Here is a 125,022-nt window from a genome sequence, read left to right on the forward strand (position 1 = left end):
AGATTTTCCATTCATAATCAATTCTCTTGGCAAGAAATTTTCAATCTCTGTCAATCGATTCTCATTAAGCTAATCAACTGTAATTCTACCAGAAAATTTCCAATAATAAAAAATTTTTCCATAAAATGGGTTCAAATTAAAATCGATCAACAGGTAATCAATAACATTTACAATTTATTTCCCAATTTTCTGTTTGATTGATCAATCAATTGGAAAGACAAATCACCAAACGAAATTACTGATCAAATTTCTGTCATCAAGATGATGAACAAGAGGATATTAATGATTATCAAAATGTCTCCTTCTCATACAATAGAATTGATCTCAACAGAGAAATATCGATTTGATAGTAAAATTTATTCTTCGACTGGAAAATCAGTGAAATATTTGATAAATTCTGTAAACTCTGTTGATAATATTTTTCGAAGTTTATGAAAAAGGAAAAGATTAATATGAATGCCAGAGGCTGATGACTTTTCCACTCATTTTAGTGGTTAATTTCAATTCTGATTCTGTAAAGATTGAGATCAATTCTAAACGAGTGAAGTTCAAGTTCCTTTTTTTTTTCTTCAATGATGATAATTCAAAAAGATTACATGAAAGTTACTTGTAGCTCTTGTTTTGTTGAAATTCTGGTTTTTCTGGTTCTGATGATCGGATAAGTTGATTCATCTTGACTTCAGAACTTTGTCTTGTCATTAATATCATATGTTGTTGTTGATGATGATGATGATGCTGATGAAGATGATGATGTGTTAATTGATTAATTGATTTCTTGTTATATTTGATTGTTGGAATACTGTTGATATTTACTTTTTTTTTCTTCATTTTCCAATCTTCGATTGTGATAATTTTTCTTAATCATCATTTTTATCGTAACCAATTGTTTGCTTCCGTTGAGAGTTTCAATTTCTTTAATCATCAAATTAATCAATTATTTCCAATTGAATTTCCAACAATATCATATTTACAATGATCCTGGAAAAATAATCTATTAGATGAACAATCAATTACAATTATATTTAATATCGTATATACATAGAGATGATAATAACTTAATAGAAACAACAATTTAACAATTGAGTTTATTTTTTTTTTCAACAATCTGATCATGACAATTTTGCTTATTCATTAATCAATCACAACAACCTTTTTTTTTTGATTGGGTTAATAACGTAATCAATTCAATTGGATTACAATTTAATTTAGTATCATTATTATTATTATTAATACAAATTGTATATTCTTTTCATTATTTTAATCATGTTAATCAGAAACTTGATTAGTTTCATATTATTATCAATGTTTACATTTTAATTTTAACTTGTTTTCGTTTGGGAATCAAATTAAAAAGTTGTTGCGATTAACATTAAATTGTTTCGTTGATCAAACTAATAATTACTCTTGTCATATATTATATATATTTAGATACTCAGATTAAATCAGTTTATTGAAATACAAATAATCAATTGATATAATTAATCCATCATTAAGATAATATAAGTATAAAAATTAATATACAATCAGTTGATTGTTTTCAAAATCTCTGGTCTCGATCTCGCTAATCGTTAAAGGTAAATGGTCAACAATAAACACAATACAGATTAATAGTAATCATGGTAAATAATGATGATATTAATTCATTAGTGATTGTAATTTGTTGATTATTTGAGAGTTTAATTTTAATTTCAAACAATTTAAAAGTAAATACATTCGGTAAAAGGTCAATAAACTGTTTCAATTGGGAAAAGGATGCTAAGGAGGAAGATATTATTTGTGATAAAATCTATTGATAATCGTTGCAAATGTTAATTGTTAATCATGTAATATTGATGGATATTGGAAGATGATTAGAGAGCAATTGATTTACTAATTTACAATTTGTTCATTGTTACTATTTAGGGTAACACATTATATTACAATACAGAATAGGATGATGATGATGATGAGAGAGAAAGAGAAATGATCATTATTTTCCTCATCTTCATCTTCATCATCTTCTTTTTTTTCAGCCTCCGAATCTGAGATAACCATTGAAATGAACCTTGTCCGTTGATAATCTTGTTTACCTGTTGTCCATCAACACTCATCATCCCTCTAAAGGTAAACTAAAATTGACGCCCTAATTTAGTTAATTGTTCATTAGTTAATTTGTTTCTTTCCTTTATCATCATCATCATCTTAACACTCTTTTGTTATTCTTATTGAAACTTATTCAGTTTCTACTATTAAATTAGCTGCAACTATTCAATACTATTAGAAATCAGTAAATTTAGCTCAGCGTTTATTTGTATTTTCATGTGAATCTTGATTTAGTTTAAAATTTTTTTCTTTATTCCTTAATTTTAATCATCTTAACAGTTAGTATTTAATTTAGTTTCTAACTTTGTTGTTGTTGTTGTTGTTGTTGTACTTAATCATAATGATGAAACTTATTTCCAGGTCATTGATAAATTAGTTTAACAATTGATTGTAAAAGTCAAGGGTGAGATAAATTTACAATTAAACTTGTTAATTAAACTTTTTTTTTCTTGTCAATAGTTGAGTAATCAAAGTTTATCTTAACGATTATTAAAACAGATCAATCAGAAAGGTTTAAATCATTTACTAAATCATATTGATTTATCGGTAAATTGAGACTAGTTAATTGTCACAAATTAGTTACCATGTAATTGTGAGTATTTACCTTGAAGTTTTTTTTTCACCGTAATAATTGTAAACCATTTAGTTTATTTGTACTCACAAATGATTGAGACCTAAAGGTAAACGCATTTACCTTTTACCTTTTGTACCCAATGAGATAAATTTACAAGGAAAAATCTCAGGTAAAAGGTATGTGACCTCTTGACCCTCAAGCAAAATGGTTAATGATAACGGCTTTTTAAGTCTCTCTCTCTCTCTCTCTCTCTCTCTCTCTCTTACAATGTGAGCAGTAATAATCAATTATATCGTCACTAAATTTAAGGATGAGGATAAACTAGTATCAAGGTGAACTCAAGTAAAAAAGCCTAACCAAAACCTTAACCTAACCCATAATTTTTTTAACCTTTTCCCTCGTATACAAAATAATTTAGACCTTGCGAAATAGCCTGAGGTCACAAATTATGAAACTCAGTACAATGGCATTTGTTGCTTTGTATCATCATCAGTGTCTAAAATTTACATGAGAGCTATCAAACATAATTAGGATTGGTCAACATAACCAAAAACTATATTCAATTGTTTTCAACTAATTATCAGGAAAATTATCATTAGCAATAAATATAACTCATTTTCTTGTTAATTTACCTGTAATTTTTTTTTCTGTTCATTTCCATGTAAAAAAACTGACAATAATTAGTAATTTAATTTCAATTGAACTCTTTTTTTGCAAATGTAATAAATAAACAGGTTTCCTTGTTTACCTGGTTTACCTTGCGTTCATATTGTTATTTTTTTTAAACATCAAATAATTCCTGTTAATGATGATAATTATAATGATGATTTCTGATGATAATGATAAAATAATAATAATAAACTCAATAAATACTATGATCACACATTATGACGCTATTGTAATAGTTGAGATGGAGAAAAAAAATTCAATGGTTTAATAGTTTTCTACTTGAAATAACTACGACTTATTTTCAAAATTCTGGTCTTCATCCTCTTCCCCATCTTCCTCACTCTTTCTCTCTCTCTCTCTCTCTCTCTCTCTCTCTCTCTCTCTCTCTGCTGTTTTTCTCTTTCTTTCTTTCTTTGTGTTTCACTTTCTTTTGAAACCCCTTACCCATAATTTGGGTTTAGCCCAATACAGATTAAGGTAAAACTTGTTAGCCGAAGAAAAAAGTTTTCTTGCTACGAACATATGGTGTCGCCATCTCTTATTATTCGTTTAAAGCTCACGTTCTTCATTTTTATTTTCAATCTTTTCGATGTTTAACTTTTACAATCAGTTTGAATTAGTTTAATAATTTAAAAAAATTGAATTTCTACTATGAATTTTACGACTAATACAATTAGGAATATATTTTATCATATGGTTATGATATTTTTGTCCTCTTGAAATCATTCGAGAAGCTTATTCAGCCACTTCGAATACTCGATGAGCGTTTGATGGTTGACACTTTTTTACGAAAACTTTGAGCTGGTTAAATAGAATCTCTATTAGGTTCAGAAATGGTGAGTATACTGGTTGGAAGATAAGTTCATGGGAATTTATTTCTAGTTAAATATTTTCAAATTTCCATGTTATTGACTGATTTGAATTCGTTTCGTTTCTCTGAACTGAATGACCAGAAAAAAAGCTTTTGAAAGTTCGGACATGAAAAAGACACTCACATAACTGTTTAGACTCTGTGAGGTTCTCAAAATATTCCTGATAAAACAGAGAACTTTGAACGAACGAAGAACCAGATCAACGAAGCTCCAAGAGAATTATTATTTTCTTTCTGTATCCGAAATTAGCGCAATACGAACTGTAAGTGACGATATCGTTAGTGCCGCTACTGTCGCTGACTCGGTGAGGGTTTTGTTTTGAACATAAAACTTTAGATGGCTCCAGTTGCGTTAATTGTAACAATTAGTTCAACAGATAATTGGGCTTGTGATGATTGTGATTTTTTGAGCGTTAATTAGATAATCTGGTTGATTGAATTGTTATTGAACATTTCGTTTGTTCGCTTGATTGTTTGGTTAATCATTGTCTTGATTAATCATGAGAGTTGTGGTTAACCTAATTGTCAATGACAAGTAAACCACGAATTAAATCAATTAAAATAAATATAAATGATGAATAACAATTGACGAGTATTAATTTTATAAGTTAATCAAGATGAATCTCGGTCACAAACAATATTATCATTAATTTAATTTATTAATTGTTTCTTAGTTTCTAATCATTTGTCAATCACCAGTTAACTGTTAGTCTTAATTGTGTGTTTAAGCTTAATCAATAATCAATATGATTTACAATCAATTTTCTGATTTGAAACAATCAACCAATAAATTGATTAGCCTGTAATTCAAGATGATTATAATTACTGATACATTGATTGTTATCTTGATGAAATGATGAAAAATTGATTTAATTGTAAACAACAACAATTTAAACTTCCTATTAAAACTTAGAAAACGTTAATTGTTACAATGTAAGCCCGGAAAAATTGTCTAAATTGTCAGTTTGGATAAAAGGTAAAAATTTAATTGATTGACAATAAAAGTTAACAATATGAATTATGATCAACAAAATTTTCACCAAATTGATTAACAATTGATTTTTAATCACGGAAAATATTGTCAATTGATTAGTCAAACAAAATCCAACTTAATTCATCAAATTTTTCCCATACCAACAAAGTAAACAACAATTTAAACTAATTTACAATTTGCCAGGTAACAAATGAAGAAAACATGATTAAGCCAATTAAATAATTCAACCATTATTACAATCAACTAATCATCAGAGTTCCCTTTAATTAATTTAGAATAACAATTAACTTGCTCGCAAAAGATATCGAAAAGTTCATAACTCGTTAACTATCGTAAGGTCATTTTCTAATATCGAAAGATTCAAGAGAACTCAAGATGAAAAATTCGAATTTAATTCGATAAAAAGAACAAATTTTCCACCATTTACCTTTTATATTACCTTTCACCTTTGCCCTTATCTATTTCCATTGTGAGAGGAATGAACCCTCGCGGAAACGGAAGCGGAATCCATAATTTACCTGCAACGAAAATTATGGTTATATTAGTTTCCATTTATAACAATTACTTTGTTCAGCGGAAGAGCTCAGGTAATACAGATGAAGAAAGGAAGATAAAAAAAGGATAAAAAAGGTAATAATAAGAAGATGATGATGATGATGATAATCATCATGATGAGAGGGTGAGAAGAAGATAGAAACAAAATCATCCAGGTAATAAAAAAGTAAATAAATTATTTATCAATGAAGTCACTTTACCGTAACCGTTACTCGGGAAGGAAAAAAGATTCAAGATGAAATTCACTTAACTTTATCTTCACTCTTACTCTTTCATCATCCTCATCATCAGCTTCTCATCAATATCATTTCAATTTCCCTGAATCTTATTCACTGTCTTTAACCAATCAACCGATAAACTCATCTGAACATTTTTTACAAAAATTCAGTTTCCATTATCATGATTATCCCGAAGAGATTATGATCCCTTTACTTAAGATTAGCGAAAATCTTTCATCGTTAACAATTGAAAATCATCAACTTATACCAGTTAATTGTCCAATTTTGATTCTAATTTACTGATAATTGGAAATTGATTAGATAAAAATATCAATTATCCAATAGTTAATCAACGATAATTGTTTTCAATTCAATTGTTTGTGTTAACTGAAAGTTCAACATGATACAGAAATTGTTAGCCTGTGGCTTGACGATTAGATAATCAATTTAAATGAATACATATCTAACATATTATATGATTAACTTATCAACAATTTAATCATCATAAATTGTTGTTGTTAACTGTTACAATCAAAAAAGCAAATCAAAATCGTGATCATTGTAAATCAGTTGCATAGCAAAATCCGAGCAACAATCAAAATGATTAAACACTTTCACCAATAAGATTATTATTATTATTTTTTTTCTGATTACAAATCAAATTTAAATTCAAATCACAATTTAAATCAATACGCTAACTAGTTTTCATTATCATGATTGAAATTGGTTATCAAATAAAAAAAAAGGTAAACACAGAAGCAGAAAAAAAATATATTGAAACCAATCCAATAACCATGAAATTCAGGATATCCTGATGATGATGAACTTTAATCATAAAGCTCAATAACAATCAGGATGATACGAAATTGTAACAATCAAAAAGGGATGAAACAATTAACCTTTCATCAAATTTGTGTCCATCATCCTGATCCTCATCTTCATCCTCATCACCATCATCAGCATCATTTTCATGGTCTACAAATATACAAAAGTCATTGAGAGCGCGAAAAAAAAGTTCTGAACTAATCTGTATATTCAATTGAGTAAATTGTCATGAAAATTGATTGTCTAACCAAATTGTATTATTATATTTTTCAGTTCTGATAATCAACCTTTCAACCCAAGACGATGATGATTGTTTCCTGTTTCAACAATTAACTTTCAATTCAGAAATTAACGTTTAACCATCATCGTGATTAACAATTCAATGATATAAATATACTACAAGATTATCAGTAAACCATGTTAATCAAATCAGATGAATTCAATTGAATGGTTATAAGAATCAATTCAATTGTTGGCTTATTGTTTTTCTGGTTGAGTAAATTGAATGGGAACAACAACAAAACAAAAAGGTTCACTAATAATAACAAAGCTTATGGATCAAAGTTAATTCAGTTAATTTCAATTGTTCATCGTTAATTGTAACCATAATAATTTTCACAATCATGTTAATCATTTGTTTATTTTTATTAGTTAATTTCCTTTCTATTATCTTGTTCATTTTCAAATCCTGAATCAAGTTAATCCAGTTCAAGATAACTTTTAATCATCACCATGGATATTGAATTGGAAATTATTTCCTCTGGGATCATGTTAATCTTATCTTCATCTTCATCTTCATCTTAATCATAATTATTTAAATTATATTATTGCGTGTTACCTGGTTGATTGTTTTCTTAATCATTATTATTAAAAGTAATCATTAGATTGAGTGATTTATTCAATTGAACTTGAAACTGAATCAGATCATGATGATGGTGTAGGATAATTGACATTGTTACTGATTAGATGATTAGTTTAATCGTGATATTGAATAAATAAAAGGGATGAAAATCTTAATTGTATCTCCTTATAATCTTACAATCAAATTAATTGAACAACAATCAATATTATGGCTCATCTTTTATATATTATAACAATTAAAACAACAAATCTATTGTTTATTCATAACAAGAAACGATCAACAAATCAATCTTAATCATCTCTTCATAATTTCACAATCAAAATAAAACCAGCAAAATGCAAATCAAACCAAAAACCAGAGACTTTAATTGTTAATCTAATCAACCATCTCCAAGCTAAATCAACTTCTTAATTGTAAACGAAATCAACAAAAAAAAATCAATCCATCTATTGCTCAATTGATGAAAGTTTCATCATCAGTTGGATAATCAATACAATGATTAAAACATAGTTAACTGATGATAATAATTAAGATGGGGACAGTTAATCATTTAGGATTAAAGTTAATCGTTTTGGGTCAACAATTTGTTAGTTTAACTGTACAATCTCAAGTATTGGATTGTTGATTTTTTGTGGAAAATTTTTTTTCCAATTTGATTTTTTTGTTGTCAATTCGAAGGAAAAAAAGAAACTTTTAGTTCTTGATTGTTCATTGACATCACATTGTCATCTGTTAACTTACCTGTCGCTTTGTTGTCTTTTAACACTCTACCTGTTAATCATCATAATAATAATCTTAATCCACTCTGTTCACCATCATCCCACTATCTTGAGCGAGATTCAGATTCCCATGACTTTATGAAGAGCCGAAAAAAAAAGTTCAGCTTTTTGATATTTGGGAAATTTTCAGATTCTTTGCCTTCAGAAATTTAAACAATTTAGTTAATTGTTATGATTGTGAAACGTATACACAATAATATATATGTGAATTCTCATCATGATTTAAAGAAGCAATTGAAACAAAATCCATGGAAAGGGATTAGTTGGGGTTACAGGATTGAAGATTATCTTAAAGAGATTGAATTTTGGTAAATCTTTTTCGTTTCATCTTCTTATTTACCTCATTCAGAATTGTTTCAATTTCTCAGATTAAATTGTTTGATTATCTTTTTTTTTTCCTGATTTTCTTAATCATTGATAAGGTTTCAATCAACATTTCCAACCAATAGATAGAAAATATTAACAATGATAACTCATTAATCCCTAATATCTTTTACTTGTAACATTAATCCTCTTAATCTCATTTCTAATCATCCACTTTATCCCTTTACTTTTAGCCCCATTAACTCATTGGTTATGGTTTATCACGAATCAATTATCATCATCCCAATCATAATCAACGAGTTAATCAGGTTAATCGTTAATTATGTGATCTTGTTAATTTAAAACACCTCAATACGATTCACTGTTGTTACTGTTGATTATTTGAAACCAAATTAAAGTTCAATATTAATCAACTGATGATTAGATTAAGAGATAATCTTGAGAAACTGAATCAACTTTTATAATTGTGATTAAGCCTCCAGGGTGATGATTAAAAATTGAACTAAATTAGATTGGATTGAATTGGAAAAACAGTTAATTGGTTTACTCTTAATTGAATCAAATTGTTCAATAATCTATATATCATTTTAACCGCTAGTGAAATTAAAACTAATTCAGTTAATTGTGGACTCTAAATTGTAATAATTAAAGATAGAGAGAGACAATTTTTACTTCTTAATTGAAGGTTTGATTTTCAACTGATTTAGATAAATTAGATTATCATCTTGACAATTAGATTCGATATGAAGCAATTAAAAACGTTTAACTACAATTTAACATTCATTGATTGTCGTTAACTACTTTTAATTGTTTGGCTAGTTGTTTTATTATTATTATTTAATCATCGGAAGAAACAATTTGTTTCAATAGTTAATTACAATCTAATCAACTAATCAAGGGCAAGATTTTTAAGAATTAGGTTATTTTTGATTTCTGGTTAATGGATCATCAAAATTTAATTGTTTGTATAAACTGAAATTAATTGTCACTCACAATTAACAATAAAATGACAGCATTTTAATAGTTTACTGATTGTTATTAATAAGTTAATTGTTGTCATTGACTAGCTAATCAAAGTGATCATCAAACTAATTGACATGATAAGGTTAATGTGTCAAGGTTAAGGGTCATCGTCATTGGGGTTGATTAACTTTTCAAATTAGCAACAATCAAATCCTAAACCTTTAATCAGTTAATCAGTTAATCAACCAGCACCAAGTTAATTTAATTTACAAACCTTAACCTTGATTGAAATTAACATCATCAGTGAATAGCAAAGCAAAAATGATACAAACATTACAATTAACTAATCAATTCAATGTTAATAGTAATCAATAATTGATTGGCATAAGAAATTGATTTCAATTAACAATAACAACTAATGATAAATAATTTACTAAATTGTTACAATACAAAAACATTAGTTTCACTTGAGATTTAATAATAATATATAAATCAAACTATTGCATAATTAAATGGCTACAATTAAATTTAATTGTAATTCCAACATGATATTAATAATACCGAGAATCTCAAGTTGAAAACAATATAAGTTATTCAGTTAATTGTGATACAAATTAAAACCTAATGTTGAGTTAATTATATTATTATTTAATGTGTCTGTTAATGAGATTTTAACATTAACACCGTTAAAAGAAAACAATTTAAAAAGTTAATTGTAACAATTTGTAAAATATATTAAGGGTAACGAGATGGTCCAACAATCTTGTATTTGCTAATCATTTAACTAATTGTCCATTTAGATTATCATTTACAATACCTAAATTGTTGCTGGTTAAATTTAATGATCTATTTGTCAACATTTTTATAAACTTTAAACTGTTGTTGATGTTGTTTAATTACCTTTCTTAATTGTTATTACCTGTTGATTGTTACCGGTTATCAATAGTAAACAAATAAAACAATTGGTAACTTATTGTTTTAACTTTTTTTTTGTATTGTTTTAGTGATTCCAATTCATTCATGGTAAATGAATGAATTTCAGACAAAACTAATTTCCAATCTTCCCCAATTTCATGATGAATATTTTTTCGCGGGTTAATCGGTGCATTGACTGGAATCACACCTTGATGATGAGGATGACAAGAGAGAGAGAGAGAGAGAGAGAGAGAGTCATCGGTTTGATAATTTTCGAAATTTTTTTCTGGTTCCTTTCTGTTAATCTTTTCTAAAATTATATCAAAACTTTTCTCTTCCTTGTAGCTAATTTATATCTCTCAATTTCCCATGAATTTTCAGCTGAACGATTAGTTATTTCAATGCTTTTATCATCATACTGATGAAAATAATAATAGGTGAGAAGAGAGAGAGAGAGTGAGTGAGAGAGAGATGAAGAAAAACAAAAACAAAAAGTTCTAAGACTCAAACCAATAATCTCAGTTTCATCTCATGAATTTGAACCGATCGGTGTTGAAATAAAGTAACAGTTTATTTTTGTCACTTTAATTTAGATTCATTGAGATTATGTGATGACTTAAATTCAGTATCATCATTAAAATAAGTAGATAATAAACTTGATAACAAATGATAACATTGAATGTCAAAGTGACCATGATGAGGATGATTGTATATTAGACGATCATCGGATCATTAACAATATAACGGTAAAAAAAACTGTAGGTCAACAGTTAGCAAAAAAAAACACACACACTCATACATATAAACCTTTGCCCTATCATTTTAAATGTATATAATCTTTATCTTCATCACCTTCATCTTCATCTTTATTTTAATCTTTATCTCAACCTTGATCATTTTTACAGGTAAGATGATGATGATTTGATAGATTGACAGAGATTTAAGATGACAGTTATAATAAAAATCAGATTAAGATGAAAAATCCAGGTCAATCTGATGAGATATCAATAGTATTAATTTACAGGTAAGTTTTTTTGTCTGTTTATCAAAATCTTCATCAAAATTACCGTTATAATCAAGGCTTAATTTATCAATAAGAAAAGTCCAATCATATATATATAAGTTAATAGTCAATGTCTATTATTAATGGAAATCAAAAACTTGATTGTTGTGATTAATTATCGTTAAAATGAAAAACAAAAATCTCATTTAAATCACTGGATTGATTAACTTAATTATCACGACGATTAGTCGACTTGCAAATTAGTTTAATTTATTTGATGGAATCCCAATTGATCATAACAATCATTAGATTGTGAAAATTTAAAGCACATCATAATGAGTATCAATGTTTAATTGTTAACAATTAGCGTAACAATTTTTTTTGTCTTACCCTTTCACTAAATTGCTTTACAATCAACAAACAATTAACCAAAAAAAAAAATATAATAATAAAGGATTGAAACTTATTAATAACAATGTAACTGAATTATAATTGTTACTATTTTGATTGTTTGTCATGATTAAGCAGATTAATATTTTGTTAATTGTAAAAGAAAACAAAAAATGAATTTACAATTAGTATCTTAACAATTAATTTCACTTTGATTGTTGAAAAATGATAATTGATGTTAATAGTTTTTTAGATGTAAACTTTTACTCTTTTAAATTAATGTGAATTAATGAATTAGATTTATATCCATTTTCCTTAATACTTACCTGGATTTCATTTTCTATCATCTTCATCATCCTCATCATCTTAATCCCTCCTGTTACCTTGATTTTCATCATCTTTTAATCACCAACAATCAACGAGAAAGAGGTAAGTAGTTCGTATCAAGCCGGTTTATCAAATCATCTCTATCTGTATATATAAATAATATGAATGAATGACATTCAGTTATAAGGCAAAAAAAAAGAGATGAGGATGGAGATGAAGATGAAGATGATGCATCAAAAATTATCATCTTATTTTTAGATTGAATCAATAATAATAATTTAAGGTTCATTTGTAACATTTTGTGTTCAATTTTACTTTTTTTTTCACTTTGAGATTTTGAGGTTACCTTGAATTGATCGAGAACTTTTTTCTTCTTATATTAATTTCTGTTTGTTGAGCTTCTGGATGAGGATCAGCATCATCATCATCAGAATATATTGACGATATGATGTAAATTGAATTTTATTAAAACAAAGAAGATGAAAAAGAAGACGGATAAATGATGATAAATGATGAAAAGATGATGATGGAGAAGATTAAAAGATTTGCTTTTCTAATCGATTCCAATTTACTTTGGGTTGGGATCATCTCCATCTCTCTCTCTCTCTCTCTCGATATAATCATAGGAATCTCAACAAGATAAATATACTTTAGAAACAGAAATTATCTTCTTCATCTTCATCTTCCGCTCATCACTATCATCATCATCATTATCTTATCTTGTCTTTCTTGTTCTTTAATCTTCCCTTTCTTTTTTGGTTCGTTTCTTTGGCGCGCGAATTTTTTATTCTTCATCTTCTTTTTTTATTCTAGGTAATAGTTTCCATCATCACCAAACCTTCATCTTCATCTTCATCTTTCCTCTTTCTTTTTCACTTTCTTCTCATCTTCTTGTCTTTCAAATTCATCATCATAATCATAATAATCATCATTTACCTTTACATTCTTGTACATTTTCTTCATCATCATCATCATCTTCATCTTCTTCGAGGCTTCTTAGAGCCTCCAACGACTCCTCAGGCTACCAAAGTGATTTTTTTTCTCTCTGATACAGAAAGAAAAGTAAAAACCACCATCACAACTACGAACCACCGGCACACCAGGTAAACTGGTTTTTCTCCCTCTTTCCCACCTTCATCTTCATCTCCATCTTCATCATCATCATCATATCTCTCTTTCTCTCTCATCAATGGCCTTGTTACTACTTTTACCATTGAAAAAAAGAGGAGGTCATCATGTTAAGTGTTTCTTGTGTCTCTCATATAATTAGAAATTCAAAATTTACCTTTGAGAAACTTTGACTGGACACAACTTTTTGTTTCTACCTGTTGGTCAACTTGTTTCATATCTTTAAGTGTTTTGTATGTATTTTGTTGAGTAACTTGTTTTTTTTTTCATCATTATCGTCAACAATTAACTAATTACTGCGTTGTTGTTGTTGTTATTGTCACGATGTTATTTAAAGTAACTCTGATACGCTTGGATTAAGGATTAGATATTGTCGCAATTTATTTTAATCATTAACATTATGATTATCTTTGATTATGAATTGTTTATAAACCTAACAACCAAGTTAATTGTTGACTTTAAAAATCAAATTCTCGATAATGTCATTGATTAATCAAGTTAATTGTTGAAAAACAGGAAAAGATAAATTATCTTGACAATAAACTATTTCTTTTTATTAATAATATTCAATAATTTCATTGGTAGTCAAGGATAATTTGATTTACTTGACAATCAATTTAAATCAGTGTTTCTTACATTGGGTTTTTAATTGTTAAATAGCGATGACAATTAGCAAACTATGAGAATCAAATCAATCAAAATGAGATACAATTTAATTTGTTAATCAATAACCAATTGAGTAAATGAAGTTAATAAACTTATTTTGTAACCTTAATTGTTACAATTAAGTAAGCGAATGGATTAGTTTAAGTTGATTTGTGTTAATTGTTTGTTGATTTTCAGTAAGTTGATCAACAATTTATTATATAACCTTGATAATCAATTTCTGTTCATAACAATGGTTTTAAATATCTTACAATTTAATTCTTGACTTTTTGATTGTTAAACAGTTAACAATAGTTACCTGAACTAAATTAAAAACTTTTTTCTTACGCGATTTGATTTGATCAACAATTAAAGTGAAATTAACAATCAAATCTCCTAAACACAAGTTAATACAAAATTTAATTGTGTTAAATTTGCTGTTAATTGAACAAATAAATAATCAGTAATCAGGTAATTTAATAAATCATGTTTTCCAATAAATTGGACAATTTAAATTCGTGAGAATGGAAAAAGTTTCAATCTAATTTATAATCAGATCAGAAATCATGTTGAAATAATTAACAACAGGGAGAGAGGAAGTTAATCAAACTTTTATTTACAAATAGTTTGGAGAAGGTAAAATCAACAACAATCAAGGTTAATATCGGTTAGGGTAATAATTAATTTTAATTGTGATCATTTTAATTGTTTACATGATATTGAATATGTATCAATGGTTAAGAAATTGATTACACTTTGAATGATGAAGATAAATGAATAGAGACAGAGACAGAGATTGAGATTGAGGAGAAAGTGATGATAAAAAGTAGAGAGAAAGAGAAAGAGGATCAGGGGAGTAAGAGAAGATAATTTTAGAGAGAGAGAGAGAGAGAGATGATAATGATGATAAGGGAGCAAGAGAGCTGATGGAGAGCTGCCAAACCTGTTAAACTAAAGAAACGAAAATCATTTTTACAGTAAATCGAATTGAAGAAACTTCATCTAATCTTCTTCCTTTACAAGTAAATAGACACACTTTTAATCCTCATCCTCATCTTATACATTTTGTCATCTTAATCGTTGACAATATAATCACAATTAGTGACAATAATTAACTTCCAACAAAATGACAATCAACAATAATCTCAACTTGGAATCACATTATTAAGGTAAATTCATTTTTCCTATGACTTTTTCCCTATTCCTCTCTCTCTCTCCCCATCCATTTGACAATTTGATTTAATTGTTGTTTTAATCAGTGGATCATCTCTGATCATATTTTATCAACTCTTTTCCGTCATTTGATGTGATCGATTTAACTATAATTTAAGCTTAATCAATGGACTAAATTGTTTACCATGTTTCTCAATTTTTTGGTTTAAATTTTGTGTTTCTTGTTTTTCAATTTCAATTGGATTAGTTTGTATTTATAAATTAATGGATTAATTGGATTAATATACCTTCAAATCAACCTCATCATGATTAAACATCACTATTTACAATCTAACAATGCTAGGTGATGTTGATTTTCATTGAACAATCAAGAAAAATTAACCAACAATCAACACCAATCAAGATAAACAAGGAAATTTGTTTTCACGCTTTGATCTGATTTTTATGTTTCAAGTTTTTTCTTACTTTACATTTGCAAGGAAACCAAATTAACTTGATTAACAATTTGCTGATTTAAATTGTTGTGCAAAAAAACGGTTACCCTTCAATTTGATATCAACAATCAAATCAACAAATTGTTACAATTAACAAATTTTGATCAACAACAACAACTTAATCAACATTAATAAGCAAAAGTGCAAAAGTTTTAACAAAAAAAAAAGTTTAAAGAAATTAACAAATCAAATTTTAAGCCTTTCCTGTTTTTATTAATCACAATTAACTTAATTATAATGTTTTAATTTTGTTGATCAATTGATGTTGTCAAAATTGTCAATTAAATCATAAATCATCTTTTGTTGATGATTAGACTTCCTGATTGACCAAAATTGTGACAATTTAAACACTTTCAATTGGTTTGATTAACTTTTAAGTTTCCTATTAACCTTTTTGATGATTTGCTTTCCTATTGATCACTAATTGTTGTCTTATCCTTAATTGTTGTTACTTGGTTAATAACCAAATTAGATGTGGGACGATGAGAGTAAAATTTTCTCGCCACAATTAAGTTTATCAACTCAATCATCAGGTTGGATGGATACTATTAAATCATCATCTTCTTCATCATCATCTTCAGCATCATCACTATCATCATCATCTAACCAACGGAATCATATTAACAGTTTATCAAACCGAATCAACAGAAGCTCACCATCAATCAATTTAATTGTTAATTCAGGTAATTTGAGATTTAATTAGATTACAAAGATCATTAAGATTGCACTTTACTCGTTGATTGTTACTGTTAATTAGTCAATTTGATTAATATCTGTAATCATTTGTCGATCTGATTGATTCTAATTGTGTAAAGATTAAGACATTTTAAATTGTTACGATTAATTTTATCATCAATTTATTTCCTCTCTCTATTAATCAGTTGAAAAATTGTTGATCAATTAACCTCCATTATAAGAGATAATTAATTTAATTGTCTCCTTGATTAGTTTTATATAAAATCTACTACTCTTATATTAGTTGTATAGTTGATTGTTAAAGACAATTAATGTCTACGTTAATATTTTAAATTGTTTGTTTGATCAACTGAATCAAAAGTTGAATAAACTTTTATGTACATACACACATTAATTTAGCTATTAGTTAATTGTTTAGATTTGAAACAATCAATTATCATCATTAAATTAACAATTTAACCATTGGTATAACAATTAAATAATACCAGAAAAGTTTTCCTTAATTGTTGTGTGGCTGCTAAAAAAAGCCACAATTAAATTAACGTCATGGTAACAACATTAAACCAGCAACAATTTATTATCGTTTATATTATAAAAATAGTTAATTAGTTAATCTAATTTACTATTTATCATTTCAATTACCTCACAATCAATGAGATTAAACTGAATCAAGTGAGTTTGAATGAAAATCCATGTAAATTGTTGTATTACTAAAAGTAAATCAATTACCAATAGTGTAACCAAATTAAATTAACTACAACTGCGTAAATCATGATGAATATGAATATTAATTAGTCGTTAATTGTTTCCCAAATTAAAGATGACGATGATTACACTATTCTTCCTCCTTCACCACCAATCAATCGGACACCCTATTCACGGATAAAGGGTAAGGCTCGATCAAGGTAAGAAAATGATTAACAATTAACAAGTTTTACGATTTAAATTGCACTTTAATTGACCACACATGCCGAATGTGAATACTGACAATTAGCCCTTAATTATCTGATCGTTTAATTGATACTAATTAGCGTGTTAATTGTTTAACAAAAAGCAGATCAAGCTCACGAGCACGTTTTGAAACCTTGGAATCAACTTCAGAAGGACCAACATCAATGATTCAAGAACGACAATCAACTAATCACCATAATCAACTTAATCATAACAATTATCATTCTGGTCGAGACTTTTCAAGCTTTGATTGTTATCAAATTGACAATAATCGTAAAATGGTTAGTAGATTTATTATTAATATCAATCACAATTAACTAATTAACAACTTTTTTTCTCACCTAAATGGTAACAATCAATTTCAATTGATTGTATTTTTATATATTAACTAATATTTACTAAAATTAAACTTTTCTTTACTTAATTGTTAACAATTTATCAGGTTAACTATATAAGTGAACACAATATTAGAATAATAATCAACAGTTAATTAGTTTTCCAATATATATATTTATCTAAATCACAAAGTTAATTTAATAGAATTTGATTAACTTTAATTGTTGGAATTGCGAAAACTTTTTCTCTTTCCCTTTGGGCTTAATTATCACAATTTTCTTTGATTTAATTTGGTTTTTTGTTTCTCTTTCTCACAAAGTTTTTAATTAGTTAATTGATTCACTTTTATATTAATAGATAATCCAGCTTCTTTTAATATAATCAATCAAACAATTAGTTAATTGTAACGTTGATTAGCTGTTGTTGTCCACTTTTAAAATGGTTTGGACAAAGTTTCGAGAGGAGAGAAAAAGTTTAATTGAAGAAAAAAGTTTTTCTCTCAAAAAAATCTTATATCGACTCTTCAAGACAATTAATCAAATCACAATCAAAATTTAGAAACTTAATTGTAACAGTTAACAATTAGTGACATTAAGGGATAATTAAAAACAGTCAACAACAATTAAGAGGATAATTTATCTCATACATTGAGAGATAATAATAGAAAACCAATAATTCATTGACTTGTAGTAATTGACAATTAGAAGCGGAAAATAATAATAATAGTTAGTTAATTGTAAAGAAATTGATGTTACAATTGTTTAACTAAATTAACTGATTGTCAGAATGTGAGAAAAGTGTAACCTTAATTTGATTGTCGAAATAAATTCGAGGAAAAGTTCTAACAGTTATTGATTCCTAATGTATTCTGATGGTTGAACTTATTGACTGATGAATCAAATTATGATTAGAATTGACTGAAAAGGCAATAAATAAGATGGATTGATTTTCAATGGATCAATGAATTAGTTTATTAATTGTTAGTTAATCAATTTAAGTAATCAAATGAGTGTATATCTCTCAACATGAAGAAGAAAAAAAACCGATTCCATTAGGTCAACATGATCATTCATGATCTCTAACACACCAACACACATATGAGTGTTCATATTAATAATAATGATGAATATCTTGATGTCCTCAGGGTGACAGTGTGATAATATATTTGCTGGCCCGATAATCAGGCCACTTACCGATCCCCTAGCTAATCATGCCAACGAAAATGAGCCATTTCCCTTTCACCTTACTCTCTCATCGTGTGACCCACTCATGGGACTTGATCTTAATCATTCATGACTCATGATTCATTATCATTAATGAAGATGATCCATCCCCTGGTCAAACCAGAACTATCATGATATCAGCATGTAAACAGAAAGTTACAACACTCAGAATCAGCGGTTGCTCAGGAAAATAAGAATTGATATTTTCAAATGAAAAAAAAAACATTCAAGTTTCATTCACTATTAAATCAGTAAACTGTCAGAAATTAAATTGCAATTAAACTTTTAGTCTTTGCCCATTTTACTATTAAAATATCGTCGTAATTAAGGTTAATCAATTAGCGTAGGTTTGTTATATGAAATGACAATTTATTTAATTTAATTTTAGAAAATAACATTGAGATAATTTAATCTCACACCTAATCTCATGTAATCAAAATGTATTTAGATTCAATTAATGAAATGAATCTTGATTTAATTGTATTCATGTTGTTAACCCAAATCAACCTAAAACCAGAGGAAAAATTAATCTTTAATTACCAAACATGGGGATACAATTAACTAGATGATCATTAATTGATTAACCCTCATGATGATAATGTTAGTTACCAGTTAATAATAATTAGGTAATTGCTCAATGAGGAAGCACAGAATTTAATGTTTATTAATATTAATCAAAATAAAGAGAGATATACAATTAATCAGTTCCGTTATCATTAAATTCAATAAAGCACTTGATACATTTGATCACAATTTGTTTACATTGGAACAATTTATGATTAAGTTAATCATTGATGATTTGTAAACAAAAACCAATCTAAAGTTAGACGATTACGATAGTAATAAATGATAGAGAGGAAATCTCATCTCTCTCTCTCTCTCTCTCTCTCTCTCTCTCTCTCTCTCTCTCTCTCTCTCTCTTTGTTTATTGATGATGGAAGATAAAAGATGATTTTCTCTTTCATTTTAACGTTACTATTTTCGTCTTCACCATCCGTATCCTCATCTCACTGTTCACTCAGTCATTTATCTCTATGTGATTCGGAATGAACATTTACTCCAGGAAGAGAGAGAGAGAGAGGAGGAAGGAGATAAAAGATGAAGATGATAAAGGAGGAAGATAAAAGAGATGATGATAACAAAGTGATTACAAGATTCAAGTACATTGATCTTTCCGTTTATAACGGTACAAAATCTCACGTATCATGTTTACTACAATTTAATCTCGGATACTGTCACCTTCATGGTGAATAGAAAAATTCATAACAGTTTGTGATTCGTCATCACTGAATAGTTTTCATATACACTTATATATCAGTATTACTATCATGATCCATTCATTGTGGGTACCTGGTGTTGATTATTGAGTAAATTCATCAATAATAAATCACCATCATCATCATCATCATGATATAAGTCAAGTTGAGCTTTTTTTGGTTAAGTCATTTTGATGTATTTATATTACAACTACTTTTTTTTTCTGACTGATTGTTGTTAATGATGAACGAAGCAAAAAAAGTGAAACTTAATTAACGATTCAATTTAATATCACTAATCACAATTAACACAAACACACTCACTCACACACAATAGTTTAATGAGAGTACCAATAATCATTATAACATATTAACACCTATCAGGTAACCGAGTTAATTGTTTACATTGATTCACTTTCAATCGTAACTGTGATTAAATGGTTCAAGTTAAATATTAATTGACGTTTTAATTTCAATGATAATTAGTTAATTAGGATGATTTCTTTTTATTATGATTGGGTTTTGTGGTAAAACAGAAAATTATTGCTGAACTTTTTGGTTTGTAACTATTATTTCCTAGCAATTAGTGAATTGTTAATTAATGTTGACAGTTTAAAATGTTAGACTTTGTTAATTATTCATATTTGATTAGGTTGTCAGGATGATTAATTGTTGTTAAGAGTAACAGTTACAAATGGGATTCGAGAGGAAAAGTTTTCAACCATCGAACTTGTTTTTCCTTCCCCTCGAAAAGTTCTGAAAAAGTTTTCGTCACTTTGAAAACTGATTATTATCAACATTTAATTATCATCTTATTATCATCATCATCATCGACATGATTATGATCATTATTGATGATAAATCGATAAAATAACTTACATGTCAATGACAAGTCGATACTCACGATCAACTCCGATTAACGACCTGAAATCAATCCAAAGCTAAATGACCGATCGATTTTGGTTCCTCTTTCTCTCAATTTTTTTCCTCTTTCTTTTCTATCATAATAATGATGATGAAGAAAAATAGTTTACCATTAGAATTGCAAATGTAACTGTAAATTTCAGGTCAAAATGATTTCTCTTCACTTTCCCTTCAGAACTTTTTTCTTGGATCCATTCCAGTTACTTGATTGGATTCTAATTGAACTTCATCTCCATCATCATGACAATAATAATGCCGAAAATGTCATGAACTTTCAGTTAAACTAACTAATTGTGTCCATATCATGATGCTAATGAATATAATTGGTTTGTTGTTAAATTAAATTATCAACGGTTATTATAATCATAATTCAGTCTCGTTATCATAAAGTTAATCAAATGAATGAACTTTTTTTCCGGCAAAACGTTTTTAATTTAATTTAAATTGAATTTTGAGTAAACAGTTAAAAAAATCACCATCAAGATGATAATGATGATGATGATGATGAAGATTAGGATGATAAGTTGCAGACACTGTTATTGATAAGATAACTTCCGTTTCCTCATCTCCTTTTATTTGTTTGTAAATATTTCCTTTTCCTGTTTCTCTCCTTATATATACAAATATTTATTTCCAATCAGAATATCTTTAGACTACAATTAGCTAATTGTTTCATTTGAATTTCTATTTCATTGAATAGGTTAACCGGAGTAAAACTTTGAATGGATCGGAACATAATCTGTACCATGTTGGTGCCAATGTGATAAGAAAAAATCGTGAAAATATTTATGAAATTTTGACCTCGAAAAAGTTCATGGACACTCAGAAAACTATTGGTTCTTGTAATATACTAAACGGATCAAATGGAAACAATTTAATTAAATCACAATCAACCCAATTATTATCAACAACGACAATGACAACAAATAGTAACAACAACAACAAGCAACAATCAACAAAGGATAATATTATTGATCTTGATAGTTCAATAATTGATGCAGATAATTTAACTAATGATGCTTTAATTGAGAGAGAATGGAACAAATTAGTTAATGGAACTTGTGGTAATTCATTAATACGACCATTAACACCATCAAATGGAAGGAAATTAATTGTTAATCAAAATTCATCCCAGCAAATAACTAATAATCAAAATGAGAATACAATTAATTCACTGACAACAATTAAGCCAACATCAAATTCATTATCATCATTGCCCATAACTAAACCATCACCACCACCACCATCATCAACAATAATGACAACACCAAAAGTGAATAATAATAAATTGAATCAAGTTAATCATCATCACTCTAATCATAAACTTAACAATCAATTAAATTATGTTGATGATAATTATTATTGCACTGATAGAAATGATAATAATAAAATCAATGGGAAGGAATTAATTAACGAGGAAAATAATCGAGCCAAACTGATTAACCTATTTAACAATATGAACAATCAATTTGATCATCATAATAATGGTAATCATCATCAGTTAACTAACAATTATCATATTAATCATAATAATAATAGTATTAATTATGATGACAAATCAAATATTCCTGGGACACGATTTAAGGAGATACTTAAATTGTATGAAAATTTGGGTAAATTTGCCGAACCGACGGTAACAGTGGCCTCAACGGTAGCGGCAACCACACCGGTAGAAGGTAAAAAGAAGCTCGAAAATCAAGAGACCAAGAAAATGGAGTCAATTGGATTAATAAATGGTGGTGGGGAAAATATCAATGGATTAACGACTGTTAATGGTTCGGATGATATTGTTAACCATCAACAATTAAAGTCGACGATTTTACAATTAGATTCAGTGTGCCAAACGAGACTTAAATCATTGGAAGAGTGTCAACGGAAAATTGCCAGTCTTCGAGATGAGCTTCGATCCAAAGAGGAAGAAAATATTAACCTGAAAGCGGAAAGTGATTCGTTAACAGGTCAACTTGATGAGGTGAAAAATGGCCTTAAATTTGAGAAAGAACGAAGACTATCGGAAGCCGAAAGGTACAAAAAAGTGACCGGTAAATTGTACGCTCGATTGGACGAGTTGAACCGTGAACTTCAAGAGTCACACATAAACTACGATTACCTTGAGATGGCCTACAACAGGTTGAAGGTGAAGTTTCCGGTTTACAGGAAGTTCACTCAGCAGAGATCAACCTGATGAGAGATCGTTTAAATGACCTGACCAATAAGTTATCAATTTCGGAGAGATCATTGAAAAATGCTAAAAGTTATATTGGTAAACTTGAATCGAGGAAACGTCGAGGTTCATCATTGAGAAGTTCATCTCGTCCCAATTCAACCGGTAGTTGTAATGTTGGTGGAAACTCTGATTCTAAGGAAGGAAAATTATCTCTCAGTGAGACTAATAAATCAGCCGGAAGTGAAACTAATATGGTAAAAGATTCTTCATCCTCTAATCCTTGTATTCCTAAAGATTTTCAACATAAACTTCAAGAACTTGAGGTTAAAATTGCTCGAATCCAGGTAATCCTTTTAGCTAATGAACATCAATCTCCTGATGAAGGTTTACCGGACATTGAATCAATAAACAGTTTCCCCTCATCTCTTCCTGATCATCATCACCATAACCACAATCACCATAAACTGCCACCCCTTCATCATCATTCTCATCATCATTTACCTTCACAAATCATTGAAATAACTTCATCACCATCAACAATTAACAATAATAACACAATCGATGACAAATCAACATCTTTACCTGTTGTAGTAGAAACTATTTCACCTAAATCACAAGTTAATTCAAGTCAACCAATAACAATTAACGAAAATAATCTTGTTAAAAAACTAGTTAATTGTTAAACAAGACAAATATTTAATAATTATAATTAACTGTCCATCTAATTGATTATTATGATTCGAGTCCAAAAAAAATTTTTTCACCTTTGTTTTTGATTACATTTTGTTAACACACAAACTATTAGTTTATAATTTACTACAATAAACACAATCATTGACTATCAATTTAATCATCTCAACTGATTAACTAATTGTAATCATAACAACAAAGAAAAATATTACATCTAATTGGATGAGAGAAAAGAAATTTTTTTTTCCAACTTTTCAAAAGTTTCGATAAAAGTTACGAAATCGACCAATAGATGGCAGCATGTAAAGAGCGTAAAGTTGAAAAGTTTTGTTGATTAGATTGAATTAATCTCCAAGTTTTTGGCATTAAAACTTTGACAATTAGCTTAATTGTCGAATTAGAGAAATTTATGTCTAATTAACTGTGAGAAAATTTATTGAATAGTTTGAGTTAAAATTTCTCATCAAATGAATGGAACTTTTTTTTTCTCTCACTTCGAGTTAAGTTCACAAACGAACCCACGAAACGATATTATAAACAATATGAACTCGAAGGTAAATCGTTGAGTCTTCACTTTTTCCAATTCTATCAACTATTAATTAATATTTAGATAGTTATGATTGTGTCTCCCTTTAATTGTTTGAATCAGGCCTTGATTAGATACTTAATAACAATATCTATTAATTGTAAATTAATATAATCATTGAGCCGAATCAGTTTAAATTGTATAATCAGAATTGATTGTTGAAAAAAAAAGCAGATTAAAAGTTGAACAATTTTTTGGTAAACTTTAAATTTATATTATTGATCAGGTTGATAAACGATAAATAAACTAAAAACAATTAATATACCGGTGAAAAACTAATTACCATTAAGTTGATTACTTCAAACTCAAATGACCTAATAGTAAATTACTTCAAGTGAAAATGTTGAATTGTAGTTAACGATTTCTAATCAAATGATCAATAATGATAATAAGAAAGTCCAATCATAATCAGCTGAAAATCAATCATGATAATCATGATAATGAACATTTTAATTGTGTAAACTTTTTTGCAAATCAAGGGTAAAGGGTAAACAACAATCAACAATCAACAACAACAGCAACAAAATAGTAACCAAAATGGTAAATTGTTAACAATTACTAAATATCAATCAAACAGTTGAAACCAAAATGGTTTTCCAATCAATTTAATTAATTCAATTCTCGAGAAACAAAAAAACTTTTATCATGTAAATTTGTTCAATATTTTGAATGAAATAATAAATATCTTTTTTTTTCACAAGTGAAACTTCAGAAAACAAAAATTCATTGGAAAACTTTGATTGACAATATTCAATTTTCCTCATGAAGTTATCTCCATCTCCATCCTCATCCCTCTCAACAATTTTCACCTTTACCTCAATTTTTCAATGTAATTATTATCATTGGTGTGCAATAACCAATTTATACTTTACCTTTACCACTCACCTTACCTTGGATACTCTTGAACCTCAAATATTTCAATTCCGTGAGCCTAAACCCACCGATTACCTTTACTCAGGTCTCATGAACCTTGGGATAATAATCATCATCTATTTACTCCTATTAACCAGGTAAGTTAATCAGCATATTCAGAGTTCAGTGTTCAAGTTCATCTTACAAATTATCTACTCGTTATATTTTCCATGCAGTTTCCCATGAGCATCAATTCATCACATCTCATCTTACCCAAGAATCATATGTACTTTTTAACCTAATCTCATATTCCACCCTCCCTCCTATCATGTATTTCCTGTGTTTTCTGGTTTCATTCATTGTCTCTACATGATGGATTCATATCAACATCACTCATGATTTCATCATGTGTCTACATGACTCTTGTAATAATATCATCTCCTTGGTGGTTATTATCCTGTATCATTATTGAGAGAATCTGAATTACATGAGGTTTCATAATAACTTATTATTTCATAACAATATTCATATTCATGGTTCAGCTAATAGATTCAATTATCTTCAAATATCATAACTTAAGAACTTTTTTTTTCCTTCTCTTCCAGGTAATTCTGAATGAAGAAGAAAAAAAAATTTCATGGAAAGAGAGAAATTTCTTTCATTTTTATTCTCTTTCTATGAGTAATTTCATTCCCTTTCAGAATCGAAATATGATTAGAACTTTTTTTCTCTCAATTCTTCCAATTGAATATGTAATAATATATATGGAAACGGAAATAGTTTCACTTTATTGTAACTCTTTCAACTCAATTAATTCACCTTATGAACCAGAACTTTTGTTTTCTGTTGTTTTTATTTCATGTTTACGTTTTCACCTTTATTGTTATTCAGGTGAAATAAGAGTTTCAATCGTTTGAAAAAAAGTTTCCACTCTCAACTCATGAATTTACATGGAGTTTATTTATATAACTTTGAGCAATTCACAATTTAGAGCTTGAAACTTTGTCTTCTTTTTATTTGGCTCAACATGAGATTATCTTTTTTTATCCTCATCTTATTTTCCAGGTTTGGTTTTCATGGTGTTCAGGCGATACTTTTTCTGTTACCTGGTCTACTCATGGTGATCACCATTACCTTTCAAAAGTTATTACCAATATTAACTGAGTACGGTGAGTGTTTGGAAGATTTTTTCTCTCTCTCAAATTGAATCTATTGAATTCATTCACATGAAATGTTTTATGAATGAATCAGAATTGAATTGTTGATCAACTTGAAACAAAATCAATGATTCATATGTAATACATTGAATAGAAAATTAATACAATCTTAATTCTGTAACTCTGTTCATCATTGAATTCTAATTAGATTTTCTTCTCTCTCTCTCTCTCACATTCAATTACATTGAATTAAAATTTGATTCGAAAACTTGGAAATTCTATTAATATTATAAAAATTAAATTCTCAGATTGGTTTGATCTTCGATTACTTTTACTTCCATCGACTTTTTTTCGAGCCTCCCAGGTAATCATTTCAATCTTACCACCAATGATTTGGTTCCATTCCTTACAAACTCTGCCCACCGAAATAAGGTAAACAATTTTTACTTACATGCAATCAACTGATTATATCAATTGATGGAAAACTAAACATATATGAAAAAAATTTCACCTGAAAAACAAACTAATCATCACCATGAATTTACCATCATCATGCAACCATTATCATTCCAGGGCCATTGGATTTACACTTGTCTATGGATCTGGAATCCTTGGTAAACTTGCTGCACCCAATCTAATAGTTCTGGTAAGTTAATCAACAGAATCATAATCATGATTACTGTTTAATTAATTCAACTTCTTGAATAATACAATTTGGTTGAGAAAAAAAAAGTTGTTAACAATTAATTGCAATTACAATCTAAATAAATGACAAGTTTCACATCATTTGAGGAGAAAAAAACTCATTAGGGAGAAGCGAAAAAAACAACCTAAAGATTGAAAGAAATAGGAAAAAGAAACAGATAGAATCAGAACTTTTATCCTGTCAGAATTTCATCACCTGAATCTTGTAATTTTCTTCTTGCATTCTTACGCGAAAATAATTCTAATTAGAGTTAATTGTTTCCAATTTAAGAATAAAAATAATCATTAACAACTTTTCTTTCATCTCATCAGGGTGAAATGTACGATAGCTCAATAGCAATTGGATTATGTGGATTAAGCTGCTTAATTGCTGGTGGATTATCATTTGTGTTTCCAAAAAGGTGTGAAACTTTATCCTTAGTGGGTTCACCTTGCATTTCAAGGTCAAAATTTCTTTCAACACCAACATCGGATGAACTTATGGACAGTCAATCAATTGACGATTCCCATGTTCATCGTCACAATCAAACCAATAGAACCAAGAATCGGGTCACAAGGACATTAACTGAACCTTCAGAATTGTCACTTCAATGTTCAACTGAAAGTTATCTAGTTGATGAGAATGATGAAGAAACAAATACGATCTATGTGGTCAATGTAAACTGACCCTTACAATACAAGAAAACCAAAAAAAACCAACAACCGCATTTGTATCAATAAAAAATGAGTTCGTTAAGATTTTGTTTCTTCATTTATTCAGATTATTATGTAATAACATTAATAATATTTCTCATGTTTCGCAGTTTCATCAGGTAATAAAATTGTGATTTTCTTTTTTCTTTGCACAGGTAAAACACGATAAATGTCTTATATTACGATTCAGTTATCATTAAGAAGATGATCATCATGTTCCTGTAGCTTTGGTGAGATTTGCCGATATCTTATTGATCATTAATATTATTATCTGCATAATCCAAGGGAAAATTTTTTCTTCAATTCCATTTATCATAATCATGATCCATTGATTAAATGAAATTGCTAAGGAGAAGAGAAAGAAGAAGAAGAAGAAGAAAAATATCGATATATAAGATTGAGAATGAAACATGACCCCCATGTAATAAGTTATTGTTCATGTTCCTGTTGTTATATAATGATTCATGTTGTGTTGGAGGATAAAGATTACATTGAACTTTAGCCTCTTCGAGTCAATGAGTGGTGTGAGTAAGAGTTGTAGGTTTTAGTAGAGGTGGTGAGTGTGTAGGGGCCTGTGGGGTTGGAGTAAATTCAGTGTGTGTGTGTGTGTGTGTAACTATTATTAAGTGAATAGAAAGCAGCAGAAAAAAAGGGAAGAGGAAATTCTGGAAATACTCACAGGGAATGAGGTGGAGGAAGTAAATGAAAAGCTGATCTAGAAAGAGAAAAGGATAATAAGGAAGATGGATAGATGATGATGGAGATAAAGATGGAAATAAGCCTAGAAGAATAATAGATAAGATGAAAAAGAATAATAATAAAAAAGAAGGTGACAAAGAAGAGGAAGAATTAGACGAAGAAGATGTTGAGGTGAAATCATTGGCAATTACCAGAATTTTCCTCCTCATATTATTATTTGGATGAAGAAGAGAGAGAGAGAGAGACAGGAAAGAACGAAATTAATGTCCAACTAAAGATTCTCATGGATTCTGTGATTACAATTCTGAGTAATAATCCGGAGAGTCTATTCTTGGGGCTAGTCATTATTTACCCGACAATCTTGATGATAAATATTTGAAACTAACCTTTACTTTAACCTAATTCTTATTATATATCAATTGATACGATGATGAAATATCATGTTATTAGTAAGGCTAAGGTGTTACAATCTAAGGATTAAGGATTAACAAGCTTTAAATAGATTCATCTCTTAGTTTTGTCTAATATTAATGATTTTTATTACTATCAAATTGATGACAAAGGTAAACAAATATAGTAGATATTATCTATCCAATTCTAGGATGAATCATCAATACATGATGATTCTGGAGATCAGGATGAATGATAATCATCTGACACACTGACAGGATTACGATTTGTATACATATTAAATGTTACAATTGTGATTTAACAGCTGATTAACATGATTAACCTACTAACATGACGATTACCATTAAAAGATATTTCCAATTGCTATAAGATAAATATTGTTGATACAATTAGTTTAATTGTCTTGGTGGTTATAATTGTAATCAATTTGGTTTCACAATGTTATTAACGTTAGATTAACGGTAAATTATTCAATTGTGGTTTGCTTTTCGTTTCCGATGAAAATTAGATTAAAATTGATTATCTTTTCTTGAGATTTTTACCTGGATTGAGTCTAAGATGTTGACTTTATTAACAATTAATATTTAATTATCTTGACTTGTTTAACATGATTAAGATGTAAACAAGTTAATTAGGTAAATTAGATTGATTTTTTTTCCTTGTCTGTGTTGTTTTGAGATAAATATTTTCATTTACTAAGGTTAATATTAGTTGTATGAGTTTACAGTTGATTGAAAGTCTTAACATCCTCAGTAATTTCATCATTATCATCATCGTCATCATCATCATTATCAACAACAACAACAACAACAACAACAACAACAACAACTCATCCTTATCTTTCATCCTTCAGACTGATTTCATCATGAACTCATGAAAAACACTAAAGAGATTCAAGTTTTGTTAATTACTTGATAAAACTCAAGTCAGGATTTTTTTTTCTTCTTGCTAGATTACTAATATAACTGTTACTGTCAACTGATGTTGTCCACTACTCCTTTTGACCATAAGATTTGCTTGAAGAAACTCAAGTTTTAGTTAATACGCTTGGATGAAGTTCACTCTAATCTGCTCTGTATTTATTTACTTTTTTTCTTGTTGTTTCCTTAGGAAAAGAGAGGGTAAGACTGAATAAGATGAATACAAGAAGAAGATAAAAAGTTTCTTACCTTTATTATTAAGGTCAATTCCACGATTCCAATGGACTGACCAATAGTAACCAATCTCTATCGACAGTTTTAACTTTATCAGATTCTGTGTACAGTCTGATAACTATAAAAGAATAAAAAAAACTGATACAGTTGAAAATAACCAGGAAAATGAAATTAGCAGTAATCTCCCTGAGGGTTGAATTAATTTTCTCTCTCTCTCTCTCTCTCTCTCTTTCAGGTAAATCAATTGAAATTTTCTCCCAGAGAAAAAGTTTTATTCAATCAAATAAGTTCACTATGATAATCGTGGTGAATATTAAAAAAAAGAAGCAAGAAAACGAGAAAACAATAAAACTTTGAGACAATTTATTACCATGAAAAATATGCTAATATAATTATCAACATGATGACAATGGATTGAAAAACATTAACAATCAAATTAATTGATACGATAACAATTAGTTATGGGATGTAATTGATTAGACATTTTGATTACTCATTGATTGTTATTGCTTTTCCTTTACAAATTGTAGTGGTTCATTAATTTTTCCCCATCAAAGATAATCAATATCATGATAGACTGTTATGACTATCATGATAACGATTCATATTCACCATGAATACATCATGAGAATCATGATAAAAATTTATGTTACATATTTTTTTTAGGTTCATTAGCTTTTTTTTCAATCATTTCATTCAGATAAACTCAGTATCTCTCCTCTCTCTCTCTCTCTCTCTCTCTCTCTCTCTTGCTTTTTCCGTCACTCAGAATCCATAATAATAATTACATCATCAACTGAATTAAATATTGAATAACTGAATCATACCAATCATCATGAAACGCAATCTCAATGAAATATCAATAATAATAATAATCAACAATCAATTGATCGTCTAAAAACCTTGATTGCAATTATGATTTCATCATTTTTATCATCTTACTTTATGTAAGATAAAAAAAATAGCATCTTTCCAACTTCCTTCCAGCATTTTCATCATTATTCCGCATCCTTATTACCAACATAATTTTTTCCTCTTCATTTTTGGTCGACTAAGAATTATCTTCATCTCCAACCCTAACCCACTCAATTGCTCTTCATCTTTTCAATGAAACATCCAGATGATCAAAGTAAACATCGTCAGTCTTTTCAAGTATCATCATCATCTTCACAAAGATGATGATGACCTACAGCTGTTTCCATCATAGTAATAGAGACAAAGAGAAAATTTGTCTTTCTTTTTTTTGCTCATCTTCATTTTCATCATCATCATCATCCCCACGGACACAAAAATCATATTGAATTATCAACTTGATTGTATCAATTTTCAAGCTAATTTTAAATTTGATATTTACTCAGTTATCGTTATCATGTTGACACAATAAGAGTGGCAATGGAAACATTTATGTGTATAGATTAATATGAATATCATGAAATATGAATTTCATTCACCCTGAGACTTTTTCACTCTTTCACCTTTCAACCTAAACCAACAAACTAAAGGTAAGATGAGTAACAAGTAAGCAGAAAATGCAACAATCAGAGCTAAATAATTACTGAATCAGCATGAAAATGATGAAAGAACAAAAGAAGAGAAGAAAATTTTTTCTTCTTCTAAATGAATATTCATGAATAGCTTATCATGAAATTTAAAATGTAATTTACGAAAAAATTGTTAATATTAATCAATAGATTCTCATCCATGAGCAAAAAAGATAATTTTAATCATCGTAACATTAATATTAAGTTTCAATTCTGTTTGGTATTAATAGTTTTAAATTCTGATCAATATTAGAACATTAAAAGTTTCATCAGCCTCATTATCATCATAATCATCATCATGATAGTTCAGGAAACGATGAGATTGAAATTCAATTTGGATTTTGGAAAATGAATTTGAATATAAAACAATCATAAAGAGAAATAAAAAAGAAACAACAATTTTGAATAACATAAAAAATTTGGAATAAAATTATTCAGAGATTTGAATATAATATCTTTAAAGAGAGAGCAAGAGAGAGAGAGAGAGAGAGAGAGAGCCAGAAAAGAAAGAAAAACTAATCATCATCATCATTATCATGATAATCATCATGATACTATTCTGAGGAGGGTTCTAAGAATGATACATTATATTAACTTCTTGTTGAATAGTAAGTTCATTATCATCACCATGAAGAGAAATGTTTTCTTCATCTTCTTCTGATAATCTTATCCCATCATCATTATATCATGATTAGTTTTCTCTCACCTACTTTCTCTCTTTCTCTATTGCAATTTCTACCAAACCAATGATGATCATCATGTAATAGCATCAATGCCAACTTCCGGATGAAAATTCTATTTCGTGTTTATTTCTGTTCTCTTCTCACTTTCGAAAGAAAAAAGAAATCAAATCTATTAAATCATCTTCTTCATCACTATCACCATTTCCTCGATAAATTATAAGACATATAAAAACTCCTCCTCTCCATCATCACAATCATTGAGTGGATTCTGTTCTGGGTGTGGGCAAGTTAACGATCATCAAGCTAAAACGATTTACCAATTTGTATCCATCGATTGTTAATCTAATACTTTACCATTCTAATAGACTAACGGTAAACATTTAATATTAGTGAAGAAAAATATTAAACAAAAAAAGCTCCAGTATTTTCCAATTCTGATGGAGTGAAAAACAAGGGTAAGAGCATCATTTCCACAAGGCTCACGCAACAATCATGAAATACATCCAGAGAGAGAGAGAGATTCCTTGGTGTAAAAAAGATAAATCTGTGGAAAAAAAGAGGATGATAAAAGTTTTCAAAGGAAAATATTAAACGATAAGATGATTGGGATGGTGATGAAGAGAGGAAAAATCTTCTGAAAGATGATATAATCCATTAACAAGAATTTTCAACATAATTGGAGTTAGATATCGTCAGGATGATAAAGGTAAGAGCAAAAAGTTCAGTAAGTTCAGAAGTAAACAGATAAATACATGAGAGATTTTGATAAACAGATTATATTATGTTTAGTTTGTGTGTGTGTTTAAGTGTTGATTGATTTCAATGTAGTTGTGTGATTGGTTAAGGTTATAATCTTGATGAATGATTGAAACTCAAATTGAATCAAGTGTAAAAATGGTCAATAGCAGAAGAGAAGGAGTAAAATGAGAGAGAGAGAGAGAAAGAGAGAAAAGCAAAAAGTTCAGAATCAATGTATTACATGAGCTATTACATGGAATTGGAAGATATTTTCTTTCAGAACTTTTTTTCTCTTTTCTCTTTTACTTTTTTTTCAATTTCCATCAACTTTACTTTTATCATGTTCTGTAATATTAGTACAGTTTGTACACTTTTCCGGGTTCATGGTGTTTTTTTTTCATTTAGGTTTCATGTTGGTCTTGTTGTTGTTGTTGTTACTGTTGATCAATCGTTTTCAACATTTGGATAGATTTGCAGTCTGATCAACTGTGAATGAAACAAATTCAAACACTAAGATTCAAAGAGGCAGAAATTCATTTCAATTTCGTGTCAACTACTCACAAGTTATCATGTTGATTTTTATACCCTCGGAAAACTTTCATCATGGTTTGTCTCAATATCATCACCATTTCTTGTTCATCTTTATCATCATTGCAACACATTTTGATAATATCTCTCTGGGTATCAAAGATAAATTTCATTTGCTGTTATCATTTTTTCCAGCTATTTTATCATCAATTTTGGCAATGATTTTGATGATAAGTACAATATTAATGATAACTGTTTTCAAAGGGCAATTGTAAAAAATTTGCAATAAATTGAATGTTTACAATTTCAATTGATTGTGATGCAGTTATTATGAAGATGATGCGATTGCCAAATAGTTAAAGATGAAAGTAAAAGTGATTGGTCAAAACGTGTTTATCCTTTTGACCTCTACTTTTCGTATCTTTCTTATATAATATTTGTAACTCTTTTTATTGACTTTTTTTTGCAACAACTCTTTGTTAAATGGTCAATCTATTGGACAATGAGAATGAGTGAGATGAAGATAAAATCAGAGTGAATGTAAAATATTATCATAGCATCATTAACCTTTAATCAAATTAAATTGATAAGCAACTGATGTAAACTAATTCAACTGATTAAGTGAAAGAATTCAAAAGGACAGTGACTTGGTGAGAAAAGGACTGACCAATAGTAACTCCAATAGAAAGGTAGAAATCAAAGAGTTTAATAGTGAACTTTCATCCTAATCGTAATAATCATCATCGTCATTTTCATGAGAGAACATGAGAAATGTAGCAAAAAATGATGAAAGTTAATCATGAAGTAGGAATAATTTACATACCATTTTCTTGATTAATATAAATAACTATTTCCACCATGAAAATGATGCTCAAGGGATCAGAATAAATTTTCTGATCTTGCGAATATGAAATCTCATCTTCAAGAGTGAAAGGTGAAAATACCTTTTGATACTATTTGACCATTAGCCATTAAAAGTCACCATCCTGATGGACAGAGCAAAATATACTTTGAGTTCAGATGAAAATTCATAATCATCAGAATTGAATCATGATGTTAACGAGTAAACTAAATCCATATTAACTTTATGAGATAAAATAGAAGAAAAAAAATAATAATAACGACCATGAGAAAGATAAAACTAATCATAGAATTGAAATGAAAATTTGATGATAATCATTGTCATCATGAGCTTCCCCCTGCTCTAATATGCTTACTATTCTGAATATTAATCAGAAACTAAAAACTAATTGTGTTTACAGAAAGTAATTTGAACTTTATCATACTATCATTATCTACCTTAGTTTTGCAAAAGATTGACGATGATGAGGATGAGGAAGATGTTAAAGTATCTTAAAGTGAAATACATGATAAGAAAATAATATATAAGTGACTGAATAGAATTGAACAAACAAAAGGTAGAATCGTAATGTATCTTGATGTGCATTTTCATTCTCATCGTTTACAAACTAACAGTAGAAAAATGGAACCAGTTTAATGCAAATAGAGAGTTTACAAGCTTTTCCAAATGCAAAAGAAAAAGCCCTCATGTTAAGAATAGAGAACAGTGTTTGTGAGAAAAAAAAAGTAGTTCTATTCTTTTCCTTCGAAAAATTCTCGCAGAGAAAAACAGAAATGACATAATGTATTTCACTTTTCTATGAAAAATGGAATCATGGAAGAAGAGAATGAAAAAAAAAGAGACTTCATGATTGCATTTAACTCGAGTGAAAACAGGCAAATGGTAGGTAGAAGATGAGGTTTAGGATCATAATATTGTTGGTGAAAACCATCAACAATCATCATCATCAGATATTCATTATAAAAATCAATCTATTTTTTGGTTAACATTTAAATCTATTATGTCAACTATGTTCATTCGAATACATTATCTCTCTCAAAGTTTCACAACTCATCATTCACTCTTTCTCTCCATGTTTCCATCAGATTATCTTATTGTTTTCCATGTTTTCTTCTTACCTTAAGGTTATAAACATGATAATGACGATAATTCCCATTGGATTGTTGGTTCCATTTGCTTTTTTTCAAATATTTACTTTTCTTATTCTGATATATGATTTCGCTTTTTAATGTTTATTATTTTCTTTTTCATGGCGTTTCCTTGTTGTTGTTGTTGTTGTTGTTGTACGAAGATTCATCCTGTTTATCTTTTAATATGAATCATCATTATTGTCATCTTTGATTTCTCAGCATCATCAGTCAAATTATTATCACCGTTAAGTTTTCTTGGTTTTTTCATTCTCTTTTTGTTGTTGTTGAAATTTTCATGTTTTGGATCAAGCAGAGTGGAAAAGAGGAAAGTAAGTGGATGAAAGAATGAAAGAATTGAATCAATTGATGAAGACAATATTATTTAGAATGAGAAGACTGAATAAAGAGAACATTAGATTGAGGCATAATCATCATGATTCTCTCAAGTCGAAGTTGTAAAAGTGGAAAGAAAAATAAAATCTGTGGGAGGAGAGGTGGAAATGATGATGAGAAAGATGAAATTTTGTGATTCCAAAAATGAAATCGATAGATGAATTATGGCTCATGATATTAAACCAAATTCGAAGTTTAGAGAGAATGTTTTCAGATGGAGATGATTGAGAAGGAGGAAGATAAAGTGAGATGATGATTATGATGAAAATGTTAAGAAGAAGATAAAGGAAGATAACAATAAATAATATTTTCTCTTCCCTGTGTCATCTTATTATTATTTTTTCTCTTCTTTCTCGAAAAGACATTTTATCTTCTCCATTTTCTCTATTAAAATTAGCTATCTAGAGATTCAGAATAGGCCCAATTGTTAATATGGAAAGAGAGAGAGAGAGAGAGAGAGCATATTTTCTCTTTTCTTCATCTTCTTCATTTGAAGATGAAGATATTATCGTAATTTCGTATTCAAAGTTCATAGTATGAACTTTGGGACAGGATGGATTCTAATGACGATGAAAATGGTGACAATCATCGTGTCACACTGAATAAAGTTAATCCGCTGGGAGATTGTTAGTTTTGCATTAGTTTAGATTATGTATTTGTATTGTTTATCTTTATTCATTTAATTGTTAAATTATTATCATAGACTAATAATATCAACTAAAATTGTAATCGTTATGTTATCATATTGAAGATTGGCTAAAAAGTATAAAAATTCGAAAATAATGATCAAATTATTAACTGACAATATGAAAATTATAGCTGAACCAAAAATTGATTCGATTGAGATTTGTACCTGACTATTCACGAGACTTATCAAACGTTTAGTAATGATGATATCTCATAGTAAAAATTGAGTCTTAGAGTAGTAATATAAACACAAAAAATGCAGTAATTGAGTTACATGTATAAATGAGATTGAAATTCATAAGTGAAATATTAACCTATGTTTCGGGTCCTGTTGGAAGAGGAACCTACCTCTCTAAATCCTAATGCACTTTTTTTAGTAAATACAAAAAAATAGCTTTACATAGTTGGCAATGAAAAAAGATCGAAACAGTTTAAGATAGCCTGAAAAATAGTAGATGAATTACAAAATCTCGCACACAATGAACAAACTGCATTCAAACTAAAAATTTTTGAAAAATTCATAACCTGATCGAATGTATGGATTACGTATGAATAGAATGATATTTAAAATTGTAAATTGTTGCATTGGAAGTAAAACGATTAATGAAAAGGATAACCTTGGTAACAGAACTTCGTTGTTCTTAAAAAAATCATGGTAAGATATTGAACATGAGATATTGTGAAGATGAGGATGTGATGAAACTTCAATGACGACTTATTTACTAATAAATTTAATCAATTAAAATGCCTAAATTTAAACACACAATTCAATTCTTACTTGATTAAAATAAGAACCACAAACCAAATTCATAACAACATCCAAGACTAAACTCCAGTCTAAATAACTGTTTAGTCAACATTGTTTTATAAAATTTTCTCTCTTTCGATTTTCTCAATCGACAGTTCGTGGCTTTTGACTCTCGCTTTTTCTTTTACTATAACCTTGACCTTGATTTGTTTTTCTCATAGGAATTTCTACCTTTCTTTTCTTCTTTGTGGACTGTTAATAATTAACTTATGACTATAACTACGGAACACAGAATACAGTGAATGGAACAACAATGAATGAACACCTAAATGAACATATGATAGCTTTCTCGATAACCTTTTAATTTTTGCATCATTACAACAGTTTGTTGTGTATCATTTATTGAACTTCTCACCGTTGTGAGACATAAAGATCAATGTCTCACCGTTGTGAGACATAGGGACATCATTTAATATTTCTCACCGTTGTGAGAAAGGAAGATCAGTATCTCACCGTTGTGAGACATGAAGATCAGTATCTCACCGTTGTGAGACATAAAGATCAGTGTCTCACCGTTGTGAGACATTGCGAATCAGGTTTATATTTCTCACCGTTGTGAGACATTAAGATCAGTGTCTAACAAATAGCACGATGAGAGAAATGCCAAAAATGCAAACAGGCCTAGATTGTGACAAGGAAATGGCCGACATTCATTCGTCATCACAAAGCCTAATGCAGAATATGGTATTGGAAGAAATGCATTCCCTGCCTCTTCCCGTTAAGTAGACACTCATTTATAAAAATGGATATTTATGATTATATCAATATATCTATTTGTATCGATAGATAATGATTATGATGATGATGATACAATTTGATGGAGTTCGTTAATCAACATCTTTCTATTGGGAATAGGTCAAGATAATTGGTTGCATTAAAAGCTAAAATTCATGTTGATTTGTACCATAGTTTTATTGGCTTTTGCATCATCATCATCAGTCAGTTTCTTATATAATATTTGTGTGTTTATTATCCCGATGATGATAATGATGATTTTTGATCCTCTTCTTTATGATGGTCATCATCTAAATAAAAGCTTGATGATTTATTATAGCATTAATCAGTTGATTGCACAAGTTTTGATGACAGTTGGGTTGTTGACCAAATAGTTGATTTAGTTTGTTAACCTAAATAGTAATAAGAATCCAATTGGGAATGTTGAATATGAAAAAAATGCTAACTTATGAGAAGAGGTGAAAAGTCATCGATGAATATCAACTTAGTAATAGAGAGTTTGAAGGAAATAAAGTCCATCAAACTTTCAGCGAACTCATGGCAAAGATGGAATAAGATTTGAACTGAATTCGTTGTGTTAATAAGAATTAGTAAAATGAGCCGAAATTGAACTCGATCATCATTTCTTGTTTTTTCAGTCTCTTGAATTTTTATTTTATTCTCGCTCATCGTGACTTGTGAAATTGCTGTTAATAGAAATAAATGATTTGACTATTAAATGATTTCTCTGGATTTTTCTCATTGGAAAACAAATGATGTCAACAAATCGTAGATGAAAAACGAAAATAAAACAATGAGACAGGAAGAAAAAGAGAGTGAATTCATCTCATATTTTAAGCTAAGGAACGGAAATGATTCAGATTTATGGGACACCAAAAGTTACACCTTAATGTGCGTTATATAACTTTCGATTGATGAATAAACTGATCATAGCGACGTGTTAAAATTAAAGACATATAAAAGTTGGAAATGATTTATTGAATCTTCAACCTCGTTTTCGTTGAGTGGGTCGATAGCTAGTGGACATTGTAAATAAAAATTGGTGATCATTTGTATTATTTGTTGATCGACTATTAAACTTTTAATTCTAGAATCTAACTGAGGAAATGTTCAACGATAAATAAACTCAGAAACGGGAGCAATATTTCTACTTTCTCTCTCACTCTCTGGACAGCGGAAACTATTGTAACTTTTATTATCATATTTCCGTTTTCGTTGCCACCTAATCATCATTATCCATGATCATTATAATCAACATTTATTATAAGAAATGAGTCTAAGTCATTAATCAGTAAAAGTCATGAATGTGAAATTGGGTTAAAAAGGCACAAGAAAAGTCACAACTTTCACAATCCAAGAAGTGCATTTCTATTATCCAATTGTCCAACCGGTCAGTAAAGAGTATTAACTCTCCGACTAACAATTTTTATCTTATCCTCTGCTGAGTGTAGGAAATTCAGTTCAATTGCTGAAGAAGGAAGTGGCAATTTTCACGCCTTGAAAAACTTATCAATGTTTCAATTGAGTCTGAATAGAAGATGAGAGAGAGAGAGAGAGAGAAGTTCTTATTTTCAATGATCAAAGTTAATCTAGAATCTACTGAAAAAGGAAGATGGTGATTAAGACAGAGAGGAAGAGAAATAGCAGACATATTGGAATCACGAGGTGTGTCTATTTACATTGAGAGTTGGAGTGAGAAAAAAAAGAAATAATAACAATAAGATTGACACACACCCTATGGACTTTGTCAAGCAAACTCACAAGATAAACTCATGGTGATATTTTCAATGTATTATATTGTTTTCAGAATTGAGAGTAATCACTTTTTATTTGTATCCTTTATCATGATGATCATGGTGATGATCATCAAGTCTTCCGTATCTTTCATTGAAAACTTTTTCCTATTCAATTTATCCTTCACTCTCTGAGAATTATCTTCATCACCATCATCATCTCTCTTTAGTCGAGCAAAAAAATCTCTTTCAATATCAAATTCTGACAAGTTTATCTTCATCTCTACAGGTAACCCTTTACTTGCTCAATCTTAACAAGATTTTATCAAAGCATCATCATCAATATTGATTGGCCAAATTGTTACAATCCTATTGTAAATCTAACAATTGAATCAAACTGATACAATCAAAGATTGAATCACATACAACATTGAAAATGAATACAAACAATGATTAAAATCATCAATTGTATTATTTGTCTCTCTCTCTCTCTCTCTCTCTCTCTCTCTCTCTCTCTCTCTCTCTAATTTAGTATTCAATACAATTTCCTTACACAGACAATTGAAACAATATCAACAATTAAAACATATTCATCCATGAATTCAGTTTATCTGCAATCAATTTGTATAATAAAATTATATTCACATTACCATGTTTACTATTAATTGGCAGTTAAATGATTGAATTCATTGAATCAGAATTAAAGAGATAACTATTGATGAAGACAATTATATTAACATGTTCAATCAGAAAAAGGTAAGCTGTTCAATAATAATGAACATACATGATAAGTAACAATAAAAGTTCAGCAATAACAATGATAATTCATGATAACTCTTGGAAAAGAGGATTCAAAGCCAAATAAAGATGAGTAACCAAGGGAATCAGGGAAAAAATAATCTTATCTTTTTTACCCTTTTCAGTATTTTTCTGAATTACTATTATATTGAACATGAATGATAATTCATTTTTATTCCTATTGATTTTCAGATTTACCATGAAAACGAAAGAATCAAAGCAAAATGTTAATAATAATTTCTAATGAAATTCATGGTAAACAAAATCTCTCCAATTTTACCTGAAGAAAAGGTAACTACGAATGAAAGATCTTGAGGTTTGATTTTGTATAATAAACAAGAGGAAAAGAAACAACAATTCATATAAATAGCTCGGAATTATCGAAACAAAATAAAGTTTCCATTTTCTATCTCCAGATTAACAGGGTAATTTTCAGGGTGGAAAAATTGGAACAATTCGAATCAATTATGTAAAAGAAAAGGAAAGAGTACAGAAAAACAAAGAAATAGAATAACTTTTTTGCTTCTTTTCTCTCAAAGAGAGAGAAAAAAGTTTCGATTTTCAGAATTATCTGAATGAACTTTTCTCTTTTTTCTTCGATTCTCTTATTCAATATATACTAGTACATGATTAGCATGATTATCTTTAGCATCTTGAGATTAAAGTTAACGAAACTTTTTCTCTTTCATCTTTTACCATGGAAACTGATAAAAAGGTGATTAATAATGTACAGTTAACTATCGGTTAATGGGTAGATCATTAATTTAATGTTACTCTTGTGTATACTTTTCACCACTACCCTTTTTTTAGATACACACCCTGAGATAATGTTATCAGTCTCAGGGAGTGAGAATTGAAAATCCACTGAGGATAAAATTACATATCCATGATATTCATGGTATCATGTATTGGTTTTTTAGGGAATCGACTGTTTCTTTTCATCATCTATTGATATTAATCAGTTTCTTGTTGTGATATTTAATGTTTTCCTCATGGAGAGGGAAAATATTTCCTTTAGTTTCATGCATGTTCATCCAAAACCAATCAGGGTTTCAAAAGTTCTGAATCACCATGAGCATCATGATGATGATTTAGTGAATTTTTCTTCTCTCTTGTTTATTGTATGTTTACTAATATGATGAAGGTTTTTGTTTTTAGCATGAGCAAAGTTTTTACTTTCTCATCAGGATGATGATGATGAGAAAAAAAGACGAAATCAAAAGTTTCAGGGTAAGTTTATATTCTAAGGTTATCGATAATAATAGTTCCGGAAAAGTAAATTCAGATGGTATGTTTATACAAGATAGAAAGAGAGAGAGAGAGAGAGAGAGAGAGAGAGAGATGATGATGATGATGATGATGAGGGATGAAAAATTTAGAGAGTAAACTTGAAAGAGAATTTTGTAGAATTTTTTTTTCGTTCATTCGGAAATTTCAAACTTCTATCCACAGTTTCATCTATGATTCAATTATAATTCAATTGCCTTGAAGGTTTAATGCTTCAATATTTTTCCATTGAATACTTTTATACTGAGGGAAAATATTGTCTCACATTAAAACAGGGTAAAGTTCATATGAACCTGTGAAACCTTGAAGCAAATGAAAAGATGACCAGGAAAGTTAAAGGGTTCCAAGTGTAGTAAATATGATAAATTCTTAAACGGAAGTTCATCGATTTCAGTTAAGCTTTTAACCTTCTTTCGATTACCACCCACTTATTTTGCTTCTTATTCGATTCAGAATTTCTTTTTGTTCTATTCTATCTCATCGAACTCGGAACAAAAAAAAGAATCTCTCATTTAATCCCTGCTCCTTTTCATCTCTCTCTCTCTCTCTCTCTCTCTCTCTCTCTCTCATTTTTGGTGCTTGTTAATAGAGAATACCTGATCCCTCATGAGATCTTCTTGGCGAATCTGTTATCTCACAATCAACAGATCTGATGAGCTTAACAATATCATTCCTTGTGATATTTATCATCTTTCCATCATCCTCATCTTTGCTATATCAATATCATCATGAAACGATGAGATAAAAGTTCATGTTCCGATTCCTCCTTAACCTAGAAAATCCTTTTTTTTTCTTCTCTAAGGAAAAAAGTTCTACCAATATATCTTTCCCGCTCTCTCTCTCACACCAATAAGCATGGTATTAAAGTATATTGATAATATTACTTGATAATAACATCATGATAATCCAAGCTCACTTATAAAAATGAATTGGTGACAATTAATTTGATCTTCTTTTACTGATTTCCTCGGAATAAGTTACTCAAAATTGGATATCTTGAGTCTCATGTTATTCACCCTGAAAATATGTTTACACCAAAATCGTTCAATTAACTGAACACTTAGCTGGTTGGAAATATTATATTCATAGTTAACAGATGAGATAACATTTTATTCAGAATGTTGCTGATCTTCATGATAAAGCTAACCCTTCATGAAAGCTTTTTTTGTTCATTCTTTTAGACAGATAGAGCTAAAAAGAAATGAAAAAAAGTTCAAATTCGAATTGAAATAATTCAGTTTCACCATATTATCCCCATAGAGATGGAAGAAAAAGTTTCGTTTTTATCATTATCTTTTTTTTTGAATGAAAAAGAAAACATTTTACTCACATGGTTCCAATATTATCCATCATTTTCCAACTCAAATTGAAATGAAACTGAATTAACTACACGAAAATCATTTAAAATTATCTTCATTTTCATCATGAAAGCAAATCATTATCATGATTAAATATCAAAGATTATCAACAGTTACACCGATTAAAACGATTATAATATCATTAGAATTGCTGATTTATACAAATAGTAATATGGAATAACTGAAACTCGTTAATTTATCTCACAACTTCAGGGGAAGAAAAATTCAGGTATATACATGTATCAAAAAGTTCTGATGTGACTCTCAAGTTGATGATAAGTGAATGATGTTAACCCCTGAACAAGTTGATTATCTTCATCATCTACTTGGTTATATAAAAAAGGTAATGTAAAAGGTTACCCTGAAGATGAAGATGAAGATGAAGATGATGATGAGACTGAGACTGAGACTGATGAGCTCTTTCTCTCTTATTAAATAAAGTCAATTTGGTGTCTTCTATCCTGGAAACTTCATCGCCATGATAATTCAGTTGTGATGTGGTTGAAGATAAATGTTACTGTTGACAAGTACATATCATCATAATCTTAATCATCATCTTGGAAAAGATTATCATTCCAGATAAGAAAGATGATAAATATGTACGATTAGCATTAGATATGACAAGACTGATGTATACAGTTAAACATCAGCTGATAATCAAGATAAATAATCAAACAATTTAGTTGGAAAAAAAAGAAATGGGCTCATCTCAAATCTGACAGAGAGAAAAACTCAACAGTTCCAGAACTTTTCTCCAAATAATATCTCAACTTAAAGACATTTATGATAATCACAAATAAACTTTGCCTTTCCATCAGAAGAAGATGAAGAAAAAGATAAACGAAAATTTCAATTCCCATGTTACAATTACACTCAACAGAGGAAGACACAACATGATCCTCATCATCATCATGATAAGAGCCTCATAAAGTTGAGTTACATGAGAAATAATAATAATAATTTAAAATGAAGAAGAAGAAGAGAAAAGTTCTTACCATTGGAAATACATGAGAAAATATTTGATTTCATGGAAAAGTTGAAAATGAGGAAAACTTTTGATCCCTTTTGCTGGTTATTTTTGCCTCAGAATCATTCAGAGATTATCACGGTGATTCAATGAAAAGTTCATTTCATCAACTTGAACTGTAATAAAAAAACACATAGGCAACAATGAAGAAGACAAAGTTGATTGAGTTGTATATACTTTTTTTTGCTGTTATCATAAACTTCATGATAACAATCATGTAATAATAATAATAATAATAATAATAATAATAATATTCTTATCATAATATATATATACAGGGAGGGAGAAAAAAGTTCAGGTGAGTTAACATTGTTTTTATATTTACACTTATTTATATATAACATTCATATATCATCATTATCGGTATCATGAGTATCATGCTAAAGGGTTTTTCTTTCATGATGATCTTTATATCATCAAAAAATATCAGCACCTTTGTTTCTGGTTGATTAGCAAACAGTTTTAAGCCATCTCTCCATTCAGTGATCAGTGTTGATTGTTGATGGTTCATTTGTAGCTCTAAAAAGTAATAGTAACAATTGAATAATCGATGATCAAGTATGAGAAAAAAAGTTGTTTACTATTATTTTTTTGTTTCGAACTTGTTTCAATTCTAAAAGAACAAGAAAAAGTTTCGAAAAGAAAAATACTAATCTTAATAAATCAATTCTTTATCTATGTACCTTTAAAATGGATTTATGTTTATGGCCTTTTGTCAGTCACCTCGAGTGGAGCATCTTAATTGTCGGGCAAAGGCTCTTCTAAAATCGACATTGAAAATGGTGTAAATTACTGGATTTAGAGCAGAATTGAAATATCCTAACCAAGTGATGAAAGCACGAACCTCAAAGGAAACATCAGGATAAAAAGGTATCACCAGGTACATTATGAAAAAAGGTAACCAACAGAATGTGAATACACCCATTACCACACCCAGAATACGTGCTGCACGTCTTTCCTTTGATAAACTGATTCTTTGCTTTTCCTCCCAAAATTTGGCCACAGTGTTTGTCATTGAACCACCCGATTTACTACCGCTCTTTTTACCACCACCAGTAGAACCCTTCTTGCTTTTAATTGAAATCTTTGGTGGTAAATTATTTCCACCACCACCACCACCAACAGCAATACTCCCATTACCACCACCGCCTCCTCCTCCTGGATCACCAGTTCCTGATTCTGTTCTTGATGAATCGTCCATTGTAATATATTTATCTGCATTCTGGTGATGCTGATTATCTTGATGAAGTATCGGAGATGATGATTGTGAAGATGAATCATTTCCTCCTTCATATCGAATATTATTATTATTATTATTATTAATAGTACGTGAATTTTTATTCAAAGTATCACTCGAAGCCACCATGGTCCCTGGACTTGTTCCTACTGTAACAATACCACCACCACCCAAACCTCCCGTTATCGTTGTACCAACTGAAGTTGTTCCGGTTGTTGTTGAATGAAGTCCAATTGATTGATTAGGTACATTGGCACGTTCACGAAGTCGCTTTCGTGTTGCCTTGTAAATTTTATAATAAACAACGGACATAATTACAAGGGGAACATAAAATGATCCGGAAGCCGAGTAAATAACATAACCAATATGTTCACTGTATTTACAAGGTGTATCACCGTCAAAAGAATCAGGCCAATCATTCCAGCCGAAAATTGGTGGAATCGATATGATACCTGAGATAATCCATATTGCCGCTATTTTACACAGAACTGCTCGAACTGTCCGACGTTGAGCATAATTGATTGGATCGTAAATTGCCCAATAACGGTCAAGGGCAATGGCACAAAGGTTTAAAATTGATGCTGTACATAAAAGTACATCGGATGTTAACCACATTTCACATAAGAAAGTACCAAATATCCAACGGTCAAGTAACATATCAACTATACTAAAAGGCATTACAATCACTGCAACCGCAATATCAGCTGATGCCAGACTAACAAGGAACATGTTTTGAACATTTTTCAATGGCCGGTAAGAAAATATTGATATAATTACCATAACATTACCTACTATGGTCAATATTGTCACTGTGGTCAAACTAACGATCATTAATAAAGCTTTAGGTGTTGAAACTACCTGTTCAAATGAAGTAACGTCAATATCACTCCATTCAATGGATCCATTCAATATTAACTCATCGTTATCCATAATTATCAATATTGATTCGAGAGAGAGAGAGAAAATTTTTCCAATCACTTTTACTACTAATTACTTTTCCATCTATACACACACATAACACTTTACACTGTTTCTTTTTCAATGTCCACTAAGTAGTAAAGGTCAAGGGTGAAAGTGGACAATTCACTTTCTTTTTCTACCCTTTTCACTTTTCTACCACCGGTGGTTTTTTCAATGGTTGTTGTTGTTGTTGTTGTTCTTGGTGATGGTGGTAAGTTTTCATTGGAGGTAAATACAAACTTTCAATTGGAAATTTAATTTAAGGTAATAAACAATTAATCAATTGTGATCATGATGTTGCGTTTTAAATGAACACTTATTATTATAATTTGGTTGTACTTTTGTTCACCAACAATTATGATTATTTGCTAATTGATTGATTTACTTTTACTATGTTTCTCATTAATGGTTAATTCATTTACTGTTAACTGTTTATTGTAACAATTAATCAATGAACTCATTTTGTTCATGGTTGATTATTATTTATGGTTAACTTGATTTCAATTTTTCATTTCCAACTGTTGGATTTTGTGTTGAGGTGAAATGATGAGGATGCTGATGGTGATGGTGATGATCAGGGTTACAGATGAGAACTGAACTGAAAAGAATGAAAGTAAAGGAATAAAATGAGAACAAAATTTCGGGAGAAACTGGATGATAAAAGGAAAGAATTGATTCGACTCGAAAAAAAGTTCTATTTTCTTTCGCTTTTGACTCTCTCTCTCTCTCTCTCTCTCTCTCTCTCTCTGCTTTTCTAGAATTGTTATTATTATTGTTCGATTTGGAAATTTTGTTCTATCAAGTCTCAATTCTGTTCGTTATCATGATATTTTCAAAGATCAGGTCATTTCTAGTGTTCGATGTGATTTATTGTTTTATACTTATGAGTTAATCTCTCGGTAATGATCAAGCTAAAAAATTATTTTACTCATTTTCTGATGGAAATGACCAATTGTGCCTTTGGTCAATCAAGATGAATAAAGAAAAAGTTTAATTTAAATAAATGTCTCTTGGAAAATTAATCAATCAAATCTAATTATCGTGGGTTAATTAATGATATGTTAATTGTTTGAAACTTATAATTAAAATTGATTATTAAGGTAGCCTAAAGAGAGATCATCATTATCATCATGTTTCATTGAATTCTGGATTAGAATCTGAAATTGAAGAAAGTCTCTCTCTCTCTCTCTCTCTCTCTCTCTCTCTCTCTCTGTTAAATCAACTAATTGAATCAGTTAAACACAAACAATTAAGGTACATATAAATAAATTGTAATTGATTGCATGAGAAAACAATTAAGACGATTGAAGAGAAATAATTAATTAATTAGTTGATTGGAATAAAAACAATTCCCATCAAATGATATCCAAGGAAAGAAAATATTTTTCATGATCAAATTAAATGATTGTTTTCATTTATTACAATAAGTTACTTTCATTTTTAACTAACCACAATTAAAAACAGAGAACTGAATCAAATTAACATTAACAATTAGATGTTAATTGTATTGATAGACAAAAGTGAGAATGAAAAAAAAACCCATTGACATGAGGACATTTTCAATTTGTCATGATAAACAATTTCCTTGAATCTTTCAACTGAGGAGGATAAAGTTCTGATAGTGATCAAGGATCATGGTGGTGGTGATGATGACGGTGTTAATCTGTAGTAAGTAGAGTGAGTAGTAAGTTTATTAATAGTAAAAGATGAAGAGAAAAACAGTTTCATTCATGAATTTCAATTGAATATTATTCATGAATCAACTTGAGTTCATATGATTGATATTTTCACCCAAATACATAAATAAACAATTTCCACAAGTTGACAATTTAAGTTAATCATAAACAATAAATTAACGATTATGCAACATTAATTATCTTCAATTTAATTATTGTCTCCATGTTATTATAACATAATAAAAACTTTACTCTAAAAGTTATCACATTAAGAAAAACAAAATATCGATTTAATTGTTTTCTGATAGTTAATGATTCTGATAATGATTGTGATTGATGATTAAGTTGATGATTTTGATAAGTATTTGATTCAATGTTTGAAACTGATTAGATTTACCTGATACCAGGTACAATCTTTGATAAGAAAATTAGTTGTTTAGTATCACTATTTCCGCTTCCCTTTTATTGTTTTATCTTGTTGTTATTTGCTGCTGATTTTTTTTTTGGTTCATCATGATATCTTCAGGGCTTATTGAGTTCCATGATAATGATTATGTTGTGTTTCAATTAACAAACAGCAAGAAACAACAAAACCCATTGCAATATCATTGAGTTAATCAGTAATTTTATATATTTGTTATAATGTTGTCAGGTAACATTGTTTACTTGTTTACATTGACAAGTAAATATTGCAATTACATTAATGACAAATTGTTGTTGTTGTTGTTGTTGTTTTTAATTAACACTCGAAACAATCAGCACACGCACCAGATCATAAGTATATATATAAATGAATTCATGATGAAACTTCATGGGAAAAGGTTAATTTCATTTCATTTGAAGTTTTCTTTTCTCGATTTTGAAAAAGACGAAGAAACAAAAATTAAAGAGATTCAATTTCAGCTTAAATTTGTGATTATTTTCATCATGTTACCTGAACATTAGGATTTTTTCAACTGTTTTGTTGCTACGAAAGTTCTGAGAGATTTTTTCTCTCTCTATTTCTACTGAATTTCTTTCATGAAAAATTGACCAGAAAAGGGGGTTGAGTGAGTGAGTGAGAGAGAGAGACATGAAGAAAATTACTCACCATGAGTAACAATAGTTCAACAAATTATGATAAATGTTAGGCAATCATATTACTAGCACAAGGTTGATTGAAATAATCAAGTTAAATTTTTTTCTTCTGTTGCAAGAATTGAGAATCATATTCATGATGGTTTTTTGTTGATTGTTGACCAATTTATCAAAAATAAAGCAAGAAAATACATTTACACATGTAAACGGAAACAATGTCTTGCCCTTTTGCAATTGGGTTTATTGTTGTTTATCATCATCAAGACAAGAGGGAGGAAAAGGAGAGGGAGCAAAATCTATGGGATGATTTGCATAGTTTATGAGAGAGAGAGAGAGATAAGGGGAGATGAAAAGTGAGAGTGGGAATTTGTGTATGTGTGTGTGAGAGAGAGGGGGAGATTCAATCTCTTTTTATGTCATATATTTGTGTCATTCAAATGGTAATAATCATCATTGTTGATATCAAAATAGACTCACTCACTAGCTCACTAACTCAGTCAATTGTCAATTCAGATTTCAGGGAGAGATTGTAAATGCATAAGGGGGAGCACAATATTTGTGAGTGAGATGAAGAAATGAAGGGAGAGAGAAAAAAAGTGAAACGGGGGAAAAGTGAGAAAGGAAAGACTAAAACAAAGGAATGATTTAAAAAGGGGGTGGGAAAATGACGATGATGATAAAAAAGTGAGACTTTGAGATTGAAAGTGAGTGAGATGATGAGAGAGACAGAGAGAGAGAGGCGAAGAGAGAAAAGTTAATCAACATCATTGGTATCAACACTCATGATAGATTCGTTATCGTTAACAGGTCGTATCAGTAAATATACAGAGAGAGAGCAAAAAAATCTAGTGATAAGTAAAGAGAGAGGATCATCCTCATTATCATCATCGTAATAATTGTCATCTTAGTCAAAAACATCATCTCAAAATCTAGTGTGACAAAATCATCAATTGCATCAATCACTGGCATCATCATCATAATCATCACCATTTGCATCATTGTGACAGCAGCAAAAAACTAATCAACTAAATCAATTTCATTTGTTTACTTCATTTACCTGAGATCAAGTGTCATCATTGTTTTTAATTAAACCATCAAACTAAAATGTAATTGTGTAAAATTAGTGTTAAATCAATGTAAATGATTTAAATTGTGTATGTGATTTAATTGTTTCATCAAATCGTCAACGAATTAACCCAAAAAAAAAAAACTTTTGACCTTCTCAAGTGCAGAGAAACAAGAAAATCAACCAGAATTTTTTTCCCTCTCAGTTAAATATCATAATCTTTATCTCTTTGTCTTTTAATCTGAGCATCAATCATCGTTAATCCATCCAACAGAGAGAAAGAGAGAAAAAAATAAGATAATAATAAAATGCCAGCCTATGGTTCAGTTGAACCTGTTGTCTCAATTCCCAAATATAAAGGTCGATTTAGTATCACTAACCTTGACCTTAATGCGGTGAATGTTGACCCTGGTGGATATGAGAATCCAGCATTTACTGGTGACTGTGGTTCGGTTCCACCTTCACCAGCACCATCGATACTTTCAATGTCCAATCCTGTGGTTCCACCTAAAAATCGTAAATCATCAATCATCTTCCCTTCTTACCTTCGTCGTAATAATGTCAACAATGACATTGATAACCTTTCAACTTTACAAACAGAATCAACTAATAATCTTCAAGTTTATACAACCATTAATCATGAATCAATTCCAAGGATGGAAAATTATTATCGTGAATTAGGTATCAGGTCAACTCGACCCACAATTGATGAACTTCATGAGCCCATGAAATATGATGTAAGTTAATTAAAAGCTCCCTGGTTAATAGTAATTCAATATTTCACTCTCACTTACCATCTAATCCATAATCTTATCATCACAATCAACTTTCAACTGACACTTAGCTAAAATCATGCTCCTTTTGTGTAACAACAATCAAATTGTTACATTTGAATTTTAAATAGTTGATTTTCCCGCAAATTTTTTCATTTTTTCTGTTTTATTTTGCTTTATAAGGAAGTGATTTTTTTGTCATAGACTTTAATTGATTTCTGCTCAATGTTAATGAGAGAGAGAGATGATGATGACGGTGATTATGGTGATGTTATTAATAATAATGATAAAAGTCAAGTACAATTATTATTTGAATAGCAACAAGAATCATATGTTGACTTGAGAGTGTAAACTAATTTGTCTTTTATTTTATCATTAAAACAAAAGTATTTCAATTATCACATTCAACTCGATGTGCTTGTTAGCACATTAGCATTTGATAGTGATGATTAAATTAATTCGTAGAGAGAGAGAGAGAGAGAGAGAGAGAGTTCTGGGGTAGGATGACAAGTAAGAGGAGGAATAACATATTACAAATGTAATCATGGAAAACCATGAATCTGGAAATTATATTCTCAATCTATGAACCTGTGAAAAGAGGGACGATAATGTTGATGAATATGAATGGGGACACAACAGCACGTTGACAGGTTGATAAAGTGTAATAACCATGAATAGGAAGATGGTAGTTACTTTTTTCAGGAACGGAAGTGATAAACAAAGATATTAAAAGGATGAAGATAAGAGGATGTATCTTTCATCATGTTGAAGAAGAAGAAAAAGTTCAAGATAGTTCAGAGATATTGAAAAAAAGACAATTCCTTCAACTTCGAGGTTCATATTAATGTAATTATTATAAGAAAAACTTTTTTCTTACTCAGTCTTTATCTCTCTCTCTCTCTCTCTCTCTCTCTCTCTCTCTCTCTCTCTCTCTCTCTCTCTTTATTTCATCATTTCAAATGCTTTTACATGGTAATTATCATGATGATGGTTATAGTTATTTCCAATTAGCATGACAGATTTATTCAAATCTACAATAGTAAAGTTTGTCTTATATTATTTATTGTCATCGCAATGATGACGATTATAATAGTGACAATAATAATAATGTCATTTCACTTTCACCCACTTTCACCCACCAAACAAATTGATATATTAATAAGTGTATATGGTTCATCATTTCATTCATAATTTAATCTAACATGATGGTGATGACGATGATTGTTACATATTTACTATTATTATCATCACCTCCTTACTTGAGTGTAATTATTGTTCAGAATTGGGGAAATTTAATAAGGCAACATTTCCGGTTTTCCATGTTTACTAGTAATAACTTTTTTCTTTTCCATTGATGAAGCAACTTTCATGGTAATTAGATGATAATGATGATTATCTTTTACGATTTGATCATTTTACTTGAAACACGGAAAATTTGAAACAAATTGTTGGTATTAATAACACTAATACAAGTTGATATGATCGAAAAATATAATTTCGCCAACTTTTATAAACTTTTAAATTCTGATCGAGTTTCGAAAACTGAAAAGTTCTGATTGAAAGTTTCTCTCTCTCTCTCTCTCGAACATGTTATTAGATAATAGTAGCATATCCATTCATTTTAATGATCATTAATCTTTAATTAATCTTCATCAGCGTAACAACATAAATAGATATTAATTAATTAATTGAACCATATTTCCTATCATCGTAATGATAATAATAATGATTATCAATTTTTTTTGTGTCAATTTTCATGGTAACCTTTGTTTTCCTCCCAATGATTTTATCATGACTACATCATTATCAATATCATGATGATGCTGTTGATGATAAATTTTACTTTAATGATGGAAACAATAAATAATGATAATTAACCACAGGGGGAAAAATGTCATGTTTCAATGAAATTAATATCATGGTCCATGGTTGGGAGATACATGATAAAGTCATTTTAACACCTTCTCATGTTCATCAATATGATGAAGATGAAGATAATGTTATCATCTTCATCTTCATCGTCATATCTTATATATATGATGATCGTGTGATGCTGAATGATATTTACCTTGATATTTATTGAGAATTAGAAATCAATGGAAACTATTGATAGAAAGATAATCAGATCTATTCATTTACCTGTCAAAATCAATGGAAGAATCTTTTTCTTTTCTTTCCTTTCAATTATCACCTTGACTTTACTCATCATCATCATCGTAACTTCCGATTCCATTATTAATATCGATTCATTGTCTATCAATATCCTTTTTTGTCAGAAAATTTTCTCTCTATAAAATTCTGGTTATTGAGAGAAAATGAAAACTTCCAAATGATAACTTTCCCCTTGTAATAATATATTGTAAATACTAATACTCTAGTTTGGACTTGATTATGATGATAATCATCCTCATCCATCATCATCATCATCATGATATTACTTAGATACTACTACTCATTATAATTTATCAATGACCATCAACAGAATATGTATTAGTTTTTTCATTCTGGTTCTTTGCTCATTTACCTTGTTGACGATTATCATCATCATCATCATCATCATCATCATCATCAGGTTGATGGTTAAATTTGTATTAATATCCACGATGACAACGATAATATTTCATTGAGACAGAAAATCGTTTTATCATCTCTTGTCATCCTCGCATGAGTATTTTATATATACCAATGTTACACTGATTATCATCAAGTTAAAGTTTGAAATTTGTTCAGTTACATGGTGATTTATGGTGATAACCAGAAAGATTGACAGACAAAGTAATTAGTCATAGAGATAGTCATTGAGTTAATTGTTAATCAATTTTCAATTTGTTTCATTTCAATCACATACTCTCAATTAAAAGACAATTGAAATTTCAATATTTATTTTCTCATCAAGTTCATGGGTATTATTGTTCACTTAAATCTGAATTAATAGGTATTCATACAAACAGGGAAATGAATCATTAATCGATCATCATGAATATGCTTATTATTGTCTAGTGAAATTTTCATAATCTTTGGAGTAAAAAAAAAATGTAAGATAATAAAAGTTGAGCTTGGAATAGATTATCATTGAGATAATATTGTTATTATTATCATCATGAATATCGTTCACAATTTACCCTGATGATTGATTATATCAGGTTATTATTATCATGTTGTTGCCTTTAAGACTTTTTTTTATCTTTCTTAGTCTCTTTCTTTTACTTATTTACACTCTACTGGCGATTCCGGATTCTGTTTATAATCCAATTTTTATCCTGATTCTCATCATGATGATGATATATTCATGTAAATAACTGAATTCACAAAGAGTTTTTCTTAAATTTCATGTTGTGAAAGAAAAGGAAGTGGAAAACTAGTCTGATAGGTGGGAAGATGTTGAAAGTAGGTCAAATGCCTGAAGTTGACAGGTCATTGTATCGATTGTAATGAATATCATCAAATTGAAACTTTCTCAGTTCTCTTCATCTATTGTAATAATATCTTTACTAATCGAGCGAGTGAGAGAGAGAGAGATGAGTGATACTGATTATGGTGGAAATACTTTGATTATAATTAACTGAATTTTTTTTGCTCTTTTTTTGATTAACTTTAGTTAACTATCAATACTGAACATTCATTCACCAAAAATGGTCAACCCAACGATATTACGACCTGGTCAACAACCGAAATTGGTCCAGCTAAAGTTCAACAAACACCAGGATTGGCAGCGGTCAAGTTCGGCTGGTTCGAAGGTGTTTTCGTTCGGACAACGGTCAATCTTCTTGGAGTTATGTTGTTTCTACGAATGGGATGGATGACCGGAAGAGCGGGGATCGGTAAGTATTTCACATTTGAAATCTCATTTAATACAAAATTGAATCAATTTCGAAAAGTTCTAACTCAGAAAGAAGAAAAAACAATTCGAAATCAAATTATATTTTATAATTAAATCTCTTGAATTAAAACAATTGATGAGATATAATTTGTATTCTCTACGCTAATTTAACTAATTATTACAATTAAGTTTTCCTATTAATCAATCTAATTATTATTAACTATATAATCATCATTATCCTACTGAGTTAATCCAGTTTAATCTAATTTAATCGCAACTTAATCTGCAATTAATCTTGAAGATAGAGAGAGAGAGAGAGAAAAGAAGATGAGATTTAAAATGTTATTTAATTCAAAATGAAATTTGTAATTGGGATAAAAACAATCAATTAATTATTCGGATTGTTTTCCAGAGGATCTCTCAACCATTATAATTAATTAACATCTTAGACCCGCTTCCAATCCCCCACCTACTCCAATCCACCCACCGTTGATATTTACCACCGTTGAACCTTCGAGTGAAACCAGAAAACTAAACTAATTATAAACTCATTAATTAGAAATGAAATTAGAAGATTATTATTAATTCATTAGGATCTTCTGACTCATTGATTTTATCTCTTTCTCGCTCTTTCTCATCATGGGAATCTGAAACTGAATTCAGATTCTCTCCAATCAATCATATTGAACTTTTTTCCCCTCATGCATCTATTAGACTCAAATACTCACATACAATTAACATGGAAAACACTTATGATTGAAAATGTATAATTAATTAACTATTACTACTAATATGCAATCAGAATAATCATCTAGGTGAATTATAATTAGCATGGGAAAGAGAGAGAGAGAGAAAAGATAAATAAAAGTTGGAATCTGAATTTTTCGGAAAATTCTTTCACTTTAGTTTTTATTATTTTTCCATCGACTTCATGATGATCAGAATCGTTATCAAAAACTCTGGGAAGAATTTTCTCTCTCTCTCGTTTAATATTTCCTTCCCTTTCATCATGTTTTTCATGGTAATAAATTTATGAATCAAAATGTTAATTAATCAATAAGTTTTTAATCAAGAGAAACTGATGATTATTAGATTATTAGTAAGGATGAAAAGTGATCAACATCAATCAATGTTAATCCTTGGGAACTTAAATCATTTGGAAAGAGAAAAAAAAATTTCCATTCAGAAGACAGAATTATTCAGCATCATTATCACCATGTAGATGAAACTGACAGGCAACAAGAGAGAGAGATGATGATGATGATGATTATCTTCATGATGAATCTTTTAATCAAAATTCTTGATCCATTTTTTTTCATTCTCAATCTTATCCAATATTATTATCGTAAATTTTTTCATGGTAAATCTATGAATCTTATCATGAAAACCATAAACTTTTATTAACAATTATGATACAGTATTTTCAAAATCAGTCAACACTGTTAGTTGATTTAATTAACAACATTCAATTGGTTTTTTTTTCTTCACCATCGCCAAAGTTAATTAGTTGACATTTCAAATAGTAATTAACTAATTAGTTGTTAAACTTGAAACTTTAATCTGATTAGAAAGTAAATTTTTTTTTCTTTCACATTTGATCAGATGAAATTAAAATTACAATTGCAACTTAAATTATCCTTAGCAATTTAAATTGTTCAGCTGATTGTTAATCTAATACAAACAAATTTTTACCAATTTAATTGTTTACAAATTGTTGGATATTGAAGTGTGCCTTTGTATACATATTTAATTGTTTACAATTTATAAATTGTTAGGTGAAGACTTTGATTGTCAATGTTGTTTGAATAGGTGACCCAAATCTTTGTATGAATTGTAATTGAAAAGTGTTTTATTTTTGCTTAAACAAACAATTTACTAATTGTTGATCAATAATTAATATTCATTGATGATACTGTATATTGAGTACTATGATTTATTAATATATATATTGAAAGTTAATTAACTTCAATCATCTTTACTCAAGGTTAATTAAAATTAATTGTTTACTTATGGATTTTGTTTTTCAATGTATATTTTTGATTGTTGTTATTGCCGTTCATTAATTAGTGACATACATACATATACAGTTGATTGTTGATCGTGTTAATCAACTAAACGTGAGAGTTTAATTTCATTATCATGATTGTTTACCGTTGATTGATGATGAATATCGTCATGATGGTGATGATGATGATGATTACTAATTGTTTTCATGGTTTCGTTTTCATGATGTTCAATGAAAAATGAATGAAAACTTTGTCATTTTCACTCTCTCACTCTCTCCCTGCCTCTCTGGCTTATGAGAGTGTCCTCTTCCCACTGCCACCGATTATTTTTCCTCTATCTCAGCTCACTGAGTTTCTAAGTGTAACATTGTATTCACATTTTTACCATGCAAAAATTTCAGTAATCAGAGTTTCAGAATTTTTTCCTCTCTCAATTTTAACTTTGTTTCTTTTTCAACATGAAAATAGTGACATTAAACTTGAACATGATCTTGATGATGAAATTAAACTAATACATCAACAGGAAAGGAAAAGTTTTACTTTTAGATTTGAAATTGAAAAAAAAACAAAAGTTCTGAATGAACTTAAAATTCAGATGAATAATGATAATGATGAATGAAATGGTTTATTTATTATTTTTACTATCTCATGGTAAATTATGAACAATAGATGAGCTCATTTGTTGATTTTAAGTAAAAAAGTTTTGAATGAATAATTAGTTAATTACCCATAGAAATACATGATGAGTGTCAATCTTTTGTAACTTATTTTCTTTACTCGAAAATTTTGTTCTGATAATTCAGTGTAATTTCCGTTAAATTGATTGAATTAATCATTGTTTTTCCTTTTGTTATCGTTCATGATACACATCCGATCATCTTTTTTCATGAATGAAAATAACAAAAGCATCATGATGAATTTCCTAGTTGAGTAAATTTCATGATAATACTATTGTATATGTGTACATGTGAATGTTTGTCAATGAAGTTAATGAAATCGATGAGTTTAAATGATGATCATTAAAGATTATTTTAAATCTTTTATGTTCATGTAAATGATTGAAGGGGAGAAAATTTTTTCTTCAGTAAATTTTCAGGGGATAAGATTGAAAAGTTCTGAATCTTTTGTATGCTGAATCTTTGGTGGTTTATAAACTGAGAAAAAAAAGTTTATCTACCATGTAATTTGAATCCTGGATTCATTGAATATTGATAGATAAACTTGATAAATCAGAATTTTGTTTTTTCTTCATAATATTTTCTTCTTACTTTTACAATATAATATATGAATTTTCATCATCATCATCATGAAAGAAAACTATAAAAATGTAAGAGGATGGAAAATGCTAAGATGAAAGTGATTTATTATCCAATGTAATCTTTTTTTTTCTCTCTTTCATGGTGATAAAATCGAGTGTCCTACTAATCAAGTGTCAGGGTGAGAACTGAATGTTTTTCCGGCGAAAAAGTTTTATGTTAAAAAAAGGATGAGAGAAAAGTAAAATTTTTCCATGTTTAACATGGAAAAATGAATTGAAGATGATAATGAAGAGATACACAATGAACAGGGTGATTAAATTGCGAGGGTGGGGTGGAGATTGAGTGTGAAATCGGGAGGAGGAGAGGCACTTTGGTGATGTTGAAGTGCTTGAATCATTAAGAGCCTCATATGAAAGATTCACTTAAGATAATAACACATAATAATCATGAAGAGGTTCAATTGTTGACAATTAGTTGTCACAATTGAAGGAAAACAATTTTCCCGGAAAAGAAAACATTTTTACTCTTGCTCATTTTACTCTCCCTCTCACACACAGGCACTAACTCACTCACTTATTCACGTTAATTGTACAATTTAAATCATTTGAAATCAATTTGATCATCATTATAATTGTGCAAATCAAAGATGATTACATTTACTGATGAAACTTCAAATCTGGTAAATTTTTTTTCGCGCCACTACAATCAATCAATTGAATTGTTATATTATTTATTGTTAATAGCTCTTGGTGGTTGTTAATTGTTGCTACAAATTGTATAAGTCTCAAGTGATTAGTTAACTATCTTGATCAATTAATATGAAGTTAATCATACAATAGTTTAGCTACCAGCTGAATGGAAAAGGGAATTTTCGGATTGAACGTTTCGAGTGAAACATTAAGATGAATTTCACAATCATTTCCAAGAATTTAAATAAAAATCTTTAGAACTTTTCTTGATCGAAATTGTTTTATCCTCTATTCATTTTCGAATATCAATTTATTACCAATTATTTCAATTGTTAATTGTTCTTTTCTTTTCTTTTCTTTTCTTTTCTTTTCCTCTCTTCTTCTTTTAGTTGTTGCACTCTTACAAATATTCATTTCAACGGCGATTACATGTTTGACTACCCTGTCAATGAATGCTCTCTGTACCAATGGAGATATTGGAGCAGGTAAATTTTAGAAATTGAATTTCAAACAGCAAAGGAAATTTCAATCAATCTTTTTCTATTCTTTTCCTTTTATTTAATTCAAAAAATGAAATAAACTGACCAACACATTTAAGGTGGAATCTACTCAATGATATCTCGTAGCCTTGGTCCAGAAGCAGGAGCAATGATCGGGGTTATATTTGCCTTGACCAATGCAGCTTTTGTTGGATTAAATTTGATCGGTGCTGCTGAAGCTGTTGTCCAAATATTTGATGTAAGTTCAATACTGACCATCAACAAAATCATATCTCTCTCTCTCTCACTCTCATGATCCTCTATCCTTTTATCATCTCCAATCTCCTTATCCATTCATCTCTTTTATCATCTTGAGAAAATTTTTCCCAATGTGTTTATCCACTAAGACGTTAGACCTTCAGTCTCATAAATCAGTCAATTTCTCATGAAAATCTGATCAATTCCGATAGTTCATTTAAAGTATTCAATTTGTATCGATAAAAGTAAAAAAGAAAAAATTTCCACCTTTAATCAAAATCAATAAATACTTTTCACTAAATGTAAACCGGAACCGGAATTGATGTTACACTGAAAGTTAATCTTTACTGTTGCTAATCTAATCTTATCTAATAAAAGATGATCACAATCAATTCTCAATTACTGAAATTTTTTAATCATATCAACTAATATCTAATCTCTTTTAATTGTTAATCTCAAAAATAGCATTTCGATATTGGCATAATCTCAGTACCTCATTGTGATAATGATGTCAGATTAGTTGGTCTAATATTTTTGGTTCTAATTGCAATTATACCGATGATTTCGTTATCATTTGAAGCCAAGGTAAGAAGAAAATTAATTAACTAACAATTATTATTATTAATCAATTGAATTGAATGATCGATACTCATGGGAAATTATCGGATAACAGTTAAGAACCTAATCTGTTTTTTGATTGAAATATTAGTTGATTTAATCAACTCTCTGTGTGTTTGGTGATTTGTATTAACAATATTAAATCCTTGGATTAAGAAAAACAGAATCTCATCTAATATGTTTTGTTGATAATTAAATTAATTAAAACCAATCAATCTGTTAATCTATTATATTCATGTCAGGGTAATAAGGACATTATCATGATTATTATCGTTTGGGAGTTTGATTAATAAAATAACATAGGATGATTAAGATTTTAATTCCAATGGTGATTAATTATCTGACATGAATTTTAGATCAAGGATTTTCAATGTAACTAAAAGATTGTCACAGAATTAATTATTGATTCAAATTTTTTTCTTTCTAATTCAGTTTATCATGAATGATGATGATTATCAATGAATTATGGGATTTAAATTATTAATCAATTTTATTTAATTCATTAATATATAGTAACTGATTATCATGATTATCGTCATTGAATGAATATCAAAGTTTCTCTGTATCTTTATTAATACATTGATGGAGACGAGACAAGAGAGAGAAAGAGAGAGCAAAAGCCTTATCTCTCTCTCTCTCTCTCTCTCTCTCTCTCTCTCATGATTTGGTTTATCTTTTGCTCACTCAATTACCACAATTGAATTGATGATAATCAATCAATCAGGTTAATAATAACATTCATGAGTTGAGTTGATTTGTTCAGATTGTTAGTTTATATTCAGTGTTACTAACAACATGAAAGTTATCATGAAAACGATGATTCTGTTGATCTTCAATGGGAATCATTTATTGTTAGTATTATGAATAAATTGCTCATATGAATTCATGATGGAAACATTTTCTTTGGGAAATTGGATTTATTTTGATTATCATTGTATTCATATTTTATCAATCACTTTGAGATGTAACTTTTCAGGGTCAAAATCAGATCAGTTCATGAGACTAAATCATTAATCTGATTATAACAAATTGATTTGTAGACAATCAATCAACTTGATTGTGAGCATTTCTGTTTTTTTTCCGCCTCAATATGTTTGATTTTCAGTAATTTAAATTGTCACTTTTGATTCTTGATTAAAATGTAACAATTAAACTTTTATTCTGGTTGAATTGAAATCTACAGTTGACTAATTAACTTGTTGATTAAAACGATGATGGAAAACAATTAGAGCATTTTTGTTCAATTGTTAATTAAAACAAAATGCTACTTGATATTAATACTTTGTTGTTGATTGTTAATATTATTACTTTAACAACGTTTCTATTAAATAATCAAATGAAATCAAGTTAATCAAGTTTAAACTTCAATCAAGTAAATCAAATTGAGTTACAATTGATTGAATTTAAATTTGAGGTAAAGTTTTTCCAATCAAATTTGAAGACTGTTAATTTCCTATCTGATTGTTGATTGAATATAAACTAATCTGATTAACTCAATTTGATTATTGGTTTTATCTTGGTTGTGATTATTAAATTATCGTAGAAACTGTTGATTCATCTGAATAATCATCTCAACTTGAAATCTAACAAAATATTATTAATATCAAGAATTATTATATTAACCCCTGAGGGTAAATAGTCACCTGAATAATAATATCATCAATTTTTGCTATAAAAAGATGAACAATATTAATGATAATGAATTTTTTTTTCTCAATTTCCTCACTGATTTCACCATGAAATCAACTGAACTTTTCACCCTGTATTCACCACAATGATTATTAATTGAAAGCCATGATTCAATTTTCACTTTGACACCTTCAAGAGTTAATTGTGTTCAATTTCAAGTGCGAGTGTTTAATCAACTTAATGATGTAAATACAATTTGACACAGGTAAAGATAATCAATCAGATAATATCAATCGAGTCACATAATTTAATTAACTAAGCTTAGTAATGATAATAAATACTTACAGGTAATAACTTTTACTTCAATCAATCAATAACAAGTGAGAGAGAGAGAGCAAGAAAAAAAAAGTTTATTAACTTATGATCAGAATTTGATTTTTATCCGATATGATGAACCTCAAGTATTTATATTTATCATAAGTGATGATATTTACCTGTATTCATTTACAGGTAAGTACAAGTTCAATGAGGTTGATACATATGAGATATAATCAGAGAGATGTTTGAACAAATTAGCTAATAATATTAATAGTTATCTCTTGCTATCAATTCTGAGACTTGTTCACTATCAATATTGATAATGATGAAGATTATTAATTATACTGGATAATTGAAATGAAAATTTTTTTCTTTGTTCCAAAAAAGTTTCATGATGTTTTTGTTACTATTCTGAAATGAATTTTCTTTATACGTATTATTATGAATTCGTATTACACTAAGTGTTTAAGTTTCCATGATGAGTTAAGGAAAATGTATAAATTCTGTGGATCCTATCATGGGAAAGAATCTGAATCAACCGAGTAACAAGTAAACATACTGATAATTCAATAATAGTTGTGAGAATTTTTTTTTCTTCTTTTTTTTTCTCAAGATTATCATGAGCATGAGATAATGAGATTCCCCTGAACATTATGTATATCGGTAAATGATATTCAGTTTAGGTCAACCAGCTAAATAATTGTAACAGTTGAAAGTAATAACTGAATAGATGTTGAAATGAATTTTATGAATAATTTAGATGAATTTTTTTCCTATTCATTCCCTGGAAATCATGTTAACTTATTACCATGTAGAATTCACAGTTGCCGAGTTAATTGAAAGGAGAGAGAAATGAAAATTTAAACCTGTAACCTGAATTCTGGGATGATAATGAAAAGGTAGAAAGGAAAAGAAGAAGAAGAAAAATAAAACGATAATAATAATTTTCCATGAAAATGCTGATGAGATTGTTAGATTCATGATGAATGAAAAATTCAATTCGAAAATGCTAGAGATAATTCTTGACCGTTTTCTTTTCATGTCCAACCTTCCATGTAATCATTATACAATACTAATCATTAGATGAGAAAGTCAAAGTTATATTTATTTCATGATGATCTACTACATGATATTCATGAATATGAAACTCAAATTCCATGTACATATAAAGTTAACGTTGAAATTTTTGTTGGAAATTTTTCTGCTCTCAATTTAGTAATAACTATTGTAGTTTTATTTCATGATGATCGTCATGAAAATACTGTTCAATTTATGATCCATAAGCAATGAAATGGATATTGAATAATGAAGAAAATTATTCTGAATGAAATTGATACATTTAATGGATTTTTACCTTCTTTTTTCCTTTGGAATATTGAAATTTATCGAAAGATATTGAATCACATTATCATGCATGATTATTATTACTGGAAATACTTTTATCTGAGTAACCATGAAGGTAGAGAAAGTGAGAACGGAGCAGAGAAAAGTTCATGAAGCAACATGGATATTTATTTTTATCTTCTCAATCTGTTTTTCTTTCACTTTCTCCTTTTTTATTCATTTGATTTCTGATAATGTTTCAGAGACTATTCCATGATAAACTGTTGAGTACACACACAGGAATCTTTAATACCCTCCCAGACAACATGCACTCAACACACATACACACATACTCACACATAAATACACAACCAACACAATGTATCACAATATGTGCTCACTACAGATGATGATGGTTGATGATGTTTACTATTTTATTGCATGATAATTCACATTCAGTGAGGTAATACTACATGATGATTATTAACCATTAACATTATCGTATTCAGGAAACTTGATTCATCTGACACTTGAAATGAACATCAGCCAATTTAGGGTTGGGTTTGTTGTTGTTGTTGTTGTTGGTTTTATGTGGCTTATTGTGTTTACTTGTTTACTCAAGTAAATGAAAAGTTCATCAGTTTCAATATATTATATGTTACCCATGATGATGATCATGTAATAATGTTTTCAGAACTTTTCATTTTCCGGACAATTTTTTTTACTTCTTCTTCTTTCTTTATTATCTGCAATGTTTTTTATTGTTGTTTGTTCATTTTTACACCATTAAAGATCAATGAAATTATTATCATGATCATGATTTTAATGATGATTTGACCATTAAATCACTAGATTCAATCTGAATAACGTTTCGTATCCGATTTAGATTGATAAGTTAATGAGGTTTTCATCATTTACTCAATATTACATGATTATTGTCGGTAAAATTTAGTAAATTGTTTCTGATTGTCCGAAAGTCAGAGAGAGATGTGAGAATCGATACTGATGATGACCATTCATGATGATGATGATAATGTCCAGTCAATTGTATTAGTTCAGATGATCATTAAGATGACAACTTTGAGAAATCAGTAATCGAAATTATATCAGATTCTAATAAAATGAACTTTTGGAATTTTTTTTCTCATCTCCGTGTGTCCATCTAAAGAGATGAATTGGACTGGACATTTTGTACTTTGGTGATTTTATCAACAGAAGTAGGGAAATCAAAGGTATATGATGCTAAGAATAGGTGGAGTGTAACATGATGATGATGATGATGATAAGAGGCTGAAGAAAACTTTGAAAAGTATCATTTGCCATTTTCATCGTAATGTTGCTGGTGGAAATTAAAAAAAAGGATTCGAAAATAAGAAAAGGGAAAAATTGTGAGAAAGAAAACAGGAAGCATATAAAGAATTGACAGAATTACCCTGAAATTAAAGGAACGATTGTCAGGATAAAGTTCAAAGATTCAGAGTTAGAGTATCAATGTGCTTATTTAACAATACTAATGAATAAATCTAATGGTTTTCATTGATTTTTCCTTTGCTTTCATGAGGTTTCGTTGAAATTTTCAATGAACTTTTCATCTTGTTCTTGTTGATTGCAATGTTATTTATGTGAAAAAATCAATTCAAAGAACAATTTCTGATACAAACAATGACTGATGATGGAAATGAAAGATGAATCTAAAAATTGGAAAGGTCAAAAGTGATGATGGTCAGCAAATAAACACCTTAATAAGATTTAGAAAAAAGTTTTCTATTTTTCCTTCAATCTAAATGTACATGAATAACGAAATTGAGTTTAGAAGAAAAAATAAAATTGACTGACCAGTATCATCTTTGACCATCATCATCATCATTTTGAATGTCAAGAAGAAGATGAAAATGTTTATAATAATAATATGATATCATCATCATTCAAGAATCACTTTCTATCTGTTTCTATTTGTCTTTTCAAAGTCAATCGTTGTAACTGTAAATTTTTTTGAGAGAGTAAGTGAACATTTTTGACATAACGATTCAGAGTAAATCATGATGATGACAGAATGATGAGAATGGTAAAATAAGATAAAAAGACAAACGGATGAAGATAATTGAGCAGAAATATGAGGAATAGATGAAAGGTAAACAAGATAAATGATGAAATAGAATATGAATGAATAAGATTACGATGAAGATGAAGATGAAGATGAGGAAGAAAAGTGGGAGAGATGAAGGTGTTGATGTGGATAATCAACATTGGAACAATAAACGAACTGGAAAGAGAACTTATTTTCTCTTGAAAAAAAGTGATAACTTGCAAAGAGAAAATTTTTCCTTTGTTTGTGATGAAAATTCTGAAGAAAATTTTCTCAATTCATACAATGAATGATGAGGAGAGAGATTAAGAAAAACGAGTCAAGAGTAATATGTTTCATCCACGCAATGAATTTCATCCTGGAATGAATTTCATTCATGATTGTTGTTCATCATGTAATCAAGACTCAGCAACCTTTTATTTTATCATCATCACCATGAATATTCTATTAGTTGATGTATTTTTGTTCATCATGATACTTTTTTTTTGTTAATTTAATATATGAATTGATGTGTTTGATAACTGTTACTCAATCATCATGTTACTGATTTCCATGATAATGTTTGTCATGATAATCTAAAGTTCTGAGGTTCATGAATAAATCACAGGTTGAAAGATTAAGATGATGAATGAAAAACAAGCAAAGGAAGAGAGAGAGAGAGAAGTAAAATTAAACAAAAGTTCAGTGTTATCTGAATCTTGATCATGATGGTAACATGAAAATGTACCAACCGGAAATTGAATTAAACGTTTCAACGAAATTTCAATCAAAATCTGATATTATTGTTTAAACACTGATTTATGAATCTCATAAATTTGATCATGTTTTCCTTCAGAATATTAATAATTGGCTCGGAACTTTTTTCTTCCTCAAACTTTACCATGTAAAGCTTACCAATTTACTCATGAAATTGATGAAAATTTTCACTTTCATCTCTAAGGATTAACATGATATGATGAAAGAGTAATGAAATTTGCTGAACACATGGGAAAGGAAGAGAAAGTTAAGCGATGAAAATTCTGATTCAGAATTTTTCCTTTCTCTTCTTTTCTTCTTTTTTTTGCTTACCTATTATTATTCTCAGCATTTAATTATCTCTCCTGAGTTACAAGGATGATTTATATCATAATCTGTTGAAACTGAGAACTGAATTATCTGGTGACTGTTTTGCAATTTTAAAATTGATTTACTTTTAATGATTTTCGCCAATAAAGAAGATGATTAGTTGTAATAATTGATTCAAATTCTATTGAGTATTGGTCATTATCAATTTTCTTTCATTGATTACACGATAATAATGAGAATTTTTCTCAATAATTATCTAATATTAATATTTCATTTTTTCTGTTTCTCTCAATAGACCCAAACATTTTTCCTAATTCTTTTGGTCATTTGCATATTTGACTATATTGTTGGGGTCATTTTACCGCCAACAATTGACCAGCAAGCAAAAGGTTTCATTGGTTGGAGTAATGAGGTTGCAATGTCCAATATGTGGCCTAAATTTATAGCGGGTGAAGGTTTTTTCACTGTATTCGGTGTATTTTTCCCTTCGGTAACACCAATTTTTACCGGTGCCTGTATGTCAGGTGATCTTCGTGATCCCGCCGGTGCAATACCAAAGGGAACCTTTTATTCAATCTTTGCCACCTCTGGTACCTATGCTCTGTTTATCATAATCCTTGGATGGACAGTGGTCTCTTATTCAACTGGAAACATAATCGGCTACCCGTTTACCAATATTACCGCTTGTGACGATTCATCAGCTTGTCCCTTTGGTTTAATCAATGATTACAATACGGTTGCTCTTTCCTCTGGTTTATCACATGTTGGCCTTGAAATTGAACCATTCATCTATATCGGTATATTGGCCGCTTCCCTTTCCTCCGCTCTTGGTTGTTACATGGCTGCACCAAGAATCTTCCAATCATTTGCCGAAGATGGCCTAATACCGGGTATCTCTTGGTTTGCCAAAGGTTATGGTCCATCAAATGATCCACGTCGAGGTTACCTTTTAACCTTTGTCGTTGCCGGTATTTTCACCGCCATAGGTAATCTTAACCTGATTGCTCCCTACATTTCAAACTTTTACCTGATCTCATTTTTCCTGGTCAACATTACCTGTTTCCATGCTGCATGGGTCAAGACACCCTCATTTCGACCTGCATTCAAATATTTCAATAAATGGGTCTCATTTATCTCAGCGGCACTTTGCTTCCTGTTAATGTTTCTACTTGACTGGGTTTCCGCTCTTGCAGCGTTAATTTTAATGCTAATCATTTGGTTGTACATTTCAAAGACAGAGATTAATGTTAACTGGGGAACAACCTCAGAAGCTCAACTATTTAACCTTGCCCATGGGTCAGCAATGAAAATGTATTGGGCTGAAGAGCATGTTAAAAACTATCGTCCCAATATTTTACTACTAACAGGTAATCCCTCTGCTCGACCTGCACTTATCGATATGGCCGCTTCATTGACCCGTGATTATGGTATGCTTTTCTTGGGTCACATTAAAAGAGGTCCAATATCCTTTGAGACTCGTAAGAAGGCAAATGCAGCACAAAAAGTTTGGCTTCGAATGAGAAAAGTTAAAGCATTTTATGTTCTAAGTGAAGGTGAAAATCTACTCGATGGTTGCCAACGAATGATTCCAGTAAGAACTTTTCTTCTTTCGATTCTTTTCTCTGATTTTTTTTTTGACTTTATTCTTTTTACCCTTTGACAAGGTCAATTTAACGCTTTGTCCATTTTCACACCAACATATCAATTCTCTTCCTTTATTTTCCCTTCGCTGTCTGTATCTATCTTCAGTGTTCCCTATTGAAAAGGTTAAGAAAAGTTCTTTCAGAGAATCTTTAAAATAACTCACAAGAGAGATTAAGATTAGATTAATGATTTAAATCTCTTACAATTTAACCTTATATAATTGACCGATAATCAATCTTAATGTTGAAAGTAAATAGAAAGTTTTTGTTTTACTTTTCACTTTTTGATCAACCAGTTCAGTTTACATGGAGAAACTTTTTCTTGAGTAAAATTTCACCAGCTAATCACAGGAAAACTCAGGTTTTATCCTCAGGGTGGTAAATATACACAGGAAAGTGAGTGAGTGAGTGAGTGAGAGAGTGAGAGAGAGACAAGTGGGTTAGGGAGAGAAAGAGAAACAATTTTTTTGTATTTATCTTCATTTCAAGTTTTTCTTTCCTTGATTCTTTCAAGACAACAATCAATATTGATTGTGATCAACTTAATGATTAGAGTTTTTTTCTTCTGTTGATTGTTGATATTTTCATTTCATGTTCAAATTCACAAAGAGGTAGATTTCATGAGAAATTTATAATTCTTTGAACAAAACTAACAAGTAAAAAAAGTCTTGAAGATATTTCATCAATCCTATTGTCCATTGTGTCTGTCTCTTGACCATTGAAGGGTTTAAACCCAATCAATTTCAATCAACTAAATCATTTTATCAAATTTACTTTTTCTTTACTTTCTCTCATTCATTCTTGTATTTTGTGTGTATTTTTTTATCCACTACTTAATTGCTAATCATTTCATGGTCATTCAATTTCTTGGACAATTGTTAATTGTTTGTAAAAATTTTGTTGCAATATTTTGTTTCAATTTGTAAGTGTTGATTCAATAAAGTAAATCAATCAGCTGATTAATCAACTGTTATTACCAAAAGTAAAGAAAATACATTCTAGCAAATAGAGTTGACAAAATGTCAGAAAAATATATTTTTTTTGCTGCTCACATCATGTTGATGATTATCTTTAATCATTTGACAGTGAATTAAATCATTGAAACACAATATTACATCTGAATTAATCTTCTTTCAGTTAATCAGTCTCATCATTATCAGCAGCAGCATTACCTTGAGGGTAGATTAAACTAGAAGAGACAATGAAGATGAAGAAGATGATGATGATAAGTAAAAGAAGAAAATTTTTTGTCATTCTGGATTAACTGGAAAAGCTTTCATGATAAAGTTAATACCATGATGATGGTGATGATGATGATGATGATTATCAGGTTAGTTTTATAATAATCAATTAAAAAGAAACGTCCAAACTAATAATCTAATCAATCAAATTGTTCTGAAAGGTAATGATAAATTAATTGATGTATTATTGTGATACTTAAATGGTGATAAATAATCAATTACATTGGTACAAATTCAAATCACTTTGTGATAAATGAATTTACTATGATAGAAGTTGATTTATTATTAATGACCTAAGGCTATTTTCCTTATTAGTATTATTGTTGACAACTTTGGACATTGGGAATAGTTGGACTTTTATATTGTACATATTTATGTATAATTAATTTTTAATCTTGTTGATGTTTAGTTTTGTTTTTGTTTTTGGATAGTTTTAATGAATTGATATTTTACCGTTATGTTTACCTTTACAGACTGTTGGCCTTGGTAAATTGAGTCCAAATATCGTGATGATGGGATACAAAAGTAATTGGCATGAGAAAGTTAAAGATCCAAAGGATTTACAAGACTATTTCAATGTTATTCAGTAAGTTAAATGATCAAATGTAAACCATGATCAAGTTTATGATGAAAATAATGTTTCCATGGAAACTTGGAGCATCTTCATCATCCGCATCATTATCTTTGTCCTAATCATCTTTACTTGTCATCATAAAAGATGATGAAGATTATTGAGATGAGTTATATAACCTGTTTTGTTTTTGTCTTCCAGACAAGAGATGAATAGAGTGAGTAGGAGGCTGAGAGAGAGAGCGAGAGAGAAATTGGATCGAGTGTAGGAGGAGGCATGAAATTAATCCATGATTCTTGCATATTATATGTGAATAACTTTGCTAGAGGAAGAAGACGATAGTGATTATGATGATGACGATGATGAGAGAGTAAAAAAAGAGAAAGATAGTCAAGTTTATCCAAATACTAAATATGAATCGAGATAATATTGATAATCCATCATGACAATAAACTCTAACCCGTTGCTTTGTTTTATTTTCACTCTATCAGAATGAGAATGAAAAAAATAATGATAATCTATTAATGGATCAATAAAATTGAGTATTTCCATCATTTTATTCATGGTAAATGGATGAGTTGTCATCTTTTTCATTTTCCTTCTGAAAAATTCTGATAAATCAGCTGATCAATTATCAGTTATTCATATTATTATTATTATTTTCTTCTTCTTCTTCTCATAAGTTTTGCCGATTCTCTAGCTCAATAATAATAATAATTAAATGCTAACGATTTCTCTCATATTCTGATATTTATTATAATAAGAAAACAAATGACATTAAGAACCGATCTTTTCATGTGAATTCATAATAATAATAATAATAATATCATTCGAAAATAGGAATTGAATTGAATAATCGTGTCGAAGTAGATGAAAAGTGAAAGGATAAATTATTTTTCTTCTCATAATAAGAAATCAGAATTTTTTTCCTCATCTTCTCTCCATGAAAAAAATAATATTCAATTCCAATGAACATGATATCTAATAAGGTAAACACAAATTATTATCCAATTAAGTTCATGAGAGGAAAGTAAATCTTATCCTGATATAATTTTGCAATTTCCTGTTAATATGATCTCTCAGTTGAGCTTTGGTGGTTGTTGGAGGATGAAGATGTAAAAATAATTGAATATTTATATATATCAACATGAGAAACTAATAAAAAGTAATAACTTGTAAATTAAATTCTGATAATTCTTGTATATATACTAGTATCTCTCATGATTTGATTTTTATCGTTGAAACTGAATTTTGGTAGGAAAAAAGTTTTTAAAGTTATCGGAAACTCTGAATAACAGTCTGGAGAGAATGTGATTGATGATCAAGTTTCAAGTTCTATTCTGATGAAAGATTACAATTACGATACTCGAGAATGAAAAATATCAAATTGGAATTTTTATTTTTTGTTCTATTGATAAATTTTCGAGTTTTTTTTTCTTTTTTCTAATTGGAAAACCGTTTTTTTCTGTTCTTTTTTTAAACTTCATAATTCATAGTTACTGTCTAGATGAACATATATCGTTGGCTATCTGTCGAGTTCAGGAAGGTTTCGATTTCTCTGAATTTTTCTCTTCCGTTTCATTGGAGAAGAAAAAACCTTACGAGGAAACAATTCGACCTGAGGATTCAAAGTTTAATTTCAAATTTGTCCAGAAAATTGCTGCCACCGAGGAGATGGAGAAACGTTCATCTATTATTCCAGTTCAGGTTCTTGATTCAGTGAATCAATTTCAAAAGACACAGAAAAAGGGAACTATTGATATTTGGTGGCTCTACGATACCGGAGGAATCGCCCTTCTATTAGCATGGCTTCTGAGAAATACTCGTAATTCCCTGTGGTATGGATGTAAAATGAGGGTATTCTCAGTAACCAGAACTGATATTGAAACCGCCAAGTCAAAGTAAGAATCAAATTTTTTTCTTCTTTCAATTTCATCATCATTTTCATGGAAATGATTCTATTATCGTTTGATCAACACCATCACCTTTTTAGCTTACGATAACAAGTTGAGTTATTATTATTCATTGTTATCAGATTTTGAAAATCCATCAACTTTTAGCTTTTTTCCTTTGAGAAAATATTGAACTTTCCTAATGAATTGAAACTTTTTGAAACATCATGACATTGAAGAGGAAAAAGAAAATACAAAATTCTGACAGAACTTTTTTTCCCTGCTTCTTCCTGTTATTGCAATCTCATGAAGACATTATCTGTTTAACGATAATGAGACAATTCTTTATTTTTCTGTGAAATCATCATGAAATTCACCCAGCATTCTGAGTGATTATAATCATGGAAAATTTTCTTCTCTCTCTCTCTTTTTTTTCGTTCTCTTTGTTTTTTTTTGTAAAGTGTTCACTTTGAAATCTTGATTGTGTTTTAATTGTTTCAAAACAAATTGTGTGTGTGAATCTAAACACTCATGGTAAATATTTTTCATGGTTTATGATTTATCTGCTCAGCTTATCAGAATCTATGGTTTTAACAGTGTTAGCATAATAAAATGATTAAATTGATGAAGATCGTTGGTAAAGTTTTCTTTTCCTCTTTTTCTATTCTACTGAAGCAAATTATTTCGAAACTGAAAATTCTCTAGAAATTTTATTAGAACAATTTTTTTCGTATTCTGTTAAGCTCGCTGATTTCTTTCTCTATTTTCCTCTGTATTTTCATGGAGAAAGAAATCACAGTAGAGTATTTCACGTAGTTCTTTAGAAGAGGAAAGATTAGAACTGGGTGGTTACCTCAAGTTCTAAACTTTCTTTTCCGGTGAAGAAAAGTTTCATCAAGTAAAAGATTTAATGAATTCTCATGTTTATCAGAATTTTCATCTTTACCAATTTCCCCATTATCACCTTACCTTTTATCTCTCAATTGTTTTTCTATTTCTTTATCTTATTCTGTTCATCGATCATTTCCTCTTTCATCACCAACGAATTCTATTGTCTGAATGAATATTATTACTTCCTGTTTCCATTATAATCCACTTGTTACTCTATTTTCCACCTTATTGTTTATCCTCATCCCATTATTATCTCTCAGTTAATAGAATCGAAGGGAAAAAAATGGTGTAACTTTCTCAATAAAAACAGAGTGAAAAGAAATGACCAATAACATGGTCATCATATTGCTTGAGAGAAAATAAGAATTATTTTCACCAGAATGCTGAAGGAAATTATTCACCATAAACTATTATTATTATTATTATCGTAATAAATATTACATTTTACTCTCAATGAAATCAAATGATAAACTTGGTGATAGATTAGATATTAACCAATAATACTTTCAATCACTTATATATACTAACCGATTGTTTATCAACCTGAAAAGACAATTGTGTTTACCATGAAGTAAAACATTCTCAGAGGGAAATAATAATATAAATCGATACAGATTATCATCAGAATGATTATCATTACAATGAAGACAGACAGAGACTTAGGGAGGCGAAGGAGATAAAAATCTCTCTCTCTCTCTCTCTCTCTCTGATCATCATCTCTCACTAACCTAATTTGCACTTTTGTTCAATCCTCATCTCTTTTTCATCAGGTATCTTCATGATGATGACACACAATCATATCAGAGACTGTATTGTGATTATGATGATGATGATGATGATGATGATAATGTACATTATTAACAGGTAACAATGGATAATATAAATAGGAAGATAAAAAGAGGAAGATAGAAAATTTCGTTAGAAGAATGAAGAGAAAACCAAGGTAAAGAATGAAAGTTTTCTTCTCTTCTTCTATTTCATGATGATAATGATAATCGAAATCAAAGATTATCTCATATATATATTGAACTTTTTACTCACATTTTCCACTTGCTATTCAGGTATTGAAGGAATTCTCAATGCTGAATAAGCTAGAATGATGGTGATGATAATGACCGTTGATGTTGATGATTCTTATTGGATTAAATTCACTTCTCAATAATATTACATGAAACTCTGAGCTTCATGTTTCTAGATGATGATTATTATTATGATGATCTTTATAGTAATTCTGATAATTTCCCAATTGTGTGTCAATCAATTGTCGAAACTCTGGATAATACTCATGACGGAATTTTTCTGCTATTCTATTAATAATAAACAGATTTAGAAAATGTTCAATCTCGTTTTTTTAAATGAGAGTATAAATATTGTATGATTGATGAACTTGAAATCTGAGCCATCTCCATGGACTGAAATTCAGTTGATGAGCAGAGATTTAGTGTGACTGAATTTTTCTCACTCCATCTAGTCCAGTGGGTGCTAATCTTTACTTGAATAAGTTCTGGTTAGAGAATTGCTAAATCTCTGGAAAAAAAGAGAGGACAAAATATGTATTTTGATTCAGAATTTCATGTTGATTCACTTTTCTCCATTGAACCTCAATGAATTGATTCTCAATTTGATACTTTAATAGGAATTCTTTTCATTTTTATTAATCTCTTTTTTTCCTCTAATTTTCATGGTAAAGTTCATTTGAAATATGTTCTTTTTACTCTTGTGAAAGTCATAAAATTTCATCGAATTGTCGAAATACTTTTAAATTTTCAATCTAAATCTGAATGTAATTTAAGCTCTAAAAGATATTATCTCAAGTGCTTGGAAAGCTGATCCGTTGGGATATTCAGGTTGAATCATGATAAAGTTGATCGGTAGATTAGATGGAAAATTGTTGATAAATATCATTGTGATGATGACTTTTGGAAGATAATATTATTGATGATGAGTAGACCGATAGAAATGTCAATATATAAAGTAACGTATTTACTATGATATCATGAAATGTTATCAATGAATGTTTCAGAGTCAAATCAGAATAATGAATGAAGCACATTTTTATGATGATGAATATGGGAATTGAGATAAAAATGAGTAGAAAAGATCATCCTTTTTCCCTGTTGGAGTGAGAAAAAATTCTGAAACAAATTCTATTCTCTGATATTACAATTCAATATTCTCTTATGCTATCATTAATTTGTACTCTCTCTCTCTCTCTCTCTCTCTCACACTCACTCTATTATCTTAATCTTTGGCTAAATTTCATACTGAGTTCAAGTATATAAGTTCATTGGTTGAGAGGGAAAAAAGTTTTCGAAAAAATGTTTCAAGCAAATTAAAGGTTCGAATTCATCTATTGACATGTTTATCCATAGTTTATGTATGTTATCATAATAAGGAAAAGTTATGATAATAATTGAATAGAATATTTCAATGGGAGGTGTATCATTTTCTTCAGCACAAAAGAAAAGAAAAAAAAATTTCTCTCTCTATTTGAAAATCGAGGCAAAAAAATGAAGTTTCCATAGAGAATAAAATAAAAAAGTTCTAAAACTGTTTAGAATGATGAATGTATTGGATATTTATCTTATATTCAAAGAGAGAAAAGGAAGAGAAAAAAAATTGGTTCAATATTGAAGGGTAGAAAAACATGAAACCCATCAAGTCTCAATTCGGATCATTATCATGATTTGGAACTTTCCCCAAAACTTAATTTTCTTAATTTCTTTCTTTTAATTTTCTTTAATTTCTTAATTTTGTTGTTTACCCTCTTATGCTTAAAAAAGCGTTTAATTAATGATTCATTGTTAATCCGTTAGATTAAGCCTAAACTTTTAATCATTTAGATGATCTCTCACAGTTAACAAGTTTTGTCTTAATTTGATCAAAATTTGATCAAATTGGAAAGAGAAACTTTTTCTCTGTCTTTTTCTCTTTCTTTTCCCTTTCTATTGTTTTTCCACTTTTAAGCTTGATAAAGCTTATCATTTAACCTTTTATCTTAATCGTATGATTAACTAGCCAAGTCGCGACAATAAGCACATATTGGTCATTGTTAATCTATTGTTCTCCCTTATCACTATGATGATTTTCCCTTTTGTCAACAATAATTGTTTCCCCTTTCATCATCATCCTTATTATTATAATCTCCTAATTTTGTACCCCCTTTTTAATTTCTCCATATAATCAAAGATCAACTGAAAAGATCTTCAGAGTTTATTAAGAGTTTTACTAAGAGTAATTCAGAGTTAATCAAGAGTTAATATGAGAGAAATTCAGAGTAAATTGAATTTAATCCACTCTCATCTGTCTAATTGACAAATCCAACTCGTCTCAACTCATCTCGACTCTTTCTCTCAATCTTATCAGATTTTCCCAGTTCAATGTTATTTTCATTCTTTCTTTTAATAAATATAATCAAAGTTAATTAAACTTAGTACAATCCTTTTCCGATCACTCAGTGATTTGAATTGTGAGTAACGTAGATCCCAAACGGAAGAATTGGAATAAACCGAAAGGGTCCTTCGAACCTCAAATATCTATTTGTGGGTAGATTCCTTCTGAAACTTAGTCTTTGCCTAAGATCATCGAGAAAATCAATCTCATCCTCTTCGAGTTCCGTCTCATCTAATCAAAATTCCCCCACAAATTGGCGACCCAGGCAGGATCCTTTCCACCTTTCCCGTGCTTCCCACTTTTGTGTTCTACCTTCCCTACTACAATTCTATCCCTATCATTTTGTGATCTTCTTCTGTGCTTCAAGTGAAATTAGCTCTATTTATTATGCCTCCGAAAAAGCGACCTGGACGAAAAGCTAAATCAACCCTCGTCATCTCTCCAATCGACGATCAACATCAACCAACCGTTTCGGACGAAACCGTCCACACATCTCCTCAAGTTCAACAACCACGAGTGTCTCGTTCTCAATCGCCAATTGCTACTACTCCTGTTTCCGGTCGTACTCGAAATAGACGTAATCAATTAATCCCAATGGAAGAGAAATTTCTAAAAGATCTTGAACCTTCGGAAATGATTTATCTCTTTGAGATTTGGAATTCAACCATCCCGTTGCCATCCCTCGCTAAGAAACGTCTTGTAGAAATAGTGAAAACTCATCTACTGCTTCTTGGTGAACAGTTAAATTCTGATGAAATCTTAGATTTGCCTGTTGGTGACCTCAAAGATCAAGCCATCCCTGAATGGATCTTAGATTTCCGTACCAATGGAATCCCAGAGAACGAAATCCAAACATTCATCAAAACCGTTGGATGTGAAGAAGAATCAATCATAAAAATTTCTTATTCAGAACTTTTTTCCTTGCCTTTGGCTCTCGGTTCATTAAACAAAATTAAAACTCTTCTAAACACCTATGGTGCTCATCTAATTGAACCATCTCCATCACAATCATCATCTCATCCACCAATTCCTATGGAATCTCAATTAACTGCAAGTGCTCTAATAGAGATTGTGAAACAATTAAAAGCTGATCCAGTTATTCCTGAATTCAACAAAGGTGAAGATCAATTCCAGTGGTTAACTAAAACTCGAGATCGTCTCGCCAAGGAAAATGTCGACGACAATACCCGTTTACGACTTCTTCAAAAAGCCATGGCTCACGAAATGAAAAGTGCTGCTGTTGAATTGGATTCAATTACCAATTATCAAGAATACGTTTCTACCTTGTTTGACAAGCTACGCACGCCTGAAAGTCAATATTCAGCCGATTTTGAACTTCAACATTGCCGTTACAATCCAGAGGATCATCCAGAGAAATTCTTCAGCGACATGAAACGTCTTGTTGCCAAATCACTTGGTGATGTCAATGATAGAGTTTATCTTTCCCTCGTACTTCAGCATATTCCGAAGTACATTCGAGATGAAATCTACAATCTTGGAATCAATGATGATAAAACAAGAATCTTCAACTTCCTCACTAAAAAACACTTCGACTTTAAAGTCAATCAAAAACAAAAAGAAAAAGCTAAAACTTCCAAACCTTATGACAAAACTAAAGGTAATCAAAATTACAAAACTTCTCAACCTTATTCTAAAGACAAATCGTCATCTCAACAATCAAGAAACAGTAAGTACTGTAATTACTGTAAGAAAGACGGAGATCATACTATTGATCAATGCAACCGCCTAGCAGCTAGGAGAAAACAACTTAATTTACCTCCTTATCAACCTCGAACCTCCTCTAATCCTAATCAAAATCAGAATCAAAATTCTAACGTCCCTGCTATTACGAATTTCTCAACTAATCTAACTACTATTCCAACTAATCAACCTTCCTCTCTTCAAGAAAATGCCCCAATCTTCGTTCCTCGAGAACCTATTCAATCTGCACTCCGTGTCCCTGATGTATCCTTTGCTACCTCTCCATCCGTCACGCAACTAACAAGCTTATGTGATGCTTCCGTTATCCATATGCCTCAGATCAAACTAAAACTTTGTCTACCCAATAAAGAATTGGTTAGAGAAGGTAAAGTTTTACTTGATACTGGTGCTTCGACCTGTGTCATTGACGCTTCCCTTGCTAAGGAACTTCAAGTTCATACCATTCCCTTTAATAGATATCTGAAAGGTATTTGTGCTAATCTAATCGATTGTCAAGGTTTTGCATTCGCTATAGTTAAACATAATCAGATGGAAGAATCCAGAGTAATCAAGATTCAAGTTTGTAAAAACTTCGAACCTACTTTTCTGTTAGGAAACGCTTTCATGCATGTTTATTATATGAAGATTATCTCAGACGGAGATAGATTTACAATCACTTGTAAAGAACAACCTAATTCAATCGAATACGATGATGCCGAATTCTACTTTCGCTTTTGTACTCCCACTGAAACCTCCCACATCATTGAATCTACCATTAAAGTTACTGGTAATAGTTCATCCGATTATATTCTTGACGAATCCTATCCTTATTCTCGCTCTCATTCTAACTCATTCGAAAAAGTTCAATTGAACAATCTGATTAATCCTCATTCTGAAATCAATCCTCTCTTTAACATCAATATTAATAACAATCCACCTCTCGTTACCTTTAAACCTTTCCCCGAAAACTCGCTAATCGCTACGTGCGCTGTAGTTTCGGAAAAAGAATTCATTGAAACTCAACAATCTCCTCTAATCAAAAAACTTAAGGAAAAAATTAATCCTAATCTTACTCAAAATCAACAAAATGAATTGCTACAACTACTTGATCTCTATCGAGATGTATTCTCCAAGCATAAACATGATCTTGGATTTGTTCCTTCCACTCTTTGTCCTGTAACAATCAATCTTGAAAATCAATCCGTACCATACCAAAAGCCTTATAGTTGCGCTATCAATCGTCGCGAAGCTTTTAAAGAGATCATCAATGATATGTTGGCCCATGATCTTATCGAACCTTCCGATGCTCCTGGTGGTTCACCTTCAATTCTGGTTCCCCGTTCTGATGGTTCTCATCGAATGGTTATTGACTATCGTCTTCTCAACCGATTAACCAAAGTACCTCAATATCCAATGCCTCGTATTGATGACTGCCTAGAAGTAGTTCGTGGTGGTAATTATTTCAACATGTTTGATCTGGCGCAAGGCTACCATCAAATAGAAATCCCTCCTTCGGAAAGAGAAAAAACTGTCTTCGTGACTCCAGACGGAAAGTACCAATACAAGAGACTTCCAATGGGTCTCTCTGGTGCTCCATTCATCTTCCAGAAGTTCATGAATAAGGTCCTTGAAGGATTGCAATACATCCATTGCATTGGCTACTTCGATGATATTCCTGTTGTCGGTAAAACATTTCCCGATCTTCTAGAAAACACTAAAAAAGTTTTGGATCGCCTACGTCAATACAATTTGAAGGTAAAACCTGAGAAATGCCAATTCGGTGCAACTGAAATCATCTTACTTGGACATCTAGTATCCGGTGATGGAATTCGTCCTGACCCGAAAAAAGTTCAAGCACTGATCAACCTTCCCTATCCAAAAAGTGTCAGGGAACTCCAATCAATCTTAGGCTGTTATAATTATTTTAGCCGGTACATTCCTAACTATTCCAATTTAGCTGCCCCATTATATCGACTCATCTCCAAGGAAAGAAAATTTAAAATTTTGCCTGCCGATAAAGCAGCTCTTGATAAACTAAAACAATCACTTCTCAACACTACCCTGTTAGTTCATTATAATCCTAATCTTAGAAGAAAAATCTCCGTAGATGCTTCCGATGTTGCTGTTGGTGGTATACTACTCCAAGAAGACGACAAATCGGAAAACTATAATCCTGATTCTCCAATCGAAGACGTTAAAGATTGGTTACCCATTTCATTCTTCTCACAAAAACTTCTTAAACATCAAATTCACTACTCCACTTCAGAAAAAGAACTTCTTGCCATTCTTGTCGGTATTTATAAATACAATCATTATCTTGATAATACTCATTTCTTAATCGAGACAGATCATCACGCGCTCTGTCAACTCACCAAAACTAACTTTAAAAATTCTAGACTGCAACGCTGGTCTATCATGTTATCTTCCTACGATTTCAAAGTTATCTATCGTCAAGGTTCAACTCATCCTCCCGACTGCTTTTCCCGATACCAATCGGAATGGGATCACAGAAAAGTGATAGATCCTGAAGAAGAATTTTTAGATAAAATCTTCTTGACTGAATACATCATCGACCACGAAGATAATCGCTACTACGATATCGGTCTCAACATCATCAACCTCTCATTTGAATCTCCTCTCTTCGACTTTGAACAGGTAAAAGAACCTCCACAATTTCTATACACCATTTCTACCGAAGAATCAACCCTTCATCCTCATCATCAATCAAAAAATTCCAACTCCGAATTTCTTCTATGGAAAGAAAAGATTCGACTTCATCAAAAAGAAAATCCCGATATTCAATCCATCATCATTCAGTTGGAAAATCCAAATTCAATCGCTTCAAAACGCTACACGTTAAAAAATGGTTTACTTTATCGTAAAGACACTAGAACTCCATTCGGATCAAGACTTGTTATCGATCCAATCATCCTAAAAGAAATCTTTCATCATGAACATGAATCACCACTTGGTGGTCACTTCGCTACTGAAAAAACATATCTGAACATAGCCAGACGATTCTGGTGTAAGTACCTCTATGAGGAAATCAAAAAGTTATGTGATTCGTGTATAACTTGCAATTTATCCAAGCCTACGAATGTAATTTACGTCGATCCTTCAGCGAAGCCAATCCCTAATGAAATATTTGATCGCTTCGAGTTAGACGTGCAAGGACCAATTACAATTGGTAACAGTAAAAAATACATTCTAGTTCTCGTTGATATCCTATCACGACATGTTTTCGCTAAGTTAACTAACAATCAGACTGCTACAACAGTAATCAACTTCCTCACTCCCATCTTTCAAATTTTCGGTTATCCCAAATACATTCAGACTGACCAAGGTTCAAATTTCCTATCCGAAAAAGTTCATGCTTTCTTCAAATTGAACGCTATCATTCATGATATTTCTAACCCTTACCATCCTCAATCCCAAGGAATCGTGGAACGATGCAATAGAACAATTGCTGAACGTCTACGAACCTACGTTTGTGAAAACGGTACCAAAAATCTCAAACTCGCTTTGCAAGCTAGTCTCTATGCTATCAATTCGTCAGTCCACAAAATCACTCGATTCAGCCCTTACTTTTTAGTCTTTGGCCGCGAACCCAATAAGCCATTAGACAATTATCTTTCTTTCAATCACATCTCTCCAATCACAGTCACTCAAGCCCGAAAACTAACAATTGCCCGACTAAAAGCTCAACAACTATACCAAATCAATCGAACAAAACTCTTACATCCTCAATCTCCATACAAAATAGGCGACTTTGTCCTCGTAAAAAATGAATCCCATGATCCCTCAATTTCGAAAAAGCTTAGAAACAAATATCATGGTCCCCATCTTGTTACTGGAATCAAAAAAGGTTCATTGCTACTCTTAGAATTAGATGATTTAGGTCTATTTACCTCTAACGTTTCTAACACGAAATTATACCGAGGTGAAATTACCTCTGAAATGAGATCTCTTAAAGATAATCACTTTAATGCAGATTCATACCTTGATTCTGATGACTTCGATTCGATCGAACTCAAAAGAATTGCTGACAATCATCTCAAAGAAATATCTCAACTTGAGAATTTCGATGAATCAATTCATGAGCCTATTCCTTCTAACCAATATAAAAATCTTTCGCCCGATCATTCTAATGATTTTAATTCAGAATTAGAATCGCATTCACTTAATAATCACATAAAAACTTTCAATTCAAGCGTAAACCAATTTCCAAAGTCACACCAACAAATTGAGAAAATTATATCAAACGAATCAGTTTCTGATTTCTCCACTCATTTCCACACTAACAATCACCATGATCAACAAGTAATCAGTCCAACTAACAAGAGAAAATATCGAACTTCAGACCAAATGATTTCTAAACAAACTAATCTAATCCTCGATAATCAGAATAAGCCATTTACCAGAAATCAGTCGAAACAAAAACATATCTATTTGCTTTATTATTTTCAGAGTATTGATCTTGATGATTTTCATCCTAATCGTTTTGATCATTATAATGATTTTAATATTGACTCTAAACTTAGGAAATTTAATTGTTCTAATTTATTGTTAAAACAATATTTTAATCCAACAATTAAACAAAGTCAATTGGTAACTTTTAATTGTTCCGACATTGGCGTTACTGTTGCTAATTCTATTGACCCGCCTACTTCCTTTGTTTCGTTTCGCCAATTAAACCTTTGGTTACTTAGTTACATTAACCTTTGTGATTTCGATCGGTCAACCATAAAGTTTAACTTTCTCTTAATCTCAGTTTTTCTCATCTCCGATTACTTAGTAATTTTTCATTTCTTTCTTCCTGATAAATTCATTTATTTGAATTTCTTCTTAACACTTTGTGTTCTTAACGCTTTTTGCTATCAGTTCGAAATTAAGTCAATTTACTTTCTGTGGTTTTTAAAATCAACTGTGACTCTCTCAAGCTTTGCTTTCTTTTGCTTGATTAGCTTTAATCATCCATCTTTTAGCTTAATTAATCTTAACATTAGTCATCATCATTTGATTTCTAACGCTTTTCCTATGGATAAAAGTAACATTCCCGAGATCCCTCTTATTAGTTTTTCTCCCGAGCTTCAATCGACCACTTCGATCAGTGTTACTGCTCAACAGTCTTCATCGCCCAAGTCTCCACTCTTCAAGTTTCCTTCTTCAATACCTCTTGGTGTTAATCCTGAAAGTTCATCTTTAACCACGATAATAGAAGTTGTTAAGGATCGAAAGGAAAAAGAGACTCGCTCTGAAAACTTTTACCAATCCCTTGTGGAATCAAGTTCAGACTCTGAAAGTGAATCAATTATCTACGCTCCTGTTCGTTCTGGTCAATCTTCTAATAAAATCTCTTCGAAATCTACTACTCCTGAAAATACGAACTCATCTCTAAAAAGATCAACCTCCACCAATTTTGTACGTTCACCATCACCTCTCTCAAAACAGAGAAAAATCAACATGGAAAATTCAGGTAAGATCGTAACTGGTATCAACCCTGAGACTTCTTCCACTTCTAAACCTCAAACTTCATCAATAAAGAAATTCCCTGAACGTTACCTCAAACCTTCCGAATACCCCCTCGAGAAATATGAGTTCCCAGCTCCTCTCCCTCTTGCTACTCCTCCGAAACATTGTTCATTGGAACAATTTCTCAAAATCAAAGAAATAGTTCAGAAAAAATATGATTCTTTTTCTAACATTTATTATAAGTATGAAAAAATGATTCGAGAAAAATTATATTTGAATCTCTATCAGGACGATAGCATCTATTCAGTTCCTTTACCCAAGATCCCTAAAGGAATTTCCAAGTCTTCAGTAAATCATGAAGAATTAAATTCTTTCATTAATGAAATACGATGTTATTTCTGTGAGCAAATCGCTCTTCTCCCCGTCGAATGCAGTACCTGTCTTCATTGGTATTGTATTAACTGCGTTAATTTTACCCAAGAATTGATTAAAATTCTTCAGTTAGTCCCTGCTCATCATCATGCAAACTTCATTTGCCTCTTCCCTCATTGTATCAAAACTTTTGCCGCTCTCGACGATTATCCTGTCTTTAGTAGAATCAGCCATTCCGAGAATTATGTTAAGTACAGGAATTGTAAATTCACCTGTAGATACACTCTTTGTGCCCAACAGTTTAGTCCAGGCCTCTTACACGAACACGAATCTCGTTGTCGACTCGGTCTTCTTCGAGAAGAAGTTGATCTCGATTCAATCGAAATCTTTAGAAAAGGTTCCTCTATGAAGGAATTAGCCGAATCAGCTCCTAAACGACTCATGAATTTCATTCCGCCTCACGTTCGTTGTGCCCCTCAGCCTCAGATCACCTATTCAACTCATGAGCTTTACTCAAATCAAAAATTTGAGCTTTATGCTTGCCTCTTGTTGAATAAAGAGAAAAATCCAAACGACCCATTCTTAGCTCCGCAAATCATTAGGTCTCAAACCAACTTAAAACTTGGTTTCTGGACTACCTTCTTGAAAGCTAAAGATCCCTCTCTTCCCTTAGCCGAAGAGGAAGAACATGTTCAAAGCTTAGGTTTCCCTCCTGTTAATCCTTACCCAATCGTTCAATCCCGTCCTCGTACCATTAAATGGTCTTCAGTACCAAAATATCTTATTGAGGATAGTGAAGAATGGTTGAAGGCCTCAGAGGGTGAGTACCGTTATGATCTTCCTCGAGCCCCGGTTAAGACAGCTTCTGAAGCTGGTGGTCGTGTTAATCCATTCATCAAAATCAACCCCATCGAAAGACTTTCAACCGAAGATCAAGAAGAACTTCGAAAATCAATTACTTCCTGGTTCCCTATCTCTCTCCGAGATTTTAATGAAAAAGACGTTGTTCCAACTTGCAAAGATCCAGTTAAAATCAGTTATCGGAACAATCGCCGAATGAAAGCAACTCAAATCTTCAACGATGTTTCCCAAATCCAATTGGAAGAATTAAAAGAAGAACATCAAAAGTTGATCGCTGAAAACACTCAACTTCATCCTGATGCCAAGAATACGTATGCAGTTCACGCCGCTTATGTACGAATTTCCAGAATTAACCGTGAAGGTAATCGAGTTATTGGCCCTCACCCTGTCTGGATAGTCATCGTAGATGGAAACTGTGAAGTTGTATACGAAACTCTCGTCAACTATCCCGCTGTTAACTACATGGATACGAAGTATCATGGACTCAAGTTTGAAGACATCAAATTTGCCAAACCTTTCTCATCCGTCCGCGATCAAGTCATCATTTATCTTGCTGCCGCTAAACAAATCATCGGTGCTGGATTGATAACCTTTCTTCAATCAATTGAACTTTCACCAGCCGAAATCGACTTCCTCCGCCCAAAACTTCGTGATATGACAATTTATCTATCACCTTACCGAACATCCGCCGCCTCTCTCTCACTCGTTTCATTCCTTGTCTTTTCTGGTTTCACCATTCGTGCCACCGCTCATTCCCCTGCAGTTGAAGCAATTACTGCAATGAGACTTTACATGGCATTTTGGCAAAACATTGAAACCAAAGTAAAATCAACTAAATTTGGAATTCACAACCGCTCCCTTAAACATTATGTTCGTAATCCCAGAGTATCCCGACTTCATGAAATCTTCTCAAATTTGGTTGAACAAAAGAAGCGCTCATGGCCTGCAAACTGGTCGTACTATCATCACCATGAAACTATTCCAGAATATTCAGAATTCTCATGTGTTACCCCTGCTGCTTCTTTTCCAGCTACACCTTTTCCCTCTCCATCTAAATCAACCTCATCATCGACCTCTTCATCTTCATCCTCCTCATCCTCGACTTCATCATCATCGTCAACCACAAGTTCAAGCTCAACTTCCAGTTCTTCGGAATCAAAACAATCCGGAAAACTTTCCCACTCATCATCAAAATCTTCTCTGTGCTCAAATCCTCCTGTTGTTGATGCTAACCCTCAACCAGAACTTTTGGATCGATCACCCGAAACCAATTCATCTCCTCATGACGATTTTATTCCTGTTCCTGATCTACCATCACCTCAACTCTCAACTATCTCTGATCCACCCACTCAACCAAGTTCATCCCAGGAAACTCAACCACCTTCGGAAATCTCATCTTCACAAGTTCGCCCTGATCTCCAATATCCCACTGACTGGCCTAATCCACCCGATCCCTCGGACTTTGAAGATCCAAATCCTGAAGATGTTCCGTCTCAAGCCTTAATGGGATGTCTTAATCAAAACTTGGGGGACTGAAGGGTAGAAAAACATGAAACCCATCAAGTCTCAATTCGGATCATTATCATGATTTGGAACTTTCCCCAAAACTTAATTTTCTTAATTTCTTTCTTTTAATTTTCTTTAATTTCTTAATTTTGTTGTTTACCCTCTTATGCTTAAAAAAGCGTTTAATTAATGATTCATTGTTAATCCGTTAGATTAAGCCTAAACTTTTAATCATTTAGATGATCTCACAGTTAACAAGTTTTGTCTTAATTTGATCAAAATTGATCAAATTGGAAGAGAAACTTTTTCTCTGTCTTTTTCTCTTTCTTTTCCCTTTCTATTGTTTTTCCACTTTTAAGCTTGATAAAGCTTATCATTTAACCTTTTATCTTAATCGTATGATTAACTAGCCAAGTCGCGACAATAAGCACATATTGGTCATTGTTAATCTATTGTTCTCCCTTATCACTATGATGATTTTCCCTTTTGTCAACAATAATTGTTTCCCCTTTCATCATCATCCTTATTATAATCTCCTAATTTTGTACCCCCTTTTTAATTTCTCCATATAATCAAAGATCAACTGAAAAGATCTTCAGAGTTTATTAAGAGTTTTACTAAGAGTAATTCAGAGTTAATCAAGAGTTAATATGAGAGAAATTCAGAGTAAATTGAATTTAATCCACTCTCATCTGTCTAATTGACAAATCCAACTCGTCTCAACTCATCTCGACTCTTTCTCTCAATCTTATCAGATTTTCCCAGTTCAATGTTATTTTCATTCTTTCTTTTAATAAATATAATCAAAGTTAATTAAACTTAGTACAATCCTTTTCCGATCACTCAGTGATTTGAATTGTGAGTAACGTAGATCCCAAACGGAAGAATTGGAATAAACCGAAAGGGTCCTTCGAACCTCAAATATCTATTTGTGGGTAGATTCCTTCTGAAACTTAGTCTTTGCCTAAGATCATCGAGAAAATCAATCTCATCCTCTTCGAGTTCCGTCTCACCTAATCAAAATTCCCCCACAATATCCACAAAAAGAAAAGACAATCATGATGATAAATAAGTGAGAACAATTTGTTTATCTCAAGTATGAATAAAAATTGCCGATTATCAATCAATATTAGTTCGTTAAATTAGAAGGAAAATTTTCTGAGTTTATGCTCAACTTTGGGTGAAAAATGAGAAAATGTAGCAATTCTGAGCCTTCGGTTTCAACTCTTAGATACTTGAACGTAAAAGATTTGATCCTAAACTCAGAATTTTATTAGGTCAAATTAGATACTCTAAATAACGGTACTGGTGATGATTTCGATCTTGAAATTTATCATCTTTGCTCATGAGACCAAAATATTAATAGTTTATTAAAGTTGTCGATTCAGTTTTGACATGGACACAATCAACTGTCAATTTCAATTGGATGCTCACCTGATAATGTCAATCATATCCTTTTATTGGGTAACAATTGATTGTCCAGTTGATTGGAAAAAAAGTTTAACAAACTAAGACTAATTAAAAAGAGATTGCAATTGATTTGATGATCATTTCAAAGAAATTGGATCAATTCAAGTGAAAGATGAAAAGGGAGAAAAGAGAACGAAAAAAAATGTCAAAAAGGATAATAGGATAAAATGATTAGTCGAAAACATTGGAATCCATTAACTATCATGAAAGTTTTTCTTTCCGAAAAGTTAATCATTTAAATGTTCACCGACCATTGGAAACTTTAAATCTCACCTCATGATTGAAGTTGAGGGAAGATAGGGAATAAAAGTTCTGAACAAATGAACTAAACTGAATCGTAGTAATTACTTGGTGAGTTGTTTTTATTTCATTTTCTTATATATCTTTTTTGTTACTCTCTGAGTGAGATAAATTTTCAAGACAATTGAGACTTGAAATTTGTTGAATTGATTGATATAAAAATAAATCATTTAAGAGTAAAAAATTGACCAGAAAACCCTGAAAATGAAAATAAAAAACTTGAGTTCTAAGGGTGAAAAGCTAACAAATATATATAAAAGTTCAATGTATTCATCCAATGTCCATCCACACTTTAAACTTTCAGTAAGTAAAGAGAGAGAGAGAGATGAAGAAAGGAAGATGAAAGTAAGAGATATATATTGGTCAGTATTTTTACTATTGTAAATATGGTCAAGCAAATCTAACGTTCGATTTGTTGTTGTTGTCGTTGAAAAAAGAGACTCCTTTAAATGTCAAGTCACGTCCATAAGATTGTCCAGTGGGAGGGTCAAGTCACTCTTATATTTATTGGATGAATGAAAGACAGAGACAGAGAGATGACGATGAAAACAAACTATGATTTTGATACCAATAAACGATTCTATCCAATTCATAAATGAGAGAGAAACAGATAAATAAGATGAAGATGAAAGTTGGGAGTTGAGGAGAGACTGAAAATATGATATCGACCCATAAAAGGCCAGTCACATCTTACTGTCCACGTTAAATTTGATTCGAAAGAAAGAAAGAGAAAGAGAAAGAGAGAGAGAGATGATATGAAGATGATCATCTTTTATTCTTAACTCCCTGCAAACTAATATCAATATTAATAGCAATTGAAAATGGAGACAATGAAAATGACCATGTTGAGTGTCACCAGTTTTATCAACATCATCATCATTATCATCTTGATTCACATCTCTAAACACTCATTATGACTCTTATCTCCATCACCATCATCATTATCATCATCATCTTTTACTTATCTCCGAGTGCTTAGATAATCGATGAGAAAAACTACTTTTCTATCAGCATAATGTAGTCCAAATGCTGAATTTTTCATGACCATCATGATGATGTTTCATTTTGTAGCAAAATTTTTTTTCCTTTTCTCCATGAAAAACATTAGCTTACGAATTCTTTTTCTTTCTCTCTCATTCTCTTGTTTTCCATACAATTATTGTTATCATGAAAGTTTTATTTCTATTCAATATTTTGATTCTATTCTCTAAGTTTTTCGATTATTGTTTTTTTTTTCATTCTTTTCTACTCTGATTTTTGTAACATTTTGTTATTACATTTTCAGGATTATCATGATGGATGTGAATCAAATTCTGAGACGGAAACGAATCTAGATTATTTTTTTGCTCTTTCTCTTCCTTTCAAACTTATTCGCTCATCCAAATTCTGATCACCATAGTTTTCTCTCATTGTATCTCTCATGATTTGTTGAATTTGCATTTCATTTGTTATACATGATAATCAGTTTTATCTATGACCATGTTAATCATGTGAATTAATTAAACCATCAGCAGTCTAGAAAAAAGTTCTGGTCCAATATTGATAACATTTTGACCTCGATTTTGTCAATATTAAGGATTAGTGACCAATCCCCTTTATTCATTTGACATTCTATCTCTTTTACATGTAAAACTATTCAGTTGTTCATCTCAATTATCATGTTATTGAGAATTTGAGTTACACTGAGTTTTCTCATGGAATAGAACATGGAAAGTTTGTTCCAATGTTTGACAAAATTCTCCTGGAAAATATGAAATTTTTAATGAGAATGAAAAAGATAAAAAAGTTCTCAAATTTATATGCAATCAAATGTTAATCTGATGACGATAATCATATTACATGATCTTCCAGGGAAGTTTGAGAATTTTTCTCCAGGACAAATGAGAAAAAGAAATTTAGACGAATGAAAAAAAAATATTTCTACCAGAGTTTTGTATTCCAAAGTGTGGAAAATTTCATCAGTAAAATTCTAGTGGGAATTATCGAGGAAAGGAAGTTGATCAATTGATTTAATCTATTGGAATCAGGAAGTGACAGAGAGATTGAAACGGAAAGTTCTGAGAAGGAAAATTCTCTTTCCAAATTCGTAAAGAAAATTGTTGAAATTCTCAGGACTTCCGTCTCAAATAAGAATAACTTATCAGGTAAAAAAAAAGAATATAAAAAAATTCTTTTTATCAGTTTTATCTGTTTTCTTTTTCTTCATCTTCACCAGAATCACCATGAAATGAAAATTTACCGTTAACCTTCAAAATCAAAGCACTGGTCATCTATTTGTTTCAACTTGACCACACAAACACTGAAGGGAAAGAAATGATATTCATATTATGTTTCAGTTTATTTTCCTTCCCTCATCAACACAGGAAAACTCAATGAATAGTAATATTAGAATTACAGAATCGATGATACATGAGATTTATTAGCATTCAGATCAGAAGCTGAATTGAAGAGAAACTTTTTTATCTGGATAATCAGTCACCAGAATTTTTAAAAGTGAATAATTTCTCATATCATGATACAGAAAATACTTTTGAGAAGGAGACAAAATTTGTACCATGATGATCAATATGATCAGAATTTTTCATGATTAACTATTGAGAAGAATTTTTTATTTCGAAATGTATTCAATTTTTCATTCTCAATTTTCAACTGAATCTCATGAACACATTCATCTATTAATATATTAATATTATAACTTTTATCAAGATAAAATTTTGATCATCATCATGTGTTAATATTTGATTGTTATTAACATTATCGATCTGATTCATTTTCCTCCCTGATTAACCACTGAACTTATTTACACTATTAATCATCTAATTATTTCAATTTGCTCATTTACTTGACTGATTCTATTGTTGATATTTCCTATTTGCTGTTTAATATTATATATTTTTTTTTTGCTTCTTGTTGGTGGTTTGGTTTGGTGTGTGTTTTCATGATTTTCAGGGTGAAAGAAAAATGAAATTAGATTCTCAGATTCTCTCCATGAATTATTATGAATAATCTTTAACCTCTATTTCAAGTTTTCTCCATGAATCATTTACTGGTGACACCCATTGTTAATAGATAATGTCATGTATCAATGGTCAGTTTCAAATGTCCAGGGTTAAAGATTAAAGGGTTTACAGTTTGTCTCGTTTTCTTATTGTGTCATAATCATTTATTAATAATTAGATTGTTATTAATTCATTTATTAATAATCTATTCAACATTTTAATCCTCTTGAGATTAAAAGGTTTTAGCTTTGCATTTGCTTGAGGATTAACTGAATGAATTATCACAATTTTCAGGGAAAATTTCAGCATCAAAATTGAGATAATGAGCTGGTGTTGTCATTTGATCATTGGAATTAATTGTTATTAGTATCATTTTGAATTCTAAATTTCAACATTTTGCTTTATTCTCTGAATATTCCAGATTCTCATGTTTTATCTCATGATAATCGAGAAAATTGTTCAAATAATCAACTATATGAATGATGAATTGATAAAGTCAATTAACTTTTATCATTTGATTTCGATTTGATTAATTTTTTTTTACTTCTAACTAAATCAAAAGGTTGATTATTAATTTGAATGATTAATTATTATGTGAGTTTATTGGACATTTTTGGACATCATTTATTTTCAATTGTCAACTTTAGATAATCAAATGACCATGAAAAGTGAAACTTTTTCATTTATACCCATAAGTTTATTCATTAATCTTAAATTTTAATCAAAATTTTGGAAATTTTCTGTTCTTCATGGAGAGAAAATGTTTCTCTCTTTCCATCTTGACCAATCTGATTGTTGATTGTGATTCAAACGTGATCCAATGTTGATAATCAACTAAATTAGACGATGTCCAGTTGATAATCAATCATTATACTGAATTGATCTCATTTTGATCTAATTAGTTATCATCAATCAAGTGAAATGAACAAATAATCAGTTAATCAAATTTACTTATTTCTTCAACAAATTTCGCAATTTTCGTTTCTTTTTCATGATTAAAATAAAGATCATCAAAAGATAATGATACATTTATTCACTCAGATTCGTTATTATACAATTTTCGATGAATTGAAATTTTTATTCTATTCTTTTTGACTAAAATTCCATGTTAACTCTTGGTGCTATTTTATTCAACTTCGAGATGATCTGAATTATTTTCTCAATTCAAGTTGATTTTTCTACTTTTCTATCAATCGAATCACTTTAACCTCTAGACTTCCAAACTTTTTCCTCCAAGTCTCTCTCACTCACTCTCTCTCTCTTTTGTCATTTCCTTTCCCTCTCTGTCACCCAACTCACTCAGCAATATCATGAGAGATTATCTCCACTTGCATTCTCCTTCCTCAACTTCCTTTAGAAGCAAAAAACTTCATCAATACAGTGATTGTATTGATCAATTGAAAAACCTTGATCTTTATAAAAGTAGACACTTTAATGATTAGCTAATCATCAATTTCCAGCATGAAAGCTAATCATGATTAACTAATTATCTCATCACTAAGCTTAAAAGAGCAGATTAAAATAAGAGGAAACCGGAAGATATACTGATCCATCCCTAAAGATGATAAACTTTTTCCCCTTTCATCTCAAAGATAAACTTGAAATCTAATAATTGGATTACCAAAGATTAGATAATGAAAACATGTTCAGTGTATCCATTAAATTGATTATCATTTCCAGATAATCATCTTGACCATCAAGAACAATTAATCATCTACTAATCAATCGCTTATAATCATAATAATCTACTTGAAAGCAATTAACTAATCACATATACAGTTATATATGTAGTCAACTAACCATTTAATCAACCCAACAAAATCCTAAACAAATTGAAACAATAATTAAATCTTAGTAAACTTATTTACTATCAAATTGCTGTGTTGATTTAATTATCTAAATTAAGAGTAACCAAAGTGGTCAAAGTTAATCTTCCTACTGGTCATTTTCAATCACAATGTTTTACTTGATTGTCAGTTAATTTAATCTGAATATTAACTAATTACCAACGAAATTGATTGTCCTCTTATTGAATACACAATAATCAATGGTAATGATCAATATGAAGAGTTGGCAACAATTTAAATTGATCACAATTGAAATACACACAGGAAACAATTGCTTTTCATAGAGACAATTGAAATTTGAAGTAGCAAATTGTAAACAATCAATTTAAATTGTTACAATCAAAATCAAAATCTAATCACTAAGCTAAACAGAAAAATTAAATTGTTCCAATAGTGTATTCATAAGTTGATCTAATTAGACAATTAACTTTACAATTATTAAATTTACTTGAAACTAAATATTATCAAGTTTAATTATCGTTTAAAATGATTGTTCAATCTTAATGATTACTGTTACGTTTAATTATACAACAATTAAATGTTTGATAATTTAAAGTTAATTTAGTTATCATTGGGATAAAATTAATTAACTAAACTAAATTGAAAATTAATCATCATGATGATGGTAAAAGTTAATTAACAATAAAAATAATTGAGGGAAAAAAACTCACAGGCAAAGTTAATTGAATATAAAATTAGTATAAATAGAAATTGAATTATTTAGTTTAATTGATGAGAAGATGAAATTAAATTAACACCAACAATTAACTTTCTTCTCTAAATTGTGATTTAAATCACAAGTAATTTGAGAAAGTTTTGACATTACCAATTTGAATTTCATGGTGATAATAATTCAATCGTGAAGATTGAACATTTCGAGAATAGTGAAAATGAGAGATGAGGAGAAAAAAAGTTCTGATTCATTAAGAAAATGGAATAATCTGAATTAGTAATGAGAGAAAATGTCAAAAATTGAAATGCTGGTGAAAAATCATGATGAATCCATGGTAATGGAGGGGAAGGGCTTGGAATTATTAATAATAATGGTTATCCATAAGTAGATGAAAAAAATCATAATAATAATACATAAAATTCAGCAACAGGAAGGTGAACTTGTATATTGGCTTGAGAGGTGATTTCAAAATTCTGGTGTATTTGCTGGTTGTTTTCATGGTGAAAAAAAAACGATCATGATTATAATTTATTATAATAAATGATGAAAAATTTAACATAATAAAATATATTATCACATTATTATTATTATTTTTGCTTCGTCTTGTTGTTCATTCAATTCTGAATATGAGATGAATTTCAAATGAGTCTATCTGATATAAGCATGATGATGATGAGTTAATGTCACTCTCTCACTCACTCTCTTTCTCACTCTCCCTCTTTATTTTTTTTTCACTGAATCTTATTCATGAAAATGATGAGATGACAAAATTAAATCAAATCAGCTGTTGAAAAAAAGCACAATTGATAAGCAAGCAAAAATTTTCATTCATCTCACTTTTAAAAGGTTATTAAACTATCATGTTTATTGAACTGGTTTCATGTTTCATGGTGATTGTTATATCATGTGTGAGTAAAGTTTTTGAATTTATATTGGTTAATTTTATAAATTAATCTCATGATAATCGTGTGATAAATCAGTGTAAGTGTGTGAGTCTTATTGGTGATTAGATTAATGAATCAAATCTTCAATTTTCACTTGACTTAATTGATCAACCTTTTAATTCATATTATCAATTGTAGTTTGAATTTGAATGTTAATTAATGTTGATTAGAATCTTTTTTTTTTCTTCTCCACCAAGGTGAGAGAGGTGGGAAATGAAGGTGGATTTTAGTTCATTAGTATTGTTGATTAAGAATAAGCTGCAACTAAATTGATTATCATGAAAATGAAGAGAGAGCGAGAGAGAGAGAGGGAAGAAAAAAGTTCCAGCAATTAGAAAAGTCAACTCAGTGGAATAGGAAAAAGTAAAGTTTCCACTCGGAATGAATCAAAGTGGGAAAGTGAAAAGGGAGGGAAAAGTTTATCATCATGTAGACATATTATTCAAATGAATACATGGTAACATCACCAAACTATCACCACAACCAATACTGTCAACGAAAAAACCTCAACAACAATGTTGATGTTAAATTGAAATGTTTATACAAAAGGCAGGAAAACATGGGCTCAGTACTAAGGGTGAGATGGATTTTCAGGGTGAAAGAATCCTTGAGAGAAATGAATAGAAGGAGCAAAAAAAGTGAGAGAGAAAGAGAGGGAGACTGAAATTTCAGCTCAAAACTTTCATGGTGAAAACATCATGAAGAAAAGATGAGAAAAAAGTTATTCTGCCAATCAAAGAATTGATTAACATTATTATTATGGTAAAGTAGAAAATGTAAATTCGAGTGAAAATTTTTTTTGTTCTATTTTCAACTTTATCGAACAAATCGAAGTTAATTAATTAAACTAAAGTGAGAGAGATTGAACGGGAGAGAGAGAGAGAGAAAGTAGAATAAAAAGTGAACGTATAAGACGAAGAAATAAATGAATGTACAGGGTGTTCAGTGAACATTTGGAAAACTTTTCATATCCCGAATGTATTAGAACATTATCTTGTTTTATTTCGAAAATTTGTTTTTTTTTCGAATCTTATTCTGAATCCTTTTCTGTTATTTTAATGTGACATGATCAGTATTCAGCTGAACATTAAATAAAAACCGGAAGATGAAGTTTTCCAAAATCTCTCATGAGGATTTAGCTTGAGAGGATTTTTAGCTTGGATGTTGTTTTTTTATCACCTCACCTATTTGAATGTAATGTAAATGTCGAGTTAGGGTTGGAAAGGTGAAAGAGGTAAAATAGTTCATCTTGAATATAGTTGAAATTGTCAACTTGAAATTTACAGTTAGTTATAAATGAATGACAATTTGTCAAAAGTATTTGTTATATGTAAAAGTCAATACAACTAGAGTATAAATGTAAATAACGGTAAATCAATGGTAACAGTGGTTTTGGTAGATTGTTGTTAGTTTATCATTAACATTTATTTGTACGAATAAATTTTAATCATCTCGAATGAGAAATTAACATTGTTTCAATGTTTTTGTAGAAAATTTTGTTAATTCAAATTTGTTGGGCTGAACTTTTCTCTCCATCACTTTTTTTCATGGGGAATATTTTTCTCTGCTAATATTAATTTTGTCGTTTTCAGTTGAAAACTTTGATGATGTGAACTGAATATGAGTTGATACTTAATTTGATCATTATTTTCCCTACGATGACAATCAATGATAATTAGAGATGATGATGATGGTGATGGTGATGATGGTCTAGATGGAGAAAAGGATGAGGAAGATGCGGAAGGAAAATGTAGGAAATAGGAAGTGGGAGATGGAGAAGAGGAAACCAGAAAGTTGGTTAAATGTAACATGAGTTTGAGAGAAAGTGAAAAATTTGATTCAATTATTGTTATTGAAATTGATGAGAATTTACAATTACATTCAATTAACTGTTGTGTTAATGATGATGACGATGATTAGGGAGGAAGATCACATATGAAAAGATGATAAACTAATATCTTCATAGTTACCATGTTTTTCAGTTTAATTTTCATGATAATGATGATGAGGATAATTTTTTATTCCTCATCTTCTTCATCATCTCTGTCGTTTTGTTTTCTATTGTTGTTGATTTAATGTACTTGATGTTTTTTAAGTGTAAACATTGATTCTGATGATTAAATGAATTGTTCACAATCAATTTGCTATTGTGTCTATTGAACACTTATAATTTTCACCAATTTATCATCATTATCTTCACCGTTTTCATCAAATTCTGTCACAAATTCACCAGCACCGATCATCCAATTTCACCCTCGTTTTTTTTGTAACTTTTTCAATCTCATTGATGATTTCAATTCAATTTCTCAATGAAATCAAGTGAGAGAGAGAGAGACAGAGAGTCAACACCAAAGATACTTGAAACTTTTTCTCTCTCAGCGATTAAATTTTTTTCTAGACATACTAATGAACTCTTGTAATGTATTTTCAGGAGAAAAAAGTTTCAAATTCTAGAATTTCCCTCTCCCTTTTCGATGAACATTACGAATAGAGACAGAAAAAAAATTCGATGGAAAAAGAAAATGTATCATTTTTTTCCCTTCTCTTTGTAATGATAAAATCGATCAGAAGAAACTCATCCATCATGAATTAATATCTAATTATGATCAACAATCAATCTAAATGCAATTAATCAATTCTAATAAATTGTTAACCACAAGAAACTCATTTTACAATATCATCTCTTCCCATAGTTTAACGGCATTACTATTGAAATTCAGGATTCCATTTGCAAATGTAACGGTACTTTCGGATGTTGATGTTCAACCATCAGATGAAAGGTAAGTTTCTTAATTGTTATCACCTTAATTTGAGAAATTTTAATCATGTTACATTAATGAACCAAGGGACAGAGAAATTAATTCAATATCTTTTTAAATGATTTATGCAGAATTGGAAACAATTAACATTTGTTGAAAGTTAATTTACTTTCATTTAATTAATTGATAAGTAAATAGAATGAATTTTACACTTGAAACAATTGAACAATTTACATGAAAATACAATCAAAAGAAAAGTAATAGAATATCAGAATTACTGAATAGCATATATTTCCAGTATTCTCAGTTGTTGAGGGATAATAATTCACTGCAAATGGAATAACATTGATTCAGGGTGAGAAATTTCAACATCAAGTCATGAACAAGGAAATAGAATGAGGAAAAAAACTCAATCTAATTCTGGAGAAACTGAAAAAGTTCATAATGATAAAGAAACAAAAGATTCCATTTCAATTGACTGAATTTAAATTGTGAAAATCTTATCATTTGAGAACAAAGAGAATAAAAAATGAAGAAATTAATATAAATCAGAAAAAGAAGATAGTTGGTGACTGTTGAATAAAACTCAGAATCAGCCTCAGAATTCAGGGTGAGATAAATAATTCAATTCAGCGAAGACAATTAATTGGAAGAAAAATAAGAACCAAACAGTATTCGCCTTTGAACTGTTTGTTTATTTTTTTCTCGTTCGAACCCAAAACAATGTTATAAATTGCTCGAAATGATGATGATGATCATCATCATCATGAGCCCATTATATAAATTCTGTAATTCCCTGTAAAGTGAATATATAAGAATGAACTTTTCTCTCTCCATCTACTGTTATTTATTATCTCTTTTGTGGTTTCTTTTTTATTCTTCTACTACTTATTATTCTGATTCCAATGTTATATCTTTCTCTTTCCTCCTTGCAATCACCTTTTCTCCAATATTATCATGGTGAATTCAGTAAAATGCAATTCCGTAATCTGATTGAAGATTGGATGGAGATTGGCAACGATGAGAATGGTAATCAAAGTAAACCTTCAATAAAGATAACCAAAGAGGAGCTGAATACTTTAAAAGATTTGGTAAGACGACAATAATAAATGCTAAATGATGATGATGATAATATCATAATTTCAAGTTTAAATCCCTTTTTTTAGCACCTACGGATAAGGTACATGAACGGTGGCTTGGAAACTTGATCCACCTTCAATCACACCTTGATTATTAGACAATTTCCTTCCTCATCTAAAAACCGTTAAATTTACATCTCATTTTACCTTTAACTTTGCTCTCTCATTGTTGTCATTGATACACTTGCAATGATAATTTACTTTATGATAACTTTATCATCATCATTAATCTTCCTCATCCTCATGCTCATCTTTTTTTTCCTTACCTGTTATTCTTGTATTTTCATCTTTTCTACCACAGACTAATAGGCATATTCGGTTGAGAGAATTGCTTCTTGAGTACTCCCAAGATGCCTCAATGATATTTATGTAAGTATATTTATTTTAAGTTGTTCTCTTTTTTTTTCATTCATCATCATCTTTTTATCTGCATCTTTCTCATGAAAATCATTTTTCTCTTCAATTTTCTAACGATTCTTTATATTCCCATGTATGTATACCTTTTTTTTTTAAGATGAAATTGAAGCTCAATCAATTAGGTTATTCTGGTATAACTAAGTCAAAATTTTCCAAATGATAATAAATTTTCTGAGTAAATGTTATATAAGATGAAGGGAGTTTGGTGATTGAATTGATATAAATCCATGAATAGAATGCTAGTCAAGGATGAAATACTCTTGCCTTTGAAAGTCGTTTTTGCTCTCTCTCTCTCTCTCTCTCTCTCTCTCTCTCTCTCTCTCTCTCATCCTCATCTGCTCTCTTTCATGAAAGAATGTGCTCATTTTTCATGGGGATAAATGCTGGAAACAGATTCTTTCAGATTTCAACTGAGATAGAATTGAAAATGTTACAATTTGCATCACTTTTTTACTTTATTCTGATGCCAAGGTGGAAAATAAATCACCGTAAATAATATCATAATGATCGCCATATATTGAACACTATTATTAAATTATCCAATAGAATATCGGTTATTATCAGTCAATATTATTAAATCTTCTTCTTAAGTTCACGAACTTTATGCAAATAAACATATTCGATAGATGAATCCATATTTTCCAATTGAATTTCTAACCTTATATGTAAACCATTTTTTCCTCTCATTTTTCACCAACAGGACTTTACCTATTCCTCGGCGGGATTGTACCTCAGCTCCGCTCTACATGGCCTGGTTAGAGATGTTGACCCAAAATATGCCACCGTTTATATTGGTTCGTGGTAATCAGACCAACGTGTTAACCTTTTACTGTTGAAAAAATTGTTCTCCATCATTTAGAACTCGAACAATTTTCAATCCTAATCAATCATCATGAATTGAAATCGCTGAATGATTATCATGATCACCATTATTATTTACCTTTCATCATCATTAGTTTATTATTATTATTCTTATTATTATTATCTTTTAATTGCTTCCATCCAAAGAGCATAAACATTTTCCATTAGAATCAATTTTCTTTAGCAATTAACTTTGCATTTTTTTCTTCTCTCATTTTTTTGGCTAAATTGTTTAGATTTTTGCTCTTTTCTTTTCGTTTCTCAATCAACTATTAATTATTTCAATAGATAATTTTGATTAATCGTCTTAATTGTTGCCACTTCTCAGTTGATGATTTTCAATCAACACTTCATGTTATATATATAAACCATTTCATTCATTATCATCCTTCATCATTATCCTAAATTGACACAATCAATTAACTATTATCAACTTATATAAAAGTCTCTCTCTATATATAATTAATTGATAACGAAATTCAATTCCCTCGAAAAAAAGTATTTTGTAAAATTGACTCTTAAACAATCAAAACCACAATTTAAAATTTCATTTCTTATCAATTGAAATTACGAAAAATAAATGATACCAAAACGTTTTATTCAAGAATCAATTTCGTCTCTTTTATTATTATATTTTGCACCTCGAATAACTTGTTGACTTGTTCGTAAGTCTTGGGAAAAGTTCACAAAAGTTTTCGAGAAATCTTTCTTTCCAAAACTCTTAATGACATCTATTGATATTCTTAACAACTTTCCACTCAACACTATTACGATAGCAATGGAAACTATCCAGGAACTTATTCCATTAATTAGTTACTCACAAATCATTCAAAATCTTTATTGTCAAGAAAATTTTCCATTACATTGTCTTGATAACAATTAGAATTCACTCCAATCATTATATTGAACCAACAAGCATCGAGTTTCCAAATCTCGCGGAATTTGTCAAATTCAATTCGTGCCACTAGTTGGCAGCACTTTGTCGATTCGAAAAATTTTCGTTCATATTTCCATCGCCATCTAGTATCAGTTGTGTGCACGAAGTACAAGCTACGAAATTTGAAGTATCCAAAGAAAAGTCAATTGTGCTTAGTGAGTAACAATTAGTTAATTATTTGAAAATAAACATTTGAATTTATATTTTTCAACTGATATTTGAATGTCTAAAAAGTTAGCATGAAGTCTCATGCTATGGAAGCTAATATGAAGACAATTACAAGAGAGAGAAGAAAAGTTTTTAAAGTTTTTTCGTTTCAAACAATTATCCAAATGAGACTTGAATGAAACCAAGAAATTAAAGAAAAGTGAAAATTGTGGACTCATGTTGTGGGTTGACGTTTTTCATGAATGACCGACCAACCATTAATTCAGTGATTTAAAAGCTAATAACAACAAGAAAAAGTGATGTACAAGCAAAAGCGAGTGAGAGAGGGAGACAAAGATTAACAAAGTATAAAATCATAAAGATGATGATTAAATCCAATTTCATCTTTGATTAAAACCACCTTACCTTTGCATCTTTCATCTTAATCATCATCATCATCATCATTATCATCATCAACAACAGCATTAATACCGTCCCTTGGTTCAACTTTCATTTTCTTCCTCTTCAACCACCATTTTTTTTCCTCCTCACATCTTTTTTGAATCTTCTTTCTCCATCATCATTACCACTACCTCCTCCTCCTCCTTTTCATCCTCATCCTCTCCTCCCCTGAGGCTGATTTCTAGGGTCTCCCTTGACTTGACAAGAAATTATCAACTTCCGCTCCTTTCTACCTTCATATATGTATTAGTTAATTTATCTTTTGTCTTCATCATGAATAGACCTGTTTAACCATCAAACCAACCGTGGTTGTCGCTTCAATTGTAATACAAGAGAGAGAGAGAGAGAGAGAGAGAGAGAGAGAGAGAGAGAGAGAGAGAGAGAGAGAGAGATCACATTGGAAGATTTAATCATCGTCTTCCAAAATCAACGAGGTGTAGGACCAACGAGAGAGGGAAGATGAACGAAAAGAAAATGTCTGTAAACTTCCGTTGAGAATTATATTTGAAAAGGAAAATCTATCATCATCATCCTCATCATCATAAGAAAAGGAACTAGATTAAAAAAAGATGATGAAGATTAATAAGAAAGAAAAGAATTGAAAAATATAAGAGAAAGAAGATAAATAAACAAACATGATGACAATTACGAGGAAAACAATCAACGGACATTTGGTCAATTACATTGTGATTAAATAATAGCACAATTGTTACAAATCTAATCTAAATCTTGCTTGAGGTTAGAATCATGTTAATCTAGTTCATTCATTTGTAGGCAATTGTATTAGGAAAATGTTCACCAATCAATTCAATTTTCTAATAACAGTTTTGTATAATAACAAATAGAAGGGAAAAAAATATTATTCAACTTCAAATTCGAGGTGAAAACTTTCCAACTAATATAATATTCAATTCTAATCCAATGGTAAATATTGACATAAGCACAACATCAACAATCCAATGTATCCAATAAGTATAATAATAAAGTCTATTCATGAATAATAACATTTAAAACTTTTTTTTTCTCTCCATCCTCCTCTCAATTTTTACCTTTTGTTACATTAGAACTTGAAATTTACATATTCGAGGAAAAAAGTTTTCATTTCATTTTCTTTCCATTGATACAAATTGTTCAACTGAAAACTACTTTTTTCCTTCAACTCAATTAGTTCTAATTTAGTTCTAATTGTAAACACTCACATTAAAGTAATTGGACTAATGTGGTTGCAAAGTTTTCTTCCCGAATTCATTTATCATTGAAGATGAAATCTATCGGTGAATGTTATCCATGTGTAAGTCAAACAGCAATTAACTAATCAACCTGATTCTCTCTCTCTCTCTCTATCTCTTATGATTAGTTAATTGTTACACAGGGAAAAAAATTTGATTGTTTCTCCATTTTGGATCCATTAATTTGTACGTGCGTGTCAAAGGTAAAACTTATAATTGTTTGTTGTGATATGTAAAGGAAAATGATGAAATAAAAAAAAAACAAGGCCTCATGAGAGGATGAGGATGCTCACGAAATTTAGTCTTCATCAACTTCATCTTAATCAACATATGTAATTTACAAATCAAGTTAATATCCGGTGAGACTAATTTTGAGGTCCAATCACTTGGTCACTTCCGTTAAGATTAACAATATAATCGAGGGGATAATTTTACAAACTGGACAGGGAATGGTCAACTTGTAATAGTAATAATAACAACTGTCTTTTCATTAATGTTTTCATAGCCTTAGGGTAAAATATTGATCCAAGTATTAGATGTTTAAATTACTCTGTTATTGAGATTTTCTCATTTCTCTTTGATTAATTGAAAGGAAAATGGTCAATTGAAGGATAACGTGTCTTTTATTAAATTGACCATTACAAAAGTTTTACTATTTACCTTTTGTACATGATAATCAACAACAATCAAGGTAAATTTTGGTGTGTTTTCTCCCTCAACTGTTAACCTCATATTTACCCTCAACTAACTAACCTCAGTTCTTTGTTTACTAACCCTTTAAGTTTTCAATAAAAATAATTAAGTGCTAATTAAAAACTACCTCTACCTTAGCAATTAGTTCATCCTTTCTCGGAATTCCCTGGTAGGGTTGTACCTCGTACATACTGTAAGGGTGAGAAATAATCTCCTCAACTCTTCTTGATGATTCTCATGAATCTCTTTGGAACTCGAATTCCCTTTTCGTTTCTTTTAAATTTTCATTAATTTCTTTCAAAAGTTAATTTGCTCTTTTAATTGTCATTTTAGTAAGAGACAAATTTTCTCTTTCTTTTATCTTCTTTTTAATCTTATCATTAATTGTATTAATAAGCCAAAAGGTTAGATTATTACTAATACCTGTAATAATGCTTTCTAAAGCTAAACGGTTATGATTAACCTCATTGGTAATTTGATTAACCTTTATTAGTTAATCTATACGTCTCGAGACAAGAAGATAATCTTCTGTTTCCATCAATGGCGTCTTCAAGCTTATTAAGTCTCCCTAAAAATTTTGATTACTTTGTTTAATTATCTTATCAAAAATATTAAGTTTAATCTGAACTCTCAAGTTGTTAAGTTGAGATTTTCATCAATATTGTTCTTGTTCAACTCTAGTTGAATTTTAATATTGTTTTCAATAAACTTCATGATTACTTCAGTAATTCTTTGTATCTCTACAATTCTGATTTTCTACATTTAATTGTTGATAACTCGAGTTATTTGAGTGAGAGATCCTGTATCCGAACCCTTAAGATTAGAGAAAGGCTAATCGCAATCTCTGGTTTATTACCAATTCTCTATCCTCTTGGATAATCTTCGTTAGTTCCGTCTAACATTTCGAGAATTCCATTTCTCATTCCTTTCATCTGGCGACCTAGGCAGGATCTCTTAACTCTTCCTTCTTACTTGTGTTCTATTCTTTGTGAATTATAATCAACATGCCTAAAGGTGTACGAAAATCTCCCACCGTAGAGAATCTTCTCGAAAAGATTGATCTTCCTCAAATGAAGACTCATCTCAATCAATGGAAAGTTTCCGCTCCAACGGATAATCTTGCTACAAAACGGTTTGTAGAATCTATCCAAACATTTTATCTTCTTAATGGTGACGAAATCGATGACATCGATGTTTACAACCTTCCTGAAGAAGAATTCGGAAGTATTACTTTCCCTGAATGGATCAAAACACTCCGTTCATCTGGTTTGAATGAATCTGAACTCCATAGACTCTTATCTTCTGTTCGTGATTTTGAAACTCTTGTGTCACTTACTACTGACGAATTCAACGCCTTGGAATTACCTCTTGGTACTATGAAAAAGGTTCATAAATTCATCGTCGACAATGGTGGTAATAGTGAATTTGTTCCCGTTACACGACCTCTTGGCCCTATGGACGATTCGTCTTCTCTCATTCATCCTCCTTCTGATTTGGTTTCAAGTCTAAATTTCATCGCTGAGAAAATGGCTTCTTCTTCCAAATCCCATATTCCAGATCCTGTTGTTCCTCCATTCAAGAAAGGAGATAAAATGAAGGACTGGGTCCGATTCACTGTGAATCGATTGAAACTTGAACCCGTTGACGACAACACTCGTCTTCGATGTTTTAAAAAGGCTCTAGCTCATGAAATCTTCGATTTACTTGAGTCTCTCGGTAACATTAGTGAATATCAAGACTACCTCGAAGCTGTTAACCTTAAATTGGATATTCCTTCTTTATCCGCCGGTGCAGATTATGCTCTTGACTCGTGTCGTTACCAATTCAAAGAACCTCCTGCTACTTTTATCACCAACCTTAAAACATTGGTTCGTGACTCTCTTGGTGAACTTCCAACTAAAGCCTGGCTCCACCAAATTCTATCACATATCCCTTACGATATCAAACGTGAAATTTATAAGACTGGTGCCCAGAAATCGGAAGAATCGATTCTTGATCATCTTTACCGTATCTACTATGATAAGCAAAAATCTAATGATACTTCTAAGTACCAACGTGATCAACGTCATCCTCGATCCAAGTCCAAAGAAAATCCTTTATCAGATAAAGATAAAACTGGTAAATTCTGTCGCTACTGTAAAGGTACCGACCATGAAATCCAAGATTGCCCTAAAAGAAAGGCAAAAGATGCTCTCAGAGGAACTTCATCTCGTAATGTTTCTCATTCTACTGATTCTAATCAGTCTGCTGTCGCTAAATTAACTTTCTCTTCTGGCGAAGAAGTTAAATGTGCTGATGCTGCTCGTGTTGATGGATTTGCGTTCATCGTTTCTGAAGAAAATCTTAAAGTTCCAACCATCACTCGTGTAGGTGATTGGGATATGTCGAGTACTGCCCTTGTTACACTTAACTGTTATTCCCCTTCTCGAGAAAAAATCAAGACAATTAAAGTCCTTGTAGACACTGGTGCTAATTGTGCTGTGATTGATTATGATTTAGCTTTAAAACTTGGTGTTGACATCGTTAAATGTGACACCCCAATTCGTGGCATCGCTGCTGATGTCCAATCGCTTGGAATAGCCTACGCTGCTGTTAAGCATGACAAAATGAACGATACTCGTTTAATTAAGCTTCATGTTGTTCGAGACTTCGAACCCGTTTTTCTTCTTAGTAATGTGTTCCTACACTTATACTTTATGCTTCTAAGCTCGGATGGCATCACCTTAAAGTCTTATGTTCGTGAAACAATCGATGGAAAACTTTACGAACCCGAGTTTAAATTTCGATTTTGTACCAACGCGGAACAAAAGAAACTCATTAATGATTCTCCATTTTATCATTATTCTGCCAATCCTCAAATCATGGAAAACCGTCCCATGGATTCATTTTGTAAGCAACTAACTTTGCTTCCTGCTGAAATTGAAACTCGAGATCATCGAATTTGCAAAATGCAATCGCTCGAGCCAAATGAACTTCACTTCAATCATGAAATTCTGTATGGAACAGATAATGAGATTGATATTGTTCATGATTTTGAAAATGTAAAACTCGATTACATTCCTGTTGAAAATATTGTTCTTACAACTAACGAACCTGATGAGTTTTTGGTAAAACTCAAATCTCGGATCAATCCCGAATTATCGTTAGAACGACAAAATGAATTAATTTCACTCATGTGTGAATTCAAATCGGTCTTTAGTCAAAATAAAAAAGACCTTGGTTTCGTTTCATCCGAAATCTGTCCTGTTGTCATTGACATTGGAGACAATGTCATTCCATACCAAAAGCCTTACGCTTGTACCATCGGGAAAAGAAAAGCTTTCGCCCAAGTTATACAAGATCTCATCGATGCTGATATTATCGAACCATCTACCGCTGAAGGTGGATCTCCTGCACTTTTGGTACCACGAGCTGATAAAACTTTTCGTCTCGTGACTGATTTTCGAAATCTTAATCGGATAACCCGAATTCCTTCGTATCCAATGCCAAGAATTAATGACTGTCTCGAAACAGTTAGAGGAGGCAAATACTTTAACATGTTCGACCTCGCTCAGGGTTACCATCAGATCGAGTTACCTCGAGGTGAGCGTGAAAAGACTGTATTTGTCACTCCAGACGGTAAATTCCAGTATAAACGTTTACCAATGGGTTTATCTGGTGCTCCATTTCTATTTCAGAAATTAATCAACACCGTCCTCAAAGACCTTCAATATGTCGATTGCCTCGGTTACTTCGACGACGTTCCCGTTATTGGAAAAAGTTGGGAACAACTAATGGATACTACTCGAATAGTTTTGGAAAGATTCCAACAATTCAACCTCAAGGTAAAACTTGAAAAATGCAAATTTGGTTTTACGGAGATCGTTCTCCTCGGTCATCTAGTTAACGGTGAAGGAATTAAACCCGATCCGAAAAAGGTATTGAGCTTAAAAAGACTACCTTATCCACGGAATGTCAGAGAACTTCAAAGCATCTTGGGATGTTATAATTATTTCTCGAGATATATTCCGAATTTTTCTAAATTGGCCGCTCCCTTATATCGTTTGACTTCTAAGGAACGAAAATTTACTATGTTACCCGAAGATCGTAAAGCTCTGGATACTTTAAAAAATTCTTTGGTAGAAACTACTATGCTTGTACACTACGATCCTAATCTTCGTAGAAAAATTTCGGTAGATGCAAGTGACATCGCTGTCGGTGGATTACTCCTTCAAGAAGACAAAAATTCTGAAAATTATAATCCTGATCAACCGATTGAACAAGTTAAAGATTGGCTCCCAATTAGTTTCTTCTCAGCTAAGCTACAGAAACACCAACAATCTTACACAGTTTCAGAAAAAGAATTGGTCGCTATCCTCGAAGGAATTAGTAAATTCAAACATTTTCTCGATGGAGAAGAATTTCTCATCGAAACGGATCATCACGCGTTGTGTCAGATCCCCAAGATCAAATTTAAAAATCTTCGATTAGATCGCTGGTCTATGATTCTAAATCAATACAAATATAAAATTGTTCATCGTGCTGGAAACCTTCATATTGCCGATTGTTTCAGTCGTTACCAGACTGAGTGGGATCATCGTGCTCTAGATCCTGATCAAGAGATCGACGATATTTGTTTATCCTGTTATGATGACACCTCGGAGTATGAAAATTTTCTATTAGGTTTGAACCTCCTTTTCTTTGGTCTAAATCAACCAATTATTGATTTCAAAAATGTTCCGTTAATCGCTTTCATTGCAAATGAATCGCTCTCTCCATGGCTTCAAAAAGTTTTGGAATTTCAAGAAACTGACGATCAATGTCAGAAAATCAAAGATTCAGTCAACAAGAAAAATTCTTCTGCGAATCATCATTATGTCCTCAAAGACAATTTAATTTATCGTAAAGATAAAAATAACAATCGAATGCATCGTCTTCTCATCAATCAAGACTTGCTACACAAAATTTTCCTCGAAGAACATGCATCGCCTATGGCTGGACATTTAGGATTCGAAAAAACTTACGATCGAATCGCAAAAAGATATTGGTGTCCCTACATGTTTGATTACATCAAATCACTTTGTTCAAGTTGTCAAACTTGCCAAAAATCCAAACCTGGAAATATCATTTATTATGATCCACAGAAAAAACCAATTCCTGAAAGTATTTTCATTCGGCTTGAGCTCGACGCTCAAGGCCCCATTACCATCAATGGTAAAAAGAAAATTATTCTCGTCCTCGTAGACACTCTCTCTCGATTCTGTTATGCCAAATGGTTACCAAATCAAAAGACACCTCAAGTGAAAAGTTTCCTGTTTGCTTATTTCTGCCTCTATGGTCTCCCAAAGGTCATCCAAACGGACCAAGGAACCAATTTTATGAGCATCGAACTTCAAAACTTTTTCGAAAAATTTGGTATAAAACATGTATGGTCAAATTCATACCACCCTCAATCCCAAGGATTAGTGGAAAGATATAATCGCACCATCGCAGAAAGGCTCAGAACTTTTGTTCAAGATTATGGTACGAAAGATATCAAAGAAGGCCTCGAAGCTTCAGTCTTCGCAATCAATTCATCAATTCACAAAATAACCAGATTTTCACCTTTTTATTTGGTTCATGGAATTGATCCTCGAAGATCATTGGATAATCATCTCAACATTAACATTGTTAATAAGTTCACTGTTGAAGAATCAAGACAATTAGCTCGTGCACGTTTACTTGCTCAACAAAATTACTACATCAATCGCATGAAAAAGCTTCATCCATCATCTCCTTATATCATCGGTGATTTCGTTTGGATTAACAATGAATCTGTGAACTCTGAACTTAGCAAAAAATTGTGCAAAAATTTCAATGGTCCATTCCTAGTGATCGAAATCAACAAAGGCTCTTTAACCCTTTTAGATTTAGATGATTTCGAAATCTTTACTGCTAATTCAAATAACAGTAAACCTTTTACAGGTCAAGTAACTGAAAAAATGATTCAGTTAAAAGATGAATATTTCAATTCAAACAGCCAAGATTGGCTCGAACCTGAAAATTTCGATAATTTGAGACCTGAACTAATTGAAAACGAATCTAATCCTGTATCGATTGAAGATACAAATCAAAATTCGTTTATCAATTTTGATGATTCTATTGAATCTGAATCAATTCCAATTGATTCTTTGCACGAAAATTCTGATCAAATAGCAGATTCGAATCAACTAAGTTTAACTAAAACTAAACAGACTCGAATCTCTGCTGATAAATTAATTGCTAATCAACCACAATTAATTGGTCAAACTCAAGATAAACCTTTGACTCGTGCCAATCGGAAACAACAAGAAAATATTGTTTTCATTTGTTTAATTACTGACAAAAATTTCTCACGGTTAAGTAAACAAAATTGTTTATTTTCTCGAGAAAAAGTCATTAAATCCTTTGACTTTTTTGATCAGTCTAATTTGATCTCTCAATCTCTTAACGTCAAATTTTCAATCGTATATATTTGCATTGAAAATCGATCTAAGCTTCTTAGCTTAATAACTCGAAATTTGCTTTTAATCTCGAGATCAAATTATCATTTTAGTTTACGCTTTTTTAAACATTCTCTCTGTGTTTACCTCATCTTTAAGCTCTCACTTTTTTATCTCCTTCTCGTACATATAAAAACAATGTCCGAAAGTCCCAAACCCGTCACTCTAATTTGTGAAGTCTCTCCAACTAGTTTTCTTAACCTGTCATCTAGTGATTCCTCGACTTCTTCTTTATTGGACTTATCTCGTGATAATCAACAATCGTCTTCAAGTGAAAAACGTTCATCACCTTATCTCGAGATCGCCAAAAAACGTAAATTAGATTCAACAATGAACAGTGAAACCATCAATTGGGATGTCGAATCTCAAAGTTCTAGTGAAACTGGTGATTCTGTTTTCTCTGAACCAGAAGTTAATCCTTCGGAGAAATCAAGTTCTCAAACTGAGGCTCGTGTCAACGTTTCTTCAGGAAAACCAATCTTCAATTCATCTACTTTTGTCGTCCCAAAGGATCGATATTTGGAACCTCATGAATATCCATTCGAGAAAAATGAATATCAAGTTCCCTTAGCAGCCCCTGTTCCTCATCATTATTCATTGGAAAAATTTGGTGAGATCAAAACTCAAATGATTGCTAAAGCAAAGATCTTTGAAGATAAGAAAAAATCATTTAATCTCATGATCAAGGAAAAAGTTTTCTTAAACTTAATCAATTCTCAAAAAATCACTGAGGCTGATTTACCTGATGCTCCTCGTGGACTTTCCCGTTCAAAAGTGATTCTCCCTTGTATCAATCAACTCATCGACACGATTAACTGTACCCTTTGTGAACACATTTGTATTTCACCAAAATCATGTTCATCATGTTCAAAGTGGTATTGTTTTGAATGCATCAATTGGCTTCGTAACCTCATTCCTGTTGTCAATCTCATTCCTCTAGGAACTGAAGATGAATTTCTCTGTATTTTCCCTGAATGTGTAGTTCGAACCACCGTTAATGATGCTTATCCCAAATTCCAGGATATTAAAAGCTCAACTGAGCTTGAGAAATATAATTCCAGCTTATTTATCTGTCGACGTTCTCATTGTCGAAACAGTTTCTCTCCTCTTGTCTTCTTGGAACACGAAAAGAAATGTCGTCGTGGTCTCTTCGAAGAGGAAATTGAAGTGGAATTTAAAAAAGTTTTTCTCCCTGGACCTGCTCGAACATCCCTGGCAAATGAACCTCGTCGATTGGCTACATTCGCCCCTTGCCACATTAAGCAAGCTCCTCTACCACCAGCTAAATCAATTCCTGAGAAGGTAGAAGGTGATCTTGGCCTCTTAGCATGTTTAACTCATGTTCGTGATAAGAATCCCGAAGATCCATTATTAGGACCCGTTGCCATTAGACAATATGCCAACATTAACTTTGGTCATTGGACTAGTTATCGAAGACAAAAAGACCCATCAGCTCCGATCTATGAAGGTGAGCAATGGTTACAAGACATTGGTTTCGAACCAACAATTGGAAAACGTCTTCCTCCTAATTCTTTCGTAAGACCTGAGACTTTCTTCTGGAAAGGAAATGTTCCTCAATATCTCACCGCCGCTTCTAAAGAATGGCTAACTATAGCTAATGGTCGACCAAAATTTCCTGATGATTCTCATTATCAATCAATCGCAAGTGATAATGAAAGTGTTGATCTTCCCTTCGTCAAAATTGACCCTCTTCAACGACTAAGTGAAGAAAAATTGGCTTATGTTCTCGAAAACGCTCAGAAACAATTTCCGAGTCTTCGAAATCTATTTCGTCAAGAAGCCCCATCACCATGCATTGACATGGAACAAGTTGCTCGTCGTCAACAAAAACAGCAACAAATTTTCAAAAATTTTCAAGCTAAGACTCGAATCCAAATTCCTCGATTCCCATCAATTTCGTGAATCGAATCAGTGAAAATGTTTCTAAACATCCTAATCCAAAAACAACCTTCGGCATCAACATGGCCTACGCTCGTGTAAAAGAGTTCAATGGAAATCGATTTCTACTCATGCCTCGACCTGTTTGGATTATTATAATCGATGGTTATAAGGAAATAATTTATGAAACTTTCGTAAAGTATAAAGCTGTTGAACGAATGGATTCGTATTTTCATGGCTTAACCTTCAGGGATATTAAAGATGCAAAAACTTTGGCCTGTGTTAAAGATCAAGTTATTACTTTCTTAGCCGCCGCTGATACCATCGTTGGTTCTGGTTTGATTAACATGTTCCATGCCCTGAATCTTTCTTCCTTCGAAGTGAATGGCTTGAAGCCTAAATTGCGTGAAATGACTCAGTATCTTTCACCTTATCGATCTAATCCCGCATCAATTTCTTTAATTTCATATTTATTATTCTCGGGATTTACCTTGGAAAAGAAACCACACTCTCCAGGAGTAGAAGCCACCGTCACCATGATACTCTACATGGCTTATTGGCCTGAAATCGAAAATAAATGTATCGATTTGGAAGACGGAATCCACCACGGAAACATCCCACTAACTTGTAACAATCAACAAGTTTCAACTTTACTCAAAATCTTCGCAGAAAAAGTGGAAAGTGGACAAGCTCAGTGGCCTACGGATTGGGCTTATTACAAGCACCCAAGGATCGATCCCTATTATTCTGAATCACGATGTGTAACCCCGAATTCCTCCCTATCAGTTACACCTATCGTCTCTAAACCTTTAGTTCCTACTCCCATTGAGGAAGATGAAACTAATGATGATTCCGCTCGAGAGGAAAAAGATGAACAAGTTGTCTTAAAAGTTATTCAGGAAGTAGTTTCAAAACTACAAGATAAAATAATTGATGATTCTCTTGAATCTATTGAGCAAACTGATAACTTAGTTAAAGAATCTCTTAAAGATTCTCGTGAACCTCTCAAGTCAACATCATCTTCAGGGTCATCTCATTCCAGTAATTCTGTTCGAATCAGTTCAGAAGTATTGAAGAGAGTTCTTGATCAAGAAGACCGGATGTGTAAGGGTGAGAAATAATCTCCTCAACTCTTCTTGATGATTCTCATGAATCTCTTTGGAACTCGAATTCCCTTTTCGTTTCTTTTAAATTTTCATTAATTTCTTTCAAAAGTTAATTTGCTCTTTTAATTGTCATTTTAGTAAGAGACAAATTTTCTCTTTCTTTTATCTTCTTTTTAATCTTATCATTAATTGTATTAATAAGCCAAAAGGTTAGATTATTACTAATACCTGTAATAATGCTTTCTAAAGCTAAACGGTTATGATTAACCTCATTGGTAATTTGATTAACCTTTATTAGTTAATCTATACGTCTCGAGACAAGAAGATAATCTTCTGTTTCCATCAATGGCGTCTTCAAGCTTATTAAGTCTCCCAAAAAATTTTGATTACTTTGTTTAATTATCTTATCAAAAATATTAAGTTTAATCTGAACTCTCAAGTTGTTAAGTTGAGATTTTCATCAATATTGTTCTTGTTCAACTCTAGTTGAATTTTAATATTGTTTTCAATAAACTTCATGATTACTTCAGTAATTTGTATCTCTACAATTCTGATTTTCACATTTAATTGTTGATAACTCGAGTTATTTGAGTGAGAGATCCTGTATCCGAACCCTTAAGATTAGAGAAAGGCTAATCGCAATCTCTGGTTTATTACCAATTCTCTATCCTCTTGGATAATCTTCGTTAGTTCCGTCTAACATTTCGAGAATTCCATTTCTCATTCCTTTCAATACATACTTACAAATTGGTGGAGATGTCTTCACTAATTCTAAAGTGAGAGTAGTTTCAAAAAGAGCTCGTTTAATCACCTTTAAAGAAACGACCTATAAGTTAAGCTTCGGTTTAACCAAAAAGCTTAAAACTTCCGTTTCCTGATTTCAGCACTAAAAGGTCTTTGTGTTAGAGGGAACAAGGTCCTTGTTCCCCTAACACTCAACCTTTCATTATTCTTTTTTTAGGGAAACAAACCCATAACTGTGTTAAGTGTTAAGTGAAAGTGGGATAAAATATCCAAAAGGTTCAACATGTTCAGTGATAATGAGAAAACCCCCAAACCAACACACCCAAAATCTCAGAATGAGAATATCACCAGAAATGAATTAATTGGCATTGCCATTGAGTGGGGTATAAATAACCCAACCCAAAAACCCGATATAAAGTTACAGCGTGAAATCTGGGAAGCCCAGTATATTCAAAAGATGTTTGAGTTAGACGGTGAAGAAATTTCAACCGAATTTGGAATCGACTCTAAGAGAGAGTTTCCTGTTAAATGGATGGACGGGATCGAATTGAGGAAAATTGGCCTCGATTTCGAATCGCTCATCACCCTCATCAATAATAAAATCTACCAAGTAGAGCGATTCAAAGCCTACACCAAGAAACAAATCGAAGAAGATTTGGATCTTCCCCCTGCTGTTGCCACGTTATTGGCGAATAAATATTCGTCAATGGAACAGTCTACAATGCTTCAAAGTCTAGAGAGACTAAATCTACAAGAAAAAGAAAAGCAATTGAATTTTGCTCAACAACAAGCCCTGAAAAGAATTGATAAAAGGCGTTGGCCAAATAAAGAAAAACAATCTTTCACCGATTTCATCAAGTCCTTGGAGTGGGATCTAAGGACCTTAGACCCCACCAAGGGCTCGTGGATCGAGCACACCACTGTTCTCTTGGAAAACGATGCCAGAGAGTTCGCAGAAAAATTAAATTCATCATCACCTTTCATTCAATACGATGAATGGAAAGAAAACTTATAAATTCTACAATCACATCGAGTGAAAAAGCTGATGCGATTTACAATACAGTCCAAAAAAGGTATGATTCTCGAAATGATCCAAGAGACCATTTCAAGAAAATTGAAACTTCGCTTAAAATTGTTTACCCCGAGGCCTCAAGTAAAACCTTAGCCCTCTTATTGTTATCCTCTTTACCTTATTACCTACAAAACGAAATTATCCCTGAAATAATTAGCCTCGATATTGAGACTATCAAGGCCAAAGTGATTGGTCATTGGCAGAAAAATAAAGCCAAAATTGAAAGTAGAAGGTTACGACCCTCACAAGGTCAAGACAATTCAAATTCAAATTGTAGGTCGAATGGTAAATCACCTTCATCATCACCCTCATCTAACCCTAAACCCAAATGTAATCATTGTAAGTCCTCAACTCATTTAGAAGAAGATTGTTGGACAAAATTTCCTGAGAAACGCCCGAAAAGAGATCAACAAAATTCTGTCGCTAATAAGGCTAACAACGTGGAAGTTGAGGAGCAACTTAGTGATGGTAGCGTTAATACAACGCGTCTTATAGCTAATAAAAATAAAAGTGGTTCTTCGGAGAAAGTCCGACATCCAATGATCACCTTCAGAATAAATAACATTCAAATTGAAGGGATGTTCGATACCGGAGCCTGTACCTCCCTGATTAGCAAGGACCTTGCCGTCAGGTTGGACTTGCTCGCGTATCCTTACAGCCTCAAATTCCAGTCTGCGAATCAAAATGTTATCAACTGTAATTGGTTTGTTCCGTTAAAGGTGTACAATGGAGATGAACCTAAGCTTCTAACTGCCTATGTGATAGATGGTCTATCAAACGACATCTTATTGGGTGAAAATATCATAAAGGCGACTCATTTGGTAATTGTCGCTAATGGATTGAATAAACCGTATTCATTAAGACACAATGGTCTAGATAAAGAATACAAATTGAAGATTGAAATTCCCGATTTAAAAGAAATTGAACTCTTACTTCAGAAATGGTATGACACCAATTATGATTTGAGTAAGTTGGTAAGGTTGGGTCAAAAGGACCTTTGGACCCGACCTCCAACTCATTCACCAAATCAATCATCATCTCAGTCAACAACAAATTATTCACAAGTTCATCAACAAGAAAGTGATAGTGAAAATCAACCTAATGATCATCAATCGATAAGTGAACAAATGAATCACTCAATCAATCAACAAGCAAAAGTTAAACGATTACAAATTAACACACTAAGAGTTAATTACATCAACTTTCTTCGAGAAAATTACGAAGAAGACGCACCTTTACTCATCAATCGAATCGAAGAGTTTCAGGATACAACTATTGATTTGCCTGAAACAATCGACAATCTCGATCAGAGGTTGTACAAACAAATAAATAAAGAGCTTAGTGTAGCCGAAAAACAACAAATTCATCAAGTCTTGTTAGAGGAAAAAGGATCTTTTTCCTCAAACAAGTTCGACCTCGGTTGTGTTCCGGCCGAATTCACCAAATTCAGAATCGACATTGGTAAGAATGCGATTCCTAAATGTCGCCCCTTTCGTTCAAGTGAAAAGATGAGAAACGAAATGAGGAAAATAATCAACGAATTTAAAGAGCATGGAATTGTCGAAGACTCCGATGTTGGTGGTGGAGCCCCAGCGTTCGTTGTCCCGAAGCCTAATGGTACCTGGCGAATGGTAACCTCCTACATAGAACTCAACAAATTAATTGCTAAAAGAAAATTCCCCATGCCCAATATCGATGACGCTATTAATCAGCTCAAAGGTAACAAATACTTCACTACTTTAGATCTTGCTCAAGGTTATTATCAACTAGAAATTCCCGAAGAGGAAAGAGATAAAACAAGTTTCGTGACCGAAGATGGTTGCTACCGTTATAAGCGACTACCTATGGGTCTGGCTGATGCACCTTCCTACTTTCAGGAGGTCATCAACAAAGTTCTTGGAGAACTCAAGTATACCTGTTGTTTTGGTTATTTTGATGACATTGTCATCTACGGTAAATCAATTGATCAACTCTGTGACAATATGAAAAAGTTCATTGGAGCTCTGAAAATTTTTGGATTTAAAAATCGAATTGAAAAGCTTCAAGCTGGAGCTACTGAAATTGTCTGTTTAGGCCATTTGGTCTCTGGAAAAACGATCAAACCCGATCCTAAGAAGATCGAGAGGATCAAGGCCCTTGATCCTCCGACTTCTCAAAACCAAGTTCGATCACATCTTGGTCTATTTAATTATTTCTCTCGTTTCATTGAAAATTATGCTAAAATCGCTGCACCTCTACAAGAATTAGTCAAAAAGAAATACAAAATCCTTCCGTTTGCAGTAAAAGGCGAACATTTAGAGAGCTGGAAAAAGCTCAAAGATTCATTAACAGAGCAATGTCTACTAACTCATTTTTATCCTGAAAGAGAAACCACAGTGCTAGTCGACGCTTCTGCTGTTGCAATTGGTGGCATATTAGCCCAAAAGGACGAAGAACAAAATTGGAACCCTGTTTACTTCTTTGGTTGTAAACTTCAAAAATATATGTATAAATGGCATACAACGGAAAAAGAATGTGCTGCTGTCGTACATGCCTGTCGAAAATTTGCTCATTACCTTCGACACAAGAAATTCATTGTGAAAACTGATCATCACGCTCTATGTGAATTGAAAAAGACTCAATTCAAAGTTCCTAGGATCATGAGATGGCAACATGATCTCTCTGAATTTGATTTCGAAATTCAGTATTTAAAAGGAGAAAATCATCCTGCAGATTGTTTCTCTCGCTCAAATGAGTGGGCTCATCGTCAAAAAGGTGAAATGGCAGATGACCATTTCGATCGATATCTAAATTATGTTAATTGTGATAAGGACGATGTATTAATTGAAGATATGGATCTTCTCGAGGAGAATCAAATCATCGAGAACGAGACCCAAAAGGTCCTTTTAGGTCTCGTTCAAGAGTTTGACTACCTCGATTTCCAACAACGTCGAAATCTAATTTCCGCTATGAAACAACCTAAAGTAAATCAAGCAACTGAATCTGAGTTGAAACGTGAACAAGAAAAAGATTCAAGAGTCAAATTAATCAAACAAGAATTAGATTTTGGAAGAATGAAAAAGGTATATGAATATCGAGATGCCATTCTATTCAGATTAAGAAAAGATGGATCTTCAAGATTCTATCTACCTGATTCTCTAATCGACCCTGTGTTTCATCAATATCATGAAGCAATCGAAGCTGGTCATTTCGGTGTTAAGCCGACTCTACAAAAAATCTCTCAAGATTTCTATTTCCCTGAGATGGAAAAGATAATTGAACAAAAAGTCGCTTCATGTGAAAAGTGTCAAACCTTTAAACCAAAGACGTTTAAAGAAGGTAAATCGAAAGGGATGAAAGTCGCTGACTTTCCGATGGAGAGAATCCAAATCGATATGATTGGCCCTTTCCCCCCAACAACAACTGGTAATACCGTAGTATTGGTCGCTGCTGATACTCTAACAAGATATGGAATGGCAAAACCATTCAAAAAGGGTAACTCTAAAGATGTTATTAACTTCCTTGAATCAATAATGAATCAGTTTGGCAGAATGAGAATTCTCCAATCTGATAACGGTAAAATTTTTACTTCTACAGAGCTTAAGAGATTTGCCGAACTAAATCAAATCAAGTTAATCAATTCAACCCCTTATCATCCACAAACAAATGGGTTGTTGGAAAGGTTGAATCGTGAGATAAAGACCCGAATGGGAATTTATACTGAAAGAGCCCATGAATGGGACGCTCACCTACAAACCCTAATGTTCAGTTACAATAATTCAATCAAAAATGATATTGGAAAGTCTCCTTTCCAACTTCTCTTCAATTATGAACCGAGATCTATCATTCATAACAAATTCCAAATCACACCATTGTATAAAGAAAACGACATCATCCAAGCTCGTAAAGAAGCTAAATCAAATTTAGATGAAAAATCTCAACAATCAGCTAATGAGAGAAATTTAACTCAAAAAGTTCCTAAGTTACAACGAGGAGACTTGGCCAGAGTTAAGCCTGTGCCTTATACCACTGGACCTTCATTCATGAAAGAAAAATTCACTGGCAAGTACATTGTACTTGATACATTCGATTCGACTGCAAGGTTAATCTGTGTCTATACAAGAAAGATCAAAATGTATAACTACGAAAGAATTAAGAAAGTCATCGCACCTTTACCTAAAAACTATCAAAGTATTCTCAACAAATATCCATCAATTAAATCAATTGAGAAAGAGGAGAAAGTTGAACAAGAGGAACAAGGACCTTGTTCCTCGAGTCAACAATCTACCTCTACACCAACTGAAAAGAAGGAAGAAATTCCTAAAGTGTTGAATTGGTGCGACAGTGAAACAGAAGTTGAAATCAGTGACGCTGAAAGTGAAACAACAATTGTGTTCAACAGTGAACGCCAAGAGGAAAAAGGACCTTTTTCCTCTGGTGAACCACCACACCATGAACAAGTGATTAAATCATCAGAATCATCACCAACAATTCATCAACAAACAATTCCAATTGAAACAATAAGTGAAACAATTGAACAAAATGAAACAGTTCAAAGTGAAAGTGAAAGTGTTTCCAATCAAACAGGTCAACAAGAATCAACTGAATCATCAACTTTATCATCAGTTCCCGAAAAGCCGAAGAGAACATATAAAAGAAAAGAATACACCAAGCTTCACGAGATGACAACGAGACATCGGAGGACAATTGATAGGGACAAGGACCTTGTCCCCAATCGAAAGTCCAAACCATCCAATTAATCATCAAATGATTCAAGTCAATCTATTCTGTTTTTCTTTTCCCTTTTTACATATTCTTTTCTATTTTAAAAATTCTATTTAGAATTCAAATTAGCACTTTACTTTTCACCAAACTAACACATTGATCAAATGATCACAAATTTAACCTTTGTTGATTGATTGTCCAAGAGGAAAAAGGACCTTTTTCCTCGAGGAACAATCAACTCAACCACAAATTAATTAATTAATTAATTAAACAAATTAACAAAAACAATTCATCTTAATTCAACAAGCGTTGAAACTAAAATGTGATGAGACGCCCCCTCACAGCGTCAACTCAAACTCGTTTCCATGGTAACTCCCTCACATTGTCTTTAATTTAAGACGAAATAGTCGCCATTGTTTCTCTACCCTTTGAAACCTTAATTAGTTCATTTTGATTGTTACAATTAATTAAATATGATTAGTTTAATTGTTAATTGTTCTCTTTCAGTCAACTCGAGGAGGAACAAGGACCTTGTTCCACCTCTTGTTGAATTGGAAGAGAAAACAATAGTTTTCTCATCATTAATTTCAAATTTAAAATTCACCAACACATTGAAAAGCCAAATTACCATTTCAACATTCAAATTGTATTAATTCACATTGTGAATTGTGAACCTTGTCAGGGTAAAAAGGCCCTTTTCTCCCTGACAAGGTAAGAGAAAGAATTGGATCAAGTTGAACTTCGTAAACAGTCAGAAAAAGTTCTTTGGAGAACATTTGAAAAAGAACTTTAGATCAAATTGCCAGGAAGAAAAGGACCTTTTCCTCCAAGAACAATTAATAACAAATTCAAAATCATTCAATTTTCTGTGTTATTTGGAATAACCAAAGGTCATTCAAGTTCTCTTTGGAGAAAGATTCACTTGTCAGGGTAAAAAGGACCTTTTCTCCCTGACAAGGTGAAGAAAGAAATTGAAACTTCCACCAAGACTGAATCAATTTCAGATCGAATAGTTTTTCTTTATCAAAGATTCAAATTGTCAAGAGGAAAAAGGACCTTTTTCCTCGAGACAAGTGCTTCTTTTCTCACCATCAAGTGAATTTATTTTTCTATTAACAATTGTAAATCAAAATCAAATTTCAAGCTTATTCATTTCAAGATCAATTTCATAAGCTAACAATTAGCCAAATCGCTTAATTCAGCTGGGGAAAAAGGACCTTTTTCCCCAACCGAACAGCTCATATTTGACAAATTAGTCAAATTAATTGGCTTAGAAAAACTATCCAAGCGTGAGAAAATTTTGATTTTGATCTCATTTAATTTGTAATTCAAACTATTGTAATCAACATTGACAACCCTTTTCATCATCATCTCAAGTTAATCATCGCTTTAATTAACCAACTAACCAAAGAAAAAGAACCTTTTTCCAAGGTTAAAGTGTCATCTTAATTGTGTGAAAGACAAATTGAATCACCTTTACCTGCTTTTTGTAGCCCTTCATCAATTTGTCATCGCCAGCTAATTAGTCTCATCTAACCATTGGAGATAAAAAGCTAATTTGTTAAGGAAAAAGGACCTTTTTCCCAAACAAATTTGGTCATTTATTGGTAACCCTTTCAACCAACAACATCATCATTTCCAATTGTTAATCAAGTTGTCGAGTTTAATATCCAAATTGTTGACCATCTAAAGAGAAAAGATCCTTTTCCCTAAAGTGAATCAACAATTCAACTCAACAATTAACCAACATCTAAATTGTAATCATCACAATTAATTATCCAATTGTTGTAAATTGTTTTAATTGAAGGAAAAAGGACCTTTTTCCCTCAACAAAACAATCTTTTCCCATTGTTGAGACCATTATAAAACCAAATCGTTTAAATCAAGTCAAGTTTAAAGATCAAGATGGAACCGAAAGAAAAGTATTGGAAGATGTCGAAACGCTCATTAGAACTTCTAATTAGAGAAAAGATTGAGAAACATTTTGGTAAAAAGTGGTTAAATATTCCATTAGATTTATTCCTCCATGGCCTAATCTTCACTGTTCTTCCTAAATATGACACCGAGAGATATTTGATTTCAATTTCATGTAAATTTTGTAACCATGTTCCAGTTAATCCCTACAAATGTGATCAGTGCAGTCAATTTTATTGTCTCTATTGTGCCAAAGTTTTATTCCTAATTCATAATCATCGTAATGGTAATCCAAATCCTGATACAAGTTCAATTGAAAACAAAAAGTTTGATTGTATTTCCTGTTTAGGTAATGAACTTTCAAGAATTCAAAATCTAAATAGTGATGAACTCAAAGTGTTTTCTGAGTTCCAAGTTCATTGTCGCAACTATTTTGTAGCGAATCAATGAATTATTTTGATATGTTGAAACATATTCAAACTTGTAAAAGTGATGAATTCAAAGTGAATTCAATTCTGAACTTCATCAAATCAAACAAAGAGTTAATTGAGAATAACGATAGAGTTGCCGTTATTCCTCCTTTAGAAGGACCAGAAAATCCCTTAAGAACTGTGCCTGAATTTGCTAAAGCCTTCGATGCTCGTTTAATGGTACAGTATCCAGATTTAGTTACTCTAATTTCTGGAAAGAGAAAATGTTCAAGTGACGAACCCGTTCAAAAACGATCGAGACTTGAAGAGGAACAAGGACCTTGTTCCACTTCAAGCTCAAAAGTAATTGAACCTTTCTGGTACGAGCCGAATGAACAATTGATTTACTCAAGTTTAGAAAGTAAATCATCTCAAGAAAAACAACAAGATCCTCAGCCTTCAACATCAAGTCAAATGGAAATTGAGAAGCAACCAGAATGGGGATCATGGGATCAACCCGCCACAGCCGCTCGAGTTGGTCAACTAACAGTCGATTGGGATTCAGTTTTGGACGCCGAACAAGGCCCTTGTTTAGCTCCAAAGAAACCATCAACCCCGTCAATCAAGTCACCCTTTGAGATAAATGAAGATCTTGGACGATTGGATACGCCTGAGAAAGGTAGAGCGAAAATCGTGAAATCAATTCAAGAAATAAAAAGTGATAAGAGCCTAACCTCTAAACAACGAAAGCTAAAGATCAAAGGAAAGAAACGTCGAGCAAAAGAATTGGCTTCTGGTACAGGAAGTAAACAAGATGTTGAAAGAAAGAAGAAAAGATTAGATTGGTTAGCTGCTAAAAGTAATCCGAATGAAGTTTTCAAGCTCGAAACTTGCATTCATAATGAAAGAATCACCGAAACAATGAAAGAATTGAATGAAAGAAAAATCAAAGTTTGTGGCATTGATATTGAGAAATCGGTTATTAAGACTCAAATAGGACCTCGAGATTTGCCAATTTGGATTGGAATCATTGACCACAATGGTAATCAATTGTTCAACGATATTGTCCGTTACCCTAAAGACGCTATCGATAAGATAAACACCCAATTTCATGGTGTTTCATGGGAATTGACCCGAGGAGCTGACCCTTGGCCAATAGTAAAAAGAAAAGTAATTGCAATTCTAAAAACCCAAGACATCATCGTTGTCGCTGGTGGAGTGAACGATTTCATCTCCATGGGTTTCGAAGAACATGAGTGGGACACCATTCGTCCGAAAATTCGTGATGTGAACACATACTATCGGTGTGTGTATAACGCACCCATGATTGCATTAAAATTCATCACATTCACTCTCTTTGCCAAAATAATACAAGAAAATGAACACTCGCCCATAGTTGATGCTGGTTTCACTATGTGGGCTTACCTAATCGATCGGGAAGAGTTTGAAAAAGCTCATTTGGAATCGATCAATAACCCAATGTTCACAAGACCCTATCGTCATGTAGATTATGGCTACAACCGTCAAATGTCGGAACTCATCAAAAGAATAATGGAAAATATTAATGATTGGCCATTGGAAGTTCGCAAAAGACCGATGGGAAAACCAAATAAACCATTTGATGAATTCGACTATTGTGATGGAGTCGATAAACTGAGACCACCATTTAGTGAAATTAACCTGAGACTATTCGATAAATTCCGTTCAAGAAGGATGAATGTTCACCGACGTTGATTTCGCGGCAATTGGAACCAATTCCATTTCAACTACCAGGCAGTCGAAAAGTTCTTGGTTCTAAAAGTTCTGTCACCCGAAAGCAACGTCAAGTAGGGGGCTCTGTAAGGGGATTAGTCACTGATTACACAATCTCTATTCTTTCCCCCACTTTGCTTTTCTTACCCACGTGACAATACATTGAATCACCTTCACTTTACCCTTTAAATCAGATATAAATAGCCAACACATTTAATTGTAAAACCAGTTAATAAGTTAGTTAATCAGTTACATTGTCTTCAAATTAATTAAGTTTAATTACTCTAAATTTTGGTGTGTTTTCTCCCTCAACTGTTAACCTCATATTTACCCTCAACTAACTAACCTCAGTTCTTTGTTTACTAACCCTTTAAGTTTTCAATAAAAATAATTAAGTGCTAATTAAAAACTACCTCTACCTTAGCAATTAGTTCATCCTTTCTCGGAATTCCCTGGTAGGGTTGTACCTCGTACATACATACTTACAATGATTACATGATCAGATTATTCAATTTATTACCATGAAAAACTAAATCAAATTATTTCTGGTTCATATTTTTTTGCCGTTTTCCTGTTTTTATTGATTGTATTAACTTTTAATTTAATTTCATTAACAAATTGTTGTTATCATTTTCTGTTCCTTTCACTTGATTGACAATTTGATATCAAATTGATTGCTGGTTTTAATAGTAACAATTTAATTAAATCAAAGTTGATATACTTATTGATCAGGTGTGGTCAGTGGTTTTGAGTTTTTTTTTCAATTAACTAATTGTAAACTTGATTAACTACAACAATTAACTTGACCTTACCTGCCAATGGATAATGATAAATTTTAACAATTTAATTGCAAATTCAAGGTATTAATATATAATTGAATGTCTTTGGTATATGAATGCCAATCGATTACTTGATTTAATCTTAATCAATCAAATAAATTGTTGATCATCTTTCCAATAATAATAATATAATAATAATGGTTTGATTATATTACAACAAGAACTACCAGCAATCAAATTAAAAACGGTTGATTTAGTTTCAGTAAATTGTTGTTAACTTTTTTTTGTGAATTACAATACAAAAAAAGCGCAATCATTATGATCAATTATCATGATAATCAATGGTGATTAAGTATCACTAATCAATTGATTATAAGGAAATCGTTGAAACGAAAACAGGAAACTGACCATCAAATATAATGTTAACGATTACATATTAAACCCGAAGGGTATTTAATTGTTGCTACTATTTACCTGATGATGATGATGATCAATAGCCTCAGGTCAGTTTATAAAAGTAAACGAGTTAAGCTTAATTTCAAGAGGTGGTAATGATGATGATGATGATGATGATGATTGTGGTGGTGGTGGAGGTGGGGTGAGTGTTGAAGGCTGAATATGTTTGATTATAATTAACAACTAGGCATACTTCAGCCGAAGTGACGTCTGAGCGTGTGTATTGAATCTAGTGTGATTTTGAAATTTAATGAAAAGCAAAAATTTTATTTTTCAATTTCTTCTTCATTCTCTTTCTTTCTCTCTCTCTCTCTTTCAATTTCTGCTT

At 30.9% G+C, this 125,022-nt stretch overlaps 4 protein-coding genes across 5 annotated transcripts; 3 read left to right on the forward strand and 1 right to left on the reverse strand.

Moving 5' to 3' along the window:
• Positions 1 to 15,086: 15,086 nt before the first annotated feature.
• On the forward strand, positions 15,087 to 24,189 carry LOC128395153 (probable cyclin-dependent serine/threonine-protein kinase DDB_G0292550). The gene is given in 6 exon segments (XM_053355553.1): positions 15,087 to 15,293; positions 16,264 to 16,474; positions 17,308 to 17,392; positions 17,545 to 17,719; positions 21,878 to 23,315; positions 23,318 to 24,189. Coding segments are annotated over 5 exon segments (2,619 nt in total). The 5' UTR covers positions 15,087 to 15,293; the 3' UTR covers positions 24,028 to 24,189.
• Positions 24,190 to 24,328: 139 nt separating this feature from the next.
• LOC128395173 (uncharacterized) lies at positions 24,329 to 28,072 on the forward strand. Its single transcript, XM_053355578.1, has 5 exons — positions 24,329 to 25,630; positions 26,538 to 26,641; positions 26,938 to 27,061; positions 27,203 to 27,275; positions 27,647 to 28,072. Exons 1-5 carry the CDS (start codon positions 25,383 to 25,385, stop codon positions 27,998 to 28,000), a joined length of 903 nt encoding a protein of 300 aa, XP_053211553.1. The 5' UTR covers positions 24,329 to 25,382; the 3' UTR covers positions 28,001 to 28,072.
• Positions 28,073 to 44,832: 16,760 nt separating this feature from the next.
• Positions 44,833 to 47,383, reverse strand: LOC128395164 (probable G-protein coupled receptor No18). 2 transcript variants are annotated; one of them, XM_053355567.1, is made up of 3 exons: positions 45,444 to 47,383; positions 45,283 to 45,360; positions 44,833 to 45,118 (listed from the first exon to the last, which is right to left on the reverse strand). In XM_053355567.1, the coding sequence occupies exons 1-2, from the start codon at positions 46,764 to 46,766 to the stop codon at positions 45,319 to 45,321; spliced, it is 1,365 nt and encodes a 454-aa protein (XP_053211542.1). In that variant the 5' UTR covers positions 46,767 to 47,383; the 3' UTR covers positions 44,833 to 45,118; positions 45,283 to 45,318. The 2 variants fall into 2 exon arrangements, with proteins under 2 accessions (XP_053211542.1, XP_053211541.1); XM_053355566.1 differs by having other exon boundaries at positions 45,283 to 47,379.
• A 2,896-nt stretch (positions 47,384 to 50,279) lies between these two features.
• On the forward strand, positions 50,280 to 100,497 carry LOC128395151 (solute carrier family 12 member 3-like). Its single transcript, XM_053355551.1, has 12 exons — positions 50,280 to 51,352; positions 54,987 to 55,209; positions 59,552 to 59,647; positions 59,761 to 59,900; positions 60,365 to 60,484; positions 67,234 to 68,529; positions 70,296 to 70,408; positions 71,890 to 72,294; positions 97,408 to 97,494; positions 98,444 to 98,564; positions 98,914 to 98,981; positions 99,730 to 100,497. Exons 1-12 carry the CDS (start codon positions 50,924 to 50,926, stop codon positions 99,863 to 99,865), a joined length of 3,234 nt encoding a protein of 1,077 aa, XP_053211526.1. The 5' UTR covers positions 50,280 to 50,923; the 3' UTR covers positions 99,866 to 100,497.
• Positions 100,498 to 125,022: the final 24,525 nt, after the last annotated feature.

Source organism: Panonychus citri, unplaced genomic scaffold (assembly GCF_014898815.1).
Source record: "Panonychus citri isolate SS breed McGregor unplaced genomic scaffold, ASM1489881v1 Contig00141, whole genome shotgun sequence".
Taxonomy (NCBI): Eukaryota; Metazoa; Arthropoda; class Arachnida; order Trombidiformes; family Tetranychidae; genus Panonychus; species Panonychus citri.

Excerpts from the sequence above, each read along its gene's own strand:
- LOC128395173 (XM_053355578.1), top strand. The coding sequence starts at position 25,383 with ATGAAGTTATCTCCATCTCCATCCTCATCCCTCTCAACAATTTTCACC. Across the intron at positions 25,631-26,537 it reads TATTTACTCCTATTAACCAG|GTTTGGTTTTCATGGTGTTC; the intron begins GTAAGTTAATCA and ends CTTATTTTCCAG. Across the intron at positions 27,276-27,646 it reads CACCCAATCTAATAGTTCTG|GGTGAAATGTACGATAGCTC; the intron begins GTAAGTTAATCA and ends TCATCTCATCAG.
- LOC128395151 (XM_053355551.1), top strand. The coding sequence starts at position 50,924 with ATGCCAGCCTATGGTTCAGTTGAACCTGTTGTCTCAATTCCCAAATAT. Across the intron at positions 60,485-67,233 it reads CGTTATCATTTGAAGCCAAG|ACCCAAACATTTTTCCTAAT; the intron begins GTAAGAAGAAAA and ends TTCTCTCAATAG. Across the intron at positions 97,495-98,443 it reads GTTCAACCATCAGATGAAAG|TAAAATGCAATTCCGTAATC; the intron begins GTAAGTTTCTTA and ends TGGTGAATTCAG.
- LOC128395164 (XM_053355566.1), bottom strand. The coding sequence starts at position 46,766 with ATGGATAACGATGAGTTAATATTGAATGGATCCATTGAATGGAGTGAT.